The 144179-nt window shown below is 37.6% G+C and overlaps 7 protein-coding genes and 1 long non-coding RNA gene across 26 annotated transcripts; 2 read left to right on the forward strand and 6 right to left on the reverse strand.

The window, feature by feature from the left end:
* Window positions 1–39847: 39847 nt before the first annotated feature.
* LOC147476586 (MDIS1-interacting receptor like kinase 2-like) lies at window positions 39848–44755 on the reverse strand. Of its 5 annotated transcripts, none has more exons than XM_086583795.1 (3): window positions 42214–44754; window positions 41875–42083; window positions 39848–40279 (listed from the first exon to the last, which is right to left on the reverse strand). In XM_086583795.1, the coding sequence occupies exons 1-3, from the start codon at window positions 44717–44719 to the stop codon at window positions 40259–40261; spliced, it is 2736 nt and encodes a 911-aa protein (XP_086439921.1). In that variant the 5' UTR covers window positions 44720–44754; the 3' UTR covers window positions 39848–40258. The 5 variants fall into 5 exon arrangements, with proteins under 5 accessions (XP_086439921.1, XP_086439920.1, XP_086439924.1 ...); XM_086583794.1 differs by lacking the exon at window positions 39848–40279 and adding an exon at window positions 40813–41181; XM_086583798.1 differs by lacking the exon at window positions 39848–40279 and having other exon boundaries at window positions 41546–42083; window positions 42214–43734; window positions 44434–44753.
* A 10240-nt stretch (window positions 44756–54995) lies between these two features.
* On the reverse strand, window positions 54996–61360 carry LOC147476587 (uncharacterized). Its single transcript, XM_086581742.1, has 5 exons — window positions 61331–61360; window positions 60986–61081; window positions 60762–60902; window positions 55799–56740; window positions 54996–55717 (listed from the first exon to the last, which is right to left on the reverse strand). The coding sequence occupies exon 4, from the start codon at window positions 56628–56630 to the stop codon at window positions 56196–56198; it is 435 nt and encodes a 144-aa protein (XP_086437868.1). The 5' UTR covers window positions 56631–56740; window positions 60762–60902; window positions 60986–61081; window positions 61331–61360; the 3' UTR covers window positions 54996–55717; window positions 55799–56195.
* Window positions 58779–60686, reverse strand: LOC147476588 (uncharacterized). 3 transcript variants are annotated; one of them, XR_015207263.1, is made up of 3 exons: window positions 59415–60686; window positions 59189–59246; window positions 58779–59108 (listed from the first exon to the last, which is right to left on the reverse strand). XR_015207263.1 is itself a non-coding variant. In XM_086581741.1 (3 exons), exons 1-3 carry the CDS (start codon window positions 60246–60248, stop codon window positions 59022–59024), a joined length of 645 nt encoding a protein of 214 aa, XP_086437867.1. In that variant the 5' UTR covers window positions 60249–60686; the 3' UTR covers window positions 58779–59021. The 3 variants fall into 3 exon arrangements, 1 of the variants encoding a protein (XP_086437867.1); XR_015207262.1 differs by having other exon boundaries at window positions 59324–60686; XM_086581741.1 differs by having other exon boundaries at window positions 59749–60686.
* Window positions 61361–63269: 1909 nt separating the features above from the next.
* Window positions 63270–67629, reverse strand: LOC147476589 (triose phosphate/phosphate translocator, chloroplastic-like). The gene is made up of 11 exons (XM_086585775.1): window positions 67400–67629; window positions 66518–66958; window positions 66334–66361; window positions 65952–66051; window positions 65769–65864; window positions 64884–64996; window positions 64703–64780; window positions 64335–64451; window positions 63976–64054; window positions 63771–63871; window positions 63270–63445 (listed from the first exon to the last, which is right to left on the reverse strand). Exons 1-11 carry the CDS (start codon window positions 67627–67629, stop codon window positions 63428–63430), a joined length of 1401 nt encoding a protein of 466 aa, XP_086441901.1. The 3' UTR covers window positions 63270–63427.
* Window positions 67630–79038: 11409 nt separating this feature from the next.
* Window positions 79039–81384, reverse strand: LOC147476590 (uncharacterized). 2 transcript variants are annotated; one of them, XR_015207265.1, is made up of 4 exons: window positions 80896–81384; window positions 80741–80806; window positions 79535–80587; window positions 79039–79119 (listed from the first exon to the last, which is right to left on the reverse strand). It is a non-coding gene; the product is annotated as an uncharacterized LOC147476590 (long non-coding RNA). The 2 variants fall into 2 exon arrangements; XR_015207264.1 differs by having other exon boundaries at window positions 79039–79126.
* Window positions 81385–96696: 15312 nt separating this feature from the next.
* LOC147476591 (uncharacterized) lies at window positions 96697–99712 on the forward strand. 12 transcript variants are annotated; one of them, XR_015208898.1, is made up of 4 exons: window positions 96697–96833; window positions 96906–97342; window positions 97618–97722; window positions 98600–98866. XR_015208898.1 is itself a non-coding variant. In XM_086584247.1 (3 exons), exons 1-3 carry the CDS (start codon window positions 97338–97340, stop codon window positions 99292–99294), a joined length of 453 nt encoding a protein of 150 aa, XP_086440373.1. In that variant the 5' UTR covers window positions 96783–97337; the 3' UTR covers window positions 99295–99712. The 12 variants fall into 12 exon arrangements, 2 of the variants coding, with proteins under 2 accessions (XP_086440373.1, XP_086440374.1); XR_015208900.1 differs by adding an exon at window positions 98915–99712 and having other exon boundaries at window positions 96785–97342; window positions 98730–98797; XR_015208901.1 differs by adding an exon at window positions 98933–99712 and having other exon boundaries at window positions 96785–97342; window positions 98730–98797.
* A 6505-nt stretch (window positions 99713–106217) lies between these two features.
* Window positions 106218–114694, reverse strand: LOC147476592 (nuclear cap-binding protein subunit 2-like). The gene is made up of 8 exons (XM_086582988.1): window positions 114594–114694; window positions 112800–113023; window positions 112452–112590; window positions 112334–112367; window positions 111158–111268; window positions 106987–107040; window positions 106680–106786; window positions 106218–106598 (listed from the first exon to the last, which is right to left on the reverse strand). Exons 1-8 carry the CDS (start codon window positions 114609–114611, stop codon window positions 106524–106526), a joined length of 762 nt encoding a protein of 253 aa, XP_086439114.1. The 5' UTR covers window positions 114612–114694; the 3' UTR covers window positions 106218–106523.
* A 10254-nt stretch (window positions 114695–124948) lies between these two features.
* LOC147476593 (zinc finger CCCH domain-containing protein 53-like) lies at window positions 124949–125681 on the forward strand. The gene is made up of 3 exons (XM_086585776.1): window positions 124949–125077; window positions 125166–125326; window positions 125417–125681. The coding sequence occupies exons 1-3, from the start codon at window positions 124949–124951 to the stop codon at window positions 125679–125681; spliced, it is 555 nt and encodes a 184-aa protein (XP_086441902.1).
* The last annotated feature ends 18498 nt before the right edge of the window (window positions 125682–144179 follow it).

The raw sequence follows: 144179 nt of genomic DNA on the forward strand, positions 1-144179 counted from the left end.
TAGCCTGTCCCTAAATGTAGGCACCACCATGTTATTCATCATCATGAATATTCTAGGGGAGTTTCAATTTACTTCTGCAAATAGTAACGCTGGTGACGTTTTCCTTGCTTTAGCTGAGGGACGTCACCGATATGATATTCCCCGAGTGTTAGTGGCTAGTCTTAAGAGAGCCCAAAACATGCGCCATAAGTATCTTCTTATGCCTGTTTTGGTTTGCCGCATCCTGCGTAGTTGTCTACCAGAATTATGTACCTAGTTCACGGATTGGAAAAGGGTTGAAGTCATGAGACCTACCAATTGGGTGGTTCGCTCATTTCGAGTAATGACTTGGCCGGGATGGCAGGTGCAACCTCATTTGGTTACTCCTTACACCCCATCAGACATAGTAACACTAGAAAGGTTAGCACAAGTTGACGACACATGACGTCGGGCTTGGCAAGTTATCATGGCATGGCATGGCAGGATGCAAAAGAACCTCATCTCTTTGAAGAGGGAAATGAGGAGGACAATGTTTAAACGGGAGTGCAGGTAAGTTTTTATTTCAGTTAGTGTCTGCTTATGTCCCAAGCAATCTATTTCTCATTAACCCCATAACGGGTGGAACTCTTATAGAGTTGCGTTAGTTTTCTTTTCTATATTAGTATGTTATAACCTTGTTTTGCAAATGTTCTAGAATTTCATGAGTTTCAATGGTATTTTCCTACCCTCTTTATTTAAAATACTTTGAGGACAAAACATGCTTCTTGTTTCGGGGCATAGAAACACGTGTAATTAAGACATCTGTTAGGATATAGATATGTATAATATGCACTTGTTTTCTAGCTAAAAAAATCAAAAAATTTAAAAATATAAATAAAAAATATGTTACACACTTAGGAACATTGGCATTGTTTTCTTTCTCTATGCTCTCAATAATCTAGAAGTCTCACGTAGCTTTTGCATTAGAATAGTTTTTAGAAACTTAGGCTAATATGTAGGTAATAATCCTTGCATCTATCTATAAATATGTTACATGAGTATCTACGATTGTTGGCAGTAAGTTTCTGAAATCTAGGCTAGAGTACTTATTCTACAAATCCTGTGAGAATATAGCCTAAAGCCTTATATGAATGACACATTTGAGAAATGACACAAGGGAGAAGTAAAATCCGGATAGAGAAATCACACGTCCACTTGCTAGATCACTATACCATATCATAAGCGAGAATTTAGGCCCTCTTTGGATCGATATAGCCAGAAATTCGAACCTATGAATTATTTTCCGCTAGTCGCCCCTCTGAGCCTTTCTTTAGCCTTTCATAAACCACAAATCTTTTACCCTGTTACAAAACAAAACAAAACAAAATAAAAAATTAACCTACCGAATTTTTTGAATAAGTTTGAGAATAGAGATGAAGAATAGAAAATTGAATAACCTTTGAAATCAAGAACTCGTTAGTTGCTTCAGAAGAGAAAAGTAACTTTCCATCCAAATAAATAAAAAAAAAATAAAGAGTTAGAACTCCAAAAATAGAATCAAGGAGTCAAAAGCCAAAGAAAAAGAGAAAAAAATATGGCTAAAGATGGAAACAAAGTGTAGAAGCAAAAGTAAAGAATAAGGTTTTCTCTAGTTACATAATATGAAGACTTTATAATCTCAGACTTGTTCTCTTTGAATATCGATTTCCTTCCTTCTTAAACCATCTCCTAATCCCCGCAGCACCTAATAAAGACATCTAGCTCAATTAGGAATAAGATAGTGTGATAGTAAGTGACAGATGTGTATGATCGACTCCGGCTTCCTTGTGTGTCATTGAGTTTGTAAGGTAAAGTGTGCCCACTGCACACTGGAGTAGCGAAACTTGAGAAAAAAAATCAGAGTGGTTTTTGTCTTGATATTTATGTGAGGACCTACTTATGGACGCTATTCCGAGTTTTCAGAAACGGACCTGCTAGTTCATCTCATAGTATTACTCATTGTAAATATATTTATTCGTAGATAATAGATTATTATGCATATATTAGCTTAGGTTCCGACTTAATTATTCTGTATTCATTGCTAGTGAGATGTATAGATAATTGAGACATAGATAAGGAAACAATAGTTTTATTTTTGAGTCGTTGTAGTATAGATGAAGTTTGTGAGTATCTTCACTAGAAAACTCCCACAAGGCTATAACTCGTCCACTAGGGAATTCCTAGTGGTTTAAGGTCTTGTTGCATATGGTTAGTGCAATCGCACTCGGCGAAACGAGATTAGTTAGAACTTTATTTTTAGTCACTTATTCTAATTTCTCATATTTGCTTGAGGATGAGCAAAATGCTGTTTGGGGGTGGTTTGACAAGAGCCCAAAACTGTAGTTTTAACCCCTTAATAATACTACTTTTAGACCAATTATGCGAGTAATAAATAAGAGTTAATGCTAATTACGTGCTTTTATTTATTTCAGGCATGAAACTCAATTATATGCAGAAATGTGCCACTTTGGCGATATAAAGGAGCAAAGGGTTAGTTGCTAAGAAGTTCTGTGATAAAGGCCAAGCTTCAAGGAGACAAAGCCTTTATGAAGCTTGGTCAAAAGCTGAAAAGTCAACACGGGTAGAAACAGTGCACAACTCAGTAGAACTTTAGAAAACCATATCTTTGGACTTAAGCCTCGGATTTGGGTCTACCTTATGTCAAAACGACCGGCTCGGAAAGAGCTTTCCAATGGTCCAAGCCTTGAACCAATCAGAGGAGCAAAAGTGGACGAAAGGTCTGTTGAAGTCAAATCTAACTGAAATGGGCTCTGTGGACTGAAGAAATTGTGCTTTGGGCTCGATTTTCTGGCCCAAAACATGGCTCCTCAGCCCATGCATGAAATTGTGGATCTGGTCTCCTCCTTTACATAAAACAAGACTTAGCTCTTAAGAAAGGGATAGTATATAGCTTAGATAGAAAAGTAACCATTAAAATAGCTTGTAGATCTAGTTTTTGAATTGAATTATTTAAATTAATTAGTTTCATATATTATTTTAGATTAATTCTTTGAATCATAGTTCTTCATTGATTAGATAAATAAAATATTTATTACTTGTTCATTTCGATTTTGTTATTTAAAATTGTTAGATCTAAATTCAGTTGTTGTTATTCAATTCTTAGTTATTAATTTAGAATTCAATTATTGTTAGTTAAATTTAATAAAGTTATAATCTTTATATTATGTCTAGTTTTAATTCACATCGTAGTATAATTCCTACCATTGCTCTCATTAGACTTTGAATAGATTAGTCAATCTAGGAAACTTAAATGCTAAAGAACTAAGATTGGAACAAACTTTTTACTCCACTCTATTTCGATAGAATTGAGAGTATAGAAATCTTTGATAGTAACGCGTAATTAAGTTTAGTTTCACTTGTGTTTTGAGTTTCATCGTTCATTTCGTAGGTAAATTATTCAATTTTACGTTTATCAGCGTCGAGGGATGAATGCATGTTGATAAGTGGGGATTCGCGAGGTAGCAAAGAAGAGTTGCAAAAGAGTTGAAGGAAATCTTCCTCAATTTCATCTACGTCCAGGGTGTCCTTGTCAAAATTAGAACTTCTAAAGGAAAGGAATTTGTTCATCTGATTAACATGAAATGTGTTTTTGAAATAATCTTGAGCTAGGCTCTTGATCATGCTAATTTCTCCGTCGATAGTCGTATCTGGTAACTGTTTCATCATTTAAAATACGTTTACCTTAACCGAAAGATGGCCAAAAGACAAGGACATCGATCCATCATGACAATTTATAAGTGCATTGGCAGTTGCCAAGAATGGGTGCCCTAAAATAATCGGAACAGAGTCGTTAGCGACTTCTGTATCGAGGATAACAAAATCTGTAGGATAATAGAAATCCTAAACTTTCACAAGCACATTTTCAACTACACCCTTCGGATACTTGATAGACCTATCAGCTAATTGCAACGTTATTTCTGTAGGTTGCATCTCCTATAAACCTACTTGTTTATATAAATAATAAGGGAGTAAGTTAACACTCGCCCCCAGGTCTAATAAAGCAGTGGTCGTGTGAGTATCCCCTAAGGTGCATTGTACAGTAGGACGACTAAGGTCCTTGTACTTAACAATTCCATTGTGCTCGGTTAAGGTTGGAAACTGTTCAGTTAAAAAGGCGTCTTTAGGAATATTTGCCTTATGCCTAGTAGTGCACAACTCTTTGAGAAACTTAGCATGGTGAGGTAACTTTTTAATTGCTTCAAGAAAAGGTAAGTTTATCGTTAGATTTTTAAAAACTTTCCTAATCTCTTCAAAATTTGTATCCTTGTTTAACATTGCTAATCTCTGGGAAAACGGTGGTTTCTCTCTATATTTAGCATATGGATCAACAGGATGTCTAACCTTTGCTTTCTGTTTCTTAGGTTGTGGTTTAACTGGTACCTCTACAAGGGTAGGACCTTCAGTTTCTATTTCGGTATCTAGTTCAATATCCGGTGTAGGGACTAGTGGTGGGGAAACTAAAGACATAGTTACGGCGTTATCAACCACTCTGCCAGAACGGAGAGTGGTGATGACATTTAGCTCACCTACGTTTTTATTTTTGTTACTAGTATTACCGTTCGCCTCAAAGGCTGTGTTTGTTATTTTAGGATTAGGTATTGCTTGACCTGGAAACACACCTTTGGGTTGTACTTTCTCTTGTGCTAACTGCTGTAAGGAAAGTTGGATAGCTTGTAAAATCTGTTATTTGGTTTGCATAAAGGCGTCGAAATGATCCGGTTGAGGAGGAGTGTTAGCTATAGATTGTAAGATAGGAACTATGTCACGTTGATTATTAATGGGTGGATTTTGATAGTTATTATTTACCGGAACGATACCTCTATTAGCATTACAATTATTATTGTTATAATTATTATAATACCCTTGTCCTTGTCCTTGCCTCGGTGGAGCTTGGTTGTAATTGTTTGTTGGCCTAACATTTTGGTTATTAAACCTTGGAGGTTGTTGATTATTTTGCCAACCGAAGTTGGGGTTTTGTCGCCAAGGTGTGTTAGGTTCACTATTAATGGAACAAACATTATCTTGTTGTGATTGTTGTTGTTCATAGGCGAGAGGACAATAGGAGTCGGGATGCTCTGGACTCAAACAAAAATTACATGGATTAGAGTTGACATTCATGATGGGGATAGGCTTTTGTTGAACAGAAATAGCCTCTACCTTTTTAGTTGGAGATTCGATTAAAGATTTTAGTTCGGAATCGGGTTTAATCTCAAACATACTGGCGGCCTTAACTGTTGTAGAAGAACTAGTGAAGCGGGAGATATCATCCCTGTTGCACGAGGCAATGAAAAGTTTAATGTCAACTACTGAACCGAAATGTATATTCTAGCTCACATAATAAATTAGGTTTTCTCCCATGAAAAAACTTGGCAATATTCATTTAACAAAGTCATAGGTTACGCAAGAGATGGAGTGACCGATCGAGTGAGTAACAGACGGTTAAGTTACAAAAAAAAAAAGTAACAGACGGTTATGAGTAGTTTGTTTCTCACTTTTCTCCCCTTTTTCATTTTTATATATTGTACAAATTAAAGGTAGGGGTCTGAATATAACAAATACAAAAGCCTGCCATATTCTAACAAAGGGTTAGCAAAATGCCCCAGGCTTTCACTCTCTAGAAATTTAGTTTGAAATGTACCAATCCTAAATACCTAGTAGTGTATACTAAGAGCTTGTTTCTAATTTATCAAAAAAAGAGCTTATTTATCAAAGTGTTCCCTATTTGGAGTACAGTTCTATAGTAGACTTACTCGTAACTAAATCGATGATTGGAGCTAAGATGGGAAACCCTATTGTAAAGGTTTTATTTAGTCTGGGCTTTACAACTTGTAAATGAGGAGGAAGAGATGGGGATATTAGGTTGGAAAGACCGAGTTCGTTCTGAGCGAACTGCCTACGTATCTATCTCTCTCTTTTGGGGGGAGAGTAGAATCAGGTCTGGTGTAGTTCATGTAGGGGGTATTTATAGCTGCTGGACGTGGAGATCCATACAACACGTGTATTGACAAGCACAGATGTATGGTTGAGATTGAGAAGGACTGTATGTATGGTGTTGGTAGGAATTCTGTAATGATGAGGAGTGGTTACGGTGGTTCATATTTTGCGGTAATGGAATGTGTAAGTATGGCTTTGGTAATAATTGTTTCTAGAAGATAGGTGATGTCATGAGATAGAACGTTCTGCGTGAGGATGTGCGAGTTAAGATGCTTTAGCGATCTCGTAGTTCGGGTGTGCGAGCTAATGATGGAAGTCGCTCTGAAGGCAGTTCAGGGGATGAGGGCATAAGGTCGGTATGGTATTTCCGCTATGCTAGACATGTGTCTGATATGCAGCCTGATATTCCTGAATGAGAATATCACTCCCTCACACTGCCCCCTCTCAGTAGGTCATGTTGTACATTGAAGCGATCTGCTGAGAGAAAACAGTGCTGCGTGTTGAGCATGAGTGATGAAGCAAACTGGCATGAATGGAAATACCCACCGTGTTGTGGAAGTAGGTTCGTGTTGTGTGACGAACTGATGTGAGATGGTAGGTGGCACATGGCTGGCATGTGAGGGAATTTGAGCAGTTGGTGAATAGAAAAATGACTGCCTCGTTTTCTAGGATTTTGAAAAGACAGATCTGTAGGGGCGTGTTGTCTAGAGTATAGGGTGTGATCATGATATGCCTCTGGAACTAAAGGATCGGTTGTATAAAATCAAACTAAAAATCTAAAAAGTCATATTTTGTCTCCCCTCCAGCAAAAACGCAAGCTAGGGTTCTTCAGGTTAGTGCTTCTGCCATTGTTGCTCTTCCATTTTTCTTCTGTTCTAGCGTTGTGTGTCCAGTAGTTAGGTCGGCTTTAGCTTTTGTTATTTAGGTTTGGTATTTTCTAAGAAAAAGGAGATGTCTGACTCTGATGATACTCGATCTGAGGAAGTTCAAGAGGTGTCTTTAAGTTGTGGTGAGTATGAGGAAGATAGAGAAAAGTTAGTGAGGTGTGAGAGTGAAGATGATGATGAGAATGATGCTAGGGATGAAGAGGATGCATGATCTGATTCTGTGGCTACTATAGCTAGCACTTCAGGTCACGAAGAGGGGTCGTCTTTTAGTGGGCTGCCCCCTAGGGTTGTAGATAAACGTGATGTTAAGGCTTTCGCCAATTTGCGGGAAACTTATGAGATAATCGTGAGCAACCTGGAGATACACGAACTGGGAGAAAACGCCAATGTGTTCAGTGAGAGGTACAATCTGGCGAACTACGGGGTAGTAGTCTGCGAGGGGCAGCTAAGAGCTGGAATGAAGATATCGTTCTCAAAGCTGGTTTGTGAATTAAAACTAGACATAATAGTTTCTCTATTAAGCCTATTAAGAATATAACCTGGCGTTTTCCAGAATATAACCTGCGAGTTTTCCAGAATATAAGCTGGCTTTTAAACCACTAGGAATTCCCTAGTGAACGAGTTATATCCTCATGAGAGTTTTCCAGTGAAGGTACTCACAAACTTCATCTATACTACAACGACTAAAAAATAAAACTATTGTTTCCTTATTTATGTCTCAATTATCCATACATCTCACTAGCAATGAATACATAATAATTAAGTCGAAACCTAAGCTAATATATACATAATAATTAATCATCTACGAATAAACATATATAAAATGAGTAATACAATGAAATGCACTAACAGGTCCGTTTTTGAAACTTTGGAATAACGTCCTTAAGTCTTACATAAATATCAAGACAAAAACATTCTGATTTTTCCTCTCAAGTTTCGCTACTCCAGTGTGTAGTGGGCACACTTTGCCTTACAATCTCAATGACACACAATTAAGCCGAAGTCAATCAAACACATCTGCCACTTACTATCACACTAACCTATTCCTAATTGAGCTAGAGGTCTTATTTAGGTGTTGCGGGGATTTGGAGATGGTTTAAGAAGAAAGAAAATGAGCATTCAAAAAGGACAAGTCTGAGATAATAGGGTCTTCATATTACGTAACTAGAGAAACCCTTGTTCTTTTGCTTCTACACTTTGTTTCCATCCTTAGTCTTTTTATTTTGGCTTTTTTTACTCCTTTTATTCTTTTGGAGTTTTTATTTTGTTTTTTTTTTATTTATTTTATTTTCTTTGGATGGAAACTTATTTTCTTTTTCTTTTATGAAGCAACTAACTAATTTTTGTTTACACATGTTTTTCTCTTCTCTTTTCTTCACTCATCCTATTCTCAGACTCATTCTAAAATGGGTAGGTTGATTTTTTTATTTTGTTTTGTTTTTGTAAAAGGGTAAAAAAATTGTGGTTTATGAAAGGCTAAAGAAAAGCTCAGAGGGGCGACTAGCGGAAAATAATTTCATAAGGCTTGAATTTCTGGCTATATCGATCCAAAGAGGGCCTAAATTCTCTCCTAGGATATGGTATAGTGATTAAGCAAGTGGGTGTGTGATTTCTCTATTCGCAATATACTTCTCCCTTGTGTCATTACTCAAAAATTTCACTCATCCAAGGTTTTTAGGCTGTATTCTCACTGGATTTGTAGAATAAGTACTCTAGCCTAGATTTCAGAAACTTACTGTCAAACAATCATAGATATTCATACAATATATTTATAGAAAGATGCAAAGATTATTACCTACATATTAATCTAAGTTTCTAAAAACCATTATAATGCAAAGCTAACGTGAAATTTCTAGATTATTAAGAGCATCGAAAGAAAACAATACCAATATTCCTAAGTGTATAACATAAACTTTTATTTATATTTTTGAATTTTCTAATTTTTATAAGACAAATAATACGTAATATACAACCTAATATGTGCTTAAACATTTACATCGTGTTTCTATACCACCCCCAAACAATTTGGGAGAAGGGGGTTCATGAAACAATTCAATAGCATAATTAAATTATGTAACTAACTAATTTTTATGATTTTTAACATTTTATAAATAAAAGTGCAGGATTTATATCCTAAAAGTGTCTAATTTTTGCAATTGTTTCTATCCCACTCCCAAACAATCGAACGCTTTGTCCTCAAAGTGTAAAGAGATAAGAAAAGAATTTACCATAGAAACGTGGTAAAAATTGGTAGTACCTGTAATAGAAATATTGTAAAGATGATATGATAACATGAAACATAATTAAACTGTTACGTACTAACTAACACAAACTCTACTGGAGTAAACATGACAAGCAAAGGGTGGCAACAAGATTTGAAATGAAATACCAACATACGCCACCCCCAAACAAAATTGGAAAACACTTTTTAAGTTTGAAATTTTTTGTTTGGCCTATACTCCAGAAGGTTGGTATTGTACGAAAACTTGGGTCTTTTAAAGTCAGATTCCCTAGACTTAATGTGATATATATGTATTAACATGCAGTTTTCCATATATTAATAATCTAAATAATTGTGGATCTTTTCATAAATAGTTAACACGGAATGCACCATCAAACATAATTAAGCACCAAGATTTCCTATGGCATGGCTCAGTAGAATGGGAGTGAATTCTGATAGATCTAGAACCTAATCGAGCATACAGTTTATTTTTTTTCTTTGAACGAAAGGGTGTCCAAATGAATGATCGTGAAAAAATGAATGGTTGTGGAAAATACTTGGAATATGGATAAGTGTTAGAAGAAAAGGGTGGAAAGAATGATTGGATTTTATGAGGGATTAGCTCAGGTGGATGGTGGTAGGGTGGTGCTCTAGGTAGTGCTTGAGAGGGTGGATCATCACAGGCTCTTAGATTCGTTGAAGTCCTCATCTAGGTTGTCCGCATCCACATAAATATGGTATTTATCTCCAACTTTGAGGAATTCATCTATCTCATCTATTGTGAGATTGACTCCATCTCTCATAGGGTCGGAAGGCAGGGTGGAGAATTCTGTCTCTAATTCAGTTATGTTCAAGGAGTCAAAATTATGATCTTTGTCTTCTTCCATAAGAGGGGTATCTACTAGTGTAGGGACGAGATCGTCGGAAGCACTAATGTGATATACAAAACTCTCAATAGACTTAACTTCACCTTCTACAAGAAAACCTAGTTGTCTCTACTTTTGTCTAAATATGTTAACTTCCACAGAAAGATTTCCAAAAGAAAGAGTCATTAAGCCATCCCGGCAATTGATTTGGGCATTGGTGGTTGCCAAGAAAGAATGCCCTAAGATGATGGGAATGGAATCATGAACAACTTCTGTGTCAAGAATAACAAAGTCGGCTAGATAGTAAAAATCCTGCACTTTAACGAGAATGTTTTCAACTACACCATTGGGATATGTAATAGAACGATCAGCTAATTGTAAAGTCATTTTGGTTGGTTGAAGTTTTGTTAGACCCAGTTGTTTATATAAATAAAAAGGGAGTAATTTAACACTCGCTCCCAGGTCTAATAAAGCAGTTGTTATGAAGGTATCACCTAAGGTGTATTGTACAGTAGGACGACCAGGGTCCTTGTACTTAACAATTCCATTATGTTCAGATAAAGAGGCATATTATACAGTTAAGAAGGCTTCATTGGGTATGTTGGTTTTCCTCTTCTTGGTGCACAACTCTTTTTAAAACTTAGCGTGTCCAGGTAAACTTTTTATAACATCTAGAAAAGGTAGGTTGATAGTTAGATTTTTAAACACTTCCCTAATCTCATCAAAATTTTCGTCCTTTTTAGACACAATTAGTCTCTCGGGATACGGTTGTTTATCTCTATATTTAGCATAAGATTCCAAAGTATTATTAGTATTTGCGTTTATTTAGCCGTTTTCCATCTAGGTGTCTATATTGGAACCTCTACAGGTGTAGGGTCTTTAATTTCTATTATTGGGTCATGTAAGGTTTTCCCTTTTTGTTGTGGTTTAACTGGTACTTCTATAGTTGTAGGGCCTTCAGTTTCTATTATAGTATTTGGTATGGTATCATTTTTAGTTTGCGGGTGATCTTTAGGCATAGTCACTTGGTTATCAACTACTGCCCTACGAAGAAGGGTAGTATTTACTTTGTCGGTCCCCTGGGATTATATTACCATTACACTGAATACTTTTTATTTCGAAGGCGGTGTTTGTTGACTTAGGATTAGGCACTGCTTGACCTGGAAACATGCCTGTTTGGTTATTATTTTGGTTAGGAGACATGTCAATAACCTTTTGGCACAAAGACTGCATCATTTGCATCGTTTGTTTCATCATATTATAGTTTTGGTCATGCTGATCTTTCATCAAGTTGGAGTTTTGTTGCATAATTTGATTTTGTTTCTCCAACAAGGTTACTACTACTTTGTTTGTAGATGGTTGTACTGGAATTAAGGCTTGTTGAGCGTTCATGTCTTAATGTTGATAGTTCTGGGTCATTGGTACTAAACCTCTATTATGATTACCTAAGTTTCCTTGTCCTTGATGTTGAGTTAACTGGTTGAAATTTAATGGTTGTGGTGGTGGTTGTGCATAGACAAGAGGACAATAGAAGTCGGAATGCTCAAGACTAAAACAAACATTACAATGAGTAAATTTAATGTTCATGACTGGAGTGGGTTGTTGTTGAACAGAGATGGCATCTACCTTTTTAGTGAGGGCATCGATAATAGTTTTAAGCTCGGAATCAGGTTTAACCTCAAAAGAAGAAGGAGTGGAGCGGGAAGAGTCGTTACCTCCCCAATTGTTGTTCCTCTTAGATTGATCTTCTAAGAATGTATAAGCATCCAAGGCTCCTTTACTAAGAAAACTACCCCTAGTCATGATATCTAGAGCCTCCTTATGACAATGTAAAAGCCCCTTGAAGAAGGCACGAACAAACGTGTCTTTCGCAAGATTATGATGCGGGCATTCAATGAGAAGATCAGTGAAACGATTCCAGGCCTCTGAAAATGATTCATGAGGATTCTGGCGGAAGAAATGAATCTTTTGAAGCATTTCATCTGTCTTTAGTGGTGGGTAAAATTGTTCCATGAACAATTGAACAAGTTGAGCCCATGAGTCCACAGAGTTTGGCATTTGGGCAGTTAACCAAGACGCCGCTTTGTCGGCTAGGGTGAATGGAAACACCCTAAGTTTAACTTGATCCGGACTTACGCTAGGATGATGGAATATAGTGAGAACTTGTTCTATCCTACGCATGTGTTGATAAGGCTTCGCGTGGTCTAAACCATGGAAAACCGGTAACAAGTTAAATATATTCGGGGGAATTCGAAAATCCCCCACTAGGTTTGCAAGAACGATACACGACTTAGGGCTATCGTTTAGGGGTTTATAAAAATCAGAGAGAGGAGTCTCTTGTTCTTTAGCCATTGATGTCGGTGTAGTGTGTGAAATTCTAGATAGGCGTGTGGTATTTATGTCTACGAAAAACAAGCCTGATTGTACTAGAATTAGAACTCCTCTGATAGAAGAAACGAGGAGTGGAAGAAAGAGTACCTTAATGCCTCCGTGCTACGCTTATGAATAGTGTCTTGTATACGCGAGTTCAGTGTAATTAACAAGTTAGAAACACTGAATAACTTGAAGAAATGGAAATTTGAACTAACCTGTGAAATTCGGGCTGGTACAGAAAAGGGCGCGGGTTGCACTCAGAAATAGCCCTGATAGGGTGCGGGTCACGCTCAAGTGGAACTCGAGTTACAGTGTTTTGGGCGCGGGTCGCGCTCGAACTTTGCCTTGGTAGGGCTGATAACCCGTAAAAACTCAATTAGATTACTCTATGTATATTCTTACGGTATCAATTATTTATTTTCTACTCTCACATATATATTCATGCAATATATATAGAGTACGGATTCGTTCCACTCTTAATTCTCAAGACTTAAACAAAATCAATTAAACAAACACAAAGAACAATGGTGAGAGCAATAATTATGGATGTCAATTTATACTACGAGATAATACTATCAATTGATCTTATACTAATATTAACTAAAGTAATTAAATATAGATGAATCAAATATGGATAAAGAATTTGGGGAATTTGATTCCACCTTGAATTCAACTCAATAACTTAGCATAGATTGTTGTAATCCAATCTATGCTAACTTAATAACTTAGCATAGATTGTTGTAATCCAATTCTTTACGTTCTCACATAAAGATTTGGTCGTTCTAATCCCTAATTATTCATGGCAAGCTCCACCAAACAATAACTAGCTTGTGATAAAGTTCAACCCATTCTCACGGCAAATCAACTACCTTCTAAAGTGGAATAGAATTTTACAACTATTTCTACACTACACAATCAAGTTTTCATCAAAGCTTTCTCAAACCCCTCTAATAGAGGTTTAGCTTTGATTTATCAAACTATCATTCATAGATTAATAACAATGAGAACAAAACATGATTGAATGAATAAATTTACTTTATTGATCTAAAAGAAAAGAGTCTAATCATGCAAGATTGAATAAAAACTAGTAATGATTATTAACTAAATCTATGAATTAAAGCTAAAATGATTTAATGAAATGAAACTAGATCTAAACTAAGTTATTTCAATCTAAACTAACTAAAACTAACTAAAAACTAATTGACTAAGTAAAAAACTAAGTTTTAAACTTTATTAATAGAGTCTAACTAATTTACTTTCTAATCTAGGTCTAACTAATGAGTCTGCCTCTTTTCTTTCCTTGAAGAGGAGAAAGAGATCCTCAATTTTGTGCATGGGCTTAGAGCCATGTTTTGGGCTAGAAAATCGAGCTCAAAACCCAATTCCTTCAGTCCACAGAGCCCTTTTCAATTAGATTTAACATCAACAGATTTTTTTGTCCACTTTTGCTCCTCTGATTGGATCAAAGCTTAAACCATTGGAAAGCTCTTTCCAATCCGGTCGTTTTGACATAAAGTAGGCCCAATTCTAACATCTGAGTTCAAAGATACGGCCTTTGGAAGTTCTACTGACTTTTTGCGCGTTGTCTCTACCCGCATTGACTTTGACTTTTCAGCTTTAACCGGGCATTAAAAAGGTTTTTTCTCCTTGAATCTTGGCCTTTAATCACAGAACTTCTTAGCAACCAACCTTTGCTTCTTTATCTCACAAAAGTAACACATTTCTGCACATAATTGACTCCAATGCTTGAAATACATAAAAACACGTAATCAGCATTAACTCTTATTTATTACTCGCATAATTGGTCTAAAAGTATTATTGTTAAGGGGTTAAAACTATAGTTTTGGGCTCTTATCAAATCACCCCCAAACAGTATTTTGCTTATCCTCAAGCAAATATGAGAAATTAGAATAAGTGACCAAAAATTGAGTTCTAACTAATCTCGTTTCGCCGAGTGCGATTGCATTGACTATATGCAACAAGGCCTTAAACCACTAGGAATTCCCTAGTGGACGAGTTATATCCTCATGAGAGTTTTCTAGTGAAGGTACTCACAAACTTCATCTATACTACAACGGCTAAGAAATAAACCTATTGTTTCCTTATTTATGTCTCAATTATCTATACATCTCACTAGCAATGAATACAGAATAATCAAGTCGAAACCTAAGCTAATATATGCATAATAATCAATCATCTACGAATAAACATATATACAATGAGTAATACTATAAAATGCACTAACAGGTCCGTTTCTAAAACTTTGGAATAACGTCCTTAAGTAGGTCCTCACATAAATGTCAAGACAAAAATACTCTGATTTTTCCGCTCAAGTTTCGTTACTCCAGTGTGCAGTTGGCACACTGTACCTTACAATCTCAATGACACACAAGGAAGCTGAAGTCGATCAAACACATCTGCCATTTACTATCACACTAACCTATTCCTAATTGAGTTAAAAGTCTTTATTAGGTGTTGCGGGGATTGGGAGATGGTTTAAGAATGAAGGAAACGGATATTCAAAAAGACTAGTCTGAGAAAATAGGGTCTTCATATCCTATAACTAGAGAAAACCTCGTTCTTTTGCTTCTACACCTTGTTTCCATTCTTAGCCTTTTTATTTCGTCTTTTTGACTCTTTTTATTCTATTTTTTTTTGGAATTTTTATTTTGTTTCTATTTTTATTTTTATTTTCTTTTCTTTGGATTGAAATTTCTTTTCTTTTTCTTTTCGAAAGCAACTAACTAATTTTTGTTTACGTAGGTTTTTCTCTTCTCTTTTCTTCACTCATCCTTTTCTCAGACTCATTTTAAAATGGGTAGGTTGATTTTTTTTTTTACTTTGTTTTGTTTTTGTAAAAGGGTAAAGGAATTGTGGTTTATGAAAGGCTAAAAAAAGGCTCAGAGGGGCGACTAGCAGAAAATAATTCATAGGTTTGAATTTTTGGCTATATCGATCCAAAGAGGGCCTAAATTCTCGCTTTGGTTTCATTTCTCCCTTGTATAGTGATCAAGCAATTAGACGTGTGATTTCTCTATCCGGATTTTACTTCTCCCTTGTGTCATTTCTCAAATATTTCACTCATATAAGGCTTTAGGCTATATTCTCATAGGATTTGTAAAATAAGTACTCTAGCCTAGATTTCAGAAACTTACTGCCAGTACAACCATAGATACTCATGCAATATATTTATGGAAAGATGCAATGATTATTACCTACATATTAACCTAAATTTCTAAAAACTATTCTAATTTAAGAGCTAACGTGAAACTTATAGACTAATATCATCATGCAGAAATAAACAATACCAATATTCCTAAGTGCATAGTATAAATACTTATTATTTATATATATTTTTATTTTCTAATTTTTATAAGACAAATAATACGTAATATACAACCTAATATGTGCTTAAACATTTACAACATGTTTCTATACCACCCCCAAACAATTTGGGAGAAGGGGGTTCATGAAACAATTCAATATCACAATTAAATTATGTAACTAACTAATTTTTATGATTTTTAATATTTTATAAATAAAAGTGCGTAATTTACATCCTAAAAGTGCCTAATTTTTGCAAATGTTTCTATCCCACCCCCAAACAATCGAACGCTTTGTCCTTTAAGTGTAAAGAAATAAGGAAAGAATTTACCATAGAAACGTGGTAAAAATTGGCAGTATCTGTAACAGAAATATTATAAAGATAATATGATAACAAGAAACACAATAAAATTGTTACGTACTAACTAACACAAATTCAACTAGAGTAAACATGACAGGCAAATGGTGGCAAAAAGATTTGAAATGAAATACCAAAATACGCCACCCCCAAACAAAATTTGTAAACTCTTTTTAAGTTTGCAAAAATTTTGTGGCCTATACTCCATTAAGGTGGTATTTTACAAAAAATTATATGGGTCTTTTAAAGTCAGATTCCCTTAGACTTAATATGGGGTCGTTTTAAGTTAGATTCCCCTAGATTGTGCACACCCCCAAACAAGCAAGAAACTGGGGTGGCACAAAATGGATGATGCGTGGTCAACTATAAACTAATAGTTGAAAGAGTTGGGGGTCTAGCCATAAAAACATGATACTAAATGCACCCCCAAACAGAATAAAGTTGTATAATTGGAAGCAATCATGTAGAAGAATAAAAAAAAACTTATGCAACCTGATAAGAGCCCAAAACTGTAGTTTTAACCCTGTAACAATCATACTTTTAGACCAATTATGTGAGTAATAAGTAAGAGTTAACACTGATTACGTGTTTTTATGCATTTCAGGTTTCAAAGTCCATTATGTATAGAAATGTGCCACTTTAGCGAGATAAAGGAGCTAAGGTCGGTTACTAAGGAGTTCCGTGATTAAAGGCCAGGATTCAAGAAGACAAAGCCTTTCTAAAGCCCGGTCAAAAGCTGAAAAGTCGACGCGGGCTGAAACAGCACACAAGTCAGCAGAACTTCCGAAAGCCGTATCTTTGGACTCGGACCTCGGAATTGGGCCTACCTTATGTCAAAACGACCGGCTCGGAAAGAGCTTTCCAATGGTCTAAGCCTTGACCCAGTGAGAGGAGCAGAAGTGGACGAAAAGTCTGTGGAAGACAACTGCAGCTGAAGAGGCCCTTTTGGACTGAAAGAATTGGGTTTTGGGCCTGATTCTCTGGCCCGAAACATGGATCCAAGCCCATGCACGATTTTTGGATCTAAACATATAAAAACCAAAGCTTAGCTCTTTGTTAATGGTAGCTAGTTAGACCTAAAACTATATAGAATTCTAGATCTAATTTTGAGTAGATTAATTAAAGTTTTAGTTCCAGTTTCAATTTTTGTTTTAGATTAAGTCTTTGAATCATTGTTCTTGATTGATTAGATAAATAAAATAGTTATTTTTGCCAATTTCGATTTTTGTTATTTCAATTTATAGATCTAGTTTTAATTCTTGTTGGTTACCATTTCTTAGTTGTTAATTAGAATTTAATTATTGTTTAATTTAGATTAGTAAATTTCGAATCTTGATATTATGTTTAGTTATAATAATATGAGAAATGATGGTTTGATGACTCAAGGCTAAAACCTCCATTAGAGGGGTTGATGAAGCCTTGATGAAAACTTAGTGGTATAGTGTAGAAGCATTGTAGAATTTATTCCAATCTAGAAGGTCGTGATTCGCCATGAGAATGGGTGGACGACCTCACATGCTAGTTAGTATTCGGTAGAAATGTCATGAACACTAAGGATTAGAACTCGAATTTCTTGCCGTAAGAACGTAAGAATCGAGATACAAGAATCTATACTAGGTTATTAAGTTGGATTCGAGGTGGATTCAATTCCCCTCTAATCCTTTATCTAGATTCAAAACAATCATATTTCCATAGCATTCGTAGTTTAAAATTCAAGTAATCAAATTCATATTGTATCGTAGTATAACACCTTTCGTAAAGCTCTCATTGACTTAAGACTGAGTAATTATATTAGAAAACATTCCATGCTAGAGCACTAGGAGTGGAACGAATTTGTTACTCCACTCTATTTCGATAGAATTGAGAGTAGGAAACTTTGATAAACATATAGCACCAAAAAATAGTTTTAGTTTACTTACGTTTTGAGTTTCATCGTTCATTTCGTAGGTAATCTATTCGAGTTTTATGTTTTATCAAATGGCGCCGCTGCCATCTTAGTTGCACTTTTGCATTGTTTTTATAGTAGAATTAGTCATTTTTAAGTCCCATTAAACCCACCCACCCTTGTTTGATTCATACTGTGGTTGTCCATTTCGCGTTGAAAAAGTTCCGCCGAAATATATACATACACTAAAGCGCCCGCTTATAAGGAGCGCTACCGCTGCTATATAGTCTCGGCACACAAAGCGACCATGCGAAAGTTCTTGGACCACGAGCGCGACCCACCCTCATACCGAGCGCGACCTGCACTAACTTATGGACTAGGAGCTGACAAGCGCTTTATGGCGCAAGCACTGCGCTACTAAGCAAAATTTTCCGGATTTCTACAGGTTTGTTTGAACTTCAATTTTTAAGTTTTTCGTTGTTCTAACTTGTTATTTACATCAACACGCGTAAACAAGGCGCTATTCATAAAAGCAAAGACGCTATCGGGTATTCCTTTCTTCCATACCTCGCATCTCCAGTTAGAGGTTCATACTAATATATCAAGATTGTTTGGATTGTGTTCGTGTTTAGACTTAGACTTGCATGAGATTAAGGTCTGGTCGGAGAAAAACACCGAACGTAATTAACCGTCAACAAACAAACATATCGAGTATACCAATCACTACACCTCTAGCTACTATCCCACCAACCACACCTGACATAATGGCTGAAGAAAGAGAGACTCCTCTCTCCGACTTTTACAAAGCCTTGAGCGATAGCCCTAAATCTTGCATCGTTCTAGCGGACCATTGGGGGATTTTGAATCCCCAAACATATTTAATTTGTTACCCGTTTTCCATGGTTTAGGCCATGAAAAACCTTACCAACACATCGTAGGATTGAACAAGTCCTTATAACATTCCATCATCCTACGGTTGATGCGGAACAAAATTAAATTGAGGGGTATTTCCCTTCACCTTAGCCCGATAAGGCGGCGTCTTGGTTAACCGCCCAAAGCTAACTTCAATGGACTCGTGGGCTAAACTTGTTCAGCTATTTATGGAACATTTTTACCCACCCCTAAAGACGGATGAGATGCTTTCCAAGATTCATTTTTTCCGACAGAATCCTCATGAATCATTTTCTGAGGCTTGGAATCGTTTCACCGATCTGCTTATAGAGTGTCCACACCATAACCTAGCAAAAGACACATTAGTTCGTGCCTTTTTCAAAGGACTTCAACATCACCATAAAGAAGTCCTTGACATAATGAATGGGGGTAGTTTCCTAAGTAAAGGAGCCTCGGAGGCTTACAAATTTTTAGAAGAACAAACTAAACGCAATAACAATTGGGGGGGTAGTGATGATATCCCCCGCTCTGCTAGTTCTTCTTCAACAGTTAAAGCCGCCGGTATGTTTGAGATGAAACCCGATCCAGAACTTAAAAATTTAATCGAATCTCTAACTAAAAAGGTAGAGGCTATTTCTTTTCAACAAAAGCCTATCCCCGTCATGAATGTCAACTCCAACCCATGTAATTTCTGTTTGAGTCCCTCGAGCACCACGACTCCTATTGTCCTCTCTCGCCTATGAACAACAACAATTAGAGCAAGATAATGTTTGCTCCATTAATAACTATCCTATTCCTAATGCCCCATGGAGACAACATCCCAACTTTAGTTGGCGAAACAATCAACAAGTTACAACTCCAGGGTTTAATAACCAAAATGTTAGGCAAGCAAACAACTATAATCAAGCTCCACCTAGGCAAACAGGGACAAGGTCAGGGAAATTATAATAATTATAACAACCAAGCACAACCACGACAAGGTGTAGCACAAGGTCAGAGTAATTATAATAGTTATAATACCAATAGAGGTATCATTCCGGTTAACAATAGTAACTATCAAAACCCACCCATAAATAATCAACGTGAGATAGTTCCAGTCGCACCACCTGTGACTACTACACCTACACAACCGGACCGTATCGACGCCTTTATACAGGTTACCCAACAACTTTTCCAATCAATGACTCAATCAAACCAACAGATCTTACAATCCATAAATCGGGGCATCTGGCAGTTAGCCCAAGAGAAAAGGCGTGTTTCCAAGACAAGCGATACCAAACCCTAAAACAACAAACACAGCCTTTGAGGTAAACGGTAATACTAGTACGGAAACGACAATAGTAGGTGACCTAAATGCCATCACCACTCTCCGCTCTGGAAGAGTGGTTGATAACAAAGTAACTATGCCTATAGTTACCCCATTAGTACTCCCTACACCAGATATCGAACTAGATACCGAAGTAGAAACTGAAGAGCCTACCACTGTAGAGGTACCAGTTAAACCACAACCTAAGAAACAGAAAGCCAAGGTTACACATCAAGTCGAGCCATACGCTAAATATAGAGTTAAATCACCGTTCCCTCAAAAATTAGCCATGCTAACCAGGGATACAAACTTTGAGGAGATTAGGAACGTTTTCAAGAATCTAACGATAAACCTTCCTTTTCTCGAGGCTATTAAAAAGCTACCTAATCACGCTAAGTTTCTTAAAGAGTTGTGCACTACTAGGCGTAAGACTAACATACCTAAAGACGCCTTTTAACTGAACAGTTCCCAACTTTATCCGAAAATAATGGAATTGTTAAGTACAAGGACCCCTGTTAGATCCTACTATAAAATGCACCTTAGGAGATTCCCACGGACGACCGCTTTATTAGACACGGGGCGAAAGTGTTAACTTACTCCCCGTATTACTTGTATAAACAAATAGGTCTACGAAAATGCAACCTACAAAAATAACGCGTTGCAATTAGCGGACGAGTCAATTAAGTATCCTAAGGGTGTAGTGGAAAACGTGCTTGTTAAGGTTCGGGATTTCTACTATCCCGCTGATTTTGTTATCCTCGATCACGATGGAAAGTAAGCTAACGACTCGTACCGATCATCTTAGGGCGTCCCTTCTTGGCAACCGCCAACACACTTATAAATTCTTTGCGATAGTAAGATGTCCTTATCTTTTGGCCATCTTACGGTTGAGGTAAATGTTTTAAAATGATGAAACAGCTTACCAGATTCGTCTATAGATGGGGAGGTTAGCATGATCGAGAGCTTAGCTCAAGATTATTTTAACAACACGTTTCCTGAAAACAATATGTACAAATTCCTTTCTTTTGGAAAGTCAGATTTTGTAAATGACTCCTACTTAGAGGAAGTCAACACCATCCTTGAGTCCACACCACTTGTAGACCTTTCGGTTGCTCCACATATTGAGTATGAAAACTTGCTACCTAAGCAAGTATTCATTATGCAAAATGAGGACCCTGACGAAACATCTATTGATTTTCCATCCACCCCAGTGCTTAAACCTCTTCCCCCGGAGTTAAAATATATTCAACTTGATCCGATGGTAGTCATCCGGTAATTATATCTTCTCTTGTTATCTAAGGATGAAGAGACACGTTTAATCCGGGTGATTAGGGAACATCGGTCTGCGATTGGTTGGTCCCTAGCTGACATTAAGGGAATTGACCCTAATGTTTGCACTCATCGTATCCATTTGGAGGATAACGCGAAGACTTCTCGCGAACCTCGGCCGTCGCTTGAACCCCGCCATGAAAGAGGTGGTTAGGGAAGAAGTCTTACGATTACTTTCGATCGCGGTATCATATACCCAATCTCGATAGCGAATGGGTCACCCCATTCATGTAGTTCCTAAGAAATCGGAGTTACCATGGTTCGTAACGGGAAGGGTGACTATGTTGTCACACAAGGTCCTATGAAATGGAGGATCTGTATTGATTACAAACGTTTAAATGCTATGACACGAAAGGATCACTTCCCTTTACCTTTTATAGATCAAATGCTCGAACGCCTAGCTGGTCATGCTTTTTATTGTTTTCTGGATGGCTACTCAGGCTATTTTCAGATTATTATTGATATTGATGACCAAGAAAAAACTACTTTCACATGTCCCTTCGGAACGTATGCCTATAAACGAATGCCTTTTGGCCTTTGTAATGCTCCTGGAACCTTCCAGGGGTGTATGCTTCATATATTTAGTGACATGGTAGAGCGCTTTATGGAAGTTTTCATGGATGATTTTTCTATCTATGGAGACTCCTTCCTTCGACTCGTTTGTCTAACCTGTCTAAGGTTTTGACACGGTGTGAAGAAAAGAGCCTCGTTTTAAACTGGGAAAAGTGTCATTTCATGGTGAAAAAGGGCATAGTACTATGTCACATTGTATCTAGTGATGGCATCGAAGTAGATAAGGCCAAACTAGATAAGATAGCGACTCTACCTAAACCACGGACTGTCCGTGATATTAGAGCCTTTCTAGGCCATACAGGTTTTTATAGGCGGTTTATTAAAGACTTCTCGAAAATAGCTAGGCCTTTAACTAATCTGCTTTTGAAAGATGCAATCTTTGATTTTAATTTTAAGTGTAAACATGCTTTTGAAACTTTAAAAGCATGCAACCTCTGCACCAATTATCTGACCTCCCGATTGGTTTAAACCGTTCGAACTCATGTGATGATGCTAGTGACTATGCCGTTGGTGCGTCTTGGGACAAAAACTAGATAATAAGTCCACTTATTTATTTATTATGCTAGTAAAACATTAAACGATGCTCAACGGAATTATTCAACTACGAAAAAAGAATTCTTAGCCGTCATTTATGCTTTAGATAAGTTTCGTCCTTATTTGGTTGGTTCTAAAACCTTAGTTTACACGGACCATGCGACCCTTAAGTACCTTCTTGTGAAGAAGGATGCTAAGCGAGATTAATCCGATGGATCCTTCTCCTGCAAGAGTTCACATTAGAAATAAAGGACAAAAAAAGAGGGTCGAAAACGAGTTGCCGACCACTTTATCTAGACTCTCAAAAACGACGATCGGTCGATTCTCGAGTCCATACCGGACTCTTTTTCCTTATGATGAGCATCTGTATGCCATTTTTTCAGCACCATGGTATGCTGACATTGTAAATTATTTAGCGGCTGATGTTATGCCTTATAATTGGTCAAGAAATGAACGAAAGAAGTTTTTGGCGGAGTTAAGTTATACTACTAGGATGAGCCCTACCTTTTTAAGTATTGTGCGGATCAGATTATTCGTCGTTGTATTCCCCAGTGGGAATATAATGAAGTTCTATCGTTCTGCCATAACAAAGAGTGTGGTGGCCATTTTAGTGGGATGAAAACAGGCTAAAGTTCTTTCAATGTGGATTTTATTGGCCTACCCTTTTAAGGATGCCCAAGTGCATTGCAAGACGTGTATTCGTTTGCCAACAACTTGGGCGAATCCACGGCGTAATATGATGCCATTAAATCCAATCTTGATAGTAGAAATTTTTGGCGTTTGGGGCATTGATTTCATGGGTCCTTTCCGGTTTCCCACGGTTTCATTTATATTCTAGTTGCCGTGGACTACGTGTCTAAATGGATAGAGGCCCTAGCTTGCCGTAGCAATGACCACCAAAGACCGTTGTATTTTTATTAAAGAATATATTTTCTGTCGGTTTGGCATTCCTAAAGCCATCATTAGTGATGGTGGAACACATTTTTGCAACAGAGTTGTTGCATCCCTAGTGAAAAAGTATGGAGTTACACACAAAGTAGCAACTCCTTATCATCCACAAACTAGCGGACAAGTAGAAGTTTCTAATAGGGAAATCAAAAAGATTTTAGAAACAACTGTAATAGGAAAGACTGGTCAAAGCGTCTATCGGATGCCTTATGGGCGTATAGAACTGCTTTCAAAACTCCTATAGGTATGTCTCCCTTTAGACTTGTATTTGGGAAACCATGTCATTTGCCCGTTGAATTAGAGCACCGTACTCTGTGGGCTATAAAAAGCCTTAACTTCAATATTGATGAGGCAGGTGTCAAACGCAAGTTGCAATTGAATGAGCTTGAAGAAATCCGTAGCGATTAAATGCGATCTATCTCGAAAGGACTATAAAGCTAATATGAAACGTGTTCATGATAAGCATATCTTGCGTAAAGAGTTTGTAGTCGGTCAAAAGGTCTTGCTTTACAACTCCCGTCTACATGTTTTCCAAGGTAAAGTAAAAACCCGTTGGTCTGGCCCTTTTCTGGTTACTGAAGTCACCCCTTACGGGGCAATCACCTTGGTAAATCCAAATGACAACAGTACCTTTCAAGTTAATGGTCAACGGTTAAAACATTTTCACGAACTTCTGTCCCCTGATGTAGAGGAAGTCCTTTTACAGGACCCTGTCTATGAGGATTGACCCTTGTCATTTGGTGTACTTACTTTCATTTCCATATACTGATAAGTGCACCATTCAGGTAACCGGGCCCTCCCTATGGAGTGTGTGGCTGTAAGTACCGGATCCTAAGTCCACGTTTCACATAATTCACGTCTTCCACTTTTGCATATTTTCTCGGTTTTTGAGTCATGTTCCTCTATGGGGTGAAGTATGTATTTATTGTTTTTCGTGTTTCTTATAATAAACTAAAAAAAAATAAAAATAAAATAAAAATTCTAAAATCACAGAAATAGCAATCCAACAAGTCTTGGGAATCTGACTTTAAACGACCCACGTTTTAAACAAATTTTGTGTTTAAAAATTTGTTTGGGGGTGGGCAGTCGATCTTTCCATCTGGATTGCTCGAACTTTCCATTGTGTTGCTTAGGCCCGTTAGTCGTAGTTCATTCGGGTTGATGTAATCTAAACTTAGATTTCCTTCGTTCACATAACTTACGTCACACACGCACTTCGAGGCGTTCTTCCACCCTCTTATACGTCACCCATGGTTGGAATTGAATGTTTTATGGATCAGTGGATTGGAAATTCTCTACTGATCATTTTCATAACTCATTCGCCAAAATCGGGCCAGTAACGAAGCGACAATTTAAATTTGAAATTGCGCAAAAAATCGGAAAATTTCGGAATTCAAATTGGGCTTGGGCCCAAACCGCACGCACGACTGTGCGTCTCCTTCCTTCCCAAACCACACGCACAGTGTTTCCCTTTCAATCCCGCCGGTTACAAGTTAAATAAAACTTTGAAAACCAAAATAAAAAAAAAATATATATATATATATATATATATATATATATATATATATATATATATATATATATAGAGAGAGAGAGAGAGAGAAGAGAGAGAGAGAGAGAGAGAGAGAGAGAGAAGGAAAACCTAACTACACCCACACCAAGATAATCAAAGCCAACTTAAATCTTCTAAAACCATTACCACCACCACCCCAACTCAAAAAAAACGCACACCGCAGCCAAGTAACCACCCGCCACCACCGTGTTTTTAGTAGTTGTTCTTCACACTCGCCTCCCCCACAGTCTACAAAACCATTACTTGTCTAAGAAACTTCAATGACGCTACGACGTAGAATTTTGCGAAGCACGCCGTTTTGCTTCACGACCGGTTTATTTTATTTTACGGAGATGATTAAGAGGTATTGGAACGGACTGTGGTACTCGACTGAGGAGTTCTATCACTATGATTTGGTAGAACAGTTTTATAAAAAGCGAGAATTGGAAGGGGATAGGATTTTCATAAAGTTAGCAGGAACGAGGAGGGAAGTAACGAGACAGTTGTTGGCTGAACTGTTAGGAATTACGCTTGAAAGCAACCTAGTAACGACAATTCAAGAATCCCAGTACACTGGAGTTCCTGCTTTGATGAAGGATACTGTCGTGGAGGGCGAATACAATCCGACATCTCATTGCGTCCGTCAGTCAACCCTGAGAACCAATCAATTGGCTGTAGCTCACTGGATTGGTAGGAACATCCTCGGGAAAGACAAAGTTAGTGATATCGGCCTGCAATGTCTGCACGTTCTCTGGATTTTGCAAACAAATAAGTATAATTTCTGCATCCTCGATTTAATGTTTAATGTGATTCGAGGAGTGGGGAAGAGTTTGGCGCCTCTTCCCGTATTGATCACTAAGATCATGCTCTCCTTTAGAGCTGTCACAAGATCTGCTCCTATTAAGATCAAATTGCATTCTAATGCAAGTATCTATACGAATTGCATCCAAGAGACTTGGCCGTTGTCTGAAGAAAAAATGGTTGAGTCAGAGGATGAAAAGGAGGATATGACATGTCTGGACGAAGATGCATTAGATAAATGTTGTTCTAATTTAGAACGCATGCAAGTGTTGCAAACCGCCTTGTGGTGCGTTTATGGTATTTGTGAAAATATCCGAGATAGATAGAGTTTAGTTCAAAAGAAGCAAGCGAACCTTCAGACGAGATTTGAAATGCTCGAAGGGGTTCAGGACGATATTTTGTCTAACATGGAGACTATCCACCAAAGATCAACAAGCCCAAGATCGCGATTTTCGGGACCGAGATGGAAGCCAACGCTTCGTTCGAATAGAAATGCTACGACGCATGCCACCCGGGGAGGACTCTGTTTCAGCCGAGTCCGACAGGCATGAGCGTCGTCGCCAAAGGACAAATGGTTCAAGCCAATCTCCATCTCAGGGTCCATCATCATCACAAAACTAGGTGTTCACCCCCAGTTGGAGTTCGCTGTTATTTTATAATTTCATTTTATTAGTTGAATTTTAATTCAGTAGTTAAATTTAAATTGTAATGTGTTTATTTTACGTTGTTTGGATTTAAATTTTATTTTTAATATAATTGGTTATTTTCGAGTACTGCTTGTTTTTATCATTAATCCCACCTTCCCGACTTGTTTGGGGGTGGTAATATTTATACCGAGCATAAGTCGTTATATGATCATCTGCTGTAAAGTTGTCTTGGAGGAAAGGTTGATAATTTGGCCGATATCAGCATATCTATGATTTGTGTGGTGGTAACATGAAATCTAGGAGAACTTAGAAGTTACTATTCTAAATCCAGTATGAAAGATACCAGGATTTTTAGAAAATCATGGAAATGGGTTGTTTCCGTTTTCGGTTTTGGAATTTTCCTATTTCCGAAAATTGCCTTCAAACAAATTGGGAACTTGCCGATTCGTTTTGGTAACTCAGAACCTATTTAAACTTCCTTCTTTCTACACTAACAAACCACACTACATCCCACCATCATCCCGCACCTTCCACTCCAAGTTTTTCTTTCTTTTTGCTCTAAACTCCGATTTCAGCACTTACGAGCGCGCCTATGCCTCGTCAGAGCGCGCCTGCGCCCTTTACATTTTCGAAAAATTTAGTCAGAGCGCGCCCGCGCCCTCCTTGAGCGCGACCCACGCCCAAACACTGTAATAGCATTAACACACCTAGCGACGACCCGCCCTTATCTGGCGCGCATCCGCTTTATTCGTGAACGGAAAATTCCAATTTTCAGAGGGTCATTCCAGGATTTTTTTGGAACTGTTCAAAGAGTAGTTGAGATGACGACTCCTATACCCTGAGCAGTCTTTCGAAGATGTGTTGGGCACCGAAACCTATGGACATTGGTTCCGACACAGGATCCTGCAGTTAGGATGGCGTCATCTACTGGTAAGTGATGATGATTCATATTCACCATAGCTTACTGCTTATTTCTACGACCACGTTAAATTCTATTGTAATCAGGATGGAGAACAATTATTCTCCGTCGTAGTTGATGACACGACACATAAATTCAATAAAAATGTGGTCGCTTTAGTTTCAGGATTGCCAATACCTGATCTTGTTCACACATGGGCATATATGACCAATAATGCATACCTTTATGATTATACTTATTTCCATGAGTATTATGGGGGAGGGGTATTTCGTGTAATGGACCAGGGGCGATATAGCATTGCCCTTGGTAGCCTTTCCCTAAACGTAGGCACCACCATGTTATTCATCCTGATGAATATTTTTGGGGAATGGCGCTTCATTTCGCAAACGATCTGCTGGTGACATTTTCCTCGCTTTAGCTGAGGGACGTCGCCGATATGACATTCCCCGAGTTTTAGTCGCTAGTCTTAAGAGAGCCCAAAGCATGAGGCATAAGTATCTTCTTATGCCTGTTTTGGTAAGCCGCATCATGCGTAGTTGTTTTCCTATATTCTGTGCACAATTCACAGATTGGAAAAGGGTTGAAGTCATAAGACCAACCAATCGGGTGATTCGCTCGTTGCGAATAATGACTTGGCCGGGATGGCAGGTGCAGCCTCATTTGCTCGCCCCGTACATCCCATCAGACATGATAACACTTAACAAGTTAGCATTATTAGATGATAACTGGCGGCAAGCTTGGCAAATTATAATGGACTGGCAGGATGTGAAGGAACCTCGTCTCGCTAACGAGGAGGAGGATGCTTAAGCGGGAGATAAGGTAAGTTTTTAGCTTTATTAGTGTCTGCTTATGTCCCAAACAATTTCATTCTTGTTAACCCCATAATGGGTAGAACTCGTATAGAGTTGCGTCAGTTTTTATTTTCTATATTAGTACGTTCTAACGTTGTTTTGCAGATGTTCCTGAATTTCCGCGGCGCTTGATGGTATTTTTCCTACCCTCTTTATTTAAATGCTTTGAGGACAAAGCATGCTTTTGTTTGGGGGCATAGAAACACGTGTAATTAAGGCATCTGTTAGGATATAGATATGTATAATATGCATTTGGTTTCAAGTTGAAAATTTTCAAAAACATAAATAAATAAGTTTATGCTATACACTTAGGAATATTGGTATTGTTTTCTTTCTCTATGCTCTTAACAATCTAGAAGTCTCACGTAGCTTTTGCTTGAATAATAATTGTTAGAAACTTAGGTTAATATATAGGTAATAATCTTTGCATCTATCTATAAATATATTACATGAGTATCTATGATTGTTAGCATAAAGTTTCAAATCTAGGCTAGAGTACTTATTCTACAAATCCTGTGAGAATATAGCCTAAAGCCTTATATGAGCGAAACATTTGAGAAATGACACAAGGGAGAAGTAAAATCCGGATAGAGAAATCACACGTCCACTTGCTTGATCACTATGTCATATCCTAAGCGAGAATTTAGGCCCTCTTTGGATCGATATAGCCAGAAATTCAAACCTATGAATTATTTTCCGCTAGCCGCCCCTCTGAGCCTTTCTTTAGCCTTCCATAAACCACAATTCCTTTACCCTGTTACAAAAACAAAACAAAATAAAAATAAAAATAATAAATAAAATAAAAAAAAATAATAAATCAACCTACCCAATTTAGAATAAGTCTGAGAATAGAATGAGGGAGAAAGAAGAAGAGAAAAACCTGTGTAAACAAAAATTAGTAGTTGCTTCAGAAAAAGAAAAGAAGTTTCCATCCAAGGAAAAGAAAAAAAAAAATAGAAATAAATAAAAACTCCAAAATAGAATAAAAGGGAGTCAAAAGCCAAAGAAAATAAAAAGAAAAATATGGCTAAGGATGGAAACAAAGTATAGAAGCAAAAAGAAAATAACAAGGTTTTCTCTAAGTTACATAATATGAAGACTCTATTATCTCAGACTTGTCCTTTTGAATATCCATTTCCTTCCTTCTTAAACCATCTCCTAATCCCCGCAACACCTAATAAAGACCTCTAGCTCAATTAGGAATAGGTTAGTGTGATAGTAAGTAGCAAACTCGCACTTTGTGTGCGTTCTGGTTCCAAACTTCTGCCCATGAAGTCTGGGTCGCTTATTGGAGGATGGGGCTGCGTCTGAGATTGCAATGACCTCCTCCTTCTTGCCTTCGTGTTCTAGCCCTTCTTGTAGCTTGATGGACTTGCCCATGCGAGTGTACAAGTCTTCCAGTTTTTTAGGACGCTCTTTCATCAGCGACATGTACAACCAGGTGTGCTTCTAGATGGCGTTAGTGAAGGCTAAGGTAGCGAACAACTCCTTGAGGTCGCTCTCCATGGACAATAACTCTATTTTGAATCGTTCTAAGAAAGAACAAATTGATTCATCTTTCTTCTGAGACAGCTGGAAGAGTGAATCGATGAGGTCGGCTTTTTTGCGAGTGTTGTGAACGTACTGGTCAGTGAGCTTTTCGAAACTTTCTATCGAATTTGGTTCCAGTGCATATAACTAATCCAGAGCGCCATCTTTGAGACTGGCAGGGAACAAGCGGCATTGTAGATGGTCTTACTCTTGAGCGCTGTAGAGCGCGAGACTTTGGTTGTAGCGAGCTACGTGTTAACCAGGACACATGGTGCCATCATACATCGCACCTTTGGCTATATGAAGTCCTTCGGTGAGGGTTTACAGAGTACCTCAGCAGTGAACGAGGAAGCTCGATATGTCTTCAGCATCTTCTGGACGACCTGAGTGGCGTCACAGTGCTTTATTCAATCCGTTGGGAGAGGTTGTTGATATGTTGATTCACCTCGTTCATGCCGTCCTCCGCGGTGATTCTGTTTGGGTTCTAAGTTGCCACTTGGTTTTTTAGTGTAGCATTTTCCTATCGCAGAAAGTTGATACTATCGTTCATCCTTGCCCAAAGATGTGTTGCTATGGAGTAATAGAAGGCCTGAGTTTGTAAGAGTTATAGAATGTCCTCATAGAACTTACTTTAGGTTCACCTAAAGACCTGAAGGTTCTAATGTTGTAAAGGGATTCTCCCTACACTTTGTAACATTCTTTTCTTTTATAAACTTACTTGTGTGCAAAAAAAAAAAATGTCGTAGTACCAATGTACGATACCCAAAAGGTATATAGGTGGTGATGTTGTTTTGTTTTCCAAACTGTTTCAACCATTTGATCTCTAATGGATCAGAGTGATTGCTATTATAGTTGAGATATTCGAAAAATCAATATTTCATTTTATTATGGGGATGTTAAGTACCTAGCTACAACACGAAATATATGGAGTAGGTTCCGTTTACCACACTTTTGATATCATGGTTGTCCCCCCTGATAATATGGAAAACTATAGTTTTACCTACAAATAAGTAATTAAACCCAAATGTAAGTAAAACTAAAGCTTATTTACGTTCTAAATATCAAAGTTATGTACTCTTGTTATCAATGTAATATTTGGAGCAGAGAATTCGTTCCACTCCTAGCTCGTTTAGATGTAAACAATTCCTAGTTTATGTTAATACTAGCCAAAATCGGTGAGAGTAATGGATTGAATAAAACTATGATGGTGAATCAACAATCAAGATGATATAAAACAAACTACGAAAATACTAAATTGACAATATGAGGAGGAATTAGGGGGATTTGATTCCACCTTAATTCGACTTAATAAACTAACGAAGAATTGTCGTAATCCGAATTGCAATGTTTTCGCATAACAATTGGATCTATCTAATCCCTAATTGTTCATGGTAATCTCTACCAACTAACAATCAGCATATGAAGCAATCAACCCCATTCTCATGGAGAACAAATTACTTTCTAGAATGGAATAGATTATTACGACCATTTCTACACTAATCGAAATCAAGTTTCATCAAGGTTTCCTCAAATCCCTCTAATGGAGGTTTTAGCCTTGAATCATTATACTATCATTTCAATAACAAGAACAATAAGAACAAGTCATTATTGCATAAGTGATTAAACTTTACAAATCTAATAGAATAATAGTTTAATGATTCGAAATGAATAAATATTGAATTAGAAACTAAAATTATGAATAACTAATTATCAATTTAAGACAAACTAAATCTATGAATTAAATATTGAATTAGAAACTAAAACTTGAAATATAAACTAATTATTTGATTCTAAAAACTAAATTATTGTTCTAACAACTAATTTCTTGCTAATTAACTAGATAAAAACTAAGTATTTTGATAATTAACTAAGTAAAAACTAATTAACTATTATCTAACTAAGTTCTTAAGAGATAAGGCTTAGTCCTCTTTAAATGGAAGAAAACTAGATCCACAATTTGGTGCATGGACTGAGGAGCTATGTTTTGGGTCGGAAAATCTAGCCCAAAACCTCATTAATTCAGTCCACAAAGGGGTTTTCAGTTGGAAATGACTTCAACAGCTTTTTCGTCTACTTCTGCTCCTCTGATTGGGTCAAGGCTTGGACCATTAGAAAGATCTTTCTGAGCTGGTCTGTTTGACATATGATAGGCCCAATTCCGACGGTTGGGTCCAAAGATACGGCCTGTGGAAGTTATGTTGACTTTTGTGCGCTATTTCTGCTCGCGTTGACTTTGACTTTTCAGTTTTGACCGGGCTTTAAAAAGGTTTTTTCTCCTTGAATCTTGGCCTTTAATCATATAACTTCTTAGCAACCAAACCTTGCTCCTTTATCTCTCAAAAGAGATGCATTTCCTCACATATTCGACTCCAATGCCTGAAATATACGAAAGCACAATAACAGTACTAACTCTTGCTTATTAATCACATAATTGGTCTAAAAGTAATATTGTTAAGGGGTTCAAACTACAGTTTTGGGCTCTTATCAAACCACCCCCAAACAGTATTTTTCTTGTCCTCAAGCAAATATGATAAATTAAAATAAGTGACCAAAAATGGAGTTCTGACTAATCTCGTTTCGCCGAGTGTGATTGCATTGACCATATGCAACAAGGCTTTAAACCACTAGGAATTCCCTAGTGGATGAGTTATAGTCTCGTGAGAGTTTTCCAGTGAAGGTACTCATAAACTTCATCTATACTACAACGAATAAGAAATAAAACTATCGTTTTCTTACTTATTCTCATATATCTATCCATCTCACTAGCAATGAATACAGAATAATCAAGTCGAAACCTAAGCTAATATATGCATAATAATCAATCATCTACAAATAAACATATATAATGAGCTATGCTATGAAATGCAATAACAGGTCCGTTTCTGAAACTTTGGAATAGCGTCCTTAAGTAGGTCCTCACATAAATGTCAAGACAAAAACACTCTGATTTTTCCGCTCAAGGTTTGCTACTTCAGTGTGCAGTGGGCACACTTTACCTTACAATCTCAATGACACACAAGGAAGCCAAAGTCGATCAAACACATCTGTCACTTACTATCACACTAACTTACTCCTAATTGAGCTAGAGGTCTTTATTAGGTGTTGCGGGGATTAGGAAAGGGTTTAAGAAGGAAGGAAATAGATATTCAAAAAGAACAAGTCTGAGATAATAGAGTCTTCATATTATGTGACTAGAGAAAACCTAGTTCTTTACTTTGCTTCTACACTTTGTTTCCATCCTTAGCAATTTTTTTCTTTTTCTTTTGGCTTTTGACTCTTTTGATTCTGTTTTTTGGAGTTCTAACTTTTTCTTTTCTTTTCTTTTCTTTGGATGAAAACTTTCTTTTCTTATTTGAAGCAATTAACAATTCTTGGTTTCACAGGTCTTTCTTTTTTCTATTCTTCATTTCATCTCTATTCTCAGATTTATTAAAAAATGGGTAGGCTAATTTTTATTTTTATTTTGTTTTGTAATAAAGGGTAAAGGATTTGCGGTTTATGAAAGGCTAAAGAAAGGCTCAGAGAGGCGACTAGCGGAAAATAATTTCTTAAGGTTTGAATTTCTGGCTATATCGATCCAAAGAGGGCCTAAATTCTCGCTTAGGATATGGTATCGTGATCAAGCAAGTGGATATGTGATTTCTGTACTCGAAATTTACTTCTCCCTTGTGTCATTTCTCAAATATTTCACTCATATAAGGCTTTAATCTATATTCTCACAGGATTTGTAGAATAAGTACTCTAGCCTAGATTTCAGAAACTTACTGTCAATACAAACATAGCTGCTCATGCAATATATTTATAGAAAGATGCAAAGATTATTATGCATATATTAACCTAAGTTTCTAAAGACTATTCAAATGCAAAAGCTAACGTGAAACTTCTAGATTATTAAGAGCATAGAGAAATAAATAATACCAATATTCCTAAGTGTATATATATATTCCTAAGTGTATATATATATTCTTAGGAATATATATATACACTTAGGAATATTGGTATTATTTATATACACTTAGGAATATATATATACACTTAGGAATATTGGTATTATTTATATACACTTAGGAATATATATATATATATATATATATATATACTTAGGAATATTGGTATTATTTATTTCTCTATGCTCTTAATAATCTAGATATATATATTTATATTTATATTTATATTTTAAATTTTTTACTAGAAAACAAGTGCATATTGTACATATCTATATTCTAATAGGTGCCTTAAATTACGCGTGTTTCTATGCCACCCCCAAACTAAAGCATGTTTTATCCTCAAAGTATAGAAATAAGAAGGATAGGAAAATACTATAGAAACGCGTGAAATTTTGGAACATCTACAAAACAAAGTTAAAAACATACTAATATAGAGAAATAAAAACAGACGCAATTCTATAGGAGTTCCACCCGTTATGGGAAAAACAAAAATCAAATTGTTTGGGACATAAGTAGACACTAACAAAAAGTAAAACTTACCTCCTATCCAGCAGAATACACTACTAAACTCCTGGAAGTATCCTCGGAAGAACCCACAAATAAAAATCAGAAGTGGAAGTGCTGCAAGGGCCAAGGCGTGGGGCACGCTCAGAATTTGCCTAAGATGGGCGCGTGGCGCGCTCTTGTCTTACTCGACTTCCAAGCACTTTAGCGCGTGGCGCACTCATAATTTGCCTAAGATGGGCACGGGACGCGCTCCGTGTATCTTGAGTACTCTGACTTGCAAAAGTGAAAAATAAAAGTGAGAAATGCGAGTGAAAGGTGTGAGTGAGAGATCATGAATAAAAAGACCAAATACCCCACCCCCAAAATTTTTTTTGCAAATATAGTTTAGAAAATTAGTTTTAAAAACGTGGGTATTTTAAAGTCAGATTTCCAAGACTTGCTAGATTACTGTTTATAGGGTTTTAATATTTTTATGAATATGGTTTAATATAAATGAAAAAAACAATAAAACAATAAAGACATAAATCACTCCATAGAGAAACATGACTCAAAAACCGAGAAAATATGCAAGAGTGGAAAGTGCGAATTATGTTAACGTGGACTTAGGATCCGGTACTTACAGCCACACACTCTAAAGGGAGGGCCCGGTTACCTTAATGGTGCACTTACCAAAATATAAGATTAGAATAGAGTACACCAAAAAATAAAATGAGTCTTTTATAGTCAGATACTCGAGACTTTATCTAAAATATATATATATATCAAATGAGTCTTTTATAGTCAGATACTCGAGACTTTATCTAAAATATATATATATATCAACAACCGAAATAGTTGTTGATATATATATGCAGTTTACTATATATCAACAGCCGAAATAGTTGTGGATCCTTCTATAAATAATTATCACAGAAAAAATACCCAAACAAAATCAAGCACCATGATATCCAATGACGTGGCATAGCGAAATGGGAGTGAACACTGATAGATCTAGGACCTAACCTAGCTAGCATGCGATTTCTTCTTTTTCCCCCAACGGAAAGGTAGCCAAGTGAATGATCGTGAATGAATGGATGGTTGTGGAAGATATGGTGGATATGGATAAGTTGTAGAAGTATGGAATGGAAGAAAGGAGAATGTGGGTTTATCATAAAACTCATTGGTGGCGTGGGTTGGTATAATCGCACAACTGAAAATGAAAGTATCAGGTGGCTCTTTAGGTAGTATTTCCTTACTAGGAGAATTTAGAAAATCATGAAGCACAGGATAAACAAGAGGGTCAAGTGCAAACTCAAGGTTCCTTTGAAAAAATGGAAGGTGGGGAATATTGGTGATGGAAAATGAATGAGTGACATGAGGATGTGAGGTGGGTGAAGGGTGAATGGTGCTCAACTAGTGTTCTTAGTTCTATATTATCAGAGGCCTTAATATATGCAAGACATTCCTTAATAGGTGGGTCAGAAGAATCACTGGGATAGAGGGTGAAAAATTCTTCTTCCGTCATGGCGTCAAGGGATGAATGGATGTTAATAGGAGGGGACTCGCGAGATGGCAAAGAAAGGTTGCAAAAGAGTCAAAGGAAATCTTCCTCAATGTTATCTACGTATAGGGAGTAGAAATTATGATCTTTGTCTTCTTCCATAAGAGGGGTATCTACTAGTGTGGGGACTAAAGCGTCAACCGCACTAATGTGAGATACAAAACTCTCAATGGACTTCACTTCTCCTTCTATATGCAAACCTAGTTGTCCCTGCTTTTGTCTAAATATGTTAACTTCCACAGAAAGATTTCCAAAAGAAAGAGTCATTGAGCCATCCTGACAATTGATTTTAGCATTGGCAGTTGCCAAGAAAGGACGCCCTAAGATGATGGGAATGGAATCATGAGCAACTTCTGTATCGAGAATAACAAAGTCGGCTAGATAGTAAAAGTCCTAAACTTTAACGAGAATGTTTTCAACTACACCTTTGGGATACTTAATAGAACGATCGGCTAACTGCAAAGTCATTTTGGTTGGTTGAAGTTTTGTTAGACCTAGTTATTTATATAAACAAAATTGGAGTAAGTTAACACTCGCCCCCATGTCTAATAGAGCAGTTGTTATGAAGGTATCACCTAAGGTGCATTGTACAGTAGGTCGACCAGGGTCTTTGTACTTAACAATTCCGTTATGTTCAGATAAAGAGGGATATTGTTCAGTAAGAAGGCTTCATTGGGTATGTTGGTTTTCCTCTTCTTGGTGCACAACTCTTTTAGAAACTTAGCGTGTCCAGGTAGATTTTTTATAGCATCTAGAAAAGGTAGGTTTATAGTCAGATTTTTAAACACTTCCCTAATCTTATCAAAATTCTCATCCTTTTTAGACACAACTAGTCTCTAGGGATACGGTGGCTTATCTCTATATTTAGCATAAGGTTCAAAAGTATTATTAGTCTTTGCTTTATCTCTAGCCGTTTTCCATCTAGGTGTCCATATTGGAACCTCTACAGGTGTAGGATCATCAATTTCTATGGTGGTATTTAGTAAGGTTGTGCCTTTTTGTTGTGGTTGGACTGGAACTTCTACAGTTGTAGGGTCTTCAGTTTCTATGATAGTATTCAGTATAGTTTCCTTTTCAGCTTCCGTTTGTGGGCGATCTTTAGGCATAGTTACTTTGTTATCAACTACTCTCCCTGGACGAAGAGTAGTGACTGCCTGTACGTCCCCTGGGGTTATATTACCATTACATTGAATACTATTTATTTTGAAGGTGGTGTTTGTTGACTTAGGATTAGGCATTGCTTGACCTGGAAACATGCCTGTTCGGTTATTATTTTGGTTAAGAGACATGTCAATAACCTTTTGGCATAAGGACTGCACCATTTGCATCATTTGTTTCATCATATTAGAGTTTTGATCATGCTGATCTTTCATCACGTTAGAGTTTTGTTGCATAATTTGATTTTGTTTCTCCAACAACGTCACTACTACTTTGTCTGTAGATGGTTGGACTGGAATTAAAGCTTGTTGAGCGTTCATGTCTTGATGTTGATAGTTCTGGGTCATGGGCACTAAACCTCTATTCTGGTCACCTAAGTTTCCTTGTCCTTGATGTGGAGTTAACTGATTGAAGTTTGATGGTTGTGGTGGTGGTTATGCATAGACAAGAGGACAACAGAAGTCGGGATGCTCCGGACGGAAACATAAATTACATGGAATAGAGTTGACGTTCATAATAGGGGTAAGCTTTTGTTGAATAGAAATTGCTTCTACCTTTTTAGTGAGAGATTCAATTAGAATTTTAAGCTCAGGATCAAATTTAACCTCAAACATACTGGTAGCCTTAACTATGGAAGAAGAACTAGTGGAGCGGGGGATATCGTTACTACCCCCTAGTTATTATTACGCTTTGTTTCGTATTCTAAAAACCTATAAGCCTCTGAGGCTCCTTTACTAAGGAAACTACCCCCATTCATTATATCGAGAACCTCTTTATGATGGTGTAAAAGTCCCTTAAAAAAGGCACGAACTAACATGTATTTCACAAGGTTATGATGAGGACACTCTATAAGAATATCAGTGAAATAATTCCAGGCCTCTGAAAAGGATTCATGAGGATTCTGGCAGAAAAAATGAATCTTAGAAAGCATTTCATCTGTCTTCAGTGGTGGGTAAAACTGTTCCATAAACAATTGAACAAGTTTTGCCCATGAGTCTACAGAATTAGGCGTTTGAGCAGTTAACCAAGACGCCGCCTTATCGGCTAGGGTGAAAGGAAACACCCTCAGTTTAATTTGTTATGCGCCTACTGTAGGATGATGGAATGTAGTGAGAACTTGTTCTATCCTACGCATATGTTGATAAGGTTTCTCATAGTCTAAACTATGGAAAACTGGTAACAAATTAAATATATTCGAAGGGATTCGAAAATCCCCCACTGGGTCTGCAAGAACGATACAAGATTTCGGGCTATCGTTCAAGGCTTTGTAAAAGTCAGATAGAGGAGTCTCTTTCTTCAGCCATTATTTCAGGTGTAATGTGTGGTATACTAGATAGGTTTGTGTGATTACGTTCATGATATATTATGTTAGTTATTTTTCTCTTACCTGACCTTAATCTCATGCAAGACTAAGTCCAATATTAAAGAAACACGACAACAGCTAAAACAACCTTGATATGCTAGTATAAATCCTCTAACAGGAGATGCGAAGAGTGAAAGAAAGAAGTACATGAATGCCTCCTTGCTTCGCTTATGAATAGTGTCTTGTATACACGAGTTCAGTGTATTTAATAAGTTAGAAACACTGAGTAACTTGAAGAAATGGAAGTTTGTACTAACCTGTGAAAATCAGGCTGTTCAGAAGAGGGCGCGTGGCACGCTCGAATTTTGCCTTGGAAGGGCGTGGGTTGCGCTCTTGCCTTGCTTGAGTTACAGGCACTTCAGCGCGTGGTGCGCTCTGAATTTGCCTTGGAAGCGGCGCTGCGCTTTTTGCCTTGCTTTCGAGTTCTGAGGCACTTTAGCGGGGGTGCACTCACGAATTTGCTCATAGAGGCGTGGAGGGCTTCGGCTTTTTCTCTTGAAAAAATCAGTTATGAAGCAAACAACCATAGTTAGAACCAAACAAGGGTAGGTGGGTTTAATGGGATTTTGGTGGGATTTACACTACTAAAGGAATTGAATCTAAACTAAACTAACACGGCAGCGACGCCATTTGATATATTAAAAATGATAGTTTTACCAATGAATAAGTAATTAAACTCAAATGTAAGTAAAACTAAAGCTTATTTATGTTCTTAATATCAAAGTTATCTACTCTCGTTATCAATGTAATATTTGGAGCAGAGAATTCATTCCACTCCTAGCTCGTCTAGATATAAACAATTCCTAGTTTATGTTAATACTAGCCAAAATCGGTGAGAGTAATGGATTGAATAAAACTACAATGGTGAATCAACAATCAAGATGATATAAAACAAACTATGGAAATACTAAATTGACAATATGAGGAGGAATTAGGGGGATTTGATTCCACCTTAATTCAACTTAATAAACTAACGAAGAATTGTCGTAATCCGAATTGCAATGTTTTCGCATAACAATTGGGTCTATCTAATCCCTAATTGTTCATGGTAATCTCTACCAACTAATAATCAGCATGTGAAGCAATCAACCCCATTCTCATGGAGAACAAATTACTTTCTAGAATAGAATAGATTACTACGACTATTTCTACGCTAATCGAAATCAAGTTTCATCAAGGTTTTCTCAAACTTCTCTAATGAAGGTTTTAGCCTTGAGTCATTATACTATTATTTCTGTAACAAGAACAATAAGAACAAGTCCTTATTGAATAAGTGATTAAACTTTACAAATCTAATAGATTAATAGTCTAATGATTCGAAATGAATAAATATTGAATTAGAAACTAAAATTATGAATAACTAATTATCAATTTAAGACAAACTAAATTTATGAATTAAATATTAAATTAGAAACTAAAACTTGAAATATAAATTAATTATTTGATTCTAAAAACTAAATTCTTGTTCTAACAACTAATTTCTTGCTAATTAACTAGATAAAAACTAAGTATTTTGATAATTAACTAAGTAAAAACTAACTAACTATTCTCTAACTAAGTTCTTTAGAGCTAAGGCTTAGTCCTCTTTAAATAGAAGAAAACTAGATCCACAATTTAATACATGGGCTGAGGAGCCATGTTTTGGGCCGGAAAATCGAGCCCAAAACCTCATTATTTCAGTCCACAAAGGGGTTTTCAGCTGGAAATGACTTCAACAGTTTTTTCGTCCATTTTTGCTGTTCTGATTGGGTCAAGGCTTGGACCATTAGAAAGTTCTTTCCGAGTCGGTCATTTTGATATATGGTAGTCCTAATTCCAAGGTCCGAGTCCAAAGATACGGCCTGCGGAAGTTCTGTTGACTTCTGTGCGCTATTTCTGCCCGCATTGACTTTAACTTTTCAACTTTGACCGGGCTTTAAAAAGGCTTTTTCTCCTTGAATTTTGGCCTTTAACAACCAACCCTTGCTCCTTTATCTCGCAAAAGAGACGCATTTCTTCACATATTCGACTCCAATGCCTAAAATACACGAAAACACGATAACAGTACTAACTCTTACTTATTAATTACATAATTGGTCTAAAAGTAATATTGTTAAGGGGTTAAAACTATAGTTTTAGACTCTTATCACCCCTAACACACACCACACACACGATCTACAAGATGAGTTAAGTGCTAATATACGTATAAGGTTGTAAGTTGATCGAGATTCTGATTTATACTAAGCTTCACATAAGAGGTGCAACGGGTTTCTATGTATCTCAGACTTAGTTATTAATTTATGTCAAGATACGAACATGTCTTTGCCTAACTAGCTACCCAATTAAGATCCATTTTAGTAAACTATTACATTTACTTTGCCTTTTATTTAAAGATAACAATTGGAAATTAAATACTTTAGAAGAAGATCAAATAGACAATCAAGTGATCATATTTTATGCAATCAATGGAGTTGAAAAAAGTTGTATAGTGGTCAACTTTTATAGTATATAGTAGCAGTGTAGCACTGCACATAGCAAATGTTAAAGTGAAAAAGAAATAAACAATGTACATAGTATAAGGCGTATATATTTATCACCAATATATTCTTGACACGTGTCATTGTTGTTGATTAATTAATGTATGCAAACCTATTGGATCGTAGCAACGAGGCAACCCAAAAGGCATGAGTTATACATAGTGAACCAAAGGTCGATCACCTCATCAATGGAGCACTTAATGTCATTTAATAGGCTACCAATGGGGCACCAAAGGTCATCCAAGGGAAGGGATACAAAGGACAAGTGGTGTTACAAGGACAAGAGGAAGAGACATCTTCTACATTCTCTACTGCCATGGAAACTTCTACAAGTTCAGTCTCTATAGAACTACATTTGACTTGATTCTAGTTCGTTCGATGAAAGAACTAGATATGTAGGCATCTGCACATAAGAAGTACAATCAATACTATTAATCAAACCATTTTGGTAAGGTAAAGGATAAATGAATTTTACGCATTTGCACATGGTGCATGCTTTGATTCACATGATAATAAATAATTCCCATGGGAAACCACCATGTAATTACTAAAATATTCTTCAAACATGAACAATCAAGAGACTCCAATATCTTTTACTATAATAATCTATTTTTGTACATGCCGATTTCACCATGTTGTATGTTGTGGCAAGTTTTGCATTTGAAGATTGAAATCTAGAACACTGGGACTAGCACACAACACACCCTTGTCGCCAAAAAATACGAAGAATGCAGCAATACGAATATCCTAGTTCTAAAAATCTTCCCTTGAATGGAGAACACGTGGGATTTTATTATTTCATCACAGAAGATTGATAGTATTAGTGTAATAGTAGACAATTCAAAAACTAAACAGATATGACTATTGAACCAAAGACAATCCCCATCCTTTGAGCAGTAACAAGAAATATATATAATTGTAGCAAGTACTTCAAATAGTTTCAGACTTCTTCACCAAGCAATTGTCCAACAGTTATTATGTGGAATGGCTCCACAAGAGATAGCTTCAAACTTTCTAGTTTTCGAGAAACATAGTCCATTGTGGGTCGAGATTTAGGAGTAACATTTACGCATGAAAACGCCAATTTTGCGCTTACCAATACTTCCTTGACGAGTTCCATAGTAGGAGGTTGAAGGCGTTTGTCCAATATATCCATCAACAAAGCATTTGATCCACTTGTAGAAGATGATGTAGCAAGAGATGATAAAAATTCACCAGGATGATTTCCCATTACCACTTCAAGTGCTAACACTCCAAAGCTATACACATCACATTTTGCAGTCAACCTCATTGTGAAAGCCAACTCTACATGAAATTTTTTTTTTTAAACGTGGTCAAATATTTTAAAAGAAACTAATCACATGTTAGATAGAAAACCATAAATTCACCTACGAATCGAATGTAAATAGTGAACAAAAGAGAGGGAAAGATTCACCTGGGGCCAAATAACCATACGTTCCGACTGGTGCCGTCCAATTGGAAGAATTGGGCATTAAATATCGTGCAATACCAAAATCAGCAACACAAGCATCATATTTTGAATTCAACAAAACATTCTTACTCGAAATGTCTCGATGAATCAATGGTGGTGTGCAACCATGCATGTAAGACAAGGCATTAGCTACACTTTTGATGATGTCTATCCTCTTCTTCCAATCCAAACCAATTGCTTCCTTTACATTGCTCAAAAGTTGGGCTAAGCTCCCCCTTTCCAGATACTCATATACCAAAAAAGAGTGTCGAACATGTGAACAAAATCCGTAAAGTTTCACAATGCTTCGATGTCTCAGTTCTGTTAATGCATGTACCTCAATTTGAAATGATCTTAAATTGACCACTTCATCATCCTGTGCCAAGTGAATTTTCTTTACAGCCACTACTTGTCCAGTTGACAAAACCGCTTTGTAGACGCTTCCATATCCTCCCACCCCAATGCAGTACTTCTCGTTAAACCCTTCCGTTGCTTCAATAATGTCTTCATATACTATTCTCCCATTGTAATTCCAAATACAAAATAAATTGTTACATGTTGCTTTTGTCACTTCCTCTTCAACTTTTTTTTTCTTATAAAACCTGGAACAAGTTCCAACGATTACAATCAAAAGAGAGAACAATCCAACAAGACAAAGAGTGATGATCTTGATTAGTTTAACTCTTCCCTTTACACCTTTGTTTATTTCAGAAGATCTGCAAGGTGACAAAGCTTTTGCGTGACCGCACAAGCCTTTGTTGTTAGCAAATGCTTTAGCTGAAGCCTCGCGGAAAGCTTTGCAATCAGGAACCGGACCTTCTAATGCATTGTAGGATATATCAACAGAAGTCAAGCTCAGCATTTCTACCAATGAATTTGGAATGGAACCAGAGAACATATTGTGCGACAAATTCAAGTTCTCCAAGTTACGCATTTGAGCAAAGGAAGGTGGAATGGAACCAGAAAACATATTCTGGCTCAGGTCGAGCAACTCTTGAATGTGAACCAGATTGCCTAATTCAGATGGTATGCTTCCATTGAATTTATTTTTACGCAAATTCATATGATACAAGCTGGAGCAATCACCAATCTTTTTTGGTATTGGCCCACTCAAATTGTTGGTGGACAAATCTAGTTTCTCTAGACGACTTAAGCTTCCAATCTCGGTAGGCAAATTGCCATAAAGATGGTTATCACTCAAGTTGAGATTCACCAACGAAGGCAACTTCCCTATTTCTATTGGAATCTCTCCTGTTAGATGGTTTGATGAGAGGTCAAGCATTCCCAGACGAGTCAATCTTCCAAACTCACGAGGTATGGTACCGGTGAGTTTGTTGTTAGTGATTTTAAAACCTGTTAGATTTTTGCATTCGCTCCAATTACTTGAAAGCTTGCCGTATAAGTTGTTGTTACTCAAATCAATGAAATCAAGACTTGGATGTATGCCAAATGAATTTGATATGTCTCCCGTGAGTTGGTTTCCACCTAGTCGAAGTTTAAACAATGTCAAACAATTTTTTAAGTTGGGGATGGGACCAATCATATTATTGGAAGTAATATCAAAAATTTGAAGATGTCCACCTTCACATAGATGTCGTGGCAAATAACCAGAAAAATTATTAAAAGATAAGGTAAGTTGAGTCAGTTTCATTTTCGCTAATTCTTGAGGTATAGAACCAGAAAGGTTATTAGACAAGAGAACGAGTGTGGTTAAGTTTTGTAAACTACCGAATGAAGAAGGGATTGAACCGCTGAGATAATTTGTACAAAAAGCTAGCTCCACAAGAGATTTCAAATTTCCAATTTCTGAAGGAATGGAACCAGAAAGTTCATTTTCAGAGAGGTACAATGTGGTTAAGTTTTGTAAACTACCGAATGAAGAAGGGATTGAACCGCTGAGATGATTTGTACTAAGAGCTAACATCACAAGAGATTTCAAGTTTCCAATTTCTGAAGGAATGGATCCATAAAGTTGATTTTGATGAAAGTACAAATATTTTAGATTGGTCAAATTACCTAAAGAACGTGGAATTGGACTAAAGAAATTATTGGCGGAAAAGTCGATGTAATTGAGTTTGGAAAGTTCAGTAATTTGGACTGGAATGGCTCCATAGAGTGAATTGAAACCGAGGTTCAAACCATTAAGATTTGAAAGGTTTGAGAAGGGGAAGCTTTGAAGCGTACCTGCCAAACTTATGTTTGATAAGTTAATGTCCACAACCTTTCCCGCCTTGCAAGAAATGCCGAACCAGTCACGACAGTGATGAGAAGAATTGCCATGACTTGGAGGGAGTACCCATGAAGATAGAGCAGAAGTGGTCTCACCATGAAGGCTATCTTTCCATTTGAGAAGGGCATGGGCTTCTTCACTGGGACTAGTAGAAGAAGAGTTAACGTGGGAAGAAGAAAACAACAGTAAAACTAATAAGACAAGAAAAGAGACCAGCAGTTTCATGTGATACGAAGCCATGAACTTGTGATGGGGTTAGTCTACGTGATAGACGTGAAGTTCATGCTTTATATATAGTGCTGGAATATCACTGATTGTGGCATTATTCAGTGTGTGGGTCAGGTACATCAAAGAACTTTGTTGCTGATCGTAAGACTTGTAGCTGAGTTTGTGTGGAAGAAATAAACCACCACTAGCTAGACTATGCTTTTTGTGTGGTAGTAGCGAAAGTCCACTTCTGTTGCATAGGGCAGGTCCATCAAAATGTTTTGTTGGCTAGTAGACTAACCAATTCAAGTCTAGTCCTTTGCAGCGTCAGACACTTCAAGACTTTTAGTCGCGCCGTGGATTCTAAAAAATGAATGAAAATCCTAAGAACCACTAGCTAGACTATGCTTTTTGTGTAGTAGTAGCGAAGTCCATTTCTTTTGAATAGGGCAGTTTTGTTGGTTATAGTAGACTAATCATGTCTAGTCCTTTGCAGCGTCAGACACTTGAAGAGTTGCAATTATCGCAAGATGATATCCAATAGACTTGGTTTGAGTGTTTGACCCACTAAATCAAGAAATTTGAGTTATAGAGCTACAGAATCAGCTAAACCATAGGTTTAGCCATAAGTTTTTATAAAGGGATAACTAGTATTACCCCCGACTAGATGAGTCAATTAGGATTTTCCCCTTAGTAGATGGGAAATTAGGGTCTCCTCCTAAGTACACAAAAAAAAAAATCAATTTGGGTTGACCGTGTTTTTTTTGTGTGTAATTGGAAGGGGGGAGACCCTAATTTCCCATCTAGTGGGGAGAAATCTTAATTGGCTCATCTAGTGGGGGGTAATATTCGTTAACCCTTTTATAAAAGTATATCAGAAAATACGTACATTTACAGATGACAACAGCAACGATAAAAAACTATATGAAATCTAAGAAAGACCAACAAGTGAATAGAAACGATAAGAAATGAAGGAAATGTTAGATCCCTTACATTACTGATCGCTATAAGAACATTACTCACACAGTGTCCAATCTCAGTGCGTGGAACGACAAAGGCGGACAGAGACTGTAGGGAGGACATGATTTATATAGAGATAATTGTACTCATTACCCATTTCTTGCAAATATTAAATATAAATCTCTTTTGGTATGTGATTAATGGGAAAACAATTCTATGAAATATTCTCACTACAAAAATGTTACTTGAAGCAAATAGTAATATAAAGAAACATCTTCTCGCCATTCAAACACACACCTGTAAGCAAAACATATATGGTAAGATGATTATAAGGGAGTAATATTCACATCCAATGAATACCACACACGTGTCCAGCATATACAGACCTAACAACCTACTTCATATCCTCGTCTTCAGAGCTCACCTCATAGCAACTCCACTCAGGAAAACAACCTATTCAACTTGCGATCAGAGTGATGTCACCACCAACTAATCTCTCGTACTCGACCTGCGAGCTCGCTTCAAAGTGACTTGGGTCGAGTAGCCGGTCTCACCAAGAAGCGACCTCCATAGCGCCCGCTCCTCTCGCTCCACAACGGCTCGTAACGTAACATTTTATTACAACCATCAAGACCGAAGCTTCAGGCACGCAGCTCATTGATTCTTCATAACTCGCCTTCATAGCTCATAAGTGACCTAAAGCAGAAGAGCAAGAGATATGGGCTCCTTGCATATATAAAGAGGATGAGGAACTACGTCTGACCTGATTCAAATCCCCCCCCCCCCCTCAGAGAGAGAGAACTTGATATGTAGGCAATTCGTCCATACGAACTCGGTCAAACCCAATCAACCATTCTATCTCCTCCAAATTACCTACACCTGTAAGGTTAGACGAAACATAACCTTTACATTGGTGCCGTCTGTGGATCGAATTTCTTGAAAATTCATCTACTCAAAATTTACATTACTTCCAACCATCTTCTTAGAATCGCAAATTTTCAAGCCCACAAAGCTTGGAAAGCCTCCAAGATCAACTGAAGATTATGGCTACCCAGATGGAAGCCATGAACGGTAGCATCATCCAACTCTAACAGGAAAACGCCACTCTTAAAATCCAGGTCGAGTCCCAGAGCCCGAACGGGGTTACCGCTGAGGACAGGATCAATGAGGTTAACTAACAGATCAACAGCCTCTCCCAGTGGATCGAACAAAATACTGGGAAGAAGAATGTCACTCAGGTCGTCCATAAGATGCTGAAGACATACCGGGCATCACCTTTCACACTCGAGGTACTCAATAAACCCTCTCCCCAGGATTTCATTCAGCCTCGGTTTCGTATGATGGCAAAGACGCGTGCACAGGTCGACCGCGTAGCTCACTATATTCAAATCCTTGCACTCTACAGTGTGCAGGAGTTCGACCACCTGCAATGCCGCTTGTTCCCAGCAAGTTTAAAGGATGGAGCTCTCGACTAGTTCTACTCGCTAGGACCAAACTCAATTAACAACTTCAAAAAGCTCACTGACCAGTTCGCCAGCCAGTATGTCCACAACAGATGTAAGACAGTCGACCGCAATTCACTCTTCCAATTGTCTCAAAAGAGTGACAAACCAATTCGCACCTTCTTGGGAAGTTTCAAGACATAGATATTGTCCATGGAGAGCGGCCTCAAAGAGTCGTTCGCCATAGTGGCCTTCTCCAATACGATCAGGAAAAATACTGATCTATCTAGGTCTCTCATGAAATAGCAACCTGAAACACTGGCCGAACTATACGCACGCATGGAAAAGTACATCAAGCTTGCAGAAGGCATCGAAAAAGAAAGGCTGAAAGAAGCAGGCGAGGTCGCTACGATCTCAGATAACGCCCCGTCTTCCAACAAGCGACCCAGGCAACAGGGTCAGTAGACTAGCAACCGAAACCAAACCAAAAGAGAGTTCGCAGTGCTTACAAGATCTCCAAGTTACATACTGGAGAAAATAAAAAACACGATCTATTACCGACCTGAGGTAAAACGGCCAGAGGACACACCAAGGAAGCCATACTGCGCTTTCCATAAAGCAAAGTGCCATGAGATCAACGAATATCGGGGGCTCAAGTACTACTTTCAAGACCTCATCGAGGTAGGACATATCAAACAATACTGATATACCCGATGGTGATCTTCATCACAAACTCATGGCTCGCAGAGAGCGAAGCCAAGCTCTACCGCGCCCAGGCAACAGAGCTCGTTCTCATGCTAGAGGACGCTCAAATGAGCGATCGCATCATGAGCGTCACCAGCACTCCTCTGACAGAGACACCAACGGAACCATCAACATGATCACCTTCCAAGATGACTTGGTCACGTCCTCCAGAGAGAAAATGAGACGAGTAGGCGCCCTCCACGAAGTATGCCAATTCTCCTCACAAGCGGTCCTCATCCCACCCACAAATGGCCGTAGCTCAGGAGACATCACCTTCACTGAAGCAGACCTCAACAAGGTGTGCCTCCCACATAATGATGCCTTGGTAGTCCACATCAAAATCAACGACTAAACTGTCAAATGCGTCCTGATCGATCCAGGCAGTTCATGTGATATCCTATTCTATCAAACTCTGAAGGAGATGAACTTGCCCAAATCAGTTATGGTCGATCCAATAGCCCTCCTCTATGGCTTCAACGGATCACGAGTTAATCCAATAGGTGACATCATTCTACCTGTCTCGGTGGGATCATATGAAGACAAAGTCAGCATTAACACATGCTTCAGCATTCTGGATGTCAACTCGTCCTATACTGCTATACTAGGACACCGTTGGATCCACAAGATGCAAACAGTCCCATCAATACTTCATCAAGTGTTGCGTTTCCCCGGCCCTAGAGGCATGATGGAGCTTCGCAGCAACCAGCTCGACACTCACAACTGTAATCAGATCCACTCAGTTAGTAAGCCCACTGGGGCTTCACTCAAAAACAAAGGCGAGATCGCCAAAACCAAGCTGGCAGAAGACTTCATCTCTGAGGTAAAGACCTTGACCAATACCCCCCATAGCGAGCTCACTAAAGAGAACATTGGGGGCTCGGTCAAAAACGTCCCTCCAAAAGTCCAAACCACAGAGGTCGCCCCACTTTCAAGTGAAAGAGACACCACAAGAGACCAAGACCCCAGAGGTCGCTCAGCCCACTGAAATGGCTACTCAGACCGAGATAAAAGAAAAAGTCAACCTAGGAACTGAGGACGACCCCAAGTTCGTTTATGTAGGAGCTAACCTTGATCCTACTCTCAAAGCACAACTTGTAAGCTTTTTATCATTAAATAAAGATGTTTTTGCTTGGTCGTATATCGATGTGCCTGGAATTGATCCCAATATTGCATGTCATAAGTTAAATGTTAACCCTAATGCTAAGCTAGTTTGCCAATGACCTGGAAAACTATCTCTTAGGTTTAAAAAAGCAATAAACGACGAGATCGACAATCTTAAAAAAGTAGGCTTCATTAGAGAGGTGGAATACCCCGAATGGATTGCTAACATAGTAGCAGTCTCAAAAAAGAATGGCACAGTTTGCCTATGTGTCGACTTCACCAATGTCAACCAAGAAACCCCTAAAGATGGCTTCCCCTTACTGAGAATCGACCAACTTGTAGACCAAACCGATAGCCACGAACTCATGTCATTCATGGACGCCTACAATGGCTATAACCATATCCCACTGGCCGAAGAAGACCAAGAGAAAACATCGTTCATAACAGAACAGGGCATCTACTGTTACAACGTCCTCCCGTTCGGCCTAAAGAACACTAGAGCAACCTACCAACGATTGGTCACCGAAATGTTCTAGGATATGTTAGGAGACACCATGAAGGTCTACATAGACGACATGGTTGTAAAAGGCAAGAAATCTGGAGATCACTTAGATCATCTCGAACAAGCATTCTCCAGACTCAAGCGAACTCAGATGAAGCTCAACCCAGAGAAATGCCTCTTCGGCATGTCCTCCGGGAAATTTCTGGGGTATCAAGTATCTTAACGAGGGATAGAAGCGAACCCAAACTAGATTCGAGTGTTCTTGGATATGCTCGACCCAAAAACAAAGCAACAAATACATAAATTGTCAGCAATGGTGGCCGCCCTAAACCGATTCATATCAAGAGCATCAGACAAGTGCCGACCTTTCCTACAAATCCTCAAGAAAGGTGAACAATTCTCATGGAATGACCAATGCCACCAAGCGTTCTCTACTCTCAAAGACTATTTGACAATACCACTTGTGATGGCAAAACCGATTGATGGCGAAACGCTGGGTCTGTACCTAGCTATTTCTGACTTCGCTATCAATTCAGTTCTCTTCAAAGAGGAACAGAACGCAGAGAAACCGATTTACTTCACCAACAAGACATTGTTGTCAGCCGAAAAGAACTACTCCCACATTGAAAAGGCAGTACTGGCACTACTTTATTCAGCAAGAAAGTTTATACCTTACTTCTAAGCACACCCAATCAAAGTGCTCACTGACCTGCCACTAAAGAAAATACTTCTTAAAGCCAACAAGACAACTCGCATGGCAGTATGGACAGAAGAACTCGGTGAACACCACATTGAATTCACCCAAAAAACCTCTCAGAAGGGTCAGGTCGTTGCTGATTTCTTAGCAGATTTCCCAGTTGATGACCTGAACTAGGAACCAGAAGACAACGCCCCGACTTCTAAACAACTAGACCCGTCGGTATGGTCACTATTCGTGGATGGAGCTAACAATCTAGGGGGTAGCGGAGTCGGAGTAGTTCTAGTGTCACTAGATGGCTCTATGGTGGAAAAGTCAGTTCGCATCGATTTTGCAACCTCCAACAATGAAGCGGAGTACGAAGCCCTGATCATGGGACTCCATATGGCGTTAAAACTTGATGTGCAGGAGCTCAAGGTCTTTAGCGATTCCTGGCGGTAGTTCACCGAATTAAGCCCATGAGTATACCACCAATGAAGGTAACCTTTCTAAGTACCTTCAAGTTGTAGATCAATTATTACCATCTTTCCAAAGAGTCACCATACAACATTTCCTACAGGAAGAGAATCGCCATGCTGACAGCTTGGCCTACCTCGCGACCCAAACACCGAACTATGACCCTAGGAAACTACTCATCGAAGTAGTTGACCGGCCTGCTTACCAAAAGGAGAACTATGCCCACTCTCTGACACTCAGATGAGTCAAACATGGATGCAACCTATCATAGATTATATTCAGCTTTGCAAGGCACCAGCAAATCGCACAAAGGCCAGACAAATTCAATATCAGTCAGGTCACTACTGCCTCATAAACGGCAAACTTTTCAAAAAATCCGCTGGAGGACTTGAGGGGCATAAGCCTAGAACAGGGTCAGGCGATTTTCGTAGAAATCCACGAGGGAGAATGTGGAAACCACGCAGGAGGTCGCTCTCTAGCTCACAAAGCGATCTCACAAGGATACTTCTGGCCACAAATGCTGATCGATGCCAAGAAATATGTACTCAAATGGATTAAGTGCCAAACATTTTGCCACAACATTATTCAGCCAGCTCGTGAATTGATCAACATTGCCAGCCCTTGGCCATTTCACATGTGGGGCTTGGACATCATGGGACCATTCATTTCACAAAAAAGCATAGGCTTTCAGTTCGTCTTAGCTGTAACAAACTACTTCACCAAATGGGTGGAAGCAATTCCCTTGGCTCATGTCAAAGAGTCTAATGTCAGAAACTTTATTTGGACCAACATCATTACCAGATTTGTCCTCCCCCACACATTGGTAATGGACAATGGCTCTCAGTTCAAAAGAAAAATAGTCAAAGAATTTTTGGCCAAATGGAAGATTGTTCACGCATTCTCCACTCCCTAGTACGCTCAGAGCAACGGTCAAGCAGAAGCTAGTAACAAAGCAATTCTGGAAAACTTGAAAAAGAATATCGAAAAGAACAAAAGCCAGTGGCCAATGCAGCTAGAAAACATCATATAGGCTCATAGAACGACAACCCATTCTAGTACAGGCAAGTCCCCATTCTCACTATGCTACAATATTGAGGTCGTCATCCCTACTAAACTGACAATTACAATGACTCGATCGGAGACCGTCGAATCTGGACAAAACGACTCCATTCTTGCTCGTGAGATCGACTTACTTGAAGAGCGACATGACCTAGCAGCCATTCTAGTGGCATCCTACCAACAAACTCTGAGAAAGACATACAACAAGCGAGTTAACCCTCGCTGTTTCCAACCAGGCGACCTAGTCTTGAAAAAAACTAAGGATGACTCAAAATTGGCACCAACTTGGGAAAGCCTTTATATAGTGGAATGAGTCGTTGGCAATGGAGCATATTGGATCAAAACCCAGGATGGACAGGTACTTCCACGTCCTTGGAATACTTTCTTGTTAAATAAATTTTATCAATAAAAAATTCCATTTCCATGAATTCTTTCTCTTAGCATTATCCATATAGTTTTATTCAGCATTAATGAACTGCAATATCCCAATGTTGTCAAGTCTACGAACTAAAACGCTCTTAGCTTAAACGTTCTCCTCATTAAAATGCTCACTTGAGCTCAGGGCTACATAGCTCACAGCCTACTTAGCCTTAACACTTCTTGTTAGTTGGAGACTTATATTTTTAGGGTAAACTAAATGCAGAATGCTCTCTAAGAGAAAAACATTCAAACGAACTCAAAGCTCTCCGAAGCTCAAATATTTTGAATGACTAAACACTCACTCGAGCTCAGGGCTACATAGCTCACATGCTACTTATCCTTAACACTTCTTGCTAGTTGGAGACCTATATTTCTAGGGTCAACTAAGTGCAGAACGCTCTCTAAGAGCAAAACATTCAAACGGACTCAAACGTTCTGAATGACTAAACGCTCACTCGAGCTCAAGGGCTTCATAGCTCCAACACTTCTCACTAGTGGATAACATCAGACTTTGGAATCAACTTCATGCAAAACGTTCTTGAGAACAGTCAAAACGCCCTCTTAAGCAATACACTCAAACGAGCTCAAACGCTTCATAGCATCCAATGTCTTCCCAGACAATGGGACATACATTTCTAGGTCAAATTCCTACAAAATTATATGCAACAAGCATTCAAACAAAAGTAAGATCATACTTCAAAGTACACATGCATGTCATAAATGCAAATACAAACTGCCTTAACACACTCAGGAAACCAGTTTTTTAAAGCTATCGAACTACCACTTAGGTGGAAACCAGTTCGTAGAGATCTCAAAACTAAAGCGATAGATAAAGCGAACTGCCAAGGTTTCCCCAGGGTATCAGCTTTTATTGTATCTGGGCTGAGCCCCAACCATTTCAAAAAGCGAACTGCCCAACCAAGCCCAGGAAACCATTTCTAGTGTTTTAACAACCACTTACAACTCTAAAATTAGAGAAATATTTAAAGAAACCTCACCAAGGAAGAAGAAATGTAAAAGCAATGGTCAAACATCAGGAATCACATGCGTATCATCAGCAAACACGATAGCTCGATCAGGAGGAACAGTACTGGTAGACAGAGCGTTACTAGCATCCCCAGGTATGACAAGCACGCTTGTACCTAGTGCCCCACGTTCATGCTCTTCTTTCAATTCAAAGTACATCTCCTCCAACAACGCATAATCTTGGCACACTCGGTCATATGCCCGCTTAGCCTGACGAGCAACCAACTTGCATTGCTTGGCGTGCTTCGATAACTTGCTCTCGGTCTTTCTTGCGGCGACCATCAAACCCGACCCGTAAATTTCCTCTCGACCCGCGGCGTCGATCGCGATTTCCTCAAATCCTCTAGTTCCTTCCTCTCAGTCTCTCGAGCGAGCTTTAAGCTCAATAGGTCCTTCTTTATCTTGCTCATGTCATTTTCTACACCTTCCATTACTCGGGCCATGTGCTTCAGTTTATGATACCCAGTAAGAAACTACAAATGGAAACATCAATGTTACTTTCACCAATAACTTGGACCAGAGAATATTAAAAGCTTACCAAACAGCAAGCCATGTCCATGGTTTCCAAAGTCTTATTCAAATCTTGGCAGTCCAGCTCTTCCTTGTCACCTTCCAGGACAATCCCCTCCAAGAGACAATTAGATATAGGGGTCGACCCGAAGCTGCAGTTAGTTCATTTCACTGCACGCTTCTTCCCCGTCTTCCCAGTATAGACGAAGTTACTTCCTAGGCTGCCACCTTGCCTCCCCAAAGCCCCAGCCTCAGAGCTTTCTCCAGCAATAGCTTTTCCCTTCCCCACCACAGCACGGTCGCGAGCGCTCAAGTCGACCCCACCCATAAAGATCGGGCACCTGAACACCACACCTCCACTTTGCTTGCGCAAACTAGAAGTAGAGCGACTCACAGTTTTAAAACGCTTCATGGCCCTCGTGTCAGAAGCGACCGCCTTCCATTTACCCAGATTGCACGAATGGCATGGCAAGAATTCAACCTCTTCCAAGACAAGCAGAGAGGTCTCCCTCACAAAATCATCACCATCTGCCCTAGCCATTCTACACTCCAGAGACAGCCCACCAATCAGTAAAGAACAAAAACAACAAGTATACATAACTTACATATCAGAAAAGAAAAGAAAGGAAGAGAAGTTAGAAGCTAACTTGAAGCGCCCTAGAAGAAAGGAAGAGAATTCGGAAGCTAACTTGGGGAAATAGCTTGAGAGAAGTGACGAGCCTTTACCCCTAACCCGCTCACAAAAAGCCTTTTAGGGTAAACCGTTTCACTTCCCAAGACATACCATTAATACATCAAAGCCCTAACCAGCGTCCCGCATAATCCACCACCTTTTCAAATTCCACAACACAAGGTGGTTACTATTTCTGCTCATCACGCGTGCAAACACGTGCTAACGTCCTCTCTCAGAAGGACGCTCTCTACGGTCAGAACGCTCACTCGAGCCCACAAGCTACACAGCCTTAACGATCTTTACTAATGGAAACCTACAATGCTAGGATCGACCCAGTGGAGGACGCTCTCTATGAGCAAGACGCTCACTCAAGCTCATAGGCTGCATAACCTTAGCACCCCTACTAGTTGAAGCCTACAGTGCTAGAAGTGACTAAGCGAAGAACACTCTCCAAGAGCATGACGCTTAGTCAAGCTCAAAAGCTACATAGCCTGGACACTTCTTACCAGTTGGAACACACAATGCTATACAAGTACAACAACATTAGGCAAAATGCATTCAAGGCATCAAGAAAAAGAGCAAGGAAAATAAATTAAACATGCATTTCATAAATGTAAAAGAGCGAACTGCCTGGACAAACTCAGGAAACTAGTTCTCTATAATTACCAAACTGCCACTAAGATGGAAGCCATTTCGTTTCGAAATAAAGCAGATAATAAAGGCGAACTGCCCAGGCAAGCCTAGGTTATCAGCTCTTAATGTATCGGGTCATAAGCCATACAACAATAATAAAGGCGAACTGCCCAGGCAAGCCCATAAAACTAGCTCTATTATATCATAACAACCAATCACAGATGAGATAAACAAAAACAAAGGGACATTCTCTCACAGCTGACAAGATTCAAGAAACATTCGGCAAACTCTTAGTGGCTAGGGGCTCCAGCACGTCATTCACAGTAGCTCCATCCAGGGCGGGATCTAAGGCAACATCAGCCACAAGAGCAAGACCCTCATATACAGGAAGAACGGTACTAGCATCTTCAGGTGCGTCTAACAATGTTGCATCTTGAGCCCCACGTTCTAGTTCCTCCTGTAAGGCAAGGTATTTCTGCTCCAGATCGTTGTACTCCTTGGCCAGCTCAGTCGCCTCTCCGAATAGAATCTCATAGGCATCCTTCGCTGACTTGGCCGTAGTTGTTGGCTTCTCCACATACACGGTGTACTATGCCAGCTCGTCATTTGCCTCCTCCAACACCCCCGCCATGATCATTTTCTCTAAAGCGACCTGATCGTGCTGCTTCTTTAGTTCGTCATAGCTGGTTTAGAGAGAGACTTGAACAGAACGCACGTTCTCTAGTTCTTCCCTCATCTTCTCTCGCTCGCCCTTTTCAGCCTCTGCGATCACGGCCAGCTCTTTGAATTTTTGGTACCCGGATAGTACCTATAAAGCAGTAGTACGTCCACAAATCAATAAATCATCCTACTCATACACAGTAAAAGGTCAAGTTATACAAATACATACCAAGCAATATGCAAGGTCCATGGCCCTCATGTTTGCAGCAAGGTCGCCCATAGCTTCCAAGTTTTGCCGATCTCCATCAAGAACGATGTTATCCAGCAAGCAACTCGTGATCGGAGCCGACTGGAAGCTATAATCAGACCTCATCACGTATTGGGTCTCTCCAGTATCGGGATTAACATAGGTGGCACCCATTTCAAGAGCGCCACCTTTCCCCTTACCAGGACCAGCCTTGGCACTACCCTTGCCAGAAGACTTTTCTTTTCTAGCAGGAGGAATAACAGTCATAGTAGTTGTACCCTTCTCCCTCTCAAGTGGGTTCAGGTCATCATCTCCGAGATCGACCCTCTGGAACTGCCTCACCCAAGAGCCCGAGCCTCCATCAGAACGCCCAGTTTTTTTACCTACAGAATGGTGTCCAAAATCCTCCCGGCCTCATTATTCTTTCCAGATGAGCTGCCTTTGCCACCCTATCATCGTCAGCAACAGTTTTTCTTTTCAACAAACTTCCAGGTTCATGAAGTAAAACTCTCAGCTCATTTACATCCACCAGAGCAGGCGCTCGCTTCTTGGCGTGTTCCCGGGAAGCAGGATCAGAACCAGAATGGTGACCCTTCCCACCACTAAGCTTGGGTACCCCACCATCACCCCAAGAGGTCCCAGCACCTCCCACAGGCCTCAAAGGCCCGCTCCGGTTCCTATTCCTAGTCTCCCTGGTCAAAACGCCACTATCTTCCCTCTCCATGACAAACTCGCTAGAAGACTCACTATCGACCTGACCACGGGCCCTTTTCTTTTGACTCCTCCGCTTGAGCCTTATCCCACGACCTCCCATTTCCACAAAGAAAGCAGCTACCTCAGGAAGTTTCTCTTGCTTCTTAGCTCGGCTAAGCTTAGCGAACCTCTCGATCACTCCCCGCTCAATACGATGGGAGATAGCGACCTCTGCAAAACACCCAGTGCCAAAGTCAGCTCAAAACAAACTAATATCACTCAATATACAACAAAGGACACAAGACATACCAAAAAAATTGCAAACCCTAGTATGAACTGCAAGCCTACTAGCACAGTAATTTCCAATTAACAACAACGGCCTTCTCTCCCAAGGCTCGTTGCTCACACCGTCCAGAATGCTTGACTTCCCTGTTAGCGTCTACAAACTAAAATTATTAGCACAAGATCGCTTTACAGCGAAGTGCTCAATAATATCAGCCACCTCAACACAGTACCCCCAATCTCTCATTTAACAGGTCCAAAACTCTCAACAAGCGTCAAGTGTTGCCAACGAACTGGCAAGGCGCCTTCTTACAAAAGCTCAGAAAATTACAGATAAGTGGAGAGAACGGTATCCTCATACCAGCTCGCAATTGCCCTTCACAAACTACCACCCCATATCCCCATGGGGTGTACACATTACTTAAAGCGTCCACACCATCCCCTATTTCATGTATCTCCATGTCGCTAACATCTATACCACACGCATTCCTCAAATCTCCAAAACTTTCCAAAGCACGCTTATCTACATTTCTAGGGGCAATCCACTAGAAGAAGAACCCTCACAACGTCCAGAGCTACTCTCCAAAGCAACTACAGATTCAAATCTTACATAGTCTTCCTCACTATCAAACCCTACCGACCCAACTATAACCTCATCCGATCGTGTATCATTGGAGTCAGACATGGTGTGAAGATAAAAAAGGAAAGATCCTAACAAGCAAAGTTTAACCATCAGATGAGAAGAGAAAAAATGGAGGAGATTGAACTAACTTGAGCACTCAACGTTCTCAAAAATCTGAAGGAAATGAGGCAAAACAATAACTCTCCAGTTCCCTAAAACAACTTATACACGCCGCCCGTTCCAGTTCCCAATACAGACCATCATTGCACTAAACCCTAAACCGACACGTCGCATTATGTCTTGTCTTTTCGACTTCCACAAAATGAGGCGGTTAGTATTCTACACACGTGCAAACGTTCTCTCTCAACAGATCATTAAAACGTACTAAACGACCTACTGAGATGGGTCTGTGTTTGGGAGTAATATTCACATCCAATGAATACCACACATGTGTCCAGCATATACAGACCTAACAACCTACCTCATATCCTCATCCTCAGAGCTCGCCTCATAGTGTCTCCACTCAGGCAAGCAACCTATTCAACTCGCGACCAGAGTGATGTCACCACCAACCGATCTCTCGTACTCGACCTGCGAGCTCGCTTCAAAGTGACTTGGGTCGAGAAGCCGGTCTCACCAAGAAGCGACCTCTATAGCGCCCACTCCTCTCGCTCCATAATGGGCTCGTAACGTAAGCTTTTATTACAACCATCAAGACCGAAGCTTTAGGCATGCAGCTCATTGATTCTTCATAACTCGCCTTCATGGCTCATAAGTGACCTAAAGATCTGGATCTGACCTGAAGCAAAAGAGCAAGAGATACGGGCTCCTTGCCTATATAAAGAGGATGAGGAACTACGTCTGACCTGATTCAAGTCTCACCCCCCAGAGAGAGAGGAACTTGATACGTAGGCAGTTTGTCCATACGAACTCAGTCAAACCCAATCAACCATTCTATCTCCTCCAAATTACCTACACCCTACACCTGTAAGGTTAGACGAAACATAACCTTTACAATGATCTTATTCTAAATATGGAATAAGCCTTGATCAATCTCAATCCATATCCAAATCGAAACTTTAAAGAGAAACATAGGATGGTCTCTATTATAGTATCCACCTTATTACATCTGGAATCATGAACGACTGAAATAAGAAAGAGATAAAGGTATCTTTGTTTTTTAGCAGGCTTCAAATGAAATAGGTCGATTAAGAACAATCCCCTCCCTGCAATCTTTGAGCTATGTGAACTTTTAATACTCTAGTACACTAAAATACTGACTTTTACTTGAAGTCAATCAGATCCTAGCTTAGTCATTGATATAAGTGTACAGAAAATGCAAGTGTCTCACGGAGAGAACCAAAAGACCAGTTAAGACAATTGTTTATTGAATATAACAGAATCAGGGATACAGACATACACAGAAACATTTTGAGCCTTTACGAGCCGTAGATATAATTCCGAAGCAGCACTTGCTTTTCTCGGGCTTCTGCGAATATTTTTGATGAATGAGTAGTCATCCTCTCCAATGCCATAGCATTCTTCGGCAAACAATTTATAAGAAATAACTCAATCTTGTTGGCACCAAATTCTCCGAATGTAACTGATTTAAGGGCGTAACGGGAAGCTCAATCTTGTAGGTACCGACTGTGGCATGTCCCTGCCTCCGTCGATGTGGATTTTCGGAAATATGTCCTACAAGAGAATCAAGGAAATGACGTAAGTACTGTTTTAGGAATAAAATAACAATCATTTCAACCACTTTTGAAATTTACAATGCCAAATGTTCCCTCCGAATCCATAGCTCGTTTGCTCTCAGGTAGCTTTTTTTTCCTGCCACCACAAAAACAAAAAGTGTAAGTTAGATGCATGACCTAGTGACCTTTAGGTATGGGGTAAGTGACCAGTACCATGAAAGAGTATTTTTTTTATAGACAAATTAAAAAAATTTGTCCAGAGTTCAGGTATGTTAGTATGTAATCATTCAGTTGAAACTCAAACCCGGAGTACTGCCAAAGGCACTAAGCGTCCAAGTATTTATGGAAGGATGTGTTGTTGATGGGAAGCTCATGAGAAAATAAGCCAGTAAAATGGAAGATAAGTCAAGTCCACCCTTTATAGGTCTTGGGGCTCCTATATATGAAAGGAAACAACAAACATTTTTTTTTGCTAAAGGGTAATTGTAATAATTAATAGCAAATTATTACAAAGAAGAAAAAAAGTCGGAGGAAGAACTGTCCAAATAGACTCTTCTAGACCTCCTCAGTGCGTAAATCTAAAGTAAGTTACATCAGGGTTTTCTATCCTATTTAGAAAGTCCGGTTTGCAACCCCACCATTGTTGAATTGCATTTGGTAGCAGCACGCCTTTCTTAGCACAACAATCCGCGCTAAAATTCGACTCCCACCATGTACATGTTACATTAATCCAATTAACCTGTTGCTTAACCTTGTTCCATTTAGCTTTGATTGACCAATGAATTTTGCCACTTTGAAAAACCTTGACTGCTGCGGAGGAGTCTGACTCCACCCAAATATTAGTCCAGCCCATGTCAATTGCTCTCCTTATGCTCTCCGCAACAGACTCAGCAATGTAGTTTCTCGAAACTCCAAGACCTCCTATAAGTGTTCCCACCACAAGACCCATGTAGTCGCGAAAAACAGAACCCCAACCAGCCAAGCCTGGGTTACCTCTACAAGCACCATCCGTGTTAATCTTTAGAGTGTTTTCAGGGGGGAGAGCCCAGTAGCACTCTAAAATTTGGGGCGCTCTTCTATGCCTCGTTTGCAGACCAAATGAATGGAGTGTGGCGAGGTCAGATACAATATTGTTCATGTTACCTCTGGGCAAATTGTATGCGTTGCTTCACCGCTTGAGTAATGCGCTTGATATTGTAGGAGATATTAGCCTGACCTTGTTGTACACGATCTAGTCTTCCAAACTTCCACCAGAAAAGTGATCGCCGCTGCAGACCAGAGATCCCTTATCAATGGACTCTTCTTTTACATAGCATGAGGATATCGTTGACGCCACTAACTTGCCCAATGTTAAACTTGTTAGTGAGAAAGTTCCAACTGTCTTTAGCATACTTGCAATGATAAAGAAGGTGCTCCCGAGTCTCCACGTGCTCTTTGCATAGACAACACCTCGGTGCAACATGAAATTTCCTTTTCACTAAGCTATCATCGGTATGCATTACCCCCTGAAAAATTTTCCAGCCAATTGCCGTTGTTACTTGCTCATGAGCTGTTGCCATTGTGAATTCTCCATCTATTGCAGGTGTCCAAATCCTTCTGTCCACTTGAGTAGGATCAGGTTGTTGAAACAACAAACAAGGTCAAGACTTACCCGTTTCTCTTCTTCTATCTTGGCCATGAGATATGAGTAGATTGCTACTCCAGCAATTGCAATGGCTGTTCCAATGCCTGATTGTGGCGAAATCTTGTTGCCTGTTCGAAGTTTTTTGTTGGCCTGTTCGGCACCTCGTTTCTGAAGATTGAAGAATATCTGGGGAACGAGCATAACCGAAACTGGAAAACCAAGCAAGAGAAAATGAGAAATGTGACACTTACCAAAGACAACAATTGAGAAGCCACAAACACACGTTTCAATACATTGCCAACTGTGTGAGTCAAAGGTGCCACTCTCTCGAGAGTGTTGGTTGCCAACTGAAACAATCACAGGGGGAAAAGGGGTTCATCATCGAGATCATCATTCGAAGATGGAATGAGTAATATCATCTTTCGGTACGGAGATATGTATATGTTTGTCATCGTTGCTTTCTAAATGGAAACTTAAATGTCCAAGTAAATATATCTGTCCTATCCCTTAAAAAGAGGCTGCCAGTATTACCACCCTGTTATCAGTTTTTTTTACAATCGTGTTGCAGTATACTAAAACGATAATAAGATAAATACCTGACTGTAAAGGTGGTAAAACATTCCAACCCAAAAAAGATCCGAAATAAACTTGATCATACTAATGCCATGTTTCATCAGTTGAGGTCCCTCCAACTGTAACATCAAAGCCAACAAGAATATTCGAGCTGGAAAAATATCTCCGTTATATAAGAGGAAGACATTCTTTTACATTTGAATCAAGAAGTATCATTTGTAGTAGGTATAAGTACACATTAATTGCAAGACTTATGAAGAAAAGCTAAAACTTAATTAGAATGATAAATTAAGATCGCATCAAATATGTATAGGCATATGTCTAATTCGTCAGCATATGAAAAAATCTGACACGGAGAATTGACTGAGGATACTCACAATGATAGCCGGTGGAATACAGACAATAAGAGCAATGATGGAAATGTAAGCATACAGATTGGTGCTATTTATATCAGTCTGAGACAAAGTAAGTATCACCAAATAAAATGAGAGCAAGTAACCATGGCTTTCTTTGAGTAGGTACTCCTATAAGTGAATGAGATATTTGAAATCATTGCGCTAATGAAGCCAAGCCAGTTGAATGAGAGCTCAGTCAAAGATGCCAGACACACCTGAATTTCCCGAAGATATAGTTCACAGTAAACAAAGTTTCACCCTAACAAACAGAGAAACGCTTAGCTTCTAAAGAAAAACCCACTTGTTGCCAAGACAAATAGATACTCTTAGGTTTTAGTGCAATTACTAAAATGCATTTGGATAACATTCTTAAGTATTAAGCATGTCTTTACACATACTCATAGTCCGACTACAGTATAGTTACTGCCGTAGAGTTCCACCATGTTCAGGAAGGATCATGTACGCCAAGGACACCAGAAATATTGAACCTTGATCGAAGAAAGGCATGCTGACTACTGACTTCCAGGCCCCTATTCTTACTAGAGGGGACACCAAATGCCTTTGTCCTTGAGTGAGTGCAGAGCTTTTGTTTTTTTATATGTTGTCAAAGAGTTGAAGAATAAGAATAGAGGACAGTTACGAAAAATATGTCACTATAGATTGCAATGTTTTTTGGCATGATAAAAAGCAAACAACATCGTGGCTCACTAGTAAACCAATTAAGATTTTAAAACTTCAAGTGAGAGGAGACTAAGAGAGGAGTAGAACATTGTGTTGGAGAATATTCTTGGTTTTGGAACACTAGACGTAAGAAATCACTCTTTAAGGATATGATTATGTATCTGATTTTAATGCAATCTTGTCAAAGCTTGTTATAGTATGACACAAAGTTTTCAGTCATTAATCGAAACCAACTTCGAACACTACAAAATCAATGGCGCTTTCTGAAATGGATAGATACCAGGATAGATAACAAAAAATTTCCAGCTTACCAATCACAACGGGGGCCAACGATAGCCACAATGAGAGGGGTATATATCCACTGTCCAAAATGATGCTTTGTGGCTTTGATTGCTTCAAGTAGTTAGATTTGTATGTTACAGACTTACAGCCTTGATTCATGAAATTATAGTTTTTGGATTCTTTAATTAGTTCATCAATTCAAAAAGTACATTTTGCTTCTTTAGTTGATTATATTATGTCGTTTGTATGTTCTGTCATATGGCCTCGTTGTGCTTTTTGTGAACTTGCATGCTGTAGTATTTAAGCCTTTGAGGGGAAGATGCTCGAAAGAATACATGGGGTATACATATAATCATGAACTTACGAGAAAACTGAAAAACAACCAAAATTTTACAGTAGAATGTCTAACGCAGGGGTATATACATATGCCAATAAACTTACTATTATGACAGAAAACTCAGCTCAAACTATGAAAAGAAAATAAGAATCAAGAACTGGTGGGTCAATCTGCAGCTTGAATGATAATGTTGACAATGTTCTATTCACAAACATGTTTCTAACACTGCCAAAACACTCTTATTAACTCCTGACAGTTAATGCATGATTAGAGATAAATACTGCGAGACCCTTATTTTCTGTCCGCATGGGAGTGTATTCCAAATCAAAGTAAGCAAAAATTACAAATAACTGTGAACCACAAAGATGAGATTCTGAAATTTACACCACAAAATGTTTCTCCGAATACATATAGCTCGTTTGCTCTCAGGTAGCTTTCTTTTGCTGCCACCATGAAAACAAAAAGTGTAAGTTAGATACCTGACCCAGTGACCTTTAGGTATGGAGTAAGTGACCAGTACCCTGAAATAGTATTCTGTTTATAGACAAATTAAAAAAATCTGTCCGGAGTTCAGGTATGTAATTCAATTATAATGGGAACTCAAAACCGGAGTACTGCCAAAGGCACTAAGAATCCAAGCATATACGGAGGATGTGTTGTTGATGGGAAGCTCATGAGGTAAACCAATAAAAAGGTTGATAAGTCAATTTCACCCTTTATAGGTCTTGGGGCACCTATATATGGAAGGAAACAAGTGTCAAGACTTACCCGCTTCTCTTCTTCTATCTTGGCCTTGAGGTATGAGTAGATTGCTACTCCAGCAATTGCAATGGCTGTTCCAATGCCTGTTTGTGTCGAAATCTTGTTGCCTGTACAAAGTTTAGGGTTAGCCTGTTCGGCACCTCGTTTGTGAAAATTGACGAATATCTGGGGATCAAGCAGAACCGAAACTGGAGAACCAAGCAAGAGAAACCTATCACAAACACACGTTTCAATACATTGCCAACTGCGTGAGTAAGAGGTGCCACTCTCTCGAGGGTGTTGGTTGCCAACTGAAACAGTCACGGGGGGAAAAAGGGGTTCATCGTTGAGATCATCATTCGAAGCAGATAATACAACATTATGCATCATGAGACTACTACGACAGAAGATAGTAATATCATCTTTCGGTACAGAGATATATATAAGTTTGTCATGGTTGCTTTCTAAATGGAAACTTAAATGTCCAGGTAAATATATTTGTCCTATCCCTTAAAATGAGGTTGCCAACATTACCACCATGTTATCAGTTCTTTTTACAATTGTGTTGCAGTATACTAGTAAGATAAATACCTGATTGTAAAGGTGGTAAAACATTCCAACCCAAAAAAGATCCGAAATGAACTTGGTCATACCAACTTTGGCTATTGCATCACTAATGCCATGTTTCATCAGTTGAGGTCCCTCCAACTGTAACATCAAAGCCAACAAGAATATTCGATCAGGAAAAATATCTCCATTATATAAGAGGAAGACATCCTTTGAACTAGGAAGTATCATTTGTAGTAGGAATAAGTACACATTAATTGTAAAACTTATGAAGAAAAGCTAAAACTTAATTAGGATGATAAATTAAGATCGTATCAAATGTGTATAGGCATATGTCTAATTCGTCAGCATATGAAAAAATCTGACACAGAGAATTGACTGAGGATACTCACAATGATAGCCGGTGGAATACAGACAATAAGAGCAATGATGGAAATGTAAGCATACAGATTGGTGCTATCCATATCAGTCTGCAACAAGTAAGTATCAGCAAATAAAATGAGAGCAAGTAAAGTCTAATTAGGTAATATAAAACATAAAACATAAAACAATACAAATCATATGGGAGATAACCATGGCTTTCTTTGAGTAGATACTCCTGTAAGTGAATGAAATATTTGAAATCATTGCGCTAATGAAGCCAAGCCAGTTGAATGAGAGCTCAGTCAAAGATGCCATAGACACACCTGAATTTCCCGAAGATACAGTTCATAGAAAAATAAGTAACCTTGCAGTTAATTTTTACCTATAACAAACTGAGAAATGCTTAGCTTCTAAAGAAAAAACCCAGTTGTTGCCAAGACAAAAATAGATACTCTCAGGTTTTAGTACAATTACTTAAAATGCATTTGAATAACATTCTTAGTATCAGGCATGTCTTCACACATACATATAGCCTGACTACAGAATAGTTACCACCGTAGAGTTAAACCACAAAGGTCAGGTCAGGAAGGATCATGTAGTTCCTCTACACCAAGGACACCAGAAATATCGAACCTTGATCGTAGGAAGGCATGACTGACAACCATGTCCCCATTCTTACTAGAAGGGACACCAAGTGCCCCTGTCCTTGAGGGAGTGCAGAGCTTTCGTTTTTTTTTTATGTTGTCAGAGAGTTGAAGAACGATGATAGATGACGCATACGAAAAATATGTTGGTATGGATTGCAATGTTTTTTGGCCTGATAAAAAGCTAACAACATTGTGGTTCACTAGTACACCGAGAAATATTTTAAAACTTCAAGTGAGAGGAGGGGAGTACAACATTGGTTTCGGAACACCAGACATAGAAATCGTTATAATTATCTATTTAGTTTCAATACAATCTTGTCAAAGCTCGTTATAGTATGACTCAAAATTTTCAGTCATGAATGGAAACAGACTTCGAGCACTAAAAAATCAATGGCGCTTTCTGAAATGTATAGATGCCAGGATAGATAACAAAAAGTTTCCAGCTTACCAATCACAACGGGGGCTAAAGATAGCCACAGTGAGAGGGGTATCTGCTGTCCAAGTATGAACTGAGATGCAGATGCATTGAAGAAGGGCTCCAAGGCTGCAATGAATTGAAGTCAACCTGAGGAAGTTTTCTGGAGAAAGGTAAATTTGATATATTTCCAATCATAAGTGTACATTTGCGTACATTTGATTGTATGAGTGAATGAAACTGCAACTGCAGCAAACGAGATGTTGCTAGTCACGTGACCCAATGCATGGCATACGGCAACAGGAATGAGCAATTTGAGTTAGTTTGTGTCCATGGGCTACATTCACAAAGGATGTTAAATGACATTGTGCACAATATATGAGAGTATAAATTGATGCAATATTCGTAATAGGGAGACTGAAGGACCTTGGGGGAAAGCCAAAAGCTATCACCGCTTTTTGAAAAATCTCATAGGCTAATAATAAACATTTCTTACTGCCAAACTCAAACAAATTTTCTAAACCCAACTTATGCGTCCATCAATATTCTACAAAATAACAATTTCTTCAACGTTAGAGTTAACTACAATCTCACTTACAACACGCTTTGGAAGTCCCACAGCCCAGCTGACCAAACAGTACAGCCAAATGAATCACAGATACTTTTTTTTTTGCTAAAGGGTAATTTTGTACTAAAGGTAAAAAGTTACTAGAAAATAAATTTAATGTTACATCATGTGTGGCGATGGATGGGGTTCCATTCTAGATTTCTTCTATGTAAACCTGTAGTAGGTTGCATTGGGGTTCTCTAGTGCTTGTATGAAGTCTGGTCTATGCGTCCACCATCTCTGGCCTCCACATGCAAGAGTACATCCTTCATTAGCACAAGAATCAGCTCCAAAGTTGGTTTCCCTCCATGTGCCTGTGATGTTCACCCAATTTAGTTGTGTTTTTAGTTTCTGCCATGTATTTCTGAACTTCCAATGCACCTTGTTCGACTGAAAGGCATAAACAGTGGCTTGTGAGTCTGATTCTATCCATATGTTCTTCCATCCTTGCTCAACTGCTCTCCTTGTACCTTCTATAATGTCGTGACATTCTACCATGTAACTAGTCTCCACACCTAAACCCCCAATTCCAGCAACACAAACAACACCCAGATAGTTCCTTGCCACAACTCCCCAACCAACAATGTATGGATTCCCTCTTGATGCGCCATCCGTGCTAATTTTCATAATGCCCATGAGTGGTAGAAACCAATAGCATTCTAATATCTGGGAGGCTCTTGATAATCTGGGTTCTATGTTTAATTTCAACAACAAAATAGTGTCAGAACTAGACATTGTACCTTTCGTCCACTTGTGTGCCCTTCTCAAGGCAGTGTTTATGTTCTTACAAATAAGATTGAAGTTTGCTTGCTTTCCTTCATACACCATTTTGTTTATGTTTTTCCATATATAGACTAAACATGTTACCGAAGCTACTGCCCACAAATCCTTCTTCATAGAGCTGCATGTTGAACATGCCTATAAGAGATCTTGTTGGTTCATAATTGGTTGTTGCTATTGGAAGGTGATTGAAAGGGACTCCCAACATTTCTTTGCGAACTCACATTCATACAAAATATGGATTTGTGATTCGCAATGTTGTAGGCAAACTGCACACCTTGACGCAATCTTAAATGTCATGGCCTGTAATCTGTCATCTGTATGCATAGTACCTCCAAAAAAATTCCAGCTAATTGCTACAGTTCGTGGATGCAAACTGGCTTTCCATAAGAATGGTGCCCAAACTGGTTTGGCCCCTTTTTGTCTCACCACTTCATAAGCTGTCGCTGCCGTAATCTTACCTGTTGGTGAATGCTCCCATAATATCTCATCATCCTTTGTCAGCATCTGGTTGTTGCATCAATTCATAATCAACACCGATTCTTTGCAAAATGATTACTAGTGGAGGTGGAAATGCCCATTGATTCTAGTGTATGCAGTCACTGAGTTTAGCATTGTAGTTCAACCAAAATCTCTGATCAATTGGCAGCATGTCTTTGATTACTCCAACACCCAACCAATTATCAATCCATATATGAATACTTTTTCCATTGCCAATTATCCAGGATAAGTGTTGGTGAAGTTCTTTAAGTCCCCATTTAACTCCAAACCACATAGTTGAATGCCTTGTGGTACTCCATTCTCCTGATCTATTCTTATATTTTCCTTGCATGTAGTTTGCCCAATCTGAATCGCTCTTGACTATGCTCCAACTCATCTTCATGATCATCGACAGATTGATGTCCTTCAGCTTCCTTATTCCTATCCACCCTTCTTTTTTAGGCTTGCAAGTTTTCTGCCAAGATGTTGTAACTAGTTTCCTGCTTGACGGATTTCCATACCAAATAAAGTTTCTTTTGATGCTCTTTCACATTCTTTTATAATTGATGTAGGCCCACTTATATACAACCATATTGTGAATTGGCATGCTATTCAGAACATGTTGTGCCAGTACCACTCTTCCTTGAAAAGACAAAAGTGTAGCTTTCATTCTAATCTTATCTACCAACGGAGTTAAAACTGCTTTAGTAACTCTGCTTGTGTTCAAAGGTACACCAAGATATGTCTCTGGGAGCTTACCTTCTGTGATGCCTAGTAGTCCTTATATATCTCTCTTTCTATCATTTTCCATTTGGCTAAGAAACATCTTGTATTTTTCCTTGTTAATATACTGCCCAGCTGCTTCTTGGTATCGATGTCTATGATTTCCATCAAGGATCTAAGGTATCTCCTGTTTGCATACAGAATTAAAAAAAATCGTTTGCAAACATGAGGTGACTAAGCCGGACTAGAGTATTTGGGTTGTACCACCATTCTCTTAATCCTCTTATTCAAGACAAGCCATTCAATATTCTTGCTTAGACAATCTTCAACAAATGCAAATAAAAGGGGGGATAAAGGACCACCCCCCCCCCCTGCCTGAGCCCTCTCTCTGCCGAAAAGTATCCTCTGAGACCTCCATTAATCATAACTGATATCGAGCTATTGGCTAGTGCACCTTGTAGCCAATTGATCCAGGTGGAGTTGAAGCCAAATTGCTTTAATACCTCCCAAAGAAAATTCCAGTCGAAAGTATCAAAAGCTTGAGAATAATCAATCTTAATAGCTATGTTGCCACGATGTCTCTTCACCTTGAGCTCATTTATGAGTTCTGACACTAGTCCAATGGCTTCATGAGAGTTTCTATTGGTTATGAAACCATATTGTTCTTTTGAGATCACCTTTGAAGCTATTGGCGCAAGTCTAGATGCAAGAATCTTAGTGATAACTTTATAAGCAAACTTTGATAAGCATATAGGTCTATACCTTCCCAGGTGAGTGGCATTCCTCTCCTCAGGTATCAACACCAAGAAACTTACATTGAAGCTTTGAGGGACTCTGGACATTCTAAAGAAGTAGTTTACTGCCTTAGTAAAATCAGCTTCAATTATGCTCCAACATGTTTGAAAGAAATGGCCATCGAACCCATCTGGCCCAAGAGCATTATCGGGATTTAGAGAGTAAACCACTTGTTTGATCTCTTCTGGTGAAGGAAATCTGGTTAGCATCTGAGTGTCTTCTTCTGTGATTGTTTGTGGGATTTTCATTATAAGCTCCGGATCATTTATTAAACTTTCTCTTGTGAACTTCTCTTTGTAGTGTTGCACTATGTAGTCTGCAATATCATCTTGAGACGTAAAAATTTTACCATGTTGGTTGGTAATCTCCTTCATGTATGATCTTGCTTTCCTTATGTTGGCTAGAGTATGAAAAAACTGTGTGTTTCTATCCATTTTGTCTTCCCACTTAGCTCTTGATTTCTGTCTCCAAAATTGCTCCTCTTGTTCGAGAAGTTCCTCCACCATGATTTCTTGGTTCATAATCCCCATGGCTAGATCTTCATTACTTAGATCTTGCTCAAGTTGATTCTGCATATCTTCCAACTTCGATGTCTCCTCCTTTATTTTTGTTCCAATTTAAAGTGACCAAATGTGTTTTTGTTCCAGGATTTCAAGGCACCCTTTAACCTTTTAAGTTTTTGAGAGAGGTTAAATATTTGATTTCCATCCACCTGAGCTTGCCAATTCTCCTGAACAACGTCCATGAAGTTTGGGTGAGATGTCCACATGTTTAGATATCTGAAATGTGCATTTCTAGGTTTCAAGAGGTCTTCATGCCAACCTACAATAGGTGAGTGATCAGAGCATATCTGACACAAGACTTTGTATACCCATGTGGGAAAGAGTGTAGACCAGCTAGAGTTAAAAAGAGCTCAATCTATCTTCCTAAGATTCTTCTGGGACCTTTCTGCTTATTATACCATGTATACAAGTAGCCACTGTTAGGATCGGAGCTTCCACCAGCAAATTGTCATTAATGAATGTTCTAAATTCCTTCAATAGCTACTGTCGACAGACAAGCCCACCTTTCTTTTCTGATGGAGAGATATAGGAGTTAAAATCTCCTAAAATAAGAATAGGAAGGGTGTTACCCAAAATGATGCTTAGTTCAGCCCAAAGATTCCTTCTGTGTATGTAAAGTGAGCTTGCATGCACAAAGCAGATGATACAGCCTTGCACTTCTATTGTAATTTGCTGGTTAGAACTGCCAATAAGATGAAGGGTTGCAAAACAATTTTTCCAAAATACATAAAGACTGGGAATGTCAGTTCCATTATTATTGCTTGAGAAACTTGAACTAAACCCAAGGTTTTGAAAAAAAAACTTGTAGGGACGGAATTGGTTTTGGGTTCTGCAATTCCAACCAAGTCGGGATCCCATTTCTTTAGAAGGCTGGAGAGCCTATTTTGGCTTTTGGCATTAGCAATGCCTCTGATATTCCAAAAAAAACACCTCATTAAGAAAGGTGGTTCTTATTATTCATGGAACTTGGTTCCTATCTTGCTGGCCTTACTGCAGATCTTAACCTAGTCATAACAGTATTTGGGTTTCTCTTTACATGATGTGGGGTTGTTATGCTCTGCCTCTCTTGCTTGTCATGCTCTGTAAGTCTTGGTCTTCCTTTTCTCTTTTGTTGTATCCATTGCACTTCTTCAGGCTTAGAAGCTCCTTCTTCCAGTTCAGTGGCATCAACCCAACTTAAAGGATTTTCTGGGGTTTTCTGCTTGTCAAGAAGCTCAATTACCATATTAGCTTCAACATGGGCTTAGGAAAAATTAGGCAGATGTTTGAGATCCTTTTGGTGTAGAGCTTTCCTCCTCTTCAGTTCTAAGAGCAGAGAAATGATTGTTGGCCAGATTAGGCATTTGTGTAGTATCCACCACCAAATTGCCACCTTCTGCGATACCAATATCATTAGAATTATTATTGGCTTTGAGACCCTCATCTTCATTGTGAAATTCAACCTCTACATCTTCATTAGGGTCAACCCGTCCCCAGCTGGTTCGGCCTCAATACCATTTAAGGGCTCGATCTCGCTCTCCACTTCAATTTCTTTAACATATTCCTCTTCATTGTTTGCACTGATGCACTACTACATAAATGCTCATTCCCCACGGTAGGTCAAAGAGTATATCCCACGGTTTCACTAATAACAGTGGCTAATAGGCATTTGTCACGGTAAGAATAGCTTTTCTAATTTCGGTACAAGCAAATACCACTAGTCTCATAAAACAGTGGCATATAAAGTGCCATATACCACGGAAAGACTCAAAATCAGTTAATTTGTGCTTCGGTATTCATATATCCCACAGTTTCAACAAAAAAGGTGGCGAATGTTTTGCAAAATAGCCTGGATACCGTGGACAAAGGCAGCCTACCAAAACCCCGCACCCTACCTTCAAAAATGAAGAACAAGCTCTCTGCATCACTTGGTCTTCCACCTCCAAACCCGACTGCGCGCCTACCTTTAAAGTCTCACTAATTTCGACAACCTTTTCACTGATTTCAACGACACTCTCTTATCTCCTCCAAACAACAATATCACATTCTCTTCAATTTCCATTTCAATGGAACAAAAAATTTCTACCCCAAATCAAAAATTGGATTAACCCCCATGTTAAAGGGAGTCCAAAGATTCAAACTTTGATGAAAAACTTGACAACTTTTGAGAAAGCACTCATTGGTTCATCAACTCGGAGATATTTGCAGGGGACCTTTTCCCGGAAGGAAGAATGTTTACGGTTCAATGATGACATCTCTTCCAAGAGAAATTGGTGGTGCCCCTCCATATAGTTTTGTTGTTAGGACTGTCTCAAATAATAGGAAGCTTCAAGACCCTTCAAAAATGGCATTATTTTGGTGTAGAGTCGCCACGAGTAAATGGAATTGGTAGTACTTGAAGAAAATTAATTTAACAATCAATTTCATTTACACAAGACCATCTTGTTCATAGATTCTGATAGATTCTTGTATGGCAGGTATGACCCAACCATTCTGATAGATTCTGACGTGGCGGGTTGGGCAAGAGCATTCCAGAGTAGTGATATGGTTCGAAGTTCGGTACATTGCAATTACTTCTTCTTTCATTTGAAGAATCATAAGGAGATGTAGAGTGAAGTACATTTTAAATATCTCAAGCAATCATTGATGATTGATAGGTCTTCTTCCGAATCTTTTTCTTCTCTTCAATCCGCCCACAGCCCGGTCTTTTTCTTCCCTTTTTCTATTGATATTGCCCCTAGTCATCAACTTTTTAGAAAGAACTCGCGACTCGGCTTTCAACATTCATTTGCTCGTGCTTGAAAGCACTCTCCTATCTATTGTTGTTATCTACCTCGTGTCGTAAAACAGTTGATCAATCGAACCTCCCGAAGGGAGTGTGAGCCCGAGTCACCGGCGATTTCCCTCTAATCTTCGCCAACCGCTCCGTTTAGTTTTCCCTCTTGCTTAAAAATGGGGTTCGGGGCATGAGTTTCTGGCTCCTCAACCTCCATAATGATGTATCAAAATAGTAAAAATAAATCTAGCAAGAATCGTAATAACCCGAGAAATGTAGACATCCGGTTCATTAGCATTCACCCAAAGATATGAATTGTCGTCGATGTCGCGTCGATAGTCCTTTATCAATTAAGATTTGTGATGTAATTGTTATGAATTCTTGTTTTTCGTGTTGATGTTTGTCCGATGAAAATTAGAATCATATACTATTAGATATTGGTCTTTGCAAGTTAATAAATTAGGGGTGGTGGTGAATCTAATTCTATAGAAAGACCACTCTATGTCACACTAGACTTTCCATCACATTCAACCGTTGGACTTCAATTGTTCGGTTTTCATCACTTGTTAATATATGCTGATTTTGATTTAAGTATTGGTGATGATAGGATTAATTTAGCATTGTAAATCTGTTGGAATGCATTGATACCAAGTATTACTAAATCTTTAATCTGAGACTATATGAAAAACATGGAAAAGTAATTGATAAATCCTTAAAATATGCAGTTAAAGACTATGGTCTCGATGGACAGCCCCGATTCCCACGTGCCACTAGATGTAAGTCCATATCTCAATACTTGTCTTTTGTATCAACAATTGCAGGTTATTAATTGTTGTATTTCCAGAAGATTCGCTGCTTTCCATGGCCTCTCGATTCACTACATCTATAATGAGAGAAGTTGGTCCAAACACCGGGCGGAGAAGGGTTTCTCTTGGCTCAAGCTCTGCACTTTATGCTAGAGTTAGCACTGGGGATCTTGTTCTTCGACTTGGAGCTCATCAACCATCTGGTAACCTAACCATGTAGGTTGAGGAGGCGTATGAGTACAAAGAAAAAAGAGCATAAAAAATAAGCAAAACAACCCGAGATACAATCTGTCACCCGCTCTCTAAAAATGCAAGCGATCCGCCTTGTTTTTTTTTTCTTTTTCTTTTGCCCGGTGATATTGAACTTTTAGTGTTTGAATGTAGTGAAGAGATAACTGATTCATCAAAGGGGTCTGAATTTTTTACCCTTTAGCATAAATATTATCGTCATCTTTCATCTTTGTACTTTTTTTTCTTTAATAACCAATCCCCATATTTGAATTCTCACTTGTGGTCTTTGGATGTTCTCAACTCCTCTCCGACATGCAAGCTTTCAAGGTGAAGTATAAGTCTGAACCTTTTCTTTATTTTGGGCGTCCTAGGGTGCTTAGTTGCCTTGATGCTAGTTTGTGTATTTGTATAATGGTAGCAATATCTAAACTCACATGTTTTAAATATTGTGGGTTAAAATTTCCAAACCACAGGTGCATCTTAGAAGATTTTGTAAGATGGCATTCTCTTCCGGTTGGTAGAAGTGATCCAAAAGATGAAGCTCAAGATTCCTATCTTCGGATTCAATATCTAAAATAGGTCAACTAAGTAGTCGGATAAGAAGGAAGGTGAGGTGCTATCCTTTCCAGATGCATGCATCTTAGCTCTTTTGTTCATTATTTATCACTGAAAGAAATACTTGAATCCTTCCTAGTTTTACTTTCGTAGTAGTATATCTGAATCCTTCCTTCCTAGTGATCTCTTCCGAGGGCGAGCATCTGATTCATGCCCGGATGGAGGACAAGGTAAAAAAAAAGATTAGCTGATCAATCCGGCGATTTCTTTTAGTGTTTGCTATATAAGTTTTTTGCAGTCTTATGTTTTTTCAGTGGCATTTTTCTGGTCAAGTATGTTGTGATAAGTTCGGCAGCATCAATTTTTTATAGTGCTGGCCTGGTTGTGCTTTCTTTTTAAGATATATTGTTGCTAATAGAGCAGGTTTGTTTTAGCTTCCATCTGCAAATTAAACTACTTAACTGAACTTAATATATTTTCTTAACCCATGCAGACATTGCATACAGTTGCGATAGCAAATCTTGTGAGTGTAACTTCTTGTATACAATATCTTGTTCTTGCTTCTTTGAACCACGACTTCTCTTCATATTATTTAATTACGTCCTTTCTTTTATATTCAAATGAGAAGAGACTACCAAATGCATCCAAGAGCTTACAGACGTTGTTTTTAAATTTATGAGAATCAAAGATCAGAAACAATCTATCTTGGAATACAAGTTCGAGTTCGATCCCAATCTCGAACTCCACAAGAACTAATTAATGGAAGTTGATAAAGCTAGTGAAGTTTCAAAACCATCGGTTCCGGATGAAAAATAGTTGAATCAATCTCCTCCACGAAGCTTCGTGTACTTGACGAATCTATTTATTGCTTACATTGCATGTTCATCTAGAATGAGACCAAATAGATCTAGATTAATGTTCCCCTGCTTTTTTGGTGTGTTATGTTGGGTCCATGGCTTGCTAGTACATTTTGATGCACGAGAATTGTTTTTTTCCTAGGTTTGTAGAAGTGGTGTTTTTGTTTCTAAAGTATTTTAAAACCTTCTATAATAGTTTGGTAAATTAATCTTTTCACATTGGCAAGTTCTTTCTGTAAAACCCCACATTTTTGGGCTTAAGAATGAGTTGGGCCATTACTTCCGATAATGGGCCTAAGGTGGATTTAGGAGTGCAATAGAATCCATTAGGGAGTCTTTGAAAAGGAGGACCGCGAACTCTCTCTCTGTGGTAATGGAGGGGTTTCTCTTCTTTGGTCTCCCTCTCACAATTTCGAGGGTACACTCATCCACCTCAATATAATTACATGAAAAGGTAGGAGTGGGCAGCAAGAACACAGAAGAAGAAAGTAGAAAAGAAAGCTTTGAATGAATTGGTGCATCTAATTCTTCTTATTTTAATCTTGTCATATATTGGGTTTCACTCTTTGCTGAAAGGTTTTACAAGAGTTTGTTGGTTAAAAGTATTAAAAGGTGACTAAGGTCCGTAGCTATTATCTTTGAACGTCTTTCGTATCTCATTTAGAAAATTTTATAGTAAGTACTATTTGTTAAGGATGTAAACTTTTTGATAGTTATGGGACTTGGATGTATATATTTAACTTGTGTTTTCGATAATGACTTTGTACGAAGTGCTTAGATGATCTGGCATTAGTCGAGACATTCAAGTACTTTGGCGTACTAAGTCGTAGTGATCTCATTTTGCAAACCGATTACTTAACTGCTCTGGCATTGGTCGAGACGGTTAAGTAGCTGGGTTAATCAATGAGAAGTATATTGCTTAAATTTTCAGGTTATGACAGGATTTTTATTTATGAAATGTTGAAAATACAGAGGAGATTCTCGCTAAATTTTTTTTCGAGAAAAAGTCATGTATCTTAGGTATATAGTTGTTTGAGATTTGGGGCGTGACACTTTCCCTAGCTCGATAGATCATTTTGTTGTTGTTGGGTGTGTTGTGTAGGGTATCAATTCGATGAAGGGGGAAAAAGCAAGAAGACCAAAAAAAAAAAAAAATTGCATGCTCTCAATCGGCGATCATCAACTTTTGAGTAAGGTATTATCCGGGTTCTTTATGCTTATATTATCCGAGCTCTATATACTTGTAGCATATTTATTTATATCATGCATTCACTTACCTTCGTCTTTAGAAAGGTGCCAAATGCTGCATTTTTTTTGTAAGCTTGCTTGTTAAAGAGTCCACGGGGGGTAAATTCCTTGAATGAATATATGCCACCGATTTTAATTGTTTTGATCCTTGAATGAGTACTTTTTATTTTATTTTTTTTAATCACGACTATTTCTTTTGTAGGGTGACCAAATTTTGTTTAATCTTGGCTGAATGTTCTTGGGACGAGAATGCCAACATAGAGGAGGATGTTCTTGGTGAAGTTATTTCGAATGCAAAACAAAATAGAATAAGTTGGTTTGGAGGTTTTTTATAATATATTTGTATTGATTATAATTTGGGTTTTCGATTGGGAAGGGATTGTTTTCAAATTGTGTTAGTAATTCAATGTCTTTGTGTTGGATGTGTAAATTTATTTCTTTTGTTTGTGTTGCACTATGAATTGTTTATTTGAGCAATGTATTTTTAAATCCAGTGTGGATATATATGGTGAAAATGGGCAGGTTGCAGGTTGAATGAATATGATTAGAATCAAATAATTAGGGGTTTTTATAAAAAAAAAAGAAAAAAAAAAAGAAAAAGAATACTATAAACCACGGTTTGATAAGAACTGAGGTATAAACAATTTATATAACCCACGGTTTGTAATGACTATACACCACGGTTTGATAAGAACCGAGGTATAATTAGTTTATATAACCTACGGTTTGTATACAACCGTCGTATATATTATCACTATTTCCCACGGTTTGTAAATATAAGACCAAACTTTTCGGACTATTAACCACGGGTTGTAAATCTTAATACCACTGTTTTATTTAAAACCGTGGTATATAAGAGGTACTTTTCCCCACGGTTTTGTTAGAAGTATTTGTCACGGTGGTTGTTACCACGGTATGAAAACAGTGGCTAAAGGCTTTTTACCACTGTAAATAACAGTGGTATATGAGCTTTTCTGTAGTAGTGATGTCACTGGTCTCAACATCAAAATCAACATTCTCATTCATTTCTACACCAGCAAAAGCTTCAATAATCTCTACTATTTGGTTATTGGCTTCAACAGCCACTTGATTAACGATATCAATTTGTTCCTCCGTGATTACCTCATATACAGTATCATCCTTGCCTGAATTCACTCCTCCACCTGCCACATGTTTAGGAACCCAATGGCTTGCCTTGCTTTTCCTTTTCCTAGCTTGTGGCTGCAGTTCTGGATCTTTTGGAGTTGTGTCCACCACTACTGCCTTTCCTTTATCATTCTTTGCCATGATCCCTCTCAGTTTCCTACATTCCATAACGATGTGCCCTACCACTTTACAGTGGTTGCACATTTTTGGCAAATTGACAACTTCCACTTCCTGCAAGAATTCTTTCTTAGGAGTTCTAACATACACTTGGTCAAGGATGGGGTTGGAGAGAGTTACATCAACGAGGACGTTAGCGAAATCGCCAAGTTCTCTTTTCAAGGTCTTCTCAGCAATGAGCATGGGGTTGCCTACTCCACGAGCGATCGACGTACATTAGTATTTCAGGAACCCAGTATTCTTGCCCCAGTCCAGGGAGGCGAACCCAAACAAGAGAGTGTGTTTGTTTATGCTGCTCGGGATTAAAGTTTGGAGTCCATTGCAAAGCCTAAGTGGAGTGTCATCAAAGAGGTGAGATCTTCCAGACCAAACCTTGTTAAGGTTTTCCACATTTGAGAAGCGGATAAAGAGGAATCCTTTCCCAATTGGTGTAATAATCCAGTCACCTTTCGGGTTCCACTTTTGTTTAGTCGGAGCCCTAACTCTACCAATAGGAACTTTTTGCATATCTACTTTGCCTATAAGGCAGTGTTTACAGAAATCCAGGCCTCGTTCCAGAGCTTTGGGGGAGATGGTAATAGCTGGATATTCTCCCATTTTCTCTGGAATAGGTAGGTTGAAAGATTCGAAAGCAGGGGAGGATTTTTTAGTAATGTCTGTGTAGGAAGACTTACCCCCATTGCCTGGACTTGTGTCTCCTTGCTTGCTCTTTTCATGAGGCTTGCTGGTACAAATCGGATTCTCTAGTTCATAAAGATCCATCTCTACAAACTTACTTCAAATAGTAACTAATTAGGCTTGCAGATTGAGGATAAGAATTCCAAAACCTACATAAAACTACCTAAACAAGCAAAATTTCTATGGTCAGTAACCAGGGTCAAGTCTTTTCTAGTGTGAGAAAGTCAGAGCTTCTCTCACTTGAAAAACTCATTGAGAAAGTATACCTAATGGGGTTAAATATTACTATTAGAAACGCCATAGAATTTTTATCAAAATTGTTATCGTTCCAGAGCTTTGGGGGAGATGGTAATAGCTGGATATTCTCCCATTTTCTCTGGAATAGGTAGGTTGAAAGATTCGAAAGCAGGGGAGGATTTTTTAGTAATGTCTGTGTAGGAAGACTTACCCCCATTGCCTGGACTTGTGTCTCCTTGCTTGCTCTTTTCATGAGGCTTGCTGGTACAAATCGGATTCTCTAGTTCATAAAGATCCATCTCTACAAACTTACTTCAAATAGTAACTAATTAGGCTTGCAGATTGAGGATAAGAATTCCAAAACCTACATAAAACTACCTAAACAAGCAAAATTTCTATGGTCAGTAACCAGGGTCAAGTCTTTTCTAGTGTGAGAAAGTCGAGCTTCTCTCACTTGAAAACTCATTGAGAAAGTATACCTAATGGGGTTAAATATTACTATTAGAAACGCCATAGAATTTTTATCAAAATTGTTATCGTTCCGAGCTTTGGGGAGATGGTAATAGCGGATATTCTCCCATTTTCTCCTGGAATAGGTAGGTTGAAAGATTCAAAAGCGGGGAGGATTTTTTAGTAATGTCCGTAGGAAAGACTTACCCCCATTGCTGGACTTGTGTCTCCTTGCTTGCTCTTTTCATGAGGCTTGCTGGTACAAATCGGATTCTCTAGTTCATAAAGATCCATCTCTACAAACTTACTTCAAATAGTAACTAATTAGGCTTGCAGATTGAGGATAAGAATTCCAAAACCTACATAAAACTACCTAAACAAGCAAAATTTCTATGGTCAGTAACCAGGGCCAAGTCTTTTCTAGTGTGAGAAAGTCAGAGCTTCTCTCACTTGAAAAACTCATTGAGAAAGTATACCTAATGGGGTTAAATATGTGAATCACAGATACAAAACTGCACATCCCTATAGTAAAATAGGTTAATATCTTACTATTAGAAACGCCATAGAATTTTTATCAAAATTTTTATCGTTCCAGAGCTTTGGGGGAGATGGTAATAGCTGGATATTCTCCCATTTTCTCTGGAATAGGTAGGTTGAAAGATTCGAAAGCAGGGGAGGATTTTTTAGTAATGTCTGTGTAGGAAGACTTACCCCCATTGCCTGGACTTGTGTCTCCTTAGCTTGTTCTTTTCATGAGGCTTGCTGGTACAAATCGGATTCTCTAGTTCATAAAGATCCATCTCTACAAACTTACTTCAAATAGTAACTAACTAGGCTTGCAGATTGAGGATAAGAATTCCAAAACCTACATAAAACTACCTAACCAAGCAAAATTTCTATGGTCAGTAACCAGGGTCAAGTCTTTTCTAGTGTGAGAAAGTCAGAGCTTCTCTCACTTGAAAAACTCATTGAGAAAGTCTACCTAATGGGGTTAAATATGTGTATCACAAATACAAAGCTGCACATCCCTATAGTAAAACAGGTTAATATCTTACTATTAGAAACACCATAGAATTTTTATCAAACATCCCCTAACAAATGCATTTTTCTTCTTTAAAAAATAGATTGAAATAACAAGGAACTCAAAAATCAAACCACAATTTCTCTGACACACTTGGCACCTAGGTTACATTGACACGGGTACGCATGTCGGTGTCCGACACGGATACGGGGTGTCGGATACGGCGAGCAGTTGAAGATCGACACGGGGACACGGATAGGAATAATTAATTAATTTTTTAATAATTATAAATTTATTAAATTAGATGGTAAATCAGAAATTCGAGGTAAATTAAATACAATATGTGTCCGTGTGTGTCCAACACGGACACATGGATACGTATCCGACACAGATTTTTTTCAAAATATGGCGTGTCCATGTAACCTAGCTTGGCACTGAACTAGGTAATGATTTTTTAGTATAATGGTAATATTATAGTCTTCCAACAATTTTTTTAAGGTACGTATACTAGAATACCATTTTGAATTCCTAACTTTAAGATAAAATTTTTGAGGATTTCGGCAATAAAACTTTAAAATCCATTAAACAATTGTGACAATTGCCAATTCATGCACATAATAGGTTGAAAAAAAAATACAAAATTGGACTCAATAAAAAAAAATAGATGCAAGAAAAGGACAGAAAACACATTCTAATTATAGATCTTCTTGTTAAGTATATTGAAGATCACATTCAAAAAATACCTGCAAAACAAGAAAGGACAATTCTGTCATTTCACCAACTTAAACAAATATTAAATCACACAAACACAGATAATAACAATTGACTAATTATAACTAAAAAACAGTGCTAACATAAAATAATGAATAAAAAAAATAAAATAAAATTACACATACCACATGAAGAAGAAGAATCCAGTAATTAAAAATGGGTACTTCTCCAAAAACCCAACCTTCACTACCCTACAATAAACAAACAACAAAAATGAAGCTTGGGTTAGATTAACTAAGCTGAAATATAGACTTATACTAAATTCATCAAAAAAACGGACCTCACCCTCCATTGCTTCCTTCAGCTGGACAGGAAGAAGACGCAGCAGCTAAATGTTTTACAGATGAAGTCTTAATAACTGGTGATCGACTTCTCAAGTGACAATGCTGGTCGAAGTTGTCCTCCCCATATTAAATTCCCACCACCAGTTAACATCACGTGCAATGGATTTCACTACTGTAAACGAAACACTTTCCCCTCGAACTGGTTTTCGAAGATGAAGTAGACCAGTTGGTATGGTGGTAATGTTAGTTAGCACTGTTGACTCCATTGAAGAAAAATGGATTGAGCAAAAAAAAAAAACAGAGTGAAGAAAGAAAGAGTGTTTTTTAAGACTTGCAAAAACGGTTGGTTAGTTTTAACTATAGCTTGTAATTCGCCCGTTTAATTCGCGAATTATTCACGTATTATAAGGATTCCCTTATAAAACGAATAAAGACGACAAATATTTGGAAGATGATGTTTAATAAGGGAAGGACTATATACAGACCCCATATCTCTCAAGGCAGACCCCATTATTTCTCAAGGCAGACCCCAAACTTAAAATTTTCTCAAAGCAGACTCCAGACAAAAAACATTGTTTTCTTTTTTTACTTTTCACTTTCTTCCGCCGCTGTTCTCTTTCTTCCAACTCCTCTAAAATAAGCAGATTTTGGGTTTAATCTCCCTGGTTGATATATAACCAGCATAAAAACCCCCTCTAACCGAACACATGCATAAAACCTCCCTATTATTTAAAACATAACATTAAAGCCAAAACAGACCAAAATACCCTTGTAAAAACTGGGCTGACGTCATAAATCTTTACTTATAATTTCGACTTAAGGACAAACCGAGCTTACGTCATCCTATGTAAATTTATATTTACATATGAAAATTCATATTTACATAACCTGTGTCACCTGTCAGATGTCAGAAAAAACGTCTATGAAATTTCATATTTGCATATGTAAATTTGTATTCACATATGTAACTTCATATTTGCATATGTAAATTCATATTTCCATAACCCGCGTCACACCGGTTAGAACTCAAATGTCAAAAACATCTACAAAAATTCAGTGGATCAAAATATAGTTTTACAAAATGTGTCTATATAACATCAAAATGAGCAATCAATGGAGCAGCGCCCACCAAGGCCAGCCGGACGACGAGAAAGAGGAGCTTGAACAGGTTCTACAGTCTACAACATAATCCTGCAGTTTCCTTGGCACCTTGGGCAGCAAGAAAAGAGGTGCGGATTGTGTGTGTGCTGTTTTATTTGCAGGTTACAAAGAATCCTACTTTACACGTCATCAAACCAATGAAATTACACCACCTGCTACCATTTCCAACCATCATATCGATTCATCATCATTCCAGATCAAAACAATAAAGTAATGATAACAGACGCCATTGAAATGAAACAAGCATTTTTCAATAGAGCAGAAAAGCAGTTCATCATAAGCAAATACTGAAAAGTTAAAACGAAACCTAAACATAACCTACCATACTAACTAACATAACCAAGACAATACCATGCACCTTGAACGAGGACCTTCAGCAACACCCTTGATAATGAAATTCAGATACTCGGACTCCATTCCAACCTCATGATCAACAGTCAAATCCATAGCTTCCTCACTAGTAATCCCAAAGTTATTCTCATCTTGCCATTTCTCAAGCTCATTCTTAAACACAACCTCATTTCTCATCAGAATACCATTCTCCTTCCCCAACAACATCCTACTCAGCTCATCCACACTCTTCTTCACGTGCATAAATCTATCCCTCTCCCATTAACCATTAACTCTCTCAGCCAAATCCTTAACCTCAACAGTTCGACCGATCTTCAGCTCTTGGCCCTTCTCAATCTTCTTGGACACAACACCAATACCCATTCCCACAAATATCACATTCGAATCAGTAAAAACATCTTTCATAACTTGGGGAACTCTATAATAACGACAATACCCACGGTAACCACCAGTCCACCACTATTATAGCTTAGGTTTGGTAGTTCGTAAACGAGACATTGGGAACCGATACAGAGTGATAAGTAGTCATAAGGGTTGTTTTCGATACCTTTCTTAGTGTGGCTGAGTTCACGAAACACTTGAACACCAACGATAAGTGGTTGGGCTTTCTTCTTTTTGTTACGGTAGGCTTTCTGAACTTGGGTAATCCATTTTTTTGCTGTTGACTCTTCGCTAGTGAAGATTGTTAAGATTTTGTTAATTTAAAACTCAGACCTCGAATCAAGTTAAATGCAATCATCAATCACATCGAAATCATCTAAATTGAAACAAATAAGGTTTCTTGAAATCACCCATTCATCATAAATTTGTCAAATTGAAAGAAGCTCATCATCCCATTCATCAATAAACACAACATAAATGAGTAAAAAAAAATGTTAAAGAAATGAGACCTTGGAAACAATGTGATCGGTGAGACCAAGATGAGCTTGACAATTAAAAACAATTTATATAGGTCATTGAATCATAAGTTTAGAATATATTATTTATAAAAGATTATCTCAAACAAAGACACGCACCTGAAAGGCTGAAACGCACCTGAAAGGAGGAGTGAATTCAATTTCAATCGGATCTTTCTCGTATCCATTTGCATGGTACTTGATCTTATATCCTTTTCCCTTTGTTATCCAGATGAATCGGTGTTCTTCTTGGTCGAAATTATGATGAATATGGAAAAAGGGTAAAACGGGTAATAAAATAAAATAGGAAATAGAAATCGGACTGGAATTTCGCTGTTATTGGAAATTAGGGGGGTTTATGTGATATGGGCCGATAAATAGGGGGGTTATGTGATATGGGCCGATAGGAAGGGATTTACACTCATCTGGATTAAAACCAAGTGGTTGAGCCCCATTTCTTGCTAAAATAAGAACCACTCATTGTGTGCTTGCTTTTCCAAAAGCACTCTCAGATCACGAGTAACATCTTTCCGACACTTGGAGCAAAAACTCCTTAATTTCCATTATACATCTATGATCATGCTAAGAACAAAAACTCAAGTACCCACACATTATACATGAACTATAACTGTAAAGCAATGATGCTTGCCTCAGATCGTCCCAAATTAAAGCCTTGAAAACAATAGAGTATGGAGTATTGTCTTCATCACCCTCAATTTTAATCACGGTACCAACCGGCCGGGCTGTCCAAGTATCAAGTCCACAAAACCACTCAAATCCCACTCCTTATCGTCAAGGTAATTCTTCAACAACATCTTTACTCCACTTTGAAATCATGGCTTTTCGGTCAAAAAAAATAAAATCTGCTTGGACTTCCTTTCAAAACATAAAACAATAGTAAGAATAATAAACTCGTAAACTATCAAGAAACACAAAATAAGCTGTTCTTACTTCATCATTGTCCTCGTCGTCTTGTTCGCTAGAAGACTGAATCCTTTTCCTTTTCTCTTTATTTGAACTTTTATCTACAAGTAAAAAAAACATTTGAATTTTAACAAAGGAATTTTAAAAAACATTTGAATTTTGGAAAAGCAAGCACACAATGTATAAGAACCAACACTATCCAGTATCTGTCACCACTCACCAGTATGTAAGAAAATGTTGGACGATGTATCAACGTCAAGGCCAAAAGTGGAAATGGGAAAGAAAGAAGTTGTGCCCTACCTAAACCATGCCAATTTGACTAGCCAATGTTTACGTTTAACTATTAAATCATGGTGGCCATTTACACTAAGAGTATCAGTTTTAAGTCATCCCTTTCGGTGTAAGACAGTCCAATCCAACTAACTAAAGTAGAAACGCTAGTCAGTTGAGAACGTCTTGTCGCTTTAAGTTAGTTTATTTAAACTGATCTTAATACAGGACTAGCAAAATCTAATCTAAGTGTAAGACAGTCCATTCTAACCAACTAAAGCAGAAAAGCTAGCTTGGTGTGAACGTTTTTTCTCTTTCAGTTAGTTTATTTAAACCGATCTAAATGTAGAACTAGCAAAATCTAATCTAAGTATAAGACAGTCTAGTCCAACCAACTAAACCAAACAAAGCTAGCCAGCAAAATCTAATCTAAGTGTAAGACAGTCCAGTCCAACCAACAGAGGCATAAAAGGATAGTCTAACTGGAACATCTTTGTTTATATAAGTTAGTTCAATTAAACCATTCCTAATGCAGGACCTACACATTTCGTCTATGTATAAGACGGTCTATTCCAACTAACAAAAGGGGGCATAGAGTAGCCCAATGTGAACATCTACTCTTTTTAAGTTAGTTGAATTGAACCATTCTGACCAACACATCTCTCTTCATTTGAAATTTGAAATTTTGACAAAATATCTCGGTGCAACTTACTATAAGGTCGGATTTCAAAATTCAAATTCAAATTTTGGGCGGGTTTCGAGATTTCACCGAAATTTAAAATCCAATTTGAAATTTTGGGCAAAAAATTTAAATTTAAATTTTGTGTTTTGAATTTCAAATTGGTTTTGTGTTATCACTAACTCCAATTTCAATTCAATTCATGTTTTCAATTTGTATTGAACATGAAATGAAGAATACAAACCAAATTACCAAAATATTGTGTTCGAAATTTTACTAAAATTTAAAATTCAAATTCAAATTTTAAAATTTGGGAGGGAAATTTCAATTTCAATTTCATCTTCAAGACTTCAAGACTTCATATGAAAAAAATAAAATAAAAAACTACAAATCAATTGACCAAAAAATTTGAATCAAAGTTTTCCTTCACTATATATATGCTCTGAACCCAAAACACTAAATCCTAAATTGAGTCGTGTATTTAAATTCCAAAAATAATTTTGTGAGCCAAAATTCAATAATAAATTTTGAATTAAAGAAAAAAATATATATATTGTTCAAATTTAATTTCATTCACATCTCTGTAAAGTACAAAACCTTACCCATAAACCTTAAACCCTGAACTCAGCTCATATAGTGTAGTGGGGAAGACCATAAAATGAATATGTAATATTTAGGTGTATAAACAATGGTTAGTAATGTTTTTTTAATTATTGTCTTAAAATAAAAAATTTGTCAACCACTGTGAACCAAATTTGAGTGAATTACTAAAAATTGACCAATTTTGACCAACTAAACGGTTTATAAACCCAAAACTGAGTCGTGTATTTAAATTTCAAAAATAATTTTGTGAGCCAAAATTCAATAATAAATTTTGAATTAAAGAAAAAAAAATATTGTTCAAATTTAATTTCATTCACATCTCTGTAAAGTACAAAACCTTACCCATAAACCTTAAACCCTGAACTTAGCTCATATAGTGTAGTGGGGAAGACCATAAAATGAATATGTAACATTTAGGTATATAAACAATGGTTAGTAATGTTTTTTTAATTATTGTCTTAAAATAAAGATTTTGTCAGCCACTGTGAACCAAATTTGAGTGAATTACTAAAAATTGACCAATTTTGACCAATTAAATAGTTTAGATTAGCTATCCAAAACGAGATGGGATAGTCCAGTCCAACCATCCAATGCAGACGGAGTTAGCCTAATCTGAACGTCTTTTATTTTAAAGTTGGTTCCAATGAACCATTCTTAAGATAGGTCCAACACAATCTCCTATCTTTCTAAGACGGTCCAGTCCAACCATCCAATGCAAACAGAGTTAGCCTAATATGAACATCTTTTATTTTAAAGTTGGTTCCAATGAACCGTCCTTAAGACAGGTCCAACACAATCTCCTATCTTTCTAAGACGGTCCAGTCCAACCATCAAATGCAGATAGAGTTAGCCTAATCTGAACGTCTTTTATTTTAAAGTTGGTTCCAATAAACTGTTCTTAAGACAGGCCCAACACAATCTCCTATCTTTATAAAATGGTCCAGTCCAACCATCCAATGCACACGGAGTTAGCCTAATTTCAACATCTTTTATTTTTAGGTTAGTTTTGATCAAAATTAAAACTCTAACTAATTTGAAATTTTGGCAAAATGTTTCAGACCAATACATGTAAACAATGAAAATCGAAACATCAAAATTAAAATATGTAAAATGTTTGATTCCAAAATATATAAGAAACTCAATTCCATTCTATCAAAGTCTTTACAAAAACTTTTAATCTCAAAAAATGTTTCTTCATGTATCCTCTGTAAAAGTATAAAATATTTCAAACATCTATTTGCCCAACTACACTAATCGACAAAAATTGGATCTCCTTCGAAAGCCTCCGCTTGAGCAATCCCTTGAACATTCAACCCTTGGAATGCCTCCACACGGGTTTTCACTAGAATTTCCCAGCCTTTTGCTATTTCTAGACTATTCCTGCTCCAAAACAACACTATTTTTGGAATTGGACAACCATCTTCCAAATCTAGTTTAATGTAATGATTACTATTAACATAACCGATCCCAAACACATTAACATTGTTTAGATCCACTGGAGATCTCATAGGGAGAAAGGTATAACAATATGATGTAGAGAACATCATTTGAATTTTGTGAAGTCCGAAGTGCATCAATTGGTACCTCATTGTGACTGTATAGATGATCTTATAACATTTACAGTGAATTATAATGTTAGCTAAAAATTTGTCATAAGAAAAATATAGGATATCTATCAAAGTAACTAAGAGACGGCCAAATTAGACTGTCTAATGCTTCATAAGTCGCTCCAGTTGGGGCGCCAGAGTCTTAGAAAGTTAGTTGGCCTGGGACATCTCGAACATAAGACTATTCCCATTTCCCAACACTCACTATTCAAATCAACCATTAAACGGAAGAGATCGTCCTTATAGATTGAGTTTGCATAAATACTTTGTAATCACATTTTGTACAAGTCGTCCTCATAATGATTTCATAATAAATTGATATTGGAATCATTATGAACAATAGTTGTATATGGAGTTACCTCATCTTGGTCGCCATCTTGGTCACTTGATTGAAATTTCTCTTCATTAAATAGTTCATTTTTCACATTAAAAACATCATATGCCCATTCCATTTCACTCAATGTCATCAAAAAAAAAATGAAAAACAAAAAGATGGGTTGTAAATAGAAATAGAACAAAAGAATTTGAAAAGGAAGATAAATATGTGTAGAGAAAGAAGAGATGTGTGGGTTAAATTTATTTGGATTGGAAAATGAGAGGAGTGGGGAAAAAAAAGGTGGGTTTAAGGAAAGTTTCTTGAGAGAGAGTAAAAAGACAAAAGTTGAAATTTATGTGTTTTCACTTTTTAAGTGGAGTCTGCCCTAAGAGATTATTTAGGGACATATCTGGTATTATTTTTTTTAAATGGGGTCTGCCTTGAGATATATGGGGTCTGTATATAGCAATACCCTTTAATAAGGGAATTTTTTTGGCTGGGCTTATTATTGCCGAATTATAATGTCCTAATTATTGAAATTAAAAAAAACGGGCTTTTATTGTAAAAGTTGGAAACTGGAAATGGAGACTCTCATACTTTAATACTTGGAAAAACTCAACCGACTAAAAAAGTAAAGATTAAAAAACTCCTAAATGTTTAGACTAAAGAATAAAAAAAGCATGTGTTTAATTCTTGAAGGCTTTAAGCCATAGCTAGAAAACATATTCCACCACTTTTTAGTTCTTGAAGTCATAGCCTTGAAGATCAAAACTCAAAAGCAATCTTGTTTACCAGGAATAGAAGTATTGGTTGTACATTTTTAATTTTGTTTGTGTTAGTAATAGTAAGTAGAACAAAAAATTCGACATTTGTATTATTTTTTTCATGAATAAAATTGTAAAAATCAAAATAAAAATGTTATATACTTATATATCAAAGTTTTAAATGTAAAATATATAGCCAAATTTTAAAAGAATGTATTCGTATTATACCAGTTTAAAACACATATATCGTATTTTTGCCGTTAGCGTTTTATTGAACTGAATATTTAAAAGTATTATTGTTAAATATTTCGAATCTTAGGCAAATAATTTTCGTATCGAACTTTTGCCGTCCACGAATTTACTAGGTATGGTTTTAACAATAATTTCATGATCCATTGGTTTGTGTGTTATTATATTTAAGTTACAACCTTTATTTATGACGTTGGTGTTTTGAGATAATGGTAGTGAGGAAGTGGGGGTAGTTTAATATGGTTAGTGAAGGAGGCCGGTATGGGATAGGAATGGGATATTATTGGTTGGGGTGGGCCTTATCTTGAGGGAAAGGTCTACGTGAAAGGAGGCATTTTGTCCAATCGCCACTTGTTTAGGTATAGATCTTTACCTACAAACTGAGATTGAGATTAGATGGAAATGAATGGTTGTGCTCTTCTTTTGGAGAAGAGTTGCCTATGTATCAGGTTGCCTAGCTCAACCTGAATCAGGTCTTACGTAGTTCATTTCTCTCTATTTATAGGTGTTGAGCTGACTTTCCTTATTTTCTTCAGATCGTTGGCAAGTGTATATCCATATTTTGCTCTCTCTTGATGATTCGCCATTACTTCCACCGTTACAAAGTAAATGTCTCCTTATGTGGTGCTTTGACTGATCTTCAAGACCGTTGCAAATCCTTTGTTTCCATATGTGCATGTATCTGATATTTGGACGTCCTGGTTTTGGGTTGTAACTACGACCTGGTGATATATGAGCTGTGAAGATACGACTTGATTTATGGACACGTGTGCTGTAGTGATAGGTTTGAGAACAGAGGGTACTAACACAGCTCCCTTTATTTTTATATTTATTTTTATAGGGAAGGGTAAAAAATAAAGTTGGAAATAAAGTAAAAGATTGGGTGACACGTGGCCAGCAGTTGGTGGTTTTTTCGAAAAATGACCGGTTTGGAAATTGTGCGGGAAAAAGGCTTGGATTTAACCCATGGGCCCCAAGTTACAGCGTTTTTGTGGGCGAGGTTGGTATAAGTTATAATTGCTTTTTATGGGGAAATCAATCGTTTGTTTTATTTTAGGTTTTACATCTTAATAACGATCTCAATTACAGGTCAAGCGTCATAAGCTTATCTGAGAAAATGAGAAAAGAGAAAGAAAGGAAAAAAAATTGAAACTTTTTGCTACCAGGTGTGTTTTCTTGTTTGGTTTAAGATTTGATTTCCTTTGTGAAACTTTGATATGTCGATCACTTCTAATAGTATGAGTGGTGAGGTGAGGTTGAGTGAATTGAGGGAAAGGGAAGTGAGTGGTGAAAGTGGTGGCATTAGGGTTTGTAGTGAAGAGGGGGCCTCCTCATCTTCGTCTGTGGAGGAGATGACTGGTGATGCGGTTGCTGGGTCGGTTGAGGATTTTATTGATATGAGGGGAGAGTTTGGTTTGGAGACGTCCGACCTGATGATATATGACCTAAGAGGGGAGAGGAATGTATTTGGTGTAGACTACGTTCCTCCAGATGGCGGTGTTGTGGTTACTTATGGTCAAATGAAGGTTGGATTGAGGTTACCATTCTCCCGTCTTACTTTGGACGTTCTGAACTTCTGTAGGAAGGCTCCTTGTCAGTTCGTGAGAAATAGTTGGAGGGTATTACATGTGTTGGGATTTGTTGAATGATAGAGGTTATAACATATGTCTGTCAGATGTGCTTGAACATTTTTCGGTGAAGAGGTCGGCTGCTTTGAACTTTAATTTCCAGATGATGAAAGGTAAATCTTCTATTATTGTGGGTGTATGTAAAGAAGATTGGGGGCGTAGGCCTTTATTGGTCGTTGGGAATTATTGTGCTTCTAGATGGGTTTTGGAGAATCGAACTATAAGAATGGATGGTAGGTCGTTATGCTTATAGGTCGTATTGTATGTAGGTAAGTTGATATGACAACGTTCTGATGATTTTCTTTTGTCTTGCAGAGGTTGTTATTTGTGGGCGTACAAGCACCGGGGCTATAGAAAAGTTTACTAGGTTGAGTTGGGAGGAGAAGCAATCTGTTTTGGAAGAGGTTGCGTATTATTTCAAGAAGTATGGAGGTGAGAAGATCAATCTGAAGAAGGTTGAGCTGAAAAAGAGGACCCAAAAGTTGATTCTTGAAGTTTTGGATACTGAGATGAAGAGAGAGGAGCAAAGGAGGGGGTCTGTTTCTAGGTCATCTAGAAATGTTGGAGGAGGTTCTGGTAGTCGTCCTGTGGTTAGACGGCCTACGGAGGGAGGTGAAATTGGTAGAGAGAGAGGTGGACGCGGTGGTGGAAGTACTGGAGTGGGTGGTGAGGTTGCTCCTTTAGTTCAGAGACCTGTGTTGAAGAGGAGAACTGAAAGTGGCGAGCCGGAGGTGGCCAAGAGGATGTGACTTGAGTCTGGAAGTGAAGAACGACCTGTTACTAGGGGTGGACGCTCTTCCTCTGGTCGGGCTCCTCTAAAAAGAATGGATTTGAAGGATCTGGAAGTGGAGGTTATTGGGAGGGGCGCTAAGGGTAAGAGAAAGGCTAGTGATGTCGAGCAGAAATGTAAAGTAGGTGGGAGTTTGTATGAAGGGAAGGATAAAGGTAACTCGGACTTGCTGGATAGGACAGTTACTTATACTGATCCTGTAAGTGGTAAGTCCCATTTGGTGAAAAATAGTGACTGTAGTTTTAAGTCACATTTGATTGCCAATGGTTTGCTTGAAAGTATTTTGCTGGATGGAGATCGAAAGGAGCTTGACGAGGGGAAAGGTGTGGAGGATAACTTGAAGGACATGGATCGGTCCTTCTGTTTTGTAAGTATTGCTCCGATCTAAGTTTTGTTTTGTGATGTAAGCTATTGAACTCTAACTTCCTCTGTTGGCTTTGTAGATCTTGGCTGGGTATAAAAAGTTGAGGGCAATGGCTGTAATTTCTGATATGTACAAGAAAGAGCTGGAGAGTGTTAAAGAGTTGTATGATCGAATGGTGGCTATCCAAGAAGTGGAACGAGCTGAGGTTATTGGCTTGAAGGCTCAGGTCGCTAATTTGTCCGGTAAACTGGCTTTGTTGCAACCATCTCTTGATTCTACTCGGGTTGAGGTAGCGCACTGGATTGCTGAGTATAAGCGATCTCAAGCTATTGCGGAAAGGGCTGAAAATTTGTACAACGAGCTGGTTGACCAGATCGAGGGTGGTGAAATGTACGTTCTGGTGGAAGATTACAATGAGCTGGAACAGAAGTACAAGGCCCTGAAGTGGTCGGTTGAAAGCGGTCCTGCGGCATGTCTGTGGGAGGCACTGCTGTAGATGCGAGTAAACGATTTGAAACGTCAACTGACTTGCGTACTGGTAAGGCAATGGAACGACCTGGTGATGTCTCTTTTGTTGTAACTAGTATGGCTGCTGAACCATCTACTGATAAAGTTGTGGAAGAAGGTCGGGACATTGACCCTCTGAATGTGGAGAATATATCTCATGTAAACTGATGATTTATGTTTTTTTCCTAAAACTTATACTGGCTAAACTGATGATTGATGGAGGCATTGAGGTTGTTTACCCAGGATTACCTGGGGGCCTCTAGTGTCTAACTGATTTTTGTATTATTTAAGTACGATAACTACGTACTTACTTACTTTAGAATTGAGAGAGTTGCGAATTGGATATGTGCTTGATTGTCTTCATGGTTTCTTGTTCATTATTCGACAACCTGCTTTATTTTACAGCCTGCTTATGGTGCATAGTGGCATATCGTATAGTGGTAGATCGCCTGTAGCTTGCAGGTTGTAAGTATCTGTCCATGATTTGATAGATGCGCCTAGTTGATGCCTAAGTAGTTATGACTTGATAGATGTGCCTAGCTGACGCTTAGATTACTTCGTGCCCGTAGGTGTGTAAGTTGATTGAGTGGTTCCTTTTGGGGGAACCTTAGATTGGATTTAACTCATAATTAACCTTTGAGTGGTAATTACAGTTGAATCTTTTAACCTTTTCGTAGGCCTTAAGATGATTTGTGGACCTTTTGGGGGTCCTTTTGATTGGATTTGACTGATAACTAGCCTTTGAGTGGTAGTTACAGTTGAATCACTTAACCCTTTGGTAGGCCTTAAGATGATTTGTGGACCTTTTGGGGGTCCTTTTGATTGGCTTTATCTGATCAATGTTTGATCAGGTCGTATAACAAGTGTAGTTGCTTGGTAATTCCTGGAGATCGAAGAAGATATTGAAGAAACGAGCTAATTTTATTCATATTTCTTGAAACATTATTTACAAGAATTATTGATAAAATTGTTTAAGTAAAGTTGTGTTCCATGGACGAGGGAGCACGTCACCGAGCTGAGTTTTGATCCAGTAAGCCCCATTCCCTACGATTTTATGGATTATGTATAGTCCTTCCCAAGTTGGATCTAGCTTGGTTGGTTCCAGTGCCTTTTTTAGGACTAAGTCACCTGCTTGGAACGCTCTTGGTACGACCTTCTTATTGTAAAATTGTTGAATGGTTTGATGATAACGAGCTAGGGAGATTGCAGCGTTTTCTCTTCTTTCTTCCAAGAGGTTGATTTCTTTGGACAAGATGTCATCATTCATTCCTGATTCGACGATATCAGACCATGTGGTGGTGATTGTTAGTTCTGATGGTATGACTACTTCAGTTCCAAAGCAAAGTGTAAAAGGAGATTCTCTAGTGCTGACTCGGGCAGTTGTTCTGTATGCCCATAAAATATTTTCTAGTTGATTTGGCCACTATATTTTATTGCTTTCTATCTTCTTTTGCAGATTTTCTTTGATTGTTTTGTTTGTGGCTTCTGCTTGTCCATTGCTTTGTGCGTATCTAGGTATAGAAAATGTCTGGTTGATGTGCCACTTTTGTAAGAACGCTTTAGTTTGCTTGCCTACAAACTATGATCCGTTGTCCATGACTAGGGTGTGAGGCAGTCCAAACCTTGTGATGATGTTGGTCCAAATAAAGTTGGTGACGTTGATTTCTTTGACTTGCACTAATGGGATTGCCTCGACCCACTTTGTAAAGTAATCTGTTGCAGCTAGGACGTATTTCAGTCCTGTCCTTCTTTGTGGGATGAATGTCCCTATGATGTCCAAGCCCCACATGTGGAAAGGCCATGGGTTGGCGATATTGGTCAGCTCTCGCGCTGGACGGAGGTGGTTGTGGCCAAACTTTTGGCATTGAACGCACTTGAGAACGTATTTATTTGCTTCAATGTGCATTCCTGGCCAGTAGTAGCCTTGGGAGATTGCTTTGTGGGCCAGCGATTTGGCACGAGCATGGTTTCCACATTCTCCTTTGTGAATTTCATCGAAGATTAGTAGGCCTTCTCGTGGAGTGATGCACCTTAACTGGGGACCTCCAGCTGATTTTCGGAATAATCTTCCATTGATGATTGTATATCTGCGAGCTCGAAATTGTACAACACGAGCTGCTTTTGTGTCTGTTGGGATGTCGCCATGTAGAATGAATTTAAGGAATGGGCCTATTCATGATTGTGCAATCTCTTCTTCTGATGTTGGTTGGATATCTGAGAGGTTATTAATGCTCTCATGTTGGTAGGCGGGCTGCTCTATTACATCGATGTAGATTGTTTTGGGGCATGAATCTTCAGTTTTGGAGGCCAAGAAAGCCAAACTGTCCGCATGTCTGTTGTCTTCCTTGGGATATGTTCCAATGAGAATGTGTCGAACGTTCTCACTAGATCGTCTACGACATGAAGGTATTTGGATAGTTTTGCACCATTTGTGACATACTTGGCCACTTGTTTGACGATCAACTGAGAGTTATTGTGAGCTTTGAGCTTGCGTACTTGTAACTGTTTTGCCAAACTGAGCCCTGTGATCAATGCTTCGTATTCCATTTTGTTGTTGGACGTTGCGAAGTCGATTTTGATGGATTTTTGTAACTGGGCTCCTTTGGGTGAGGTTAACACAGCCCCCAGTCCGCTGCCATTGTTTTGCAAGCCCCATCGACGTATAATTTCCAGGTGTCTGACGTGGTAGGTTGATGGAGGGTGGTAGCTGGCTTGGGTTCCCATTTGACATCTTCGGCAAATAAATCGACTAGAAAGTCAGCTACGACCTGGCCTTTCCTAAACGTTATGGAAACAAACTCGATGTGATGTTCACCGAGTTCCTCAGCCCATTTGGCTGTGCGAACCGTTTTATTGCTAGAGTTGAGCACTTGTTTGATGGGTACCTCAGTGAAAACTTTAATTGCGTGAGCTTGGAAGTATGGATGAAATTTGAGGGCAAAGTACAACAAGGCTAGCATCGTTTTCTCGATTGTGGAGTAGTGCTTCTCTGACTCCTACAACGTTTTGCTTGGCTCATTTGTTTGGCTCATTGTAAGCTCATTTGTTTGGCTTTCCCCATCCTTCCAAATCTCACCAATGATCCACCCGTTTAAACATCTCATTTGATGGGCATACAACCAGTTGTTGTTAAGTCCATGTGAAAGAAAGACAGGATAGTAAAAGTCTGTCAACTACTCGACTGTGTTTAATGTGCTGATACTCAAGTTGCACCTTAGAAAAGGCCAAGTCCACAGAAAATTAATGAAAATCTCAAGAAAAATTGTTACAAAAGCAATGGTACTCATCCTAAAAAACACATTTCTTCGTAGGATTCAAGTGAGTGAAAAATACAACTTAAATTAAAGAGTAACAGGAGGATCTCGTAAGCCATGATCAGTTCATTGCATCATAATCAGCCTGCTTCTCATGGTATCCCTGAACCGTCTTATTTATCTGGGATGAATCTACCCAAGTAATGAAGCCTTCCAAGTTTCTTGTCACTAGATATGCAAATCAGTAACTGTGTTTGTACCCACCCTAATGTGTCCCTGCTCAATGTAGGTCACAGCTGCTTTCAATTGCTCTGCATATTTTTTCCTCACCATAACAGTTGATAGTCTTCGCCTGCATATACAATACCATGCGCATGTTACAAGAAATCATATTCTTCAACTATAACATCAAACTTCAAGGCGCACATGTTAGCACTTCAAGAACAGCGGGGATTAAACACAAGCATAAGAGAGAAAGATGATAACATTCTTAATACCATTAACGAAGCATAACGTAAAAATCAGCCGAGTATTCATCTATTTGGAAACCTTTATTTCTTGTCTTTGAATTTTTTTGACATCGATTAATAATAATAATTTCAAATTTTTTGTAAATTCTTTAAATAATAATGATATTTGAAATTTTTTGTCCACACGGTCTTTCAAATTTTTTGACATTTGAAAAATCATTTCCTGTTTTTTTCAACAAATATTTGAGATTTTCTCTTTAAATTTGATGAGGACAAATTGATAAGTCTAAGAAAAAGGCAGTTATTGGTAGTTGGATTCCAAAATATTATAGACATGAGTTTTTTTTTTTTTTTTTGAATAAAACTTGGGAGATTTTGAACATACCCATAAAAACACTCCCGTACCCCATAACTAACTTAAGTTTTTGTCATACCCTAATAACCACCTCAATCCAATAATATCTCCATTTGCCCCTATTTCCAGGTGATTCCTACTGGCAAAAAAAATAAAAATAAATAACGACACCTCTTTTTGGTACCGTCTGTTTTGAGCCAAAGTTTCTTTTCGCAATTTTGCATTCTTCTTCTTTGTAAACCCGGAGTTCCTCTGAAGCTAGACCATAGTACAAAATATCTCGATATATCGCAATATTTGGAGATATCTATCCAGATTTCAGAAAAAGATATATAAATATCACGATATGTTCAGAGATATATACGACTGCAAATATCGGTGATATTTCAAATATATTTATGATATTTGGAGATATTTTACGATATTTGGCAATATTTTGTGTATATAATAATTTTATTTAATATTTACCATTATATTTCAAATAAATATAAATAATATATCATGATATATCAAGAAATATCTACAATATCTATGATATTTGTCGATATTTTGGATATATATACAATATTTGCATGTGAAACAATGTCAAATATTCCTAGGATATATCTACGATACATATCCAGAAATTGAATATCGATAAATACTCATATACTGATATTTTGTACTATGAGCTGTACTATAAAAGAACTCGTGGATGATCTATTTGTTGTTTCAAGTCATATACATTATTCCTTTCTAATTGCTAGGTAAACATCTTCCTAATTTTTCCCAGAATGCCATTACGTGGTGTTTTGATATAACTTGCTTGTTTTTTCCAGATCTTTTGGGCATTTTCGATATACCTCGAGGCAGTTGCAATTCTTCCCCAATTAGTTTTGCTACAAAAAAGCGAAATCCTTGCTGGTCTGCCCGTGCCTTGCCGCTATTACTTCTTCATCCATTCGAAAGCCAGCTTCCCAAACCCCTAACAGTCCTTGGTCGTCTGTGTTTAGATTTTGCAGTCCCATTTCTGCCTTCTGCCATATGCATAGCTTCGGTTTCTTTTCCTTACATAGTACTCCCGAATTCCAGATGTCTTTATGAAATTTCCCAGCCATCAGATGAGGTAGTTATTTCTAAGATGAAAGAACTCTTTTTGTCTTTTATCAACGACAAAAAAAAAAACAAAAAACAAACATCGACACTTTCAAAGCCTTCATTTAATACAAGCCGCGAATCTGAAATTTCAGAAGAACAAAAACTTAAGTTGAATGGGGTGAGACTTTTCTTTCCAGTTTCTTTTATACCTATTTTTTGTATTATGTTTGATAATTTTGTTGTTTTGAGCATTGTTTTGGTGGATTTGTGGGCATTGTGAATCCAATTTTCATGATTAGAGTAAAGGGTATGAAGAAATTCTACTAAGTTATGTTGGGTTGATTTGAGATATGGGCAATGTTTATTGATAAAGAAGATTTAACAATTCTTGCAAAGTTTTCATTAGCCAGTAATGTGTATATTGTGCCCTTACTCTTTAAACTTGGATTTCAGCTGCCTTGTCAAGTTGGTTCTAGCTTTAGAACTCTGTCCAGATTTTTTTTAAAGCTTACTCTTTGGTGAATCGAGGGATGCTACATTTTCTGGAAATAGGTTTCAGTAAGTTGGTTTTAAGATTGGTATGGATAGGAACATTTACGCCTCCACTAGGATTGGCATAGAAACACATTGCAGAGTTGAATGACGTATTACATTGTCAATGTACAAAAAGGTGTCTAAGACGCCCATATCTATTGAAAGAGCGTGGAATGCTTCTCGTTATACGATTCGTCTATCTCTGTCATGAAGCTGAACCTTGTACCTCCGTCCATAGCAGAGCTTCATTGCTAGGTTGTTTGAATCTAAGTTTATTAGATATGCCATGTTGATTTGTGGACTGAGTGGAAGCTTATTTGTTGTTTTTGAACCCTATGTTAATTATTTTAAAGCTCACGAACCATAGGGTCAAGCATGGAGAAACATTAGACTTTCTACCAATAGTTTTAATCAAATTGTTAGTGCTAATACAAGAATAGTCTCTTGGGAACATTGAAGCTTCACAATGTTTACCGTATAAAATTGAACAATGTATAATTTATATAGGTGTTTGTGGCTCATGCCTTTGTAAGATTTGCATGAGGATTTCTGTTAGTTTACTGTTCTGTTATTGTTAGTAATTTCCTCTTCCTTGACAACTGCCACAGACCTACAGTTTTGGTATATTATGTAACTTTTTTTCCTTAATTTTTTCTCTTGTACATAATTGTTTCACTGATGATTAAGCAAGATCGAGATGTACTTTCAGTCCCCAAATGGGCATTGGTGTAAGATGGAAATGACAGGCCTGGCCTTCTCATATTTTGATTTTGTTGTGTCTATCTTAGATATGCATCAAAATGTGTTTGAACCACAAATGCAGAAGAGAAGAGAAAATCAACTGAGATAATTGCAAATTCTTTTTCGACTTGACTTATTGGAAATTTTGTTAATGTTTCAGGCCAGGCAAGCTTTAGTAGGAGATATGCTAAGATGTTTTTGTAGTTGTGATGTAAACAATGTAAACGACTTTGGATGGTTTTTATTTACTTCATCAAAATAAATGTTTGTTTCCCTGTGTTTGCTATCAGTGGATCCATAAGCTCAAAATGGAAAAAGCGCTCACTAGTTGAGAGGTTGATGGTTCGAATCTATCCAGGTCTAATATCATGATACAAGAAAAGTGTCTTTTATCTTTTGAGATGTTATCCACTTCTCTTTTTGTCGACTATTTGTTCTCTCATGTCAGTTCATGATGTTGTCCCACCATATGAAGGTGGCTTAACAAATGCAGGTTTAGAAACAAACGCTATGCATATGGTAGAAGGCAGAAATGGAAAGTACAATCTAAACACAGATGGACCAAGGGTTGTGAGGGGGTTGGGCAATTGTCTTAATAGAAAACACAGCTGTAAAAATAGAAACATAAGTGAAGAAAATGCGCCACATGCAGAAAAAGAAGATAGGAACAGATACATCAAGAGTACTAGAAGCGGTAGTACTGCAGAGGAAACCAAGTCACAAGAGCAAACTAATGTAGCTGCAGAGAGATGCAACATGGAGATAACAGATGTAAACATTTATTCAAGAGTAGATGAGTCTGAAGGGATTATGGAAGAAACCAATGACGGCATGCCACCAAGAAAAGATGGATAAAGTGAAACAATTTCAAGGAATGCAAAAGGGCCTAAATCTGGTCTCTTTATCCGTACTCACCTCCATCTCCATAACATGTTAGAATATGAGGGGTTTCAACAAAGCTTTTAAGCAAGTTGAAGTTAAAGACATAAACAAGAAGCATGCGACTAGTGTCATGGAGCTGGTTGCGAAAAGAGTTAAAGGAATTTTTTCTTAACAAAGAGAAGTTAGCACCCGTAGCAAGTAGAAAAGTTGAAAAGGAGTTTGAGCATATAAAGCACCATAGTTCAGTATATATGCCATCGAGTATCCACAAACAAAGGCAATTTTGGATCTCAGAGATTATCCTTCTTGTTATTTCCTATGTAATGTACTATTCAATCTGACAAAAGCACTTATCCTATAATGAAATAAGCATAGAGTAATTCTTGATAAACTGATGGTTCATTCACAGAAAACAATTAGTAGTTGAAAAGATAGTTAAAAAATATGTTAGCGTCAATAATGGTAACTATTTTATTTTTCTATCCAACAACTAAAACTAATATGGATAAACATATTGTAGATTCTGTATATTGATTAGAACTGATCTAGCCCACCTGTCCAATTTTCTTTTAGAATAGTTTCCCACACTGCTTCTTCTAGCCATCTAATAGACTGCCAATCTCGCCAAACCGGAGGTAGAGGAGCAATATCCTCTTGCACAAAATGTCATTTGTTTATGTGGCAAATGGCGATTATCTGGAACATTTCTTCTGGACATGTCCTCAATGGAAAGTACGTGACATCTAATTGCGGCGGCGCTATAGTGACAAAAACATAATTAAAAGCACTTGTGACTAAGGAACCCATGTCTGGGAGATCAAGTCATTCTTTCTCATTCATTGTAGAAGACTTGGTACACTCTAAGTTTCTTTTTGGTCGTTGCAATATTTGTATCACCTTGTTCTTCAAAAAAGAAATGAGTATGAGACAAGTTAAAAAGTTACGCAAAGGTGAAATAAGACCAAGCCAACCGGAAAAAAAAAAAAAAAAAAAAAGATACTCTATCTGCTCGTCAGAAAGCAGTCATTAGATGCTTACAGTCAGAATCTGCAAAGGAATTCCTACTTGCTATTCTAGTGGAGGGACTTGGACAGCGTATGTCGCCGATAGAGTATTATTCTATTCTCCGGTACCGTCTCATGATTCCTTTGTACTCTGATGGTGGTCTATGCTCTGTTTGCAAAAAGAGCAGACTAGATGCTTTTGGGGACCATGCAGCACATTGTAGATATTTCCCAGGTTTCAAATATCGACATGATCATGTCAGAGATATTTTATGTGATGCATTTTGGAGGGCTGGGGTACAGGTGAAGAAGGAGGCTCCTGTGAATTTTCTCACTGATCTGAATGAGGGGAGATCGACACTTCGGCCTACGGATATATTGATCTATAGTTGGTCTGAGGGGAGGCATGTGTGTGTTGATGTAACTGGAGCCTCTCCATTGGTAGGGCTTGGGAATGGAGTCTTTGAGGTGGGAGAAGCAGCTAATAGAGCAGCGATAGGGAAAATTGAGAAACACGAGGAGGCTTGTAGAGCTAACTAGCATTGTTTCATTCCTTTCAGTTTTGACACTTTTGGTTTCTTGGCACAATGATGCTGAGAGCTCCTTAAGAAATTGCAGAAAGTTATGGACTGCAACGTAATGACAGTTGGTTCTAACGAGTTTGTTTTTAGGAGAATAGGATTTGCCATTCAGAAATGACTTGCAGCGCAACTTGTTGCACGCTTGTCCTAATTATTTGTAAAACTCGTTATCATTATTAAAAAAAAAAAAAAAAAAAAAAAAAAAAAACTGAGAAATGCACTATTACTACCAAACTCTCAAACTAAACTACATAAAATAAGCTGCTAGGATTGCCATTTAGAACTGAAACACCTATACATAGAGGAAATATATCTCAAAAGTATCAATCTAGTACATAAGGCAGTAAGGGGGTTGAATCAATGCGTTAAGAATTAGAATCGAAACCCACATTTATACATAGAAGTTATTCTAATCATTCAAAACAAACTGTTATTGACTAACACTCAATAACCCATCGATCTATACCCACTGCCCATTACCGTACCAACAAATAATCTACTTACCTAAAAACAGTTTAATATGCAATCCTAACAAGTATACATATGACAAACCTTTTCTTGTTTTTGTTTCTCTTTTTTGAAGTCCTCTGTGTTGTGCTTGTGTGTTACTTTTTAGTTTGTTCCTGTACAACCTGCCCAGCATCTTACTAAAATTAATTCAGCAAGCTTGGGCATTACAATAGACATAATTTAATAAACTCAAATCAAAAACCAAAAATGCTTCCACCCAAGTCAGCATATAATTTTTTTATTTTTTTTATTTTTTAGATTTACCTTCATATCCCAGTCGGCAAGTTTTTCTTGAACCTTTGCTATCCACAAGTCAGCGATGCCCGGGTAGGCTAGACTATGGTAACCTGATATAACTGGTGGTAAGGGAGCATTATCACTAAGTCTAAGCGGCACATAATGTCGTTATTTATATGAGCAACTGAGATAATGAGAGTATGCTCCAAGTCTAGTGGAGTTCTCAAAGGAAGGTAAGTTAATGCTTGCTTTGGCGCTAGGGTGACAAACACACAATTATAAGCACAAGCAGTTAACCAATCCATGTTAGGAAGTTCAAACCACTCAGTCGGGTTCATCATCATATCATCGACCAAGCAGTTAACCAATCCATGTTAAGCAATTAAGTGTTCGAAAATGGTGAATCCAGTCCATTCAATGTACTCTTCTGCATATTCCATCAACTCGACCAACAACCTCTTCCTCACAGTAAACCATCCAGTCTCGTCACCATAGTTCAATAATCTTGCTATGGACCTATATCCATAATGTCCATCCCCAAGGACATCCTCACATGAAACAATAAAGTTGCTAAGCAATGGATTCAAATCTTCTAGCTAGCAAAGATGTTTGAGTTGGTTTCTTACGTGGTCTACCTCTCTTTTTAGGTATTTCTTCAATTGCTTTATTCTCCCCTTGATTCTTACGAGGCCTACCTTTTCTTCGAAACTTGTTCACTTGCTTTTTTCTCCTCTTGCGTATGTGCATACTAAAAAATAGATGGTTCTCTTCTTGTATCATTCTGATCTTGAGTTGATACTTTCACATGTTTCTTTGAAACTGATGGTCTACCTTTGACATTGAGTTTTTCTTGAGGCTCTTGCATGTGTGTAGTCTTTGGATCAGCAAGCTCTAAACATTTCTTCATCAACATTAGTTTTTGGTGTTCTGGTAAGCAGTTGAACTTCTTCTTAATTTCTTCCACCTCAGGTGGAATGTCTAGCGATCCTCTTGGAAGTTCCATTGGCTCAAAATCAAGTTGCCGCCAACGACGATCTATGGACCTCAAGGGTATGTAACCATCACCAGGTTTTACCATATGTACCAACTCATGAGCACATGGAAGACCACAAGTACGCCTCAAAACACACTCACATTCTTTTTCATAAATGCCCACTTTGTTTGAACGTACAAGTTCTTTCGACAACATATCAATTGCTCCCTAGAGATAAATCCTCTAATCTCACTGTATGCCTTGTCTTGACAATAATGACACATAATATTGCGACTAATATTAAATGAAGGTTGTATACCATTGAGCTAATTTTCAAGGAGGTTATCAATCACATCCCAATTTTGGTACAAATTGCCGCGCGAACTCCTCAAATTTATCTTCAAAGATGAATGTTGGGATTTTTCTCTATTGCTGGTGTGAGTGCCGAAGTGCATCACTAAATCAACACAAGCCGTCACAAACTGTTCCTTGTACTTGTTCAACAACTCTTTGACGTATTGTACCACACGTGTCATATGTGCATATTTCTTTCAAAACACAACCAAATTTTCATTATAGACATCTTCAATAGGTGAACTGAATAAATCATAAACCATTTCGTAGAACTTTTGAAATTCATTATTTTCTTCAAAGATTTTTTACAATTAGTAATCACATTGGTCTGAATGTGTCAACGACAAAGGAGGTGTTTAGCCATGGAAAATACACGCTCCATAGCATTCATCAATGCTAAGTCTCTCTCAGTCATAATGACTTTCATACTAGATGTCTTGCCTTCCAAAACACTGTATAACATTTCCAAAGCCCAAACAAAGTTATCTTCCTTCTCTGAATCTAAATATGCAAAAGCTATAGCAAACGTCTTCATCATAGACGTAAACCCAACAATTTCTTGCAATGGCAGATTGTGAAGATTAGTCTTGTAGGTACAATCAATAATCAACACTTCCGGAAAACACTTGACCAACTTAATTGATCTTGAATAAGCCAAAAAAAAAAAAATCATTGCATTCTCCTGTAATCAAGTTCTCTCTATGAGACTCATAGTAATCGTGATCGTCCAACATCTTCAACAATTGTTGCATCTGTGATCTCCCTTGCAATTTTGTAAGGCGATGTTTCGCTCGAAAATTGTATATGGTACTTAGGGTTGACAAATTCTGTAGGTCTTTCCTTTTCAAAGCATTCAAAATTTCTCTTGGTTTAACTCCAGCCTCAAACATCTCGATCACAATAATTTCTTCATCTCGTGTTAGCCTTCCCACAAAAGAATGGCCTGTAAGATTTTCAGTAAGACAGTGATTATGAGTTTCGCAAACTATTACCACTTCCCATCCTCCTTGATTACGTTGATAACTCTTCAACTAAAATGGACACTTGCACTTTTTCGTTCCCGTCTGTCGAAGGAGTTTCATGTATGGATAGCTTGTATCGATCTATTTTCTTTGGTTTTTGAGGTCTAAAAGCACCACCTCTCTCACAAGTTAAAAACACCCTAGGTCTTCGGCCACTTTCACCGCTATCCGACTTTGCAATATAATGATAACCACGAAACCAATTTCTCTCCCTACCTCTCTACACCAATCAACAAGGTCTTTTCGGTTTTCAAATACCTGCAATCATTTTGTTATAGATTGTATTACATCACTATTCAGCAAAACGATATACTAAATTTATAAAAATGTCTTCAAGTTCTTACTGTTGCAGTTGTAAATGCGTCAGTTATTCGGACAAACAAAATTAGAGTTTTCTGTCGGCCTTTCTTGCTCTTCATTTTCTGACTCATAATTCAGTTAAAACAAAGACAATGCATTTGGAGATGCACTACTAATAGGATGACGATGTTCAAAATAAAATTTTATAAAAAATATATATATAGTTTAGGTTTCTTATACTCAGTATACACCCAAAAGAAATAACACTTTGCTTAATATTGCAAACAAACTCACATTTTTGTTTGGTGTTTGTACATGTTTACTGTAGTAATCCAAAGTATAATAGTCTTATGAGTTCTCCCATTCATCAAAATTTGATTTTGAATTTTTTTCTTCATCCTCATTCGGTTGGTATTCATCATCATTACTTTGGTATGGTTGATTCAAATCAAAAGTGGGTGTTTGCATGTTTATTAGTTAGATAAAATAAGAGATTATTAGAGAGAAGGGTAATTTAGGAAGCTAAATATATCTGAAATCATTTTATTTATTTATTTTAATAGAGATTCTAGAGTGCACAGATTTTGGATTATTTTAAAGTTGGAGTACAGGAGTGTTTTTATGGGTGTGTCCAAGATCACCCTAAAACTTAAGGTTACAAACCCCTATTCATTAGTTTAAAATCTAAAATACATATGACCTGCTTTGTCCTCACCCACAATGGCTTGAAGTCTAGCTTGAAGGAGAGGTACAAAGTAGTTACAGCCATTATAAGATTCTAGAGCTGCCAAATAATCAACAACCCTATTACATTCTCAAAATACATGTGTGAATTCAACATGAAACGTCCTAAAACTACATCTTTTATGGCATCGTGAAGATCCCAACAACACCAAGAGCCATTTCCTTGCCCAATAAAATATGAATCGCATTGAGCAAATAAGATCTGCCTTTTTTGCAATATCTCATAACCAAATAACCCATCATAGATGTATTTCAGTGTTGCTTCTTGATTGTGGTTGGAGCCCTTGGAGGAAATATTGCTGGGAGCAAAAAAACCACTCATTATTTTGTAGTTCTTATTTCCGAGGCCACCCATTTCCATCCGCGAAATAGCTTGCCATCAAACAATGAAGAATTGTTTTTTAACTTCATGCTTGAACTCTAAGATCTAGGCCGGTTAGTTCGCCGAATAACTCCCAAGCTTCCACATTTACAAAACCTAAACTCACATATAATTGATTAATTGACCGTAGTCTGATTTTTAACAAAACATAATTCCAAGGAAATAAACGTGCTGCAGGGGTGAATATAGCAAACGGAGTTCTGCGTGATTTTGTCCATTCAACTTCGTTCATTTTCCTCACTTCTCTTTAGTAACCAAATTCAACTACATATTAAGTATTCTGATTTGGAAATGGTAATTAGATATCATATTCTCAGGTCCTGGCTTTTGTCATCCCAAGTACGATACTTAATATAAGTTATATCCATATTCGCAATGTGTGATCAGTAAGCACATGACTTGCGGTATCAACAGCTGATCGTGTAGCTAAAACAGTAGGAGCCCTACTTAGAGACCAGAATTCTACTTCGATATGAACTGGAAGTACCACATTATGACATTAGTATAAAATTGAATTCTCAAGAAATTCAAAAGGAGAAAAGACTGGATGAGCACCGGTGGGAACTGGGTATGAGCCACTAGAGCAAGTAGATTCATGCTTTTATGAACTCTGAGTCTGACAAAGTTGATTTCCAAAACATATATAAGGTGAAAACCTACCTGATATCCTCTTGTAACCTGAAAATTTTCTACCTCTCACCTCACTCCGTAGAAAACTTAATTTAGTTGCTTCAAATAGTAACGGAAACGGAAACGAAAACACAAGCACCATAGGCTAATAGCAGAAGGTACAAAATTTCAATTTTAATATTCACATATAGTGCATTCATTTAGTTCAGCTCCATACATGACAAATCATCTGTCAGTTCACTGTTCTTACAGGATGTCCTGCTTCATCCGTTGCTTTGCACGACCTAATAAGAACAATCTGCATGAAAATGCTAGCTCGATGGCAGTTAATTCTAGTATCAAAAACTTGTAACATTTAACATCATGTTACATTCAGTAATGAATCACTGTTACATTCATTGTCTACGATGACATTGTGCGCAAATGCAAATGTCAACATTCACTGTCAAATCATGCTGGAATTGGTTAAGACCGTCGCTTTCGATCATCATCATCTTCCTCGTCAGAATCACCACTCTCCCGAAAACGTGGATTCTTTTCCTGCAATGAACATATAAATGGTTGTCAGAAGGGGATTCTTTAAGTTGCTTGGTAAATAAACACAGGATTGTCAATGATTACCGGTCTAGAATCATGATCTGAGGCTCGCCGAATTTCATTCTCAGGGAATCTTCTGGACTTCTGAGGTGCACGGCGATCATCGTCTCTTTGACGCTTGCGATGATAATCTGTAATTTTTAATTTTATTATTATTATTTTTTCAATAGTTATTAACTTTGAATCATGAATACCATACATACTTCAACTGAGAAGGTTATTTTTAAAAATATCAAAGTTCTGCGAGTCCATTAATGTTATGAGAGAAATATAAAGTACCTTTGTGCATTTAAAGTCCGAAATCAACAGGAAAGAAAATAAGAACACGTACCTCTATTCTGTCTGTGAGGAACCCCATGCCCATGGTCTCCACCTCGCCCACCATCTGCAGAAACAGGAGAATGTTATGACTAACTGAGACTTGAGAGGGAAAATGTTACAAACGGATGTACTATAGCTGACAAAATCTAAGGAATAAAAACAGATGGCAAAAAACAAAAGACAATAATAAAAATAAATAAATAAAAAGGTTTCTAAGCCCGTGACCGAACAGGTGAACACAGCCTCAGCCCGCTACTTTGCCGAGAGTAGTTGTCCAAAGGCAGGGAATTCAATCCAAGAAAATATTTGGACGATAGATTACTAGGCCTAAAAAAATGTCTTTAATTTTTAAAGATACAAAGTAACATTTGGAACAGAAGTACAAACTAACTAAATATCTAAATCTCTTGCGCAAGAACTCCTTGCTCCCAACATATAGGGCTGAACAAGTAGATCTTCATCGCCAATTTATTTCTCTCCTAGGCCAAGATTCTAACGTGTCTTCAGTATCTCTCGCCACCTCAACTTCTATCTTTAATCTTCCCTTTTTTTCTTTTAAAACTCTCAACTAGTACATGCTTTTCTAGGTGATGTTACCGGTTTATGGCATGCATAAACAATCTCAATCAGCTTTGCCTTGGTCCATCACCTATACCACTCCTACAATATCCCATATATTCCTATTTAAAATTCTAGGTCCAAAATAGGTGCATCTGGCATCACCAAAAAGCGGATCTCTGAGATATGATACCGAGTTACAGGTCAAGCGGCTCGGGCAGGGCATGGGTGTGCTGTTTTACATCAGTAAATGATGTATCGACACGAAAAGGCAAGGAACTTGAAATATCCGGGAGGTTTGGTCCCAAAGGCTATATCCTATAGATGCATGAGAGCTCGAGCATAAGGTGTGATTTAAGTAATTGGGAATATGCTCTCAGTTAAGTTGACTTTGAAGTTAAATCTAGATTACCAAAAAAATTCAAAATCTATACAAACTTTACAAGTTTCATATGATGCTGATAGAACATGTCTAATTAACCAAGGATTTGTCAAATTCAATTTCTCCATCACTTTTCAGTGGTGGATTTTTCCAAACAACACAAGCAAGCTAAGAAGTCACGAAAAGCGCATAGGCTTAGGTGGGTACATACATCTCAAGAGAGTCCGACGCAAGGTCAAGAACAACTCCACAACCTACATGTTAAACTCACGTGACCTAGCTATTAAGTCCGACAGACAGTACTCGAGTCTTTTACGAAATAACACCCCTCAAGGTTAATACTAGGAGATGTTTGAGTTGCAGCAATTTGTGTCCATCAAATATCGAATTCTTTGAACTGCTTGAAACTAAATCTCAGTAAACAATTGCACCAAATGGTAAACAAAATTCACTGATTATGAAAAGTTAAGGCCCATGAGAGTAACTTCTTTTTTTTTGCTCGGTAAAGTGAAGCTTCATTAATAAAGGGAAAGGATGCTGAGAAGGCCTACAAAGTACACACCCAATACTTACGAGAGCCCAACCCCCTCCCTCCCAAATTTCTCTTCTGACAAGACATCAAGGTTTACACAGAGTAAGCACTCGGGAGACCTTTATAGCCCCACATACCCCGCCTAGCAACCAAAAATCTATATATCTGCTGTCAGTAAACAGCTGATTCCCCCTAGACGGCTAGACCAACAGAAGAGCATCTCCTTGGTGTCACTAATTAGACGGTCATTATTATGTGGTCACTTAATAGTTAATACTCTCTCATTTCTTTCTGTCCATATCAACCAAACAATTGCTAGTCGGCAAATCATCCAAGTATTGGTTGAGGTGAGTCAAAGACAAGACATATGGTTTGGACTACCAAGCTGACTGTTTCATCATAGTCAAGAAGTGGAATCTGTCCTTCACGTCCACTTCTATTCATGCCGTTTCCTCAATACTGCCTACCTCATCAAACGACAGAAGATCCAGATACAGGGTTATCAATAAAAGGCCGAGGCTGGGTGTGTGTGTGTGCAGGGGGAGGGGGGTGTCTAGCATTCTAATTTGTAAAGGCCCAATAGATAGGGTTATAAATTGGAAATTGCAGGACTAAAACTCAATAGTATCAAACCTCTATGCATGATATCTCTTGCATCATCAGAAAGCCAACTTGGAGGCTCAAGCATCAGAGGAGTTTAGATCCCTATCACCTAGTAGTATATGCCTATCCTTACCAGCCATATGTGTAAAGAGACAATCTGAACAGCTAATGTTTAAGCAAGTCTATGCATAGATGGTCGACAAAGTATTTTCACTAGAGGAATGCTAGCGAGCCATCATGCAAGTCATGGCGTCCGAGACATCCCACTAGAAGACAAAAAAAATTTGCTTGGTTAATCTTGTCCGGTATTAGCTTTTGTGAAAGAAAGATCAGTTTCCCAAATTAAATAAAGCACATTCCTCCCCTATCCCTAACAACTATGTAACTTGTCGGAAAGAGCCTGAACAAGTTCTTCTTCCCAAAACAAATTTGTTAATTACCGTTCATCTTATAACCAGTATCACAATTTCACAACCTATTTCAAGTTTGGGGATTGATAAATCAATTGAAGATGTAAGGTAGTTTGAAGACTTTAATTATTAAGCATTCACTAGAGATAGAATAGATTAAGATAACCCATTTATTTAGCAAATCAGGGAAAGTGGAAATGGCCAAGGGAATCCATTTAATATTGAAACATTCACAAACAAGTCTCCATGAAATCAAACCATCTGACTCTCGTACTCGACCACTATTGAAATAAAAAACACACAAACATACAACCAACTTTGGTGAATTAAACTAGTTCAAGCTCTAAATAGTGAAGTGGGGAAAGATAAAAAACACGACCACCATTTTCATCTACAAGTATAGTAAAATTATATTATTGCTAACGAAGAAAAAAGTTGAGAGAGAAAAGAGAGTTCGGCTTAGTTAGTTTCGGCCTCCTCTCACTATTCTTATATATGAAAAGAGTTTGTTTACAAAGAGCTCTAAACTAGTATAAAGTTTAAACTATGAGATAGAGAGAGAATGGAGAAAATTGAAGGGAAGTCTCGGTGTGGAAACTGCTAAACTTTAGGTCAATTTTTTTGTCATCTAGTGGTATGTTTCCGAACCCATCACTTCAATGACGGGATCGCTAGCATTCCTCTTTTCACTAACCTTAGCTCTCTGTCTCTCTGAGTAAGAAACATAAATAACTAAATAAAGTATTAATGAGGTCAAAATCAATAGAATGAGTAATTAGTAAATAACCATCTCGTAATACTAAATCACAAAAAATACCATATCCACATGCGCTTGAGGCAAGTAAAACACCAGTACACATTAAGTAAACACTAATGAAAAATACACAACATAGGGAGAGTTTGTTGCTACACTTTTTGTGTATAAGACTATAAAAGTACAAGTGTACACCTATACCATGTTTTAAACGTTTGTAGTTCATAAAAAGTAACATGCTGTGCAACATATAATCTATCAATGGAAGGATGCATGCAAGTGAATTAGATCTAAAAAACTATGCACATAAACTTTACCAACTATCAATGTTTGTACTTTTTGACTTTTTCATCTAAAACTGCAAACATCTAAAGCATCCTGATCATGAATTTTGTTTTATCAAAAATCACCAATAATACGATATCCCAGGATTCCAAAATGACCTCTAGATAGATATATAACCAAATTATTCCAAGTACTGGATAAACTTTTAGGATAGCAAGTTCACAAACAGGTATCATATTGCACTCTCCAGACTGCTAAGATGTATCTCAATACAGAAACCTAGATGGACCAGAGGCCCAGATATTACTTCTGAGGTCAATTGAGACTCCTTCACAAAACTTAACTAGCCTCATGAGAAACATGCTTGTCTAAACAAAACAAATAGAAAGAGAATACATGTAAGCATGTCTAGACAAAGCAGCAGAGCATATTCTGCTCCAGAACTTTCAGTGTCAAGGCTTACTATCATTAGGGATTTCGGGCACCAAAGGAAAAATCACATAAGTAAATAGTAGGGATAATAGAAATAACAAATTTTCAGCTACCATGTACTAGTAAATAGGAGCAGAACATTAGCTCAACTAGCGGTCCAAAAAGAAATGCTTTTCATATTTTTCTTTTTACCTTGTGACTACATGCAAATACATTTTTACTTACATTGAGATGGCATAAATTGCTGGAAAGAGCCCAACGATCCTGTACCATAATCTACTAGCTGCCTCTGTGCTTCTAGCTCTTTCTGTACCAACTTTCCGTAACCACCTCTACGTGTGAATCGTTAAGGAAATCAGAGAAATAAAGACTATCACAAGACCCAGAAGTTAAGAGAATTTAACAAAATCAATAATTTCATATGGAACATCTCAACAACAAATGTGGTAACCAGCCCAATGAGAAATAACAAATCGGCCAGTCGGGCCACTAAAAGAGAGCAATAACAACTAAGGAGGATTTTGCTGCCAAATGCACACATTTAAAGATCAAAATCCCAATCACTAAAATAGGGATCTTGCTACTGGAATCCCAATTCATCAATATCAGTACGTATATACCTATATAGGTGGTGCATATAAGCAACAGACTTCACCCTGGCCCTCTAGGTCACTCCTTTGTCATTACAGTGTCTATTTAGTTTCCATTAATTTAACTGCCATTACAGTGAATCTAATATTTGTTTTTCTTTCATTCTTTTCCTTTATATCATATGTATACACTCCTGAAAAAAATACACTCGCACCTTCTCAAAATTGACGACGACTTCTACTGACATATTTTATATGCTATTAATAACCACTACGATAACAAAGAACAGGTATAAGCATAAGCATTGTGTGTGTGTGTGTGTCGAAGTACCAGATAAGGAATAAATATGTTGACAAAGAGTTGCACATAACAATAAATTACTAGTACCATGACTCCATGAGTCCATTAAACCCGCATTCTTCGGGTGGGTATTCCTAGGTGAACTTGACTCTTACGTTTTTTCATAGAACAGCACCAGATTTACATACTAATGCTAGTTGAAGTAGCAGCAAAATTTCCCTTAGTTCAGTAACATCACACTTTTTTTATTTAATTTATTTAGTATCTACTCCATTTGGATACGATATTATGTCATGCACGAGTAGATCAATATATCTCCAATTTTAGTACATCCCAGTGGTTTCTGAACTTTGTGAATCTCTTTAACCTTAAAAATACAAGATAAACATTAAAGACGCGTAAAATGAATCCCAACTTAGTTGTAAATGAGAACATAATCTGTTTCATCAACATACGGTCAAAGCATAATCTCAAGTGTAAACATAACATGTGAATTTCAAAAAAGGATATCAGGATCGTAGTCAGTGCGATATTCATCACGCACCTGTGCAACAAAGAGATATTTTATTTAAGAGTGTGAAACTATTTTGTAACTTAATAGAAATGACAATTAATCACAAGTGCTAACCTGTCCACCACTTCGACCACGACCCCATTGCCTTCCTTCTTGGAAACCCCAATCAAAATCAACACGAATGGGACGATCATCCAGGATTGTTCCACTAACATACTTTACTGAGTCTTCAGCATCATCTCTTGAGTAGTATCTAATAAAGCCAATGCGCATCAAAGTTGAAACAAAAAGATTTGGGTCAGCAGGTCACTCAATTTAATTTGAATAAACAGTTTGGCAAGGTTTTACATTAAAATTTGCAAAATTCCTCATAAAATGGAGTAAGCGATTAGATCATACATGTGTAAAGTGTAAACAGAGAAAGAAAAATGTATAAGACCACATAGAAGATCAAACTCTTACAAGACAAAGCAAAATCCACAGGGAGTTTTGGTGTTCTTATCCAAACCCATTATTATTTTCTTTATCTCTCCAGCTCGAGAGAATAGCTCATAAACCTGTTCTTCTGTCGTGTAGAACGACATATTTCCAAGATAAACAGTCGTTGAGGTTTGAAGTGCATTTTCAAAATCCTCTTGTGATCCAGGAAATCTTCTATCCCGATAAGCAGAAAGCTTATTAGGGTCCTGAAAAATGTCAAAACAAAATTCATATAAAGGAAGCAATCAAGAGAAACTAGTTACACAATTCAGGTGATTCTATTTGAAAAGAATAAGAATAGAAGCTAATTTGCACCAATAGATCTATACACTGATCGATAACTCCATGGATTCCATGTTGTATTACCTCTTACGATGTGGCTAAATAAAAGAATATGCAGCTATGTGTATGGTTTACTAATTGACAGTCAATTATCAAGTATTCAAGTCAATAAAACCTTCCTTGGCTAGTTGGTTCGACTGGACGATATTGGGCCTCTCGCTGGGGCAAACACTAGAATAAACACTGCCACTCAGCTTTAGGGACGGAACACACACAGTAGCAGACATTCGATAATGTAAGCTTAAGGATTAAGAGATTGACTTCTGAACAACTCCCAGTCACTGTACATATAATGCCATTGGATGGAAACACAATGTACTTCAAGGGATAAAAAATAATGCTATAAAAGAAAATATTTTCAAAGGACACAAGACCAAATGCTTAAAACATGGGGTGGGCATGCGTGTTGAAGGCAGACCAAAGATGTCACAAAGGCACTGGGTATGCTGGAGCTAGAGACACAATAAATACCCCTAGATTTAATTCACCAGTTATGTATGCATAACAACATGAGCATCAGTAAATAAAAACACAGTTGGAAGACAGCATCAACTTTAAGAAAAATTTGAAAGTATATTCCAAGGAAGAAAACAGCCAAACTAAAATCATTTGTGGAGTTGAAAGGACACCATTGTGTTGAAATCCTCTGTCCATATATATAGCTCTTTCAAGGTAAAGTAAAAAGCATTAGCTATTACATGATCGGTTTGCATGTTCCAGTAAAAACCAATATAGTATACTCTATATACCAAAACCACCAAACCAAATAGAATTCTATTAGACGAAGATTTCTCACTTGTTCGGATGAGAATAAAAGTTATACGATAATATCCCACATTCACATTCCAATACCTGGTTCTAACAAAAGGGTAACAATATACTGTAAATCTGTAAAATCAAAGACTTTCTTGCTGCATGTATTGTGTATAAGATTATTACAATCAACGCTGTTTTCCAATTGTAATGTACTTTGCAAAGTATACCAATCACTCCAAGTATTCTACTTATTACATAAACAAGTAGCTAACAAAACCAATTCAAGAGAAAAGGGGCAATACCTAATAACAACCATAATAACTTACACTTACAAAAACTGGGTTCTCACTCTTTTTCACACATGGGTTTGTTTAAAACTATAAAACAAATACTAATTCAGCTCACTTAAGCTCACAAAACCATAAACAATAAAAATCGAAACTTTACAATGTAAACAAAACAATCAATCAAAGTAACTTCAGCCCAAACTTTCTTTTGCATAAATAAACACAAATAACTCAACCAATTACAAAAATATGCAAAAAAAAAAAAAAAAAAAGGAAAAATAGGATTACTTGCTGTAAAAAGAAACATGGTAATGACATTGGTGTTTTTAACTACATGCTTATTAAAATGTAAAGAAACTGATAAGGTGAGAAGGAAAAGTGTTTTGATTACCTTAAACAGAGAAGCCATTTTTTTTACTTCTCAATTCCAGAAATTTGAGGCCTTTCCTCCTTTTTCCCTTCTGTCTTGTTTTGATTTTGCGGAAATGATTATGTTTTGAAGAGTTTTTAGATGGGCTTTGGGCTATTAATGGGCCGGACTTGACTTTTGAGTCCATGCAAAAAGTAGTGTTCAAAGAATGTGCAACATCGGGATTTACATGCGTAATATTCATGTTGCATACTTGCATTGTTGCACTGAAAATGACGACGCAACATTATGTTTTTTTTTTGATAAACGATACTTTCTTTATTTACTTACTGATTAATCGTTCAGTACAAAGTCCTTGAACATCCGCTCTTATAGAGCTTAATACAAAAGCAGGTGGATGAGACCACCAGAACGAAGAGAACTCATTTAACAAGGGTTGAATCACTTCCGGTATATTATCTTGATGAGGAATTGGATTGGTCATCCAATCAGCACTGGCAGCTTGTGTCGACGCATGTCGAGCAAAAGTATCAGCGACACAGTTCGCTTCTCTATAGTGCTGCACTAAATTGTTTGAACTTTTGTTATATTAACAGGAAGAAAAAACACACAATCAGAAAGATCCAATGTAAGGATCTCCTGCATGATACATTTTGCTAAGCTAGTGTCACGAAACAGTATTTCATAATTTCTTAAGAAGGAGGAGTTGGTGATGATATGGTGAAAATTTTGTTTAATGGATCTCTGGTGAGTTTGGTCCAGCCCAGCGAAACAATAGGTATAAAACTCTAATACATGGTGCGAAGATCTCGAGGCACGCCCCATCATCAGCCACTTGCTTTTTGCGGATGATGTCTTCTTATTATTTAGAGCAACGATTTCTGATGCCCTTGAGATTGTGGACACTCTAAAACTTTTCTCTTCCATCACTAGTCACACTATCAACTATGATAAATATGGAGTTTTATTCAGTAAACATCTCCCTCACAAATTCAAAAAGATCATTCGCAACATTCTCAAGATTAAGGGCATTGGAATTAAAGACGCGTACCTAGGAGCAGCTCTTTTTCTTGGCCAATCTAAAACTCAGCTGCTCGATCATCTCATTAACCATTTAACCTCTCGGGTTAACGGATGGAAAAATAAACTCCTTAGCCAAGCTAGGCGCACTGTCTCATTAAATCTGTCACCTCTGCGATCCCTATATACCAAATGTCTTGTTTCAGTCCCAAAAAATATAACCAACAAGATGAATGCGATCCAACGTGATTTCTAGTGGGGGGAAAAAAGAGAATGGTAAGAAGATCCTTTTATCTCAAATCTTGGGAATCTATCTGTTTGCCTAAAAGGATGGGTGGACTAGGCATTAGAGATTTTAGTACTGCAAATGAGGCCTAGTAAACTAGCATGGAGATTGTTGAGTAACCCCCCTGAGCTCTGGGGACAAGTTCTTAAAAACAAGTATTTCCCTCACTCTAAGGGCTCACAACCCCCACCCATAAAAAATGACTTGTCCTGGCTTAGGAAAAGTTGCTATGCTAGTATCTCTTCTATCATGAATAATGTCATTTGGGATATCGGAGATGGTTCGAACATCAACATCTGGATGGAACCTTGGGTTCCTAAAGATGGAGGTGTGGTGCGCATTTATGGCCCCAGCCCTAGAATGGCGCCTGAGAGAGTCTCTGAACTCTTTCTGCCAAACACAAAATCCTGGAACATCCACCTGCTAGAAACTCATTTCTCTGCATTCATCATCCAAAAAATCATGAACATTTATGTCAAAGACGATGCTACCGATGAATCCTTGTTTTTTTTGGGGGATATAATAAAAGTAGATATGAAAACAGTAATTTTAACATGCTAAAATCATTCTATCAATCAATAATAATACTCTCTAAAACATGTGGATATATGAGAGTAGTCGTGTTCGAACCACTCTTGCTTGCATGTACTTGTAACGAATTTAGACTAATTTAACTAATAACTAATTAGAGAGCAATTTATAATATGAAAATAGTAAATTTAAGATATTAAATAGTGATTTATAAGATGATAAAAGATATTAGAGAGGGGTAATCCACCACACGATTTGATTGGCTATTAGTTTAGTCATTGAATCGCTTGTTGATCCCTAATGAACACCAAGTCATCTATGATCATGGTTTCACTAGCATGAGAGTTTAGCTCCACCACAAATCTCTTTGATGGTGACTTTATACTCTAGTTTATCATTATGAGGTTTATCTCTAAACACTCACAACAATGAAGTTGAAACTCTATTCTAAACAACAACTATTTTAACAAGCAATCATGCTTACATGGCTTCATTAACCTCCTTTAATGGAGGTTTATCCTTGTGTTATCAGAATCATTATACTAAAGCAATAAAAGTAAGATATAATAAAGTAAAGAAGAATTGAATAAATTATTGAAAGGTTTCTAATGGAGGCTACAAACTAAACTACTTAACCTAATTCTAGCCTTAAACTAAATTATAACTACACTAAACTAATTATTAACTAAGGAGAGGAAGGAAAAAGAGTATTAAGTTTAGCCTTAACTCTCTTTATATAGAAGAGGGTTAGGGTTACATTTTCATGTATGGCCCAAAAAAGGGGGACTTTGGGCATCTAATGTGAGCCCAAAGTCCATTAGGTTAAGTCTAAAAAGGCCACAGCTGCTGGAAATTATTTCAATGCCCTTTTTGTCCACTTTTACAGCTTTGATTGGGACAAGGCTTGATCCATTAGAAAGTTTATTCTAAGCCGGTCACTTTGACATAAAATATGCCCAATTCCGAGGCTTGAGTCCAAAGATACGCGCGCCCATTTGAAGTTCTATTGACTTTTTTGTTATTTTTCTACCCGAATTGACTTTGACTTCCCAGCTTTGACTGAGCTTGAAAAAAGTTTTTCTTCATGATTCTTGGGCTTTAAACATAGAACTTCCTCGGCAATCATCTTGACTCATTTTCCATGCAAAATGACATCTTTAAGCGCATAAACAGCTTCAAGACCTGAAATACACAAAAACACGTAAATAATACTAACCTTTATTTATTATAAACATAATTGGCCTAAATATAATACTATTAAGGGGTTTAAACTACACTTTTGGGTGCTTATCAACCACCCCCAAACATTTTAGTATTTTACATGTCCTCAAGCAAAGATGAGAAATAAAAACAGATAAGTGGGCAAAAATGTGGTCCTAACTAATCTCGTTTCGCAGAGTGCAATTGCATTGACCATATGCAATAAGGCCTTAAACCACTAGGAATTCCCTAGTGGACAAGTTATAGCATCGTGAGAGTTTTCCAGAGAAGATACTCACAAACTTCATTTATACTACAATTACTAAATAATAAAAGTAATTGTCCCCTAATTTTATCTCAGAATCTATACATCTCACTAGTAGTTAAACAAGGATCATCAATCTAACTCCGAAATTAATACATGCATAATAATCAAATCATCGTAAGATAAACAACTATATAATGAACTATGCTATGAAATGCAATGGCAGGTCTGTTTCTGAAACTTTTGGGTAGTATGCCTAAGTAGGTTCTTACTTTGAAATGCAATGGCAGGTCCGTTTCTCACAAGGAATGTGTCAAGACACATAACACTCTGATTTTTCCACTCAAGTTTGCTATTCCAGTGTGCAGTGGGCACATGTTTCCTCACAATCTTAATGATAATCCAAGAAAACTGAGGTCGATCAAACACATCTACCACTTACTATCACACCAAATTAATCATAATCGAGCTAGATGCATTTATTACGTGATACGAGGCTGAGGTGATAGTTTAAGAAGAAACGAAATGGATATTCTAATAAATAAGTCTGAGTAATAGGGTATTTAAAATATGTAACTAAAGAAAACCTTGTTCTTACTTTGCTTCTACACTTTGTTTCCATCCTTAGCCCTTTTGTTTTGGCTTTTAACTCATTTGATTCTGTTTTTGGAGTTTTAACTTTTTATTTTATTTCTATTTTTATTTTTCTTTTCTTTGGATGGAAGCTTTATTTTATTTTATTTTTCTATATCTTTTTCTTTTGAAGCAACTAACTAATTTTAGTTTACACAGGTTTTTCTCTTCTCTTTTTTTCACTCATCCTATTTTTCAGACTTATCCAGATAGGTAGGTTGATTTTATTTTTTTATTTTGTTTTATTGGGTAAATGATTTGTGGTTTGTAAAAAGGCTAATAAAAAGGCTCAGTGGGGTGACTAGTGAAAAATATACTTAGGTCAGAATTTCTGGCTATATCGATCCAAAGAGGGCCTAAATTCTCGCTTAGGATATGGTATGATGATCAAGCAAGTGGATGTGTGATTTCTCTACTCGGAATTTACTTCTCCCTTGTTTCCATCACTCAGATATTTCACTTATATGAGGCTTTTAGGCTAGATGCTCACAGGGTATGTATTAAGTATTATAACCTAGGTCTCAGAAAAATATTGCCAAGTACAATCGTAGATGCTCATGCAAGAAGTTCATAAAAAGATGCAATGACTATTACCTACATATTGATCTAAGTTTCAAAAATTAAATCTTAATTCAAGTACTACATGAGATTTCTAGACTAATATCATCATAGAGAAGAAAATAATATCATTATCACTAAGTGCATAGTACAAAATATTTTTATGATTTTTTATACTTTTCTAATTTTTATACGATAATTAATACGTAATATACAACCTAATATGTGCTTAAACATTTACAACATGTTTCTATACCACCCCCAAACAGAATCATGCTTTGTTCCCAAAGTATGGAATGAAAATAAATAATAAAGAGTATCATAGAAACATGCTTGTAAATGGGAGCACTTGAAAAAGAAAGTTAATCTATACTAATATAAAGAAATAGAAACATAAGCAACTCTTATAGGAGTTCTATCTATTATGGAGATAACAAGAATGAAATATCGCTTGGGACATAAGCGGACTCTAACATAAATAAAATAGTATTATACATTCAAAACTCAAGCATGCGCATATCGTGGCTCCTATATGATTAGCTTTCGAAATTCCGTGAAATAAGAAAATTTTACGAAATTAAGGTACCTAATTACAATATGCATCAACAAGGCGCATGGGTTCGATATTTCGATATTTATACATTCAATTTTAATACGTGAACGTACAATGTCCTAAAATTAAATATACCACCCCAAAACAATATGGGAGAAGGGAGTTTATGAAATAATTCAATATCATATTTAAATTAGGTAACTAACTAACCTAGAATTCAATAGCATAATTTAATAGACTCGATTGGAGTAAACATGGAAGGCAGAGGGTGACAAATTTTTTTGAAATGAAAGACCAAAATACGCCACCCCCAAACAAAATTTAAAATATTTTTTAAGTTCGAAAATTTTTGTTTGGCCTATACTCCAGAAATGTGGTATTTTACAAAAACTTGGGCCTTTTAAAGTCAGATTCCCTAGACTTACTAATATATGTTTATGTTTTTAATTTTTATATGTTTGATTTTTTTGAAAAACATAACTACGATGAAGAAATAAAAATAAAACTCACTCCATAGAGAAACACTACTCAAACAACGTGAAAAAGTGCAAGAGATGAATACGTGAGTTACATGAAAGGTGCATTCCCATGAAATATGAAATGAAATGGAGTACACCAAAGAATAAAATGAGTCTTTTATAGTACGTCAGATACTTGAGACTTTATCTAAACTATATGTATTAACATGCAGTTTACCATATATCAACAACCGAAATAGTTGTGGGTCTTTCCATAAATAATTATCACGGAATGCACCCCCCCCCCTAAATAGAATCAAGCACCAAGATTTTCTATGGCGTGGCTTAACGGAATGAGAGTGAAATCTGATTGATCTAGAACCTAATCGAGCGTGTACTCTCTTCTTTTTCCTCTAACGAAAGGGTGGCCAAGTGAATGATCGTGAGAAATTGGATAGTTGTGGAAGATATGTGGCATATGGATAAGTTTTGAAAGGGTATGGTTGTACAGTCTCACATCGAAAAATGAAGGGATCTGGTGGCTTGTCCTTAGGTATTATTTCCTCACCATATGAGTTTAGAAAATCATGAAGCATAGGAGAAGCAAGAAGGTCAAATGCAAACTCAAGGTTCCTTTGAAAAGGAGGAGGGCGGGGAACATTAGTGATAGAGGTGAATGACTGACAGGATGATGTGAGGTGGGTGAATGGTGCTCAGCTAGTGTTCTTAATTCTAGATCATTAGAGGCCTTGAGATATGCAAGACATTCCTCAATAGGTGGGTCAGAAGAATCACTGGGATAGAGGGTGAAATTTTTTTCTTTCGTCATGGCATTAATGGATGAATGGATGTTAATAGGAGGGGACTCGCGAGGTGGCAAAGAATGGTTGCAAAATAGTCGAATGAAATCTTCCTCGATTTCATCTATGTTCAGGGAGTCAAAATTATTATCTTTGTCTTCTTCCCTAAGAGGGGTATCTACTAGTGTGGGAAGGAAAGTGTCGGAAGCACTAATGTAATATACAAAACTTTCAATGGATTTCATTTCTCCTTCTACAGGCAAACCTAGTTGTCCCTGCTTGAGTCTAAACATGTTAACCTCCACGAACATATTTCCAAAGGAAAGAGTCATTGATCCATCCCGACAATTTATTTGGACATTGGCGGTTGCCAAGAAAGGATGCCCTAAGATGATGGGAATAGAATCATAAGCAAGTTCGGTGTCAAGAATAACGAAATCAACTAGGTAGTAAAAATCCTAAACTTTAACTATAATGTTTTCAACTACTTCTTTGGGATACTGAATAAAATGGTCAGCTAACTACAAAGTCATTTTGGTTAGTTTAAGTTGATGGAGACCTAATTGTTTATATAAATAAAAAGGTGCATTGTACAGTAGGACAATAGAGCAGTTGTTATGAAGTTATCGCCTAAGGTGCATTGTACAGTAGGACGACCAGGGTCCTTGTACTTAACAATTTCGTTATGTTCAGATAAAGAGGGATATTGTTCAGTTAAGAAGGCTTCTTAGGGTATGTTGGTTTTCCTCTTCGTGGTGCACAACTCTTTTAGAAACTTAACGTGTCTAGGTACACTTTTTATAGCATCTAGAAAAAGTAGGTTTATTGTCAGATTTTTAAACACTTCCCTAGTCTCATCAAAATTCTTGTCCTTTTTAGAGACAACTAGTCTATGGAGAAACGGTGGTTTTTCTCTATATTTAGCATAAGGGTCAACAATATTATTAACCTTGTCTTTCTCTTTTGCCATTTTCCAACTAGGTTTCCATATTGGAACCTCTACAGGTATAGGATCTTTAATTTTTATTATGGGGTCTTGTAAGGTTTTACTTTTTGGTTGAGGTTGGACTATAACTTCTACAGTTGTAGGGTCTTCAGTTTCTATGACAGTATTTTGTATGGTTTTATTCTTAGGTTGCGGGCGATCTTTAGGCATAGTCACTTGGTTATCAACTACCTTACCCGAACGAAAGGTAGTGACTGCTTGTAGGTCCCCTTGGTTTATATTACCATTATATTAAATATTGTTTATTTCGAAGGCAGTGTTTGTTGACTTAGAATTAGGCACAACTTGACCTGAAAATACGCATGTTTGGTTATTATTTTGGTTAGGAGACAGCCCAAGTACCTTTTGGCACAAGGACTGCATCATATTAGACTGTTGTTGGATTACTAGACTTTGTTGTTGTTGGTGTTGCATCATGGTTAATAGTAAGTCTCCTGTGGATGGTTTGGCTGGTTGCGGGGTAATAGGAGGAGTGACTGGAAATAAAACTTGTTGAGTGTTTATGTTTGGATGTTGATAGTTCTGGGTCATGGGCACTAAACTACTATTTTGGTCACCTAATTCTACTTGTCCTAGATGTTAGTTAAATTGGTGGAAGTTTGTAGTGGGCCTAACGTTTTGATTATTAAAACATGGAGGTGTAGGTTGTTGTTGATTATAATTAGTGTTTTGTATCCATTGTGTGTTAGGGTTGGTGAAAACATAATTATCTACGGGTTGTGGTGTAGGTGAACCATAGAGTAAGGGACTAAAAGAATTGGTATGGTTGGGATTAAAACATACATTACATGGAGAGGAGTTGATGTTCATGACTGGAGTGGGTATCGCTTCTTGTTTATTCACAGAGAGGGAATCGACCTTTTAAGTGAGGGATTGAATTTATGTTTTAAGTTCAGGATCTTGTTTAACCTCAAACATACTGGCTGCCGTAACTGTAGACGAAGAAGGGGTGGAGTGGGAGTAATCGTTACCTCCCCAGTTGGTACTTTTCTTGGATTGATTATCTAAGAAGTTATAAGCATCTTTGGCTCCTTTACTTAAGAAATTACCTCCGTTCATGATGTCTAACGTCTCCTTATGGTGTTGGGATAAGCCTTTGAAGAAGACACAAACTAGTGTGTCTTTACCAAGATTATGATGGGGACATTCTACTAGAAGATCAGTGAAACAATTCTAAGCCTCAGAAAAAAAATTCTTGAGGCTTTTGGTGAAAGAAATGAATATTTTGTAGCATTTCATCAGTCTTCTGTGGTGGGTAAAATTGTTTCATAAATAATTCAACTAGTTTTTCCCATGTGTTGGTAGAGTTCGGCTTTTGTGATGTTAGCCAAGTTGCTGCTTTGTCAGCTAGGGTGAAAGGAAACACCCTAAGCTTTATTTGCTCAGGTGTTACGTTAGGATGATTAAATGTAGGAAGAACTTGTTGTACCCTACGTAAGTGTTGATAAGGCTTCTCATGGTCTAACCCATGGAAAACAGGTAGCAGATTAAATATATTTGGGGGGATTCTAAAATCTCCCGTAGTATCTGCAAGAATGATGCAGGAGTAAGGTCCATCGTTTAAAGTCTTGTAAAAATTAGAGAGGGGTCTCTCTGTTATTTCTTCACCCATTTCTACAATTGTAGTTGGGGTGGGTGTAGGTGGTACGTGTATGGTGATATGTGAATTTCTAGATAGGCAATTATTTTTGCATCTATGATAAACTAATAAGGCAGGTTTATGCGTACCAAATCTTAATCTCATGCAAGTTTTAATTCTAATAGGCAATTCCTAATAAGCATGCAAAAATTAGCTTGATTATTACTAGAAAAAAAAATTCTCTAACAGTAAATTCGAGGATGTATAGAGTTGTTACCTTAAGCGTCCCTACTACGCATATAAATAGCGTCTCACTACAACAAATAGCCTTTTTAGCGACGAAACTTTTAGCGACGTTAAGAAAGCGTAGGCAATAGTTACTATTAACGACACTTTTTATCGTCGGCAATAAGTTTTTGTCCCAAGATGAAATAATGACTTCAGCGACGCTTGTATCGTCCTAAATAGTACTATGAGACATAAAAAAAAATTGTAGTTGATTTTTCAGCGACGATAAATGCGTAGTTAAATAGTTTGTAAGCTTTGGTGTCGATAATAACGTTGGTATTTCGTAGCATTTTCATAAGGATTGTAGGCAATTGGGGTATCTTTTAGTGGCACCCAGTTTCGTTAGAAAATTGTTTTCCAATCTTCCCAATTTTCCACTGCCAATATTTTTGTTTTGTTATTCGGACCTATAATTTTGAAATCTGAGTGAAAAAAATCAAAAGAATCGGTAAAAATGGTAGAGAGGGGAAAAAAGAATAAAAAGGAAAAGGAAACCCTACGCTCTTCTGACTCTTCCTCCCGACCCTCTCCCTACATCTCTTTCCTTCTCTCTCTCTCAATCAGATCAGAATAGAAGGTAACCTTTTCGTTTTTGTTTAATTAATCCTTTAGTTTGTTTCTCTTTTTTTGTTAAATTTAGATTTTTTTTTGTACACAACATTCCGTAATTGCAAGAGATTCACTCTCCTTTAAATCGGATTGGAACGGAATGAGATTAGAACAAGGGGTTTCTGATTTAATCTCCTTTGTTCATTCGTTCAACCAAAGCTTGGTAAGTTACAAGGAAAAATTCTCTCGTTAAACTTGTTTGTAGGAAATTCAGATTGGAAAGTTGTGATTTTTTCGTTCAATTTCAGTTCCTTCACTACCCAACCACAAAAAGACATTTGTATGGTTTGACTCTGGGTTGCTATTGAAGTAGAAGAAAAGGCTTTTGTTTTTTGGGGGTTATATATATTTTTTGCAACAGCAGCAAAATGATACTCTGAGGTGCAGTGTGCTGTTTATTATTACTATTCTTGTTTTCACTAGCATAGAGCTCTATTTAAGGATTGGTTCATTTTGTTTCGTTGATTTGTTTTGATTGAGGTATTGGTTTTTTCAGGGTAGCGGCTGGGTTAATGTTGGATGGGGACGATTTGCACCATTATGGTTGGTCTCGAATTGAGAGAAGTGACTTTTTAAGCATCCCCGGAGGAATGGCGAACTCTGCATCCAGGCAGATATACTTGACTTTCCCAGCTGACAACACTTTCAGAGAAGACGTCTCCAATTACTTCAGGTTTCTCCTTACTCCTCATCTCTACCTGAGTGAAGATTCTTTTCCTGTTTTTTGCTATTGTTTCTGCAATTTAAAGACTTGGGGATTGAAGTGTACTTCTTGTTTCTTTTCCAAGTATTCATGAACCTGTGCAGGATGTGAGGATACCATACCAGCAGAAAAGAACGTTTGGGTTTGTTACATTCATCTATTTTGAGACTGTGAAGCTCATCCTCACCAAAGGCAACCCACACTTTGTCTGTGATGCTCGTGTGTTTGTTAAGCACTACAAAGAGAAAGGGAAAGTCCCAGATAGGTACATGCACTCCACATTCCAATTTCATAGTTTCGATCTTTGTTTTATGCGTCAAATACATTTACTACCGTACCTCTTCCCAATAAATAGGAAGCAGCAACAACCAATGATGGAGTTGGGAGATTACTCATCATCTGGTATTACTGACCATGATCACCGGGACCCCTATGACCTTCAGCTCAGTATGCAAATGGAAAGCACTTCGAGGATGTTGTACAATACCAACGAACTGCTTATGAGAAGAAAGTTGGAGCAGGCTAAATTGCAGCAAGCAATGGAGCTTCATAGTAGGAAACTAATGGGCCTGCACCTTTTTGATGGTAATAAGCACCATCGTCGCAATCTTTCTACTTGAACTAGTTCCGTTCCCTCCCCATTTCACTCCCACACCTATGTCAATCAGAATTTCATGATTCTGACATCTTCACCTAGTCAGAGTAGTCCTATGACGCAATTAGGTAACCATGAACAACAATTAAGGTTCTACAAACTCCTGAAGGTAGGAGCACATGTTACATTTTCTTTTTCTGATGCCATCTTGTTTACTTGCAGATAATTGTGCAATAAGCTGTGCGACTTCCTTATCCTTATCCACTATTACTGATAACGTCTCAAAGCCTCAAGCCAATCAGTTAGATCGTGGGGACAACGATACAGAGGAGAACTCCAAGCATGGCGACAATAACACCCATGTCAGGTAATAATGTAACAGTAAACGATAAGGATTGAAGAGTTTCGTTTTTCAATCCTTGCTTTGGCAAAACTTCACGATCTTTTCTTGTTTTAGCTCATAAGGATTGGAAAGTTGTTCCATTTTTAAATCCTTGGTGCCACAAATTTTTATGATCTATATCTTGTTTTGGTTCTATTTAAAGACCGTTGGATTTTTAGAGCAAAGCTCTATGATTTTTGATAAGTGAGTTTTGAAGGGTAGATTCTGATAATTTATTCATATACGTTTTCGTATGTTGCATCCAAGACAACTTATGGGTTCGGGTAGTATGAAAACAAATAGTGAGCATGCAGTATTTTGTATGGTATCCACAGGCAATTACCAAAAACGATGGATACTTCCTTGAAGCTCCAGTAATTATTATTAGCTCTTATATCTATTTGAACTTTGTAAATAGGAGTGGATCGAAAGGATGAATTTTCTTTAAATTCATTCAACATGTTTGAGACGGAAGTTTCTGACATGATTTTAGTTGATAACTTCGACAACTTTTTGACTTTGTACAGTAATAATGTCATCATTTTCCTTTTCCATTCAGTTTTTTTTTCTTTACTTTTTAGTGATTTAATATGTAGTATCATTGTTTGCAGATTAATTTATACACAATAAAAGTTGTTTGGCGTTGCAAGAGTTTGCGAAGCTAGGCGTAATTTATGATATTTTTGTGAAGACAAAATTCCAAAGAGAACCATGTAACTACGCATATGCGCAGTAGACAATTTTCTGTTGAGAATTATGCAACTCTGTTTCGGTTTTAGATTGTAACAGTTAATTAACTCACTCATACAATCTTACTTAATGGAAATTTGTTGATCATATATTTTATATTCTTGTGCCCTTCTTTTGTTATATATTTTCTTTTTAAGTTTAATTGGTGTCTGTTAGTTAAAACTATGAAAGAAAAAAAATAGAATATTTTGATTATGCAAAGGATAACAAATAGCAAACTTTTCACTGATGCTTCCATCGTTACCAAATATAGTGCAATTATAAAATCAAAAAATTTGACCACTAATGATGCTTTTGGCTACGAAATTAAAAATGTGGCCAATAAGAAGTTTTAGCGATGCTGTAAAAATTTTGAAAATTTTGGATCTTTAGTGACGATTAAAGCGTTGCCAAAGTGTTATTATTGGTGACGTTTAAATGAATGTCGTAGTAGGTGTACCATTTGCGACGTTTTGAAATTGATAATGAGAACCAAATTTGGCGACGATTTTATAGCTTTGGCCACAATTGAAAACGTCGCTGATTGGTAACTCTTTGGCGATAGCCGAAATCGTCACCCAAAAGAATTGCCGACTATAGCTTTAGCGACAATGGTGGGACGATGCAAAAAGCGTCGCTGAACCTTTTTAGCGACGTATTTTTTAGTTTTGGCGACAGTATTTTTCGTCGCTGAAAACCCTATTTGTTGTAGTGTCTTCAACAGTCTTGAAGCACATCTATGTTACTTGAACAATTATACGAGTACTGGTCTGGGTACACTGTGTGGATTGTGAAGTCGTATAAAAAGATTAACCTTATTAGTGATAAAGTTTTAAGAATTAGGGTAAGGCCTTTTACTATGGGCTTCGTGTTAGGCCTGAATGTCAAGCCTGTGAAATGGGCTTTGGTAATGGGTGGGCTTACTAATTAAATGACTATTAATTAATTTTTCTTTTTTTGTATTTCTCTATCAAACCAATGGCCAGGTCACTTAGGAATTTGAGGGAGGTTGTCCGTGCGTGCACGTTCCTTAAATAGAGAACCCCAAATTATTTCAGTTTGCTAGACACCGTTTAGAATGAAGAAAAATAATTTTTAAAATTTTGTAATTTATAGCATACGAGTATTGTACTGTACTATTGAGATAATAATACAAATACTATAAAAAAAAAAAAATCTATTATACTGCAAATAGGGTGCGGGCATGCTCCAAAATAATCTGAATTGGGCGTGGGGCGCATTTTGGTACCCCCCTTAAATTTAAAGGAGCGCGGGGCACGCTTCAGAATAGGTCAAATTGGACACGAGTCGCGCCTAGGGTGTAATGCACGGAGCGTGCTTGGTGAAGGCAAAATGAGGGCGCGTGCGCGCTCTCAAGTAAATACAGGAAGGTGATTTTTTTAGGGTCAAGTCAGGGGAGGGCAAGGAGTTGGTTTCTCAACTCATATGCACTCAAACACAATAGCAAAAAAAATTAAGAAAATCGTGAACAGTGAAAACAATGTTTTGGTGTGTGAATAGTGAAAACAGTTTTGCTAATTTAAACACGTAATACATAACAAAGCAAGATTGCAAGCGGCGCCATTTGATAATATAATAAAAGTAGATGTGAAAACAGTAATTTTAACATGCTAAAATCATTCTATTAATCAATAATAATACTCTCTAAAATAAGTGGATATATGGGAGTAGTCGTGTTCGAACCACTCTTGCTTGCACGTACTTGTAACGAATTTAGACTAATTAAACTAATCACTAATGAGAGAGCAATTTATAATATGAAAACAGTAAATTTAAGATGCTAAACAGTGATTTATAAGATGACAAAAGAGATTAGAGAGGGGTAATCCACCACACGATTCGATTGGCTATTAGTTTAGTCATCGAATCGCTTGTTGATCCCTAGTGAATACCAAGTTATCTCTGATCGTGGTTTCACTAGCATGAGAGTTTAGCTCCACCACAAATCTCTTTGATGGTGGCTGTATACTCTAGTTCATCATTGTGAGATTTATCTCTAAACACTCACAACAATGAACTTGAAACTCTATTCTAAACAACAACTATTCTAACAAACAATCATCCTCACGTGGCTTCATTAACCCCCATTAATGGAGGTTTAGCTTTGTGTCATCGGAATCATTATACTAAAGCAGTAAAAGTAAGACATAATAAAGTAGAGAAGAATTGAATAAACAAGCTTTTATTGAAAGGTTTCTAATAGATGTTACAAACTAAACTACTTAACCTAATTTTAACCCTAAACTAAACTACAACTACATTAAACTAATTATTAACTAAGGAGGGGAAGGAAGATGAGTATTAAGTTTAGCCTTACCCCTCTTTATATAGGAGAGGGTTAAGGTTACATTTTCGTGCATGGGCCAAAAAAGGGGGACTTTGGGCCTCTAATGTGAGCCCAAAGTCCATTAGGTTAAGTCTTAAAAGGCCACAACTATTAGAAATTATTTAAGTGCCCTTTTCGTCCACTTTTATAGCTCTAATTGGGACAAGACTGGGTCCATTGGAAAGATTATTCCAAGCCGATCGTTTTGACTTTAAATAAGCCCAATTCTGAGGCCCGAGTCTAAATATATGCCCATTTGAAGTTCTGTTAACTTGTTTGTTCTTTTTCTACCCGAATTGACTTTGACTGGGCTTGCAAAAGGTTTTTCTTTATGATTCTTGGGCTTTAAACGTAGAACTTCCTCGACAATCATCTTGACTTGTTTTTCATGCAAAATGACATTTTTAAGCATATAAACAACTTCAAGACCTGAAATACACAAAAATACGTAAACAATACTAACTCTTATTTATTATAAACATAATTGGCCTAAATGTAATACTATTAAGGGGTTTAAACTATACTTTTGGGTGCTTATCGGGGCACAAAAATGGGTCTTTCAGTATTAAATCCTTATATGAGTACCTTAGTCATGCCAAGCTTAGCAAACCCATTGTGGATATTCCAAGCTTATTTCTCCAAATATGGAAATCAAATGGGAACCCACGGACTGAGCTTTTCTCATGGAAAAGCATTCATGATATTGTCCCGACTAGAGAGTGTATCAATCGCATCTTCGCTATCCAAGAGCAGCTTTGTGTTTTTTTGTAGAGCACTAGTCGAAACTTTACACCTTCTGCTCATTACGTGCCCGTTCACTAGGCCGGTTTGGTTTGCTTCTCAATGGCATTTCCAGCTTGATGCTTTCAATCGTTTAGCTATTAAAGATTTTGTTGGTCTCTGGTTTAAACCACCACCTGATTGGCCGGTGGTGGTAGAGGAGTGGAAATTAACATGCCTTTACACATACTGGACTATTTGGAAAGAAATATGTGCCCATTTTCACAGGGAAAACTATTCCATTACCTTTTGATATAGCCAGGATTGCCACCCAACTCACTTCTCTACACCTCATTAAACATCATAAAACACTAACACAACCATCCACTCATTTATCTCTAAACAAAACTTGGCTTGCACCACCGTCGTCCTAGGTCAAAATTAATACGGATATAGCTTTTTATTCGGAATTTAAACCTGTTGGTATTGGTTATGTTATGCGAGATGACAATGGAATGTTCTTAGCAGCAGGTACCAGCAGAATGTGTGGATGAAACACCGAGGAGGGAGAGAGCCGAGGGCTCAAATGCGCTATCTAATGGGCGTATGTCTTAGGCTACCACAGGATTATCATTGAAATTGATTGCAAAATAGTAGCTGATTTTTGGAATCACCTAGCTACTAACATCGGGAGGATAGCCGCTAATATAATTATAGATGCACAGTACTTCATCTCCTCTTTTGATTTCCTCAGTCTAACCCATGTAGAATTGTAGATAGAACATGCAATAAGGTCGCACATATGTTAGCGACCAGGGCTCATCATCTCAAAGACTGTTTTTGGGAGATGGAAGCACCCTCTTGATTACTCAGACAATTGCAGGAGGACCATATGACATGTAATATTCAGGTGCGCACTTTAGTGCAAATATATATATATATATATATATATAGTAGGTTTACCAAAAAAAAAAATTAAGATCCGATATATATATATATAAAAGCTCGCGCATATTCTCTCTCCTCACCATATCGCTCCATTTTGCACCCCTAGCAATATGATTGGCTCCTACAAAATTGGATGGAATAATAATTAGTGACACCTCCATGCATTTGCTCAATTCTCCCTACTCTATTCTTAAATTACTATAACCTCCCCAAAATTCAATTTTATCGCAAAATCAATCTAATCCAAAACTTACATAGCAAAATAACAAAAATAAAAACCCTCCTAAAAAAAACACTCTCTTTTCGCTCTTAAAAACTAGGAAACCGGAAACAAAAGCCAACCCCCGAATTCTGAAACTCTATGGAAAATGGATAACCCCAAAACCTTCTCCATTCAATTGTTCGCGATTAATAGCAATAACCCAAAATAAGATAACTCTTCCCTTTCGTCAAACCCAAACCTTTCTTCTCAAAAACAAAAAAAGTCGAAAGCTAATCACTAGATTTATAACCTATTAAAACGAATTCCTAAAAAAAATACATGAATCGAAGTTCTTTTCCTGTTTTCAATTGTTCGAACACCAAACCTAAAACACCCTTCTCTTCAAACCAAGATTCTTTAATAACCCATCAACTCTGTCAACACAGTTGTTTGGTTGAACCAATGAGGCTGATTAATGATCAAGAGAAAAGCTTCTTATACCGATAGCGTAATTAAATCTCTGCGAAATTCTAGTGAGAAAGAACTTGCAGGAATCAACTTTAATTCTCTGTATTCTGCTTCCAGTTGATTTGGTTATTTGTTGTTAAAAAAATTGTGATTGGCATTTGGAAATGAGAATATGGCTGTATAAATGTGATTGGGGATATTTTGTGGCAGCATCTGGTACAACCGTATTAGTGCTAATTAGAATCTCCAATAATTACTAATGTCAACATTAGTGTCCTTTTACAGCAGTTCTTATAACTGTAACACAATTGAAGTATTGATTTAGATTTTAGACAATGTGTGCATGTAGTAATCTGGCTTGATTATATTGGTCTGAAGCAACATTATGCAGATAAATTTAAGCAATGTGTAGCTAATAAAGCAATAGTCGGTGCCACCAACTCTTGGGTTATATTGAATTAAGTTTACAACTTCTGCTACATTCTCTTAAATATTAAGTCACAGTCAATATACGAAATGAATTCTTAGACCCACGGTAGACGTCTAACCCATAGATAAGTGTGTCTGTGTGTATCTACATTGATTCATAGAGAAGGGAAATTATTTCCTCTAGCTACAGAGAGGCAAACATTCCTCTAATTATTATGAACAACTTCTGATTTTTCTTTCGCGTTTAAGTTGTGCGACTGCTACTTGATGAGCAGAGTGAAGTTTTGTACTGTATTTATTAGCAGCCACTAATGAGTTAGTCTTGCATTGCCAATTTTTTCTCACTATTCTCACCAACTTCTCAGTTTACTAAATTTTTTTTCTGGGCAGTGGAAGGTGTTAAAACCCAATTCTATCTTTTAATTCTTAATTGGTTTCCACTTTCCAGCAAAATGAAATAATAGATTGTCGCCTTTCCATCATAGTATTGACTAATGAGTATCGACATTGATCTCCCAAGCTTGAAATCAGCTGCGTTTCACTCTTAAATGTAATCGAAAATAACAAAAAAGAAACCCCACGTATTCTAAACACAGAACCAACTTCTCCTTTTTGCTCGCCTCTATCAAAAATCTCTAAACCCTTGCCTACTTACAAACAAGAAGTAACGAGAAAAAAAAATACCTAAACCCAAAAAGTGCACAAATGCTCCTTCTCCATTAATTGCTCTCGGAAAAACAAAATTCTTATTTTTTCATTACTTCTAGATTTGTGATTTGTTGGGGTTTGTTTAATTTCTGAAATTAATTATGGGTTTTGAATATTAAGTGTAGAGATGATCTTATTGATTAGATTTCAATCTATCTTTTCACCGGCTTTCTATTGATGAATCTCCAACCATAGCCATAGAGTGCGCAAGATTGTATATTGTTTAATCTCTTTCAGTTAATTTACTTCAACTCTAAATTTGTATATATATATAAAAGTTCCAAATTTTTTGTTCCACCTAATTGATTTTTTATTCTCTATTTGAATTTACCCGGGGTAGGAACGGATTGGAGGACACACTGGATAGAATATGTGTTGATTTTCATTTGGTTTCAGTCATCTTGATTTGGAAGTAACGTGCTATGTTTTATGTAGAGCCATCGAGATAGGATAAATGAAAAGATGAAGGCCTTGCGAGAACTCATACCCCGATGCAATAAGGTCATTACTCCTTCCTCTCTTGCATATATCTTTGGGACTTTGAGTGGATTCTTCTTCTTCTTGATTGTATGTTTACTGTTTTTTTTTCTCCTAATTTGTTTCTTCCGATATCAGTCAGACAAAGCTTCAATGTTGGATGAAGCAATTGAGTACTTGAAATCTCTCCAGTTACAAGTTCAGGTACATAATTCTTATATACTTTGCTGCATTCACGTATACACGCTCACCCCTCCCTCCATATTTTCCCCGGATTAATATGCTTTATTGCTGTTTCACTTCATTAATGTTGATACCCGAGTTGAGGACAGAACAGTCTAAATGAATGGGAGGAATTTATTCATTCACTCCAAGCAGAACTTAGTTTTATTAACTCTTAACATGGATAGGAAAGTCATCTTTACACAAAGTATACAAAGTCATTGTATTCATGATGATGACAGTTTCTTCTTGCTTCTGATTTGTAGAGAAAAAAGACGTTTTTCTCTCTTTGGTGTTAAGGGCGCGACTCGCGCTCTAAGTATGCCTGGACAAGGCGCGCGACACACTCATGCCTTTGGCGACCTCCAGTTCTTTAAGCGCGACACGCACTCGACTTTGCCTGGCTAAGGGCGCAACCTGCGCTCCATCATATTTCCGCAAGATACGACTATTTCGGAAGTTTTTTTGAAACAGTATAAATATAGGTTTTTTCTGTAAAAACCTAAGTTAACCAAAACCAAGAAAGAGATAGATTAGAAGAGAGCAATTCTTAGTGAGTTGAGTGTTCATTGTTTGTGAGTAAATTGAGAGCTCTTGTAATCTGTTACTTTGGACATCAAGTAAAGCTTGGAACTCGCAGTGTGGACGTAGGCAAATTGTCAAACCACGATATATCTTTGTCTTGTGGTTTGTTCTCCTTTACATTAATAGTTTTACTTTATATGCTTGTTATTTGATATTGAGAAGTGTTGGGATATTACTTGGAGGGTGTTGAAGTCTTGTCTAGTGAGAAAGATCGATCTTTGTGTAGGATTGATCTATTTATTGTGGATAACATTGTTTCTGCATTGTCATATTTACAATAATTGGTATCAGAGCGGGGTATACGACCTAGGATTTTAAGTTTTGGTGAAGAACTATAGTGATCAAAATTTGCGTAAATGATATATGCTTGGAGAACACTACTTAGAGTTTTGAACTCTCTAAATTAATGTAAAAGCAATCAAGGTTCCTTACTCACGATCTTCGTTTCGTAGAGTTTGAATAAGGATTCGAACTAACCTAAAGCTTAGAACAACTAAAAATTAGATGTTACAAATAAGGGAAATTAAGGAGTAAGGATATAATATAAATGTTAGATTTTTCCTTCCTACACAAACATTAATAAAAACATTAACAATGAAAACATGCTCTTAATACCGAAATAGAAATTTGAAAACGAAGTTGGAGAGTTAATCCTCCTCATGTGAAACTACCATTAGTGTTGATTTGAAAAAGGTTTTGATTCTTCCTAGACTCATAGACAAGTCCCTAATGGAAAAATAGATTTGGTCCCTAGCATGCATGGCTCACTAAAGAGCTCATACATGCTAGTAAGTGAAACCAAACAATGACTTATCTCTAAGCTCATTGCTTGATTCCTAACTAAACTCTACACCAACTACCATTTTGGGGTAGGATGTAGAGTTAGTTGTTCTTCCTAAACCTACCAAACCAACAACAATTGGTTTACCCTCACATGAGTTAGATTAACTCCCCAAAAGGGAAGTTAGCTCATGATCCTTGGGACAAGGATTTATGAACTAAGAAAAAAACACAAAAGAGAAAGAGAAAAGAGAGAGAGAGAGAGAGAGAGAGAGAGAGAGAGAGAGAGAGAGAGAGATAACAACAACCAAACTCACTTCTATTATTTTCTAGAAGAACAAGTGTTCCTCCATTAAAACTATTACAAGCTTTTTTTCAATAAAAACTAAAACTAACTTCTCATTTTCACTAAGGAACTAAAATAATGCCATGTGAGGAAAATAAGTCAAGGGAGTAAATGAAGTGTCCCCCACCCTTGTCTAATTTCTTCTCCATTTGAGAGAAATCTCATTTCCTCCCACGTGAATTATCAAACCACATTGATTCATTTTTATCTACCACATTAAAACAAAGTGACACCTTGCCTTTTTTTCACTATTAACACCTAATCTAATTTATTACATGCAAGGTGTCAACTTTGCACCAATAATTTGTTATCTTTGTCTTGACATACTCCATGATTGATGACTCATCCAATCTTGTGGCCCCGTAGTAGTGGGTCCATGTATGCATCCGATGGCGATCCGGTATTTTGGGCGGTTTTACAACTTCTACCGCCTATATCGTAGAGTTCATCATACGATTATGCGAGCAGACTCTCTCGTGATTCGAGTCCCGGTTCGAGAGGTAGGAGCTTTGGAAGTTTGATGCTTCTACGTGGATTTGGGAGAATTCATATATACGCCGTTCTTCGTGCTTTATTGCAAGTTTAACCAATATTTCCATGTTTATTGCAAATACCTGCAAAAGTATGAAAACATATTTATTTCATGATTATTAAACACATAATGAACCAAATTTATATGTCTCAATGGGGTTTCATAATACACTTTTGGGTGCTTATCACACTACCCCCAAACAGCACTTTGCTTGTCCTCAAGCAAAGAAGAGACACTAAAATAGATAAGTGGCCAAAAATGTGTAGTCCCTAACTAATTCTCGTTTCGCAGAGTGCGATTGCATTGACCATATACAACAAGGCCTTAAACCACTAGGAATTCCCTAGTGGACGAGTTATAACCTCGTGAGAGTTTTCGAAAAGATACTCACAAACTTCATTTATACTACTGGCGACTTCGACTGTGTAAACTTGTTTCCTAAATTAATCTCGGATATCCATACATCTCCTTTGCAAGGAGCGAGGATTTATTTCTTTGAAACTCAAGTTAATATGTATTTAATAATTAAAACATCTACATATGATTATTCATGCAAAGGAACTTTTCATTGAAATATACTAGCGGGGTTGTTTCGGATCCTTGGAGAGCATACCTAAATGGGTTCTCACGGTATGTGTTGAAACACATATTCACTCAAAATTTTCCACTCGGGTTTTGTTAACTCCGGTTATTAGTGGGGACACGCGTTTCTTACATCTCATGATAAATGAGGAGCCGATGTCGATCAATCACGTCTACTACTTATTATCACACCACCCCCTCCCTAATTAAGCTAGAGGTCTTTATTAGGTATTGTGGGGCTTAGGTGATAGTGTACAAGAAAATGGAAATGGATAATCAAATTTTACGAGTATGAGAGAATAGGGTCTTCATATATTTACACTAGAGAAATCCTTGTTTCCTTTCCTTCTTCTAACTGATTTTTCCAACCTTGTTCTTAAGCCTCTAGATACTGATGATTTTATATATATATGCATTATATGGCTTAAGAACATGATTCTATTTTTCTTTCCTGAAGCAAGTAACTGACTTATATTTAGGACAAGTCTTTCTCTTTATTCTTCCACATTTCATCCTATTTCTCATACTCATCACTTAGGTAGGTTCTTTTATTTGGTTTAATAGATAGGTAAGGAATTTTTGTGGTGAAAGTGAAAGGTTTGATGAAAGGTTCAGTGGAGTGACTAGCGGTAACATTTGTAACAGGTAAGAATTTTTAGCTATGTCGATCCAAAGAAGGCCTAAATTCTCGCCTAGGGTTCGGGTGGTGATCAAGTAAGTAGATGCGTAATTTCCTCTAATCGGAAAAACTACTCCTCTGTGTCATCACACACAAATCACTCATATCAAGGCTTTTGGTTAGATTCTCACAGGATTTATAGTTTAAGTAACTAACCGTTGGTTCCAGAAACTTACTGCTATGTACAATCAATGATACTCAGTACATGAATATTCATGAAAAGATGTATAAACTATTGCATACGTATTATCTAAAGTTTCTTAAAACAAATCCTAATTCGGATACTAATGTGAGATTTCTAGACAATTTTCATCATTGAAAAGGAAACAAGACTTTGTCACTAAGTACAATTATTAATACGAAAATAAAAACTATATATATAGGCTACAAGATGCCTAATTTTTGCTTCAGGTTTAAAACACCCCCAAACAGAATGATACTTAGTCCTCGAAGGATCAATAATTAAAGAGAGAAAGTACCTGAGAACCGTGAGCAAAATTAGGGCTAGATTGCTGGAACAGAGAGATTGGAGATCATAATATCTTATTCAGATAGAACAAGAAAATGTTCAATAACACACTAAACATAGCACACGATACATAGCACACGAAATAATGAAACATAGCATACGAAACATGAAAAACAATAGCACACCAATCATAAGGTTTAGCTAGATATATGTACAATGGCAAACTCAAGTTTACCATCCACCAGGACGTGAAGGTCTGGCGTCCTCTTTAAGGAAATGCATTTCCTTAGCATCGCGCCAATAGATAATAGTCTGCCAAATTTCTGCCCATTCTTTGTCTCCGGAGTCCCTCAAATTGGTCTTCATCTTTTCGTCCTTTGGGTAACATCGAACATGCTTCAGGTATCGAACGGGACGCTTCCATTGACGAAACCTCAATGAGCTTAATGATTACATTAGGCTGGGCACATGGAATCCACCTTGACCCGTGAAATGAAAAGTAGCCGCAAACCGTGGGAAATGTGTCTTCATGATTAAACAAGCGGTGGTGGTAAAAGTATATACTTATCCGAAAAGTCGCGAGCTCGTTTCAGCCGAGACAACACAACCTAAAATGTTAAATAATGCATGACCCCGAGCTAGTGCAATCAATACGACGCAAAGCGACCCTCATTGGCCGTAGAGAAATGCCAATCTCCCATAATGTTCGGAGTACAAATAACATTGCGGTTCCCATGTTCATGGTCATGCTTGCTAATGGAATGGTGATGTTAGCGCCATGGCACATGGCCATCTCCTTCTCGTTTGATCTCAAGACCATCACCATAAGAGTCGCGAAATGCTTTCCTTTGAAAAGAATCGGTAAGAATTATGATAGATGTAATGCCAAATGTAGCGGGTTAAGTGATATGGAAGGTCCAAAGTTAGGGCAAGTTGTTGTTCGAAAAGATATGAGGTGTGTCACCAACTTCGGATTGTGAACCCTTCTAAGTAGAAACCATGTGCATGGTTGAATCTGGTGTGTCTTCCATATTAGCATAAAAGTATGCAGCCAAACTAGGAGAATAAGTTTGGTCAGGTTGAAGAATTAGGGAAGACCACCCAATGTTTGTGATGTAATCATGGAAGAGATGGCCATAGGCATTGGAATCCATCATAGACTGAAAGGATTGCTCAGGAATGAGTTTGGGAGGTACCATGGATGATGAAGATGCAATGTTTGATGAAGATGCCATGGTGGATGAAGTAATGAACTAGGTACGGCAACTGGATGGAAAAATGATTATGTAAGAAAATAGGCCCTCCTGTAGCACATGTTAAAATTATATTAGTCACAATGGAAATGATGACAATCCTATTAAGCATTGCATAGAAAAGAAAACAAAAAGATAAGGCAAAATACATAGTAATACGGAAAAACGTAATAACATAGATGATTATATACTTATTGACTTAGTAATATCATGGATTATTATATTGATCTTGGAGATGCATATTTTGCACCGCATTTAGGTCTTCTATTTGTTGGCGCCGAAATGCATCCGAATGTCCCCTTGGGCGAGAGTACGCAGTTTGATTTTCCATTAGGAGGCGTGATTTTGCAAGGATTTAGAATGATTTTCCAAGATCTCCTCTTGTTCAACATCATCGTTGCTTGACGATCTTGGAAATCCCGAAGAGTTGTGATGATGATATTCCTCGACGAAGCGTGTAGTTCCCTCAAACCCCGATGAAGAAGTTTAATGCCTTCCATGGGATTAATAATGTTCAGCATGACATTTTCATCAAATAAATGGACAGAATTTGAGCTTGGGTTGTTCTGCTCCTCTATCAGAGTATTTGGGGTCCAAAAACCAACGGAGTAGTCTGTTTGGAGTACCTTTATATATGCTCTTTGAAGGGGTGTCTCTGGAGAAATTATTGGATAACCCCAACGCATCATAATTTGCGTTACTAAAGTGGGTAGGGGTGCTGACCTTCTCGTTTTCTTGGTGATTATGTTCCAGAGATGTTGGATTAGACAAAAATCATCTCTTTGAGTTTACAAAATCCAAAGTAGGTGAAGTTGAGGCTTTGTGACTTCTGATTGGTGTGATGTACCTACCACATTATGTCCCAACCAATGGAGCACAACACGTTGATTCTGTTTCAAAGAGCGTTGAAGAACCATGTGATGTGTATGTTCGACGTCGCCATGAGATACGGTAGCTCGCAGTAAAGTTTTTGCGGAATCAAATGATGACTCTTGAATAAGGGACTCTTGGGTATGTATTGGGATTTGAAGTATGTCGGAGATCATTTTCTTATTCAATTCCAATCGTTGTCCATAGGCATTGAAGTAGAATTTTCCATCCTCATAACCGCTATATTGGTAGAACATCAAAACCAATTCTCGGGAATAACTAGCTGCTGAATGATATAAAAGAGGCGTCCATCCGCGACGTATGATTTCGGTGTCAAAATAAGGAGAAAACCGGCCCTCTTCGAAAGTTTGCAGGTAGTCTTTCTCTGCCGTTATTTTTCTTGGATGAGCCATTACTGAGGGAAGGATAGTGAAAATTGTATGAATAAGAATGGCTTAAAAAGAAGAGATTTATAGCCAATCTATGAGGCTATACCAATCTGGAGACCAAGTGTAGTTAATGACCCATGTGATTATGAACAGCATCATAAGGGATCCACAGTAAGTCTTTGTCATGTCAGATATCCAAATACAATTAATGAGATTGTTTAATGTTTAGAAAATACGGAGGAAAGTTTCACAGGGTAGTTAAACTTACACGTAATTTCAGAAATGATGATCATAACTCAGTAATAGAATATGGATAGAATAATCGAGCTGCATGTGTGACAAGTGTTATGTGTACCTTGTAGCATGCGCGATTTTCGCTGAACACCATGTGTATCCATTAATTATTTTGGTGAGTTTTGGATGGCATTTCTTTGTTATGGTTTGTTTATTTAGTTACTTATTTTTATTTTTTATTTTTTTTATTATTTTTTATTATTTTTTATATATTTTTATTTATATTATTTTATTATTATTATTATTATTATTATTATTATATATATATATATATATATTTTTATTAGAGAGAAAAAGACAACTAATATACACAACTAATTAATACAGAATTTCTCCATTTAATACGTAACCCGTACAAATGTGTGAGAATTATTTAACACACCATACTAATATACAAAATGAAAATCAGAAAAAAAAAGACGGTTACATAGATCTAGATGTTCTGGATCACGTTATGCATGAGTGACAAGAGAATAATGATAAACATTGTTATCACGATTAATGTGATAGCCCATTCGCGTTGCTCCTTTTCCCATCGCTCTAGTTTATTCATTATTGTCAAGAAATTGAAAATTTGTGAAGAAGAATTTGTGAAGATTGAGAGAAGGGAATGAGTGAAAGAGGAAAGGAGAGTTGTATTTATAACTTGATTTCTGACCGTTGGGCATCTGACCGTTTGGATCAGTCCATTGGGTTCTGACCGTTGGGCTTTGAGAGTAGGCCCAATGAATCAAGGAGCAAACTCATATTTGTGAAAGTACTATATTCGCATAACATAAATAATTTCTCATTTAAACCGTCTGGAGATAGAAAATTATGAGAAATCAACCGATATATAATAATTTAGCAGTAAAAAATAAAAATGCAATGCATTAGGGAAATAAATGACATAGTCATTTCTAAACCAAAGAAAATAAACAGCTACTGTGAATCCTCCGGGTTAGCGAAGATGAACCGGTTTCTACGCCTTCGCCACGAACTTAACTTCAGCCGAAATGATCGGGGAATGTGGCCTATAGGATCAGAAAGTAAAACTCTTGGAATTGTCCGCTGATTTGCCATCATCATTCTCTGGAATTGGCCTTGGCGATTTCTCATTTCTTCTTTGGAATTCATTCAGGAAGTAATCATCTCTTCTGGCGAAGAAACATCCTGGCGCATACTAGAATTCATGTTCCTCAAGGCATCCATAGGAGTATTGATTCGGCGCGATGGTATCTTCATTAAAACAATCGGTGGTGAAGGAGGAGGAGGAGGTAATGCGTTATCATGCTCAATGTCATCTCTAGCTACCGGGTCCCAATGGTCTAAAACACAAGTCTCAAAAATTCCAAAATTCTCAAAAGACCTTGTTTCAATGAAAGGAGTAGCATTTGGAACCCTAAGTCAAGCATAAAATTTGAGTAACAAGTACAGCAAAGAGGAGCTCGACCTATTTGACGCGGTCGTAAGAATATGGCCCAGAAATGGACCATACAGAAAGTGTGCTTCCTCTCTGTAGGATCCACAGCAGGTGCAAGAAAGTCTTGTTCACGTCGACGCGTCTTTGAAGTTCCAATGGCGTTGTCGCCAACCATTGAGTGGACGGCTAATTGGTTACGTCCCGCGAATCTTTGGTACACGCATTCGAGCGATGTTGTACTCCCCTCGAGAAGCGTGTCAAACATCAAATCCCTCGTGGTCGGATACTCGACAATAACGGGTCGGCTATCGAGTTAATTGGAATCTGCGGCGGTATTCAAATCAACTCCAAATGAGTTCACGTTCCATCCCATCCGCCGTAATCCAAAATTCGTCACCCCGGAAACCTCCATTGTTATAAAATTTCAACACCAATTCTTCGGAATATTGAGCTGGGATTCGATGCAATAGATATTCCCACTCTCTACTTTCAATTTCCTCATCAAAAAATGGGTGAAACATCCCGGAATTATAGAGATTTGTGAAATTTCTCTCGATCGTAATTAGATCTTCGTCTTTTGCATAGCGGTATAATTTAAATTTTTATGGTGCAAATAGCAAGAGGAGGTAGAGGAGGTGGTGCTGGAGGAAGGGGGTTGAGTTTTGCGGAGGTTGGCCCGCGTGCGCGGGTCGAAATAACTGCTGGTATGCCGCGCGTTCGAGTGGTTTGTGGGGGGACCAAGATCCGTTTTTTGTGGAAGAAGAAGTGAGGGGGGTGGACGCGTGGGTGCCCCGCGCGTGGGCTTTGTACCCGGATCTTTGGTTTTGGGTCGGGTCAAAATTTTGGCCCAAGTACAAATGAATTACAGAAATTCCTCATATGTCCCGAAATGGTCCGAAATTTCAAACGTGGAAATTCGATTTGTTTCAACTCCGAATTTAACGGATGAGATATCGAAACGATCAGTATTAAAAATGTCATCCATTAGAATATGAAAAATCACATTCAAACCTCATTTTTTTTTTTTTTTTTTTTTTTTTTTTTTTTTTTTAACAACCTTTGGTTTTTATTTATTTACACTTTTATATACAAATGTACAAGTCGAGAAGAACGTGTCAACAACACCGGAAATCCAAATAAAACAACACATCACAAACAGCTTAACTCAGGCAACTTTCATGTTGGCTCTGGGCGAGCCCAATCCAGCCAGACTGGCTTATCCTTTATGTTTTGGGGGCCTAGGATTCAGGACGGTACCATCCCTGACCAATGTGCAATGGTCTAATAATAATATTACCCTTAGTACATATGGTATAGCCTCAAACCACCCCGAAACAGTCACATAGAAAACTGACCGGGGTTGGCCTGGTGGAATCCATTGCCCGTACGAACTAGGAAATGTCCGATGGTGCATATCACGACTCTCTTTGGGCACCATGCTGGGTGCTAATAAAACAAAACGAGTATATACATGTTGAGTTTTTTAATGTCAGATCCTCAAGACGAATGTGAGTCTTTTAACGTCAGATCCTCAAGACTAATCCCAACCTGTGGGAGCAACGGGACGACGACGAAGTTTATCCTGTTGAGCTGGTGTCAGACAATAATATACCTTATACCGGCTCATCTCGGATAAAAGATCAAGACCTGGACAGAAAGGAGTTTGACAATTCATACACCACCCCATCCTTTTAAACAAATAAACTTTTCGAGCAAAAGTACTATGACCATTAACAATTCGAGATGGGTGAGATTTGGACCAAATGATGAGTTGGAGTTCGCGAGGAAGAGAATAGAAAAGGGAGGAGAAAGAAGGAGTTGAAATTTTTGGTACCCATTGTTTTCCTGGAGGCACGTTTGCTCGATTATCAGAAGACATTTATACTTTCGGTTCTGAATTAGAGTTTTTGTGGACTAAGGTTCCGTGGCTTGCAACCACACACTCTAGGGGATTTTTAGAAAAGAAAATAGAAGAGGGGCCGGCTACCCTAATGGCATACTTTTCTGTTTAAATACATGGAAAGAAGTACACCAAAAATCTATTAGTCGCGTAGACTGGATCATTGAGAAGAGTCTCTTCGACATCCGAGAGAGCGCAACTCATGATAATGTTTAAAGCGCCGCCATTTACTTGAAATTCGCTACCATCATTTACGTTTTCACGGAGATAGCCCCATAAGGAGTGACGCCAGAGACGGTGAAAAGACCGGACCATCGAAGTTTTTAATTTTCCCGGAAAGATGTGTAATCTTGAGTTGTACATCAAAACTTTTGACCGACTTTGAACTCTTTTTCGCAATATGTGCTTGTCATGCACTCTTTTCATGTTGGCTTTATAGGATTTGAAAGATCATAGGCATCACTCCGAATTTCCTCAAGCTCATTTAAACTGCAATTTTCTCTTTTACCGCCACGCGTTAGTGTTATAATTCAGGCTTTTGATGGCCCATAGAGCACGGTGCTCAAGTTCAACCGGCGGATGGCGGGGTTTTCAAAAAACGAGGCGATCACGGAGACATCCCTATAGGTGTCTTAAAAGTCGTTACGTATGCCCACAAGGCATCGATAATCGTAGAGACCAATCTTTCCTAGATGGATTGGCCAGTTTTTCCAAAATGGATTTTATTTCTCGATTAGAGACTTCTACTTGACCAATCGGTTTGAGGATGATACGGAGTTGCCACTTTGTGCGTGACTCCATATTTCTTTA

The sequence above is a fragment of the Coptis chinensis genome, chromosome 9 (genome assembly GCF_015680905.1).
Source record: "Coptis chinensis isolate HL-2020 chromosome 9, ASM1568090v1, whole genome shotgun sequence".
Lineage (NCBI taxonomy): Eukaryota > Viridiplantae > Streptophyta > Magnoliopsida > Ranunculales > Ranunculaceae > Coptis > Coptis chinensis.

Excerpts from the sequence above, each read along its gene's own strand:
- LOC147476592 (XM_086582988.1), bottom strand. Across the intron at positions 112,591-112,799 it reads TGTGGATTTTGCTTTGTCTT|ATACTACTCAAGAGATGATG; the intron begins GTAAGAGTTTGA and ends TGGCTTTATTAG. Across the intron at positions 107,041-111,157 it reads GCAATTTATGCCATCTCAAT|ATGGTGGGCGAGGTGGAGAC; the intron begins GTAAGTAAAAAT and ends CTGTTTCTGCAG.
- LOC147476593 (XM_086585776.1), top strand. The coding sequence starts at position 124,949 with ATGGCGAACTCTGCATCCAGGCAGATATACTTGACTTTCCCAGCTGAC. Across the intron at positions 125,078-125,165 it reads TGAGTGAAGATTCTTTTCCT|GATGTGAGGATACCATACCA; the intron begins GTTTTTTGCTAT and ends GAACCTGTGCAG. Across the intron at positions 125,327-125,416 it reads AAAGGGAAAGTCCCAGATAG|GAAGCAGCAACAACCAATGA; the intron begins GTACATGCACTC and ends CCCAATAAATAG.
- LOC147476586 (XM_086583793.1), bottom strand. The coding sequence starts at position 44,719 with ATGGCTTCGTATCACATGAAACTGCTGGTCTCTTTTCTTGTCTTATTA. Across the intron at positions 42,084-42,213 it reads GTATGGTTATTTGGCCCCAG|AGTTGGCTTTCACAATGAGG; the intron begins GTGAATCTTTCC and ends AATTTCATGTAG.
- LOC147476588 (XM_086581741.1), bottom strand. The coding sequence starts at position 60,248 with ATGAACAATATTGTATCTGACCTCGCCACACTCCATTCATTTGGTCTG. Across the intron at positions 59,247-59,748 it reads CCAAATGCAATTCAACAATG|GAAAAAAAAGCTACCTGAGA; the intron begins GTGGGGTTGCAA and ends TTGTGGTGGCAG. Across the intron at positions 59,109-59,188 it reads CGGAGGGAACATTTGGCATT|GACATATTTCCGAAAATCCA; the intron begins GTAAATTTCAAA and ends ATTCTCTTGTAG.
- LOC147476591 (XM_086584247.1), top strand. Across the intron at positions 98,798-98,914 it reads GATGGTTCGAATCTATCCAG|GTGGCTTAACAAATGCAGGT; the intron begins GTCTAATATCAT and ends CACCATATGAAG.
- LOC147476589 (XM_086585775.1), bottom strand. The coding sequence starts at position 67,629 with ATGCTGACAAAGGATGATGAGATATTATGGGAGCATTCACCAACAGGT. Across the intron at positions 64,997-65,768 it reads TTTAGCCCCCGTTGTGATTG|GTGTGTCTATGGCATCTTTG; the intron begins GTAAGCTGGAAA and ends CGGGAAATTCAG. Across the intron at positions 63,872-63,975 it reads GAAACGTGTGTTTGTGATAG|GCAACAAGATTTCGACACAA; the intron begins GTTTCTCTTGCT and ends AACTTTGTACAG.
- LOC147476587 (XM_086581742.1), bottom strand. The coding sequence starts at position 56,630 with ATGGGAGGTCGTGGGATAAGGCTCAAGCGGAGGAGTCAAAAGAAAAGG.